This window comes from Callospermophilus lateralis, chromosome 13, assembly GCF_048772815.1.
Source record: "Callospermophilus lateralis isolate mCalLat2 chromosome 13, mCalLat2.hap1, whole genome shotgun sequence".
Lineage (NCBI taxonomy): Eukaryota > Metazoa > Chordata > Mammalia > Rodentia > Sciuridae > Callospermophilus > Callospermophilus lateralis.
In genome coordinates this window covers 101,734,979-101,878,290 of record NC_135317.1, presented here as the reverse complement: position 1 = coordinate 101,878,290, position 143,312 = coordinate 101,734,979, and the positions used below count along the sequence as shown (strand labels likewise).

The window sequence follows — 143,312 nt, the reverse complement described above, 5'->3', positions numbered from 1 at the left end:
GTGTGTGTGTGGAGAGAGAGACAGAGAGAGACAGAGAGAGACAGAGAGAGACAGAGAGAGACAGAGGGAGGGGTGGGGAGAGAATGAATGTATGTATGTAGTGTATGTGGGGAATAAAAATTTGCTAGTAGTGTTTGGGAGCTTAGTAAGAGAGGCAATTAACAGGCTAATGTGCTGTTATTTAAAGAAGAAATATTAAACACATGTACTGTACCTCCTCCCTACAAAATTTCATCAAAAGGATAGTAATTGGATTTTTATAAAGATATAAGCCATGGGAATAAACAGAACAGGAGAAAAACCAATGCTAACAAAATTTTTAGAAGCTATGCAGTAGACAGAAGAGGGGAACTTGATTTAGTAGACTGGGGAAAGTGGAATTCTAACCTTAAGTAATGGGGAAAACTAAGTAGGAAGCTATTTGGACTAGAGATCATCCTCACAAAATCTCAGGAGTCAGAGTCAATGGACACTCTGAAGTTAGAGGAAAAGGAGGGTATAAAATGAGGAGGATCTGTCCAAATTGTTTTAAAAGAAGACCTGGACTCCCAGTCATTTCCCCATCTGTACTGGAAGATGACTTCCCACTTTCACCTTGGCAGAAGACTTGAGGGTTAGTCTCTTAGAAACCATTAAAGTTGGGTGTGGGGATATAATACTGAAAACATGGCGACTTAGTGAAAATTCACATATCAAGATGGAGAACCTCTAGTCTTCATCCTCTTCGACTGTCCCTTTGTGCTCAGTATGGATTGGAAGAGGCTTCCTTGGAAATAGGAATTCAGGAAAAATGGCCTAAAGATACTAATCTTGGGCTGGGGGAGTGGCTCAAGCGGTAGCGCGCTCGCCTGGCATGTGTGCGGCCTGGGTTCGATCCTCAGCACCACATACCAACAAAGATGTTGTGTCCGCAGGAAACTAAAAAAAAAAAACCAAAAAAAAACAAAGATATTGACCGCGGACTTCCCCATGGAGCCCAGAGGGATACATAAATGAAGACAAGTCCACCCATAGACTAAACACTCTCAGGCGACTTTTTACAATATCAAGGATTCTGAGAAATCTGGGAAAAGCCACAAAGATGAAAGATGGAGACAAAAGCAAACAGAAACAAGCAGCTTGGAAGAAATAGAGACTTCAAAGGAAAAGAAGATTTAAATACAACACTATTGTTAATATCCCTAGAGAGGTAAGAAAAGGCAGTGCTCCAAAGAACAGGGATATGAGGCTACAGAAATAGCACCCAGAGAATAGAGAGCTCTTGAAAATTAAAGATGTGAAAGGAGTGAAAATCTCAATAGAAGCTTTGGAAGAAAAAATTAACGAATTCTTCCAGAAATGAGAACATGAACAAAGAGGCCATAGGAGAGAGAACCTTTGAAAATTGTCTAAGAAGCAAATAAAATGAATTCCAGGAAGAGTTCAGATAAAATGAAGGGAAGGAAGATATCAACAAATAAGTGAGAAAATTTCCTAGAACCCAAGGACATGAGAGTCACCAGGACCCTGTACAGGGAGTGAAAAAACCATCACACAGAGGTTCATCGCTGTGAAATTTAGAATTATCAGAACAAATATGGAAACCTACAGTTTTTGAGAGAAGGGGCAATAAAAGATGTCATGCCAACGGTCAAGATTCAGAATGACATCAGACTTTTAATAGCACTGGAAATAGACAGGGGAAATATGCCTTCAAAATCCTGAGGGAAAGCGATACAACTTAGAATTGTGGGCCAGCCAAATGCCTCCTGATGGTAAAATACAGACATTCAGACAGGGGGTTTCTAAATTCTACCCCTTTCAGGAAGCTAATGGGAGAGGTGCTCCAATACAGCGTGGATTAATACCATGAAAGAGAAACTGTGTGATAGTGGAAACACAGGCGCCAGTACCAGAGAGAGGTTAGTTGAAACCCCATGAAGATGGTGAGCAGAGTTACCAAGATGGCGGTCTTGTAACATGCTTGGAGTTCGGGAGGCTCAGAATGGAGCGGGTCAGAAGGCTTCAGGATGATTTCTTCAAGAAAGTGAACTTGACAAGAAATTGATAGGATTCCTAATACTTCTGGGGGCGGGGTGCCTGCCCAATTGGCAAAGATACCAACGATGAAGTAGTCTGCCCAATGGACACAGATCTTCTGGTCAGCTGCAATACTGATAAGTACACATAAAGGTAACCAAAAACATGGCAATAAAAATCCAAGCAAATAAATAAGACAACTATTGACTTCAGAGAAAACAGAAAGTTGTGTAGTGAAGAAAAGTCATTATAGTATATCATATTTCTCAGTTATAAAGCACGTTTACATAGTAGTAATAATATAAACATGGAATATGCATGCTACTAAGTGGTGCACAGAAGGAGGAATGTATTTTGGGAATAGAAGCGTATGTGAAACAGAATCCTCTTCCACAGTAGGAAATCAATAGGTTATGACCAGTAATGAGAAAAATCAGGAGATAGTAATGTAGTGATAGTCTTTATCAAGGTAGGAAACACAGGAGAAGAAGAATTGAGAGAAGAGGTGATCACTTGAGATACCTATGAAGCAGCCCAGAGAGGTTTACACTAGACAGCTGCCTCTCTTAAATCCAGTAGCAGCCGGCCTCAGTTAGGTTCTTGTAGGACTTACTTCTCTCCAAGAAGCCTATCTTCATGGCTGTTTCCCCAATCTGAAGAGGTGATAGCTACTCCCATCCTAGGTGCCGGAGAGGAGACATTCATTAGTTCTAAACAATGACTGCCTCAGGGCACCAGGGCCTTAGTGTCTTGCAGAAGTCACCTGGTAAGGGCTGGCCCAGAGGGTGGGAGAGAGATTTGGAGTGACTGTCCAGGGAGCAGATGAAGCTGGAAGATGACCAAGGACAACCACTAAGGACACCACCAGGTTAGAGATGAGCAGAGCAAGGGAAACTGCAAGGGGACAGAAGAGCCACTGGAACAGTAATTTTAAAGTGGGAGAATGTGGCATCCAGAAGCTATAGAAAAAGGGATTTTGAAGAAGGGGCGTGGAGGGTGAGAAGCGGGACAGAGAAGTCATGGGAAGCAAGAGCTGTCGGGGCATGGGTTTACCTATAAGGAGGGTGGTGGTGAACAGAGCCCAAGCAGAGTGGTTGGAGCAGGAGGTATTCAGCAGGCAGATTGCAGAGCACGTGCCACCCAGGGATCAGCCAGCCGAAACCAGCTTTTCTTGATGCCCATGACCTTGACCTATATAAAGCTCCCTTCATGCTCCAAGTCACCTCCAGGAGGAAGCTGTTTCCACCCAGGGGACCTCTTAGACACACAAGGTTGGCTTTCCATAATGACTTTGTGAGAACAATTTTAGGAATTCATGGACCTTGGCTAATCTTATTATCACATTCTTTAGTTATTTTTATTTTTTTTTTTTAACTGTGAAACTTTAAATGGGATAAAGAACTGAGATGACCAGGGAAAGAGTGTGCAATGTATTTACTTTGCCCTTCCAGTACTTTCTTAACATCAGCCAAGAACTTTTCACCTGGAAAGGTAAGGGCTTCCCTGTCTTATGAATAGGTGGCATTGATCTGTCACTAGAGCCTCGGTGGTACTGCTCCAGACATACATCTACCTACCTACCTACCTACCATCTATCACCTATCTGTCTACCATCTATCATCTATCTATCTATCTGTCTATCATCTATCACCTATCTATCATCTATCTCTTATATTCCTTAAGAGTTTCAGAGATAAAAACATGGAGCAGATATAGATTGTACTCCCAAGAAGCTTATAGCAAAGGGATGGTCTTTGTGCCCAAATAGTTCTGGTACAAAGTCAAAAGGGCTCGGAGATGTTCTTCTCATGGAAGGCTTTCTATCCAGATCATACCTGGGAGAACTAAGGTAGGATGGTGTCTCCTGGGAAATGTGTCCATTACTCTGCCCCTTGGCTGACCTGCAGGTGACTTCAGACTTTCCAGAGCCATGTGGGTTGTGAAGTCTTAACCTACAGGTCTGCCTTCAGAAAGAGCCGCTGGGTTACCTGTGCAAAGACAGGTAAAGTTAAAGAGGAGGATCCTTCTGGAACTTGTGTTTGGCATTTGTGGCAGTGATCCCTCTCTAAGGGAGAGAGAAGAACAAGAACAACAGTTTTTCCTGTTCTCAATCTCAATACAGCAGAGCCTCTCGGGCCATCAAAATGCCCCCCACACAACCAAGCAATTCTGCACTGGACTCTCCAGGTGACACCAGTGGGTGTCCTATGGTTCAGTTCAGTCCTGACACTATCTACCTGAAGATAGCTTCAGAGGCACAGAACACAGAACACCCACAGAACTGATGCCCACGGCAGATGCCAGCCACAAGCCCCGGGTTCTATCAACCAGAGTTTACGGGACCTCCACTTGGGTTTAACTAATTACTGAGCAGCTTAGAGAAACACTGTACTTGCATTAACTCCTTTTATTATAAAGAATGTTGCAGGGGCTGGGGATATGGCTCAAGTAGTAGCGCACTCACCTGGCATGCGTGAGGCACTGGGTTCAATCCTCAGCACCACATAAAAATGAAATAAAGATATTGTGTCCACCTAAAGCTAAAAAATAAATATTTTTTTTTTAAAAAAGAATATTTCAAAGGGTACAGATGAACAGCTGCTGTAAGAGACGCCTAGAAGGTACTCCCTGTACTCGGCCATCTGGAGGCTCCCTGAGCCTGGTCCTTTGGGGTTTTATGGAGGTTTCATTCTTCAGGCAGGATTAGGTAGAGCATTGGTGACCAACTCAATCTTCAGCCTTTCCCTCCACCCCAGAGAGTAGGGGGCTGGCGGAAAGTTCTAATCCTCTAATACACCTTGGTCTGCCAGTTACCAGCCCCCTTCTAAAAGCTCCATGGGCTCCCAACCCCAGAGATGTCAGTAGTATACAGAAAACACTTACCATTGCAGAGACTCAGAAGTTTTAGGAGTTGTGTCTCAGGACACAGGCTCAAAGACGGACCATCTACTTTACAATATCACGCTCCCTGTGACGGGGTTAGGGGTTGGGATACACGTGTGAGGAAAGGCTTCGGACTTGCTGGGTGTTCAAAGGCTGCATCAGAATGTAAGCGCCCTCCTCCTTGTAACCCCAGGTTCGGATCCTACCTGTCTGCGGCTATGAAACTAAGTCAGATTCACAGTCAGGCCCAGAGCCCTCCGTGCTTCAGAGTCCCTTCACTTCCAGGAGTTTCTCTCCTCAGATATTTCTGGGCCCCTTCTTCGGTTTTGTTCCTGCATCTCAAATGTTCCACTGGTCTTCGGGAGTCACCGTGGGGGGTGTTATCGGGGACCCTGCCAGCAGCTCTGACAGCCAGATGGTCAGCCACGTAGGAAGGCTGTGCCCTGTTCCGCTGGCCGCCTTCCCTCTCCGAGGCCGTGGGGAATGCCCTTCTCTTCTGGCTTGCTCTTTTTGCACTGTGAAGCTGTTGGACCTCAGGGACGTGGTGTTCTCTTTGCCCTGCATCCTTACTTCCCAGAGTCGGGGGCTCTAGATGGCTCTGGGTGGGTGATGTCAGGCACTCCGGGAACTCTGCTCCCTGAATCCAGGCTCCGTCTCTGCTCTGTTATGCTCTTGTCTGGCTGTTGGTCTCTAGACATACCTCAGCACTTCACAGGACAGTCCACCTCAATTAGTCCTCTTGTGTGTGGCTGATTTGGATAGAACGCCCTACACAAGAATAATGTTCCCAGCCCTTTAATATTCCCTGGCAGTTAAGAAGTTCCCAAGAACTTGGAGGGTGGGTGGGGGGACGTTGTCTACCTGCACAACACCCACCAGCCATCTGTGTGTGTGAGCTGGCTGGAGGTTAAGACAGAGGGTACATTTTACATTTATTCATATGTTGGCAATGAATGAAATTGTCTTTTAAATGCAAATACATTTAGTGATGCCCAAAAAGGCTACTTGGGACAAGGGATGGTGAAGTAGATATGCAGAAAAAAATAAATAAAAGCAGGAGGTTTGTGTTGGAGACGTAGCACCTGCCAGCACCCGCAGTGGCAGCTTGCTGGGTTTGATCCGCGTGGCTCGTGGCCACTGCAGCTCGCTGGAGAGTCTCAGCCATGTGTGGAGTTGTTTCTGGAACTTTTCGTATTGCTGCAAGATGTCTATTAGAAGAGGTGAAATTGTATGTGTTGTAGAGGATGGGGAGCAAAGCAGAACTTAGTAGGAAGTTAGAAAGTTGGGGGGCTTGAAAAGAGGGGGAAAGAGGGCATGTGGCACTATTTTTGGCTGCCAACTCTATCAGCTTCTCATTTTATCTTTGAGATGTTCTTTTTTTTTTTTTTCCTTTTCAAACCAGGGATTGAACTCAGGGGCACTTGACCACTGAGCCACATCCCCAGCCCTATTTTGTATTTGATTTAGAGACAGGGTCTCACTGAGTTGCTTAGCGCCTTGCTTTTGCTGAGGCTGGCTTTGAACTCGCCATTCTCCTGCTTCAACCTCCAGAGTCACTGCGCCCAGCTAGAACAATCTTTTCTTTGTAGAAGCTACATCCTCCCTATTCTAGCCTTCCTCACATCTGGACCACAGGCAGATAACCAATGATTCATGAACCAGGTCCATCCAGGATTTCCACTTGGAAGACAGAAATTCAAAAAAGCCAGGGCTATACTGAAGCTGGCTTGGTGGGTTTGAGGGTGTCAGTGGAGCTGGATCCATTTAAGCTTGATTCTGACCCTCCTGGAGCCTCCGTGAGCAGCACAATATCCTTTGATCATTCCCTTTCTGCTTCAATTACTTGACTTGCAATCAAGAATCCTGACACCAGAAATGAACAAACAAAAAACCAAAATCATCAAACCAGTTGCGATCACGACATGTTCAGAAAGGGGAAGAAAGGCCTCTATAATCATCTTGCTTTAACACAAAGATAACGACCACCGGTTTCCTTCATGGCACCGTGTCAAGGTGTTTCCATAGCATACTAGGTGTCCCAAGGACAGGAAAAAAAAAAAAAAAAAAAAAAAAAAAGCTCCACTATCAAATGGCTTTGGGAATTTGAGAAATGACCTGATAAGCAATAGCTGTGAAGCACTCTCTGTTAAAGGAAAAATAAAAAAAAGTAGCCTTCTTTCGTCTATAACTTCTCAAAATCTTCAGTGCTGATGCCTTTGAAAAGAGTCAGGAAATGGGTGAACAACTACGTTCCCCCTCCCCTGAGAGCAGTGGAGGGATGTCAGGGACACAGGGGACAAATGCCGCCGCCTTCTTTGCTCATCCCAGTCATCTCCATCGATGACCCCAGGGTGCGTGCGCTCTCAAGTCCCGCTGCCTTCTATATGGGATCACAGACCCTGAATGTAAGGCCCCGGGAAGACGCTGCCCTCTTCTGGTCTCTGGGGCCTCTGGGTGTTAACCTGAGATCATGTGCAAGGGAGAAGGTGACAACCCCGCCCTGAGCTAGCAACCACATCTTGGTACTTGGTTTCTGCGCTTGAATTCTGACAAAGACAGGTGGCCAGGAGTTAGCACTAGGGCCAAGACCTCCTAGTCCTGACTAAGCTTAATTTTGGGGGGGCGGCATTTCCAACTCACTAAAAAGCATCTTCAACTTTCCATCCACTCTGCAAGCTCATAAATGAGACCGTACAGGGAGATTGCACACAGACCGTAAAGGAAGAAAGAAAACCTTATCTTCTTCAAAGTGAGAAGCTCAGACATGACCATCTGTGGCAGGGTTTGTCATGCAAATGGACACAAAGCAGCCTTAGTGCTCCCAATTATGTCCAGGGTGGAAAGGGCAGAGCTTTAACTCAGAGTAAAGAAAAATAATGGCTCATCTGTGGAGCACTAGGTGTCAGAGGAAAATCAAACCTTTCTGCTCTATTATTTTTCTCACCTGCTGGGAAGGCCCCAGGAAATCTGACACTCCCTGATAACTGTATCTCCACTGTGCTGCACACGTCTGCCACAGAACATGGGCTAGAAAGACACGGATATGAATCTCCATGTAATAGTTATCTCTAGATTATATGTTTATTATATTCATATTCAACAAAGACAGGGATTTGTTTTTTTCCACTACTGTATCTGCAGGATACAAATATTTACTGAATTGATGAAATGTGTCTCCTTAGAGAAGAATAAGTTTGATGTTGAACCTCTCATCTCGACCAGCCAGAAACTTCTGCTATGACGTATGTTTGTATGCGTATAACATGTATGTGTGTGTGTGTGTGGGTGTATTGTGTGCGTATGCAAAGGAAATTACCATCCCATCTCTTTATTCCCTTTGAAAAATCAAGCCACAGATCTCTGCTTTGTTCTGTTTAGGAGGACTGCACTTGATTCTCCTTTCTGCAAACCTGCGTATTTAGAAAAGGTCCAACTCTGTTTCTGGTAATACAGTGGCTAGGTGCCCAGCATGCTCTTCCTGACATAACAATGGAAAGTCTGGTTATTGCATATTTTAGAAAGCCTTAAAAACACTGAAGAAGTGGTAAAATGTGGTAGGAAGGATTTATCAGTCTAACATGTGAGGGAAGGCGGGAATCAAGAAAAGTGAGCAGGTTTCTGTTACCTGCTTACCTCAGGGCTGCTCACTGAAACATGAATGTGATCATCGATTCATTGATTTTCATATAGAAGAGAGAGAAACACACACAAGTGAGGGAAAGCCACATCCAGTCCTGGTCCCCAATTCTGCACCCCAGTGGGTCACACTCTAAATGTAAACGTGAGCCAGAGCCAAACTCCACCTCATCCTTTCCACACACAGAAAATTTCAGGGTAGGTTGCTGAAGCCCAAGGCAAAACTGTCTAAAAACAAGATGAAAGCAGCTCTCCCGATCATTAAAATCTTAATCTGAACTTCATGTCAGTCAAATTCACGGGGCCTGGTGGTCCAAGAAACTTCAAGTCAGACCATTAAGTGTCCCCACAAAGGCCATGTCCCCTGCATGTGGTGAAAGTCAGCTCAAATCCCCTCTGAAGAAATGCTGCTTCATCCGAGGATGCAACGACTTCTTTCAAGGAAAAGGAAAAGGAGCAACTGATCATTAAAAATTGCTAGAGCTGAGGGTAGAAGAAACAGAATGCACAGACTCTAGATATCGTAATTACCAAGTTCATAATCCAAAATAAATATGATTATCATGTTTAAAGAAATAAAAGACAAGCTTAAAATGTCTGTGGGGAACATGAAATTATAATGAGGGTCTGTCTAAGCAGATTTGAAGAACCAAATACGGTTTCTTGGAATGAAAATTAGGAAAACAAAATAAAAAAATAAACCCAATGGATAGGGTTAGCATCAGATTAGATGGAAGTAAAGAGAGAATGAGTGGACCAGAAGATAGGTCAAATTAGTCGCCCAGAATGGAGCCCAGAGACACCACACCGTGGGAACAGACAGACATCCAGACACAGGAAATGGAATGGAGGGTCAAACAAGCCCTTCCCTGGAGCTCAGGGAGGTGAGAGTGGGGCAGGAGGATGTTTGAAGACAAAATAGCTGGGATCTTTTTGATGACTCATCGACTAAAATGTACACGTTCAAAAATCCCCACAAATCCTAAGAAAAATGAATAGAAATGGGTGTTCACCTGGGTACATTGTAGCACCTAGAGTCGGGTGGGAAACCAGACCACCTTTAAAGGAGCATTCACACAGAAAATGGTTCTTCTCTTTGATTTTGTTTTAATAGAAACAAAAAAAATTCTGGAATCAAAGCTTCATGTTCTGAGAAGAAAAGATTTATTAATTTAGGATTCTGAACCCGGGCAGAGTCTTTTTTCAAGAATAAGACCAAAATATAGACATTCTTAGAAAACCAAAAATTTGCCTCCACGAAGACCCTCTTTCTAAAGGAAATTCCAAGGGATGGTCTTTAAGCAAAAGGAGTTGGCAGGCTCACCATCCCAGAGGGCAAGGGAGTGAGAAAAGTGGAGAAACACTCATTGACTACCTAAAACAACACCGATGATTAGCACTGTTCTTTTTTTTTTTTTTTTTTTTTCTTACAAACAAGATAAAAGTAAACTAAAATAGCATGTGAGTCTGGTGGCGCATAAATGTATTAAAGTGTTTTGAAGTCTGTGCATTGTACAAAGAATGAAGTATTCTTTAAATGTAGACTTTTTACCTGTTGTGATTTCTTAGGTAGCCACTGAAAGAATAACAAGTATATAATTTCCCTATTGGTCAAAGAGAAACAAGAGGACAAAAGAAGTCCTCGTTTAATTTTTTTAAAAAGGCAAAAAATGAGAGAAAAAGTCTTTTGGAAGACCTCACTGGAAGTGGGTGAGGGAAAAAGAGGCAAAAATAACTAAACATGAGCACTGCACTCTAGTTGACAAAATGGCTTCCCACGTAGTCATAGGCTGACAATTTTGATACTGCCATGTGAGTATACTGGAGTTGAATAATTAAGTAAACGGATGATAGATGGTGTGAGTGGATTTCTCACTGTTGGAGTCAGAATTTAAAATAACGTGGACAGGAGGCTGGAATGACCCACGTGGAGATGGATTGGAGTTGGAGGCATTACTAGAAGCTCATGTCTAGCCTAGCAGATAAAATGGTTACAGGGTGGGTCAGTATGCATACATTTGCTCTGTCAGCTGAGAGACTTTTAAAAAAGTGACAATGAGCATGTCTAACACCTGGGTCTTGGTTTTAACCCATCGTCCAGCAATAGGAGCCAGGGTCTCTGAGGAAAGGTCTGATCTGAGACCTGACTGAGTCATATTGTGTTTCCAGAAAGTGTTCCAAGTGTACAAAACAAACAAGTGTTCAGAACTAAATATAAACAAATAACCCCCCCCCCCCACACACACACAATGACGCAGGTAGATCAAATAGCTATAGGGAGCCAACCCAAAATACCCCCAATGCTCAAGCTGGAGGAATTTGAGCAGAAAGCAACAAAGTAGTGTTGGTTTATAACCCAAATATAAAACGAATACCCGTGAGCATGTAAATATGTAAATAAATTATTTATCGAATAAATAAATGGGAGATAGAGATAATTTTCTCATGTGGAAACGTTCCAAATTATTTATGTAGATTCTCTGCCCTCAAGAGATGACGAGTAATTCTCCACTGCTGAAGTATGATCTGCACATAGTGACTTCCTTCCAAAGAGTGTAGTGGCAGAGGGAGGAGAGAATAACCTAATGGGGGAAAAACGTGATCAACCCTGTTCTGATCAGCCAAGCAAGTGAGGTCCTCAGTAATAAGTCCTGCAGATAGATGTATGTGCCCTTGATGTGACATGATTCAAATGGTATTCCAACCCAACCAAATGGCCCTGGTCTAATCATGAGACAAACACCAGACAAATCCCAGTTGATAGACATTCTGTAAAATACCCGACCTGCAATCCTCAAAGCTTCTTGAAAACAAGGAAAATCTAAGAAATCATTGCAGCCAATAGAGCCCAGGGAGACAGGATGACCAGATGTCATGTGGTGTCCTGGATGAGATCCCACTGAGAACAAGTGTGCTGGATATCAACCAAGAAAATCGACTCTAGTTAACAATACTGCATCTAGGCCTAGGGTGGTGGGTGGCGCACGACTGTCGGGCTAGCGGTCAGGGAGGCTGAGGCAGGAGGATCACAAGTTTAAGGCCAACCTGGAAACTTAGGGAGATCCTAAGTTTATAAAAAATAAAAAGGGCTGGGCTTGAGTTCAATCCCTGGGTCAAATGTAATGTATTCATATAAGATGCTAATAGTAGGGATCATGGGTATGAAATATGTGGGAACTCTCTGAATTATCTTTGTAATTAAATCTAACAGTGTTCTAAAAGATAAAGTCCATTAATTAAAAAATAGTAAGGACTACAGATAAAAAGAAAAATGTACTGTTTGGGTAAAATAGAAAACCCAGTGATATTCTATCTGTAAAAGAAACATCCAAAATATAAGGATATAAAAATGAGAATAAGAATGAAAAATATATATCAGGAAATATCTAACCAGAAAAGAATATGTTGCAGTTATTTTCAGATCAAAAAGCCAGAATCCTAACTGGAGATCAAGGGGTTTACTTCATAAAAATAAAAAGTTTAATTCACACACAGAAAATTATTTAATATTGTGTTCTTTAATAACAAAACTTCTAAGTATTCAAGCAAAATTTCACAGAACTTCAAGGAGAAATAGACATACCCATAATCATAGTGGGTCATTTGAATACTACTTTCTTGGTAATTGAAGAAGTAGATAACATAAATTGGAATATAGAATATTCAAATAGAGTGATAGAAATACTTTATTTAACAGACATTTATCATTGCCTTGACCAGGGCAGTATTTACAGTTTTTTTAAAATATACAGAATATTTTCCAGAATTGATTATATTTTGAGTCAGAAAGCAAGCCTAAATAAAAATTTAAAGGTTAAAAAATATAGATGAAATCTTCTGAGTGCTATTCAGTTCAGATAGAGACACAATGAAAAGAGCTCTCATTTAGTTACTTTTTTGTTTTTAATTAATTTATTTCTTAGAATTTGTTATACATGCCAGCTGAATGAGCTTCAATTCATAGTATACAAATGGAGCACAATTTTTCATTTTTCTGGTTGTACACAAAGTAGCGTCACACCATTTGTGTCTTCATACACGTACCTAAGGTAATGATGACCGTCTCATTCCACAGTCTTTCCTACCCCCTATACCCACACCCTTCCCCTCCCTCCCCTTTGCCCTATCCAAAGTTCCTCCAATCCTCCAATGCCTCCCACCCCACTAAACGGTTTAGCATCCACTTATCAGAGAAAAACCTTTGGCCTTTAGTTCTTTGGGACTGCCTTACTTCACTTAGCATGATATCCTTCAACTCGTCTATTTACCTGACTTTATTCTCTTTTAATGCAGAGTAATAGTCAATTGTGTATAGACACCACATTTTCTTTATACATTCATCTATTGAAGGGCATCTATGTTGGTTCCACGATGTAGTTATTGTGAATTGTGCTGCTATAAACATTGATGTGGCTGCATCACTGTAGTATGCTGTTTTTAAGTCATAAACCAAAGAGTGGGATAGCTGGGTCAAATGGTGGTTCCATTCCAAGTTTTCTAAGGAATATTCGTACTGCTTTCCAGATTGGCTGCACCAATTTGCAGTCCCACCAGCAAGGTATGAGTGTGCCTTTCCCCCCACATCCTCGCCAACACTTATTGTTGCTTAATAGCTGCCATTCTGACTGGAGTGAGATGAAATCTTAAGAGTAGTTTTGATTTGCATTTCTCTGATTGCTAGAGATGTTGAACATTTTTTCATATATTTGTTGATAGATTGTATATCTTCTTCTGAGAAGTATCTATTCAATTCCTTAGCCCACTTATTGATTGGGTTATTTGTTTTTGGTGTTGAGCTTTTTGACTTCTTTATATATCCTAGAGATTAGTGCTCTATCTGATGTGCATGTGGTAAAAATTTGCTCCCATTCTGTAGGCTCTCTATTCACCTCACTGATTGTTTATTTTGCTGAGAAGAAGCTTTTTAGTTTGAGTCAATCCCATTTATTGATTCTTGATTTTATTTCTTGCACTTTAGGAGCCTTGTTAAGGAAGTAGGCGTCTAATTCGACATGATGAAGATTTGGGTCTACTTTTTCCTCTATTAGGTGGGTCTTTGATCTAATTCCCAGGCCCTGGATCCACTTTGATTTGAGTTTTGTGCATGGTGAGAGATAAGGGGCTTAGTTTCATTTTGTTGCATATGGATTTCCAGTTTTCCCAGCACCATTTGTGGAAGAGGCTATTTTTTCCTCCAATGCATGTTTTTGGCACACCTAGTATCTAGTATGAGATAACGCTATATGTGGGTTTGTCTTTGTGTCCTCTATTCTGTACCATTGGTCTACAAGTCTATTTTGGTGCCAATATTATGCCATTTTTGTTACTATTGCTATGTAATGTAGTTTAATGTCTGGTATAGTGATGCCATCTGCTTCACTCTTCTTGCTAAGGATTGCTTTGGCTATTCTGGGTCTATTATTTTTCCAAATGAATTTCATGATTGCTTTTTCTATTTTATGAGGAATTTCACTGAGTATCATTTATTTTAAATTTAAAAATACACTTCTAAATAATTCTTAGTCAAAGAAGAAATTCCTGTAGAATTTAGAAAACATTTTTTTTTTTTTGCTGAATAGTAATTAAAACCCCCTTACTAATAAACATGTATAACATGAAGCTAAGCTATACTTGGAGAGAATTTCACAGGTAAAATGTCAGTGTAAGTTAAAAGAAAGGGCAATCAATTTCAACAGTACAAGAAATGATAGTATGTCATGGTGAAGTTGGTTTTTATCTCACGAACACAAAGTTAATTTTTTTTGTGTGTGGTACTGGGGATTGAACCCAGGGGTGCTCTACCACTGAGCTATATTCCTATTCCTATGAATTTTTGTTGAGACAAGGGTCCTGCTAAGTAGCCTAGGCTGGCCGTGAACTTGCAATCTTCCTGCCTCAGGCTCCTGAGTAGCTGGTGTGTGCCACCATGCTAGGCTGAACAATCATTTACTGTAAACTCACAAATGCAAGATTTTAATATAGAAAATTTGTTTTAGTATTACTAGATGAATGAAGAAAGATTATTTAATAAAATTTCAATAGATACAGAAAAATGTTATTCACTTTTTATAAACTTTTAACAACCTGAGACTAGGAAGCAATTATTTAACATAAAAAGTGGTATCTTAAAAAATAAGTGGAGGGGTAGGGAAATCATCATGCATAATGGTGAAACTTGGAAAGCTCTCTCTTTGAGGTAAAGAGTGAGATAATAATGACATTTCTCAGCAGTTTTCTCACCATTGCCCTTGTGATTTTAGCCAAAGAAATAAAGCAGGAAAAAGGAATAAAAAGATAGAAGATTTAGAACAAAAGAAACAATACTTTATCATTCAAAAACATGAGTTTTGTATGTAGAAAATTTTATGGTATACTAGGAATAAAGGATTAGAATTAGCAACATTGCTAGATTAAAAAATTAATATATAGAAGTTTAATTATATTTGTTATGTATCGGCAATAGTTGGAAAATTAAAAAATTTTCAAAGGTAATAATTTATAAGATTATGTGAAGTACTGTTAAGAGATCCTATGCTATGAGTCTTCCCTATCCCTGTATTTTTTGGTGGATGAGCCCAAAATGCAAGGCCCTGACAGCTCTTTGTGTGGGCCAGAGCTTGGGGCTATTTTTGCAATGAAAAATCCAGAAGGATGAGATAATGTCTTCCTCTGGAGAAAAAGGCAGACAACTTATTGCTTGCAATAGAATTATCCTTCCTTAAGACTATTGTTCCTTAGCAGCAAAGCAAACCCACTCTGTGCATGGTATCCCAAGGCCCTCCATGGGACTGGGTTGAGGAAAACCAATGTACATCCTCTTGCTGTGCAATGAGTAATAGAGGCTCATCTCTGCAGGATTCTCATGTGTTCTGTCAGCATTCATGAATTAATAATAAGAGAGCTCATTCGCTTGTAAGTAACATAAAATCAAATCTCAGATCCCCCCCCAAATACCTGATGAAAAATCTAATAAAAGAGATGTTATATCTCTTAGGATGAAATTACAGTCCTTTGTTAAGAGACATAAAAGAAGACAGAATAAGTTTGAGAAATATTCTGTGTTCATTGATTGGAGGACCCAATACTCTGAAGAGGCTTAGTCTTCCAAATCGATGTGGAGATTTATTGAAATTCCATAAAAATTTCAAGATTCTCTCTCTCTCTCTCTCTCTCTCTCTCTCTCTGTGTGTGTGTGTGTGTGTGTGTGTGTGTGTGTGCGTGTGTGTTGATGGAACTTGAAAAACTTATCAGAGATGAAAAGAGTTAAGAAAAAGCCAGACTCTCTTAAAAAACAAACAAACAAAAACACAACAAGGTTGGAATCTTGCCATAGAAATATCAAGGACTATTTTCAAATCCTAATAATTGAGATACTGTGGTATTGGGGCTGGAATTGACAAAAGACCTACATTAGACAGGTGACCTTGCAGATTAGTGGGCAAGGACAGACTTGCAGATACATCATAGTGGGAAGATGTTCTGTTCACATGAGAAGGAGTGAAGAACTCTCTACCTCACGTCATGTATCGCATTGCATTGTACAGAATTGCTATTTTTTAGGTCAAAAACTCATGTAATCCTACATAATAAAAAATCCAGGTAGATTAAAAACTATGAAGCTGCCAGGCATGGTGGTGCATGTCTGGAATCACAGATACTTAGGAGTCTGGAGCAGGAGGGTCACAAGCTCAAGGCTAGTCTCAGCAATTGAGCAAGACCCTGTTTCAAAATTTAAAAAAAATTCTTTTTAAAGAGCTGGAGATGTAGCTCAGTGGAAGAGTGCCCTGGGTTCAATCCCTAGTATTGAAAAAAAAAAAAAAACAAAACAATGATAACATAAGGAAAGTGGAAAATCAAGCAAAAAGTACAATACATTATTTGAAGTACACATAACTGACAGATTTTCCTATGTAGAATATAAAAAAATGACTCCTAAAATCAATAAGAAAGTGACAAGCAACCTAGTAGGGAATGGCTTAATGAGTTACATAGCTCTTCTAAATTTGACATATTTTATCATATACTATCAAAAAATCCCGTTTTTTTAACATCACCACTGATCTCATCAGAAAAATTCCTAAGTAATAGGAAGCTGTCAAGCTCACTGTGACAGATACAAGTTTTCAACATCCTAATTTTCTCTTGGGAGCTCAAATTTTATCACTGGCTACAGATACTTGGGATTGTTTTCCTTGAAATGTCAGGCTCACCCGGCTCAGGTTTGAGGAAATGTCTGACAAATACCCAGCCTCAAAAACCATAGTTTGTCTGTCAATTGTTCTTTCAAGTAAAAATGGTGTTTCTTGAGTGCAGTGGACACAGCTGGTGACTCCAGCAATGGCGGGTGCTCTTTTCCTGAGACATGGCAGGGGGCGTGCTGAGGAAGCGCTTTCTTTCCACAGTCACACGGGATGAACAGGAGACGCGCCCAGGCTCAAGGTGGAATATAATTCATAGTTTTAACTTTTTCATCTGGGCCCCCCTTAAGTGAAACTAGGATTGATTGATTGATTGTACGAGGACAGTTTGTTGCCATTGCCTCGATTTGTGGTAAGGCCCCTGCATCTTCTGCCCACCACCAGTGCAAATGCCCGTGCAGTGAAATGCTATGTTAATGTTATTAGAAACATACTTTGGATTTTGTGGGTTTCCTGAAAAGGTCTCATGGATCCCTGCAGATCTGTGGGCCATGGTTTGACGGTTGCTGCCCGGGAGGGGTGATTTTTTGCCCAATGCCAAGGAGGCAACGATAAAAACACCTGAAACCCAGGTGTCCCCAGCTTCCTTTCCTGCCGCTCAGTCACACACTGGCTGATCTGGTAATGGGGACATTTGATGGGACCCACATGATGGAGCTTTTTTGACATTACCTGTTTGAGAGCAGGACTGGCCTGACTTTGGAGGATGGAAAGAGGCCATGTTCAACTTAATTTTTTTTTTTTTTTGACTGGTTCAAAATTTTTCTGGTCTAAATGTCATAAATCTAATTGCTGTATTTTAAGATGCATTGTGTATTTTGCTAAATTATACTAACTTTGGTCTGAAGATGCCTCTGTACTTTGAGCCCTGACATAACTAAGGGCAACCTCACTTAGTACTTAAGCTAACCGAATGCCTAATTTAGCAGTCCACGTCTGCAGGGGTTTTGTGTCAGCCAATCACAGCAGCCCAGCTTCAGTCAATGACAGGTAGCCAACTGATCGGATCATGTTCAATAAGGCCCTGGCTGGTGACCAGTCAAGCTGTTTCTGAAACTCCTGGTTTGTGTCCATAAAGGCTGCTGCCCATTCAGAGCAAAGCTCTCAAAATCCATGCTGGTTCTGGGGGTTGCCAGATTCGCAAATTGCTCTTTGTTTAAACTCTTCAACTTAATGTGTCTGAAGTGTTTCTTTTAACAGTTTCAAATAACAGAAAAACGCAACTGAACTGGCTTCAACAAAAACAGGGATGCATTCATAAATCAGGTTGGATTCGACTCAGCAACTTAACCCTGTAATCAGAACCCAGTTTCTTTCAGTGTCTGCTTAGCCTCATGCGGTATCGCCTTCATTCTGACTTTAATGGATATACTAGTTCCAAGGGTTTCATTAGCACCCACAAAATTCAGAGGGAGTCAGTTTCATTCCCTGAAGCCAACAAAAAAAACTTCTGTGGCAATATTTTTGGACTGAGTTGGGACACGTGTTTACCACTGAGCCAGTAAGTGGGGGCCAGGATGCGACTGTGCTGATTGGTTTAGGACTGAGCAACTGGGCCCTGTCCCTAGAGTGTTCTTCAAGGAGGTGACTTGGCCCCCAGGGGACTTTTTGGTCATAAGCACTGGGGTGGGGGACTAGCCAGAGATAGTCTAAACATCCTCCAAGACTATACCTCACAGGAGAGCGGTCCTCCCTCCTTCTACCTCCCAGACAAGCCCTCTCAGGCTCAGAATATCAGTGGTGCCAAGGTGGAGAGACCCTGTCCCAGGGGGGGCATGATGTCAGAATGAAACCGGGGAATTAAGCAAGAGAAAAGGGAAAGGATGTCCAAGGGGCAAGTAGCAGTCTTACATCTATGTTTTCTCACTTCTGGTCCATTGGAAACCCTTCCCTGAGGAAAACTAAATGTATTTCATTTGGTTCCCACTCGGAAAATTGAGATTAATTTCTTCTCTTCATTAGGAATAGGAAGGGAATCAAAGATTGTTGATTGCCTGTGAACTTGACTTTAAAAATTGAGAAAGTACTAGTGTCCTGAAGTGAAAGTTATTAAAAAAAAAATTCTGTCTTAGGTACTCACCATGGTATTATGGCTTCCTTGAATTAGTAGGCCGTCTGGAATTCCTGGCTTCCAGTTCCTAGCCGGACATGTGGCCAACCCAACTGTACATTCACAAAGCCTTCCAAACAGTCTTCTCAGACTATTAGACACTGTGAAATGAAATGCCTAAAAGACTTGAGGTCCACCTGACTGCTTCTCGGACAAGGCAGAGAGAACTCAGGTTGCCATCAACATCCTCTGAATCCCTCCCACCCTCTAGACAGGGCCATAATTTCTCCCATTTTGATTCGATTTGTTAGGGAAAGAGGAGGTGGGGAATCTGACGTGCTTTTACTTTCTGCCACCTGAATCATTTTAGGTCCCCCTGAACAGAGACCCCTGTGGTCCCCTGGACTGCCACCCATTCTCCATACCACCACCACACCAGCATACCACCACCACACCAGCTCCTCAACTGCCTGTTCTGCCTTTGTTAAGGTTACTAATGTCAACACAGTGGTCACTCATTCTCTCTTCCTTGGATCTTTCTTTACTTGGCTTACAGGACATCACACTCCCCTGGGATTTACTCTCCTCCAGTGGCTTCTCCTTCTCATACTCTTTTTATCCTCAACCTCTTAAAGTTGGAGTGCCCCAGCTACTAGTTGTAACCCCCAGGGCTACCATGAAGAAAATAACTCAAAAACGTAGAAGAAGAAGCAAGTAAATTAAAATAGTACAGCAGGAAATATCTATTTAACACAAAAGAGGTCATTAAAGGAGGAATAGAGGAACAAAAATGTATAAGATACACAGAAAATAACAAAGTGGCACAGGTAAAGCCTACCTGATCGGCAATTGCGTTAACTACAAAGGCATTAAACACTTAATTCAAAAGGTGGAAATTGAAATGCATAAAAAAATTTTTACAGCTATGTTGTCTGTGAGAGACACACTTGAGACTCACAGACAGAAACAGACTGAAATTAACAGATGGCCAAAGCTACGCCATTCAAAGAGTAATCAAGAGAGAGCTGAAGTGTCTTTATTAATATTAGATAAAATAGACTTTGAGACAAGAATTGCTACTGGAGACAAAGGTATTTTACAATGATCCAAGAACCAGACTATCAAAAAATAGAACAATTGTAAATATATATGCCCTTAATAGTAGAGACCAAAATACATGAAGCAAAAATTAGCAGAATTGAAGGGAGAAATAGAAAAGTCAAAATGATTATAGAGCCCAATATTCTATTTTTAATGATGAATAGAATAACAAGGAAGAAAATAAATGAGGAAACAGAGGACTAAAAACATTATAAACAAACTAGACCTAACAGGCATCTATGGAACATTCCACACCGAAGGAGCAGAATACTCATTTATCTCAAGTGCACATGAAGCATTCTCCGGGAGAGACCACATATTAGACCATAAAACAAGCCTTAATAAACTTAAGAGGATTTAAAAAATACAAAAGGCATCCTCTGTCTGCAGTTTTGATCAATAACAGAAGGAGATTTGCAAATTCAAAGGAATTAACACACTCCTCAATAACCAATAGTTTAGGGAAGTAACCACCAGGGAGCCTGCAGAGAACTTTCAGTGGAATGAGAGTGAAACACAACCTAGAAGAAATAAGATGGTATTTGGAGAGAAATTTATGACTAAGAGACAAGGGACTTCTAAAATTGTAAAATGATGGCAGCAGAGCATTAAACCAAGCACAAGGCCTTTCTAAGGACGAGGCCCTTGGGGACTTTGTAGGTGACAAGTCCACGAATCTGGTCCAGTATGTGCTCCCACATATCTGTAGCTTGGGCCTTTCCTCCGGCCTTCAGTCCTGTAGGCGTTGCTGGCACTCTTGCTTGGATATCTTGAAGTGTCGCTAGCTGATGTTCAAAATAAAGCCATTCTGCCGTCTGCTCTCACTTATATCTCTTCTTTTGCAGGGGGCGACCCCTATCCAGTCATGCCACCCAGAATCCCTCGTGACGTCCTTGTGATCTTCTTCCTCAACTACAGGTTTGAGTTCTGTTAATTTACCCCTTCCCATCTCCTGATTCTGTCTGTCTACCCACCTGGACTAAAGTCACCTGACTCCACATGACCGTGATCTCTCCTCTGAATCGCTCCTGACTTTCCCCAATACCCTGTGCATCTAGTCACCACTTACACAATGACCAAAGCCAACACCTTAAGTGCAGTTAGATCATCTCATTCTCTTGCTCGGGATCTTGCTGTGGCTTCCCACTATTACAAAATGACCAGAATTCTCACATGGCTTCCAGGGCTCTCTCTGAGTAGGTCTGACCCTCCACAGGCCGCATCTGTGTTCCCCTCCCTACCTGCCAATGTCCCTGCCTCACTGGATTTCCACCCACTGCCTGCACAAGATGGAGCATGTTCCCTGCATCTTTGTTGAATGGCAAGTGAATGAGGAAGGAGCGAGTGCTCAATTGGCTCGGGAGGAGCTGGGTGGAGGGGCGCAGGCTCCCTTCCGGTCCAGACAGGACTCTGCTCGGCAGGTTCTCTGCAGAGGTGTTGTCTTGTTTTCATCATGTGACTCTTGTGCCTTGCTGGGGAGAGCTGCCACAGAGAGGCTCTGGTGCCCTGCACACCTGTCACCGTGTGACGCTGTCCGAGTGACAAGAAGACTCCATGGATTGCACATTTGCTGTATCATCTGGGTGCCGGGAGGAGGGAGGGTGCATGGGAGGGTTTCTTTTCTTCTTCTAGGTCAGCACTCGGAACAGGAGGGTGGCACTGAAGGTGGCTATGAACCCTGTGACCCTTTATGGCACCACACGGGACCAGGGCTGGGGCCGCAGTGTGACAAGCTCTTTTGCTGCTCTCAGGGCACTGGAACAGGGAATGGGGAAGGGTGAGTGCCCAGCTCTTGGGTCCCCCTCACTAGAGAGGGGCGGGGATGAGGGCAGGGCGGGAGCTTCTCTCACCGGGAAGCTTTGGGTCCATTCTAAGGAGGTCCATTCTTTCTCTACGTGGGGCTTGTGCAATCCGAGGGCAAGGCTGGATTGCGACGTGGGCATCTGGAATAGCTGCTTTAAATGATATTCTTTAAACATTTGTTTTAAGGCAGGAATGGCTAAGAGGGGGAGTGTAGAAAACTGGACTCATGTCCCTGCTCACCTCTCTGTTCCTACACAGCTCGGCTCTGGCCCCAGACGCCCCGTCCACACCACAGAAAGACATCGCTCCTCAGGAGCCAGTCGGAGCCTCCTGCTCAGAAGTCACCCTCGAGGTACCTCCTTTGTAGGGCTAACGCTAGAACCCGCCAGGCCTTTCCATCCCAGTGAGGCCGCCTGGGAATAGTTTTGATAAATACGGGGTGTGCACCTCTGAAATGACTCAGGGCTCATCTGCACCCCTCACCCACCCTGCCCTTCCTGTTCTCGGGGAGCTCAGTGCCCCACAGTCCTCTAGCAAGTGGATGCCCTTAACTTCTCCCAGAGCATTTACTTCAGGAAATAAGCTGCTTTAGGTAACCAGGTTAGTGAGATTTCAGGCCATCACCCTACTGTGAAGGCATTTCAGATTTAAAGCTGGTTTTCAACATCTTTTAATTTCATCCAAGTGATCACATTCCCGGTTGTGACGGATGCCTGCCGCAAAGCATTTTCTGCACATTTTAAAGTTTGCCCCTCACAGCAGTCTATGAAGTGGGGGGATATCCTTGTTCCCATTTTACAGATAAGGGTGCTAAACTTCAGGGAGGCCAAAGGACTCACTCTAGAGCACATCTCCAGTAAGTGGCCTGAGCAGACTGAGCACAGCCAGGCTTTCCCCTCTGCATTCGGGGTATTTCTCGGCATGCCCTCCTTGAATATTTTAGAGATCTATCCTAAATCCTAGTGTAACTAAAGCGGTTGATCGAGGACCTTGCATAGGCCTAAGATGCGATTGATTCAATTCAGTTTCATTGATTCTACTTTGAGCCTGTCCGGAGTTCCGGGCTACCTATCAGGAATAGACCCAGAAAATCCAGGCTCTGCCTTCAGAGAGCTCGCAGATGGGGGTTCTCTTTTCACTGATGCCTGCCCACTCCTTGCCCAGCTTCTCCCAGCCCTTCCAAAAGAAAAGAAGCCCTTTGCTCTGCCAAGCCAAGGTCCTGCCTCCTCAGGGTGGCTGGGTCTTGGAGGAGAAAGCAGTGGTTTGGGGGATTGTAATGGGTTGCAGCCAGACCCTACCAGGAGGAAGCTCCTGCAGTGGCTCTTGATCTAGAAGACAGTTGCAAAAAAGACCATGCTGGGGAATAGAGTATCTCCTCCAACAGCAAGATGTGGAGCCCAGGTTCCCTCCTGGCCGTGAGCGCTATGGCCACACACTCTCCTGGAGGTAGGGGCCTCATCAGATGCTCTCGAGAGACACAGCCACAGGGAACCACTCCAACCAGTCCTACTCCTGTGGTTACCGTCTCTGGGTCCCAGATGACCTTCACAACCAACAGTGTGGCAGAGATCTACCACAGTGACTACGCTTTCTTAAACTGGACCAAGTGGCCCAAAAGGTGTGGCTGGAGCAGTAGGAAAGAAAAATCAACATTGCAAATTTTCTGGAAAAGTGCAAGTGAAAATGTCCCCTTCCATTTCTGTGGGCGTCTGTGGGTGAGCTGGGTAAAGGGGCTCAGTGGGTGTGAGTACCTGCCTTATGCTGAGGTTGCCGTAGATTTCTTTCATGGACAACCATTTATTTCCCCCTGTTGCTCATTTCTGTTTGTGACACAGTGAAAGCTTTTGCGGGTGGAGGTGCGTTCCTCCTTTGCTTTCCCTCACGTCATGGAGCCCTCTCTGGGCTGTGACTTTGAGAGCACGGCAGGGGACACTGGCCTTCCTGGCTCCGTTGACCAAAATCCTGCACTGGAGTCTCATTTTTAGGGTTAGAATTTTAGGAAAACAACATCATCAACAACAACAACAACACCACACACACACACACAACTTTCCTTTCTTCTATCTTGGCGCCTAATTCACCTTTGATTTCTTCCTTAAGAAAACTTAAAAACAAAAGAGAGGGTGAGGTATTTGGGGATCTTAAACAATCAATGTGATTCATTATTGCCCATTGGGTGAAGCAACAGAGTCAAAGGTCTAATTGACAAGTGACTCTCAATTTTAGACCTAATTGATTCCTGGAGAGTCAGGACAAACTGGACCATTGAGAGTCACACTCATTTTCTGTAAGCCCCATCTTACAAACTCTATCCCCTACCTGGAGTCCAATCTTACACCGTGAAAATACCCACTGTAACCCCTGCTCCCCACTAAAAACAAAACCCTAAATAAGAAACACAGATACTTACTTTTAAAACATTTATAAGCCATATCAAAAGGAGTTTAATAAAAAATATTGTGACAGTGCTTCAATGGGGAATTCTTGGGTGCCTTTGATGGAAACGGACTGATGACAGCATCTTAAAATGTTGTTTCCATTAAGTCTGGAGCGAAATGACCTTTTCATGATAGATCTTTCTAGAACAGTGACTCTCCACTGGAGGTGACTTTGCCCCTCCAGGGGACATTCGGCAATATCTGGAGACATTTTTGGTGGTTGCACTTGTTGGGTGTGCTGATCCTCTGGCGGGTAGAGGACAGAGGCCAGGCAGGGTGCTGCTAGCATTCTACAGAGCACGCATCTGCTCCCCACAGCAGAGAAGGGTCCGACCCAAATGTCGACGGTACTGCTGATTGAAACCCTGCTCTACAGCAAGCACGGGCATTCAGACTGAGTTAAATTCAGGCCTTTAAAAAATACTTTTAAATTTTATTTTTAAAGGAAAACGTAAAGTGTGAATGGGAGAGTGGGTTGCCAACTAAATGTCCAAGACTTCTGGAAAAGCTTTCAGGGGTGTGTGATGGGGCTGGGGATGGGCTGGGAGGGCTGGAAGCTCACCCTGACTTCTTTCAACCACCTCTGGGTTCTCAACAAGCCCACTGAGTCGCTCTCAGGAGCAGCCCAGGTCGTCATTGTTGCTGTGTTTTCAGTGTAGCTGCAGTTACAAATACAAGTTTCGGTTATTACTCTGTGAGTTTTATTTATGGGAAAAAAAGTCATAAAAACTGAGTGCGTGAGTCACAAATCAAGGCAGGTATTGCCGACACCCTGACATAATATACACGTGGCCTCATAGTTCTGTTTCTCTTGGATCTTTAAATTTCCTGTACAGCTAGCATATTGAATTTTCATAAGCGCTACTGCATTTCTTGAAATTTATACTTGCTTCCCAGAAACCCGTAAAGAGCTTATTGTTTGTCGTGAAGAGGAGACCCAAAGCTTTCACGCAAGCCATGAATGAATGCTTAGAGATAATCTCTGATGGTAGTAATTTTTATTTCGAGCATTAAAAAGCATCAACATCTCACAGTGCCAGCACCTTTAGCGATGCTCCCCTTCTCCCAGGAGAGGATGCCACGATAATCGGTCCTCGGAGAAGGTTCTGTCAGCATTTGGATCCAAGAAGCTTTTTAATTGTCACTTTTCTTAGTGTTTGAAGTGTTAGAAATGTGTCTGAGTTTTTAAAAAAAATTCAATATTGAAATGACAACACTCATCCTAATTAACTGTGTATCTCGCACTGTATCTCTCTTTCCCGTTCCCCACGAACACATAAACACACATTTGGAAATTTTACTCTATTCTATTTTAAAACTTTTGAAGCCAGGGGCCTTCGTCACACATGTGTGGGATAGTTAGAGAGAGGAGCAGGGAGTTGGTAGAGATGGATGGAGAAGGGAAGAGACAGAGTAAATGTCTGGCCTGGGGTTAGACTCTGTTGGAGCCTCGTCCTGGAGTCTGACTTCCCCGTGGCGGGAGAGCCTGCAGGGAACGAGTGACTCCTGTGTCCTCTGCTGCCTTGTGATGCTGCCCCTCCTGGGGGACCTTTGGCAGCGTCTGGAGACAGTTTTAGTGGTTACCACTTGTTGGTGTGCGAGGCAACTGGGGCCATGTGCCAACCTGACCGTGCTGTGGGCGACTCAGGTTCAGCAGGATCCCTCTGGGTGGCTCTGGGAGGGTGTCGCTGGATGGGGGTGGCGTCTGAACGGGTCAACTGAGTCAAGTAGATGGCCTTCCCCTCCGTGAGTGGGCAGCAGCCAGGCTGCTGAGGATGTGAACAGAGGAGCTGAGGAGGGAAGGCCTGCCCTCTTTCTTCTTGCCTCCTGTTGGCTGAGAGGTTGGCCTTCTCCTGCCCCTAGACTGGGATTTACAATAGGGCTCCCCTAGTTCTCAGGCCTTCAGATTTGGACTGAATGGCGGCAGCAGCGGCTCTCCTGGGTCTCCAGCCTGCAGATGGCAGATGGTGGGCTCCACAATCATGAGAGCCAGTTCCTCCTTCTTTCTTCTCTCTCTCTCTCTCTCTCTCTCTCTCTCTTATTGATCGTTTTTCTCTGGAAAAAGATTCAGGTGGCAGGTATCTCTCTCAGTAGTGCAGCAGTCCCCCCCCCACCCCGGGACCATTACTCTACATTACTCTACTACAAATGGCTACCAAAGTTCCTGGTTCCTAACACGAATTTGATAAACGTGTGAGGAGAGGATGAACAAATAAAAGAATATCTTTTCTCTGAAAACACATGCGTGCGTGCATGCACACACACAAACACACACACCAACCCCAACCAGAAACCAGATCTCTCCCAGGAAGATGGGAAAACGTCTATCTTTTTAACCAGAGTCAGTGTTGGAATCTAGTACACAGCAGGTGCTCATTGAATGTAGATAAACAAAGGGGAACAAGAGATGTGTTTGTGTGGGTTTAGGGCCCAGTGCACATTTTTTCCCCATAATTCCTTGAGAGCCCGTGCAGTGGGGTATATTGTGGGTGTCACATGAGAGGAACGGTACAGGCCCAGAGGGCCCTCATTTTGTGGTGATGTCTTACTGCTGACTGGCCAAGCAGGCTGAGGAAGCACAGGTCCCCAGGGCCAGCGGGGGCAGGACAGGCGCCAAGGCGCTACTGGGTAATTGCACTGATTACTAATGCTGCTAACATTTCTCTTGCTTAATAACCCACTCTTAATTTTACCCATGGCAGTCCTTAGTTCCCACAACACAGCAATAATTAAATCTGTGTTCAGATGGTCGTAAATGCACCCAGAGGTCTTCAGCGATGGGTGAATTATGCTCATTTAAGTTAGAACATAATGCTAGCATCCAGCCATCTCAGAAGAAATACTAATTACTGGTGTTCCTCTAAGTTCCACTAGATTCCGTTAGTTTCCACCCCTATTTTCTGGCTAACGTGCTAGACAAGATTCAGGTGGCAAGTGTCTGCCTCGGCAGCACAGCAGCCCCTCCTCTGGGACCACTACCTGAGGTGCGGCTCATTTAAAACAGAACCAGGAAATGTGGCTGTTTCACAAGAGCCTTCCTCTTTGGACATTCCAGAAATCCGTTTCTTTTAGGAAATGAGGAAGAAAGAGGAAGTAGAGCACAGGAGAGGGCTGTGTCCCCGCGCCAGGCCTGGGGGGCAGTTCCAGTGGCAGGCTGTCCTGGGGCTGGGAGCAGGGGTTTTGTCCTTGCTCCTCCATGGCCCCAGGGGTGTGAAGGAGTTGGTTGGTGCCCTCCAAAAATTAGGAAGGATGAACTCTTTCTTTCTTTCTTTTTTTTTTTTTTGGTTTATTTACAGGGCTGGGGTTTGGCTCCTTCTTTGAAATACTCACCATTTCTCCATTTTAACAAGGAACCCGGAGAAAGGCCTTTTTTCGCCTTGGGATCCAGGTATGGCCTGTCCTGACCATCCGTGGAGGGCCTGCCCTACGCTCTCTCACATGGCCCTGGGGACCTGCTGCTGGGCCCACTCCCAAGGTCCAGGCCACTTCAGCCCCCCATGTCCGCCTTTCCCTCTTGGATGATCTCCATTGTCATAAGACCTGGCCAGGTGGCCTCCCCAGGCAGGCTCCTAAGCACCCTCTCCACGCCAGCAGGGGAGCGGCCCTTCTGGATTCACCACACTCGGCCAAGCTGCTGCCCCCCAGTCCTGACCGCATGCTTGTGGACCTGTCCTAGAGACAGCTTCCTCCCTCACACCCCTCTTGGGCCTGTCCCCTGCCTGGGGCCTAACCTGATGCAACCTGAGAGTAGAGCTGATCTTATACCATGCACCAGAGTGGCTCATGGTGAATGAGCTCCGTCAGAGTGCCCTGGCCCGCGGTGCAGGCCACTAAGCCGAGGGTGGGCAGGCTGAGACGCTGGGTTTGTCTAATATTCTCGGCTGGTACCCGTAGGTGGCACTAGAGATTTGGAGATCCATCCGGCTGGCACTGGGCACTCCAGGGTTGAGGGAGAAGGCAGGAGGCAGCTGGACTGTGAGTCACTTCACTGTGACGGATCAAGGACTCAAAACCACAGACAGAGGAGATGAGATGGTGATTCTGGGGCCAAAGAGCCTGCCACCTGCCAGGGACCTTTTTCTGATGGAAAAAGCAAAGGGTGGGATGAAAGCTGTCAGGAGATAAAGAAAAGGGAGCTGGGAGAGAGAGGGAGGGAAGAAGAGAGAGGAGGGAGGAGGAAGAGTGTTGGAAAGGATGAGGGGACAGCGAGGCCATTGCAGAGCACTGGAGCCGGAGCGGGAAGAGGGGGAAAGGGCGGCAGGGCGGAGGGTGCCGGCCCCAGGCTGATGCAGAGGGGGCGTCTGGGCGGAAGTGGGCTGGCAGATGCCCAGGAGGAGAGGTGCAGGCCCTGGGAGGCTGATGGGTCATTAAGGTGGGCGCGCGGGACTCAGAAAATGCACGCTCACCATTCCTTCAGGATCTTTTATTAACGTATAGAAAATGTGTTTAAAAAAGGAACTATACAGAGGCTAAAAGCAACCAGGACTAAAAATACTAGTTAACAATGGTTAACAAGCAGACTCCAGGCTTTGAGCTACGGTGCCGTGAAGGACAGGGCCGTGGTTCTCCCCGGCCCCCTCCGTGGGTTCTGATTTTAGTTTATTGAGGTGTGCGTCGCCGGGGAGGACGCACTCCGTTATTTTCTTTCTTTTTCCTTCGTCCCAGTCTTTAAGTAAGTGCTTTTTCAAGTACATTGTAGCTACAAAGTCGGTCTTTGTTATTTTTACCTGAAAAGGCTGTTAAAGGTTAAAAATGACAAACTCAAAATCAGAAGGACTGGAGGACTTGGTGTTCATGAGTTCTCAGAGCGACAATCTAGAGATGCCCAGGGTGGGTTCATCTGCCCGGAGCCCCTCAAAGTCACTGTGACTTGGGTAGGGCACCTGGGAATGCCTGTGGGCCTGGCAGCTACTTGAGTTGGAATAATTGGATGTGCGTGTGTAAACGGTGTGTGTGTGGGGGAGCCTGGGTGTTCAGAACCTGGGTGTGCAGATTCCGACCCTGGGGCCTGTGGGCCTCCGGGTGCCTCTACTGGTGGGGAATGGGCTGGTCCTTGGTTGACGGTGTCTTTGCAGGAAACACAGTGGGAAAGCAACAGCCGTGGCTGTCACTGCCACCCAAGCTCCCGGCTGGAGCCACAGGAAGCAGCTCTCTCCAGAAGATCTATTCCTTTTTATTTCGACGTCATTCAGCTAAGGGAAAGGGGTTCCTTCTGGAGTTCTGGCCTGGCAGCTGAAACCGCCGAGGTGCAAAGCCCTGCTTTCTTTCTAAATTCCCCAAGGTAGGGAAGAGCCGGGACTGCAGGGAAGGAGCCGGGACTGCAGGGAAGGAGCCGGGACTGTAGGGAAGAGCCGGGACTGTAGGGAAGGAGCCGGGACTGTAGGGAAGGAGCCAGGACTGTAGCCAACTGTGGTCTGAGGCTCCCCACCCCCTGGGAACATGAGGCAGAGACCAGGGGATAAATAAAATTAATGGATCTCCTACCTTCTTCTACACTCATTCCTCAAAAATGTCTTCTGCGGTGCTCCCCTGGGGGCTCCTGAAGGTGTTGGTACCCCTGGGAGTCAGGGAGGAGCTAATCCCAGTCTGTCTGCAAGTTGCTGATCTTGGTCACCAAAACTCATGAGATTTCTGCCCTTGCTATTGTTTGCCCTGGTTTGAATACATTCACCGTCTAAACCTTTCTCCCAAATTCTAGAGTCAAACTGATGCTCCAGGAACAGGTGCCGTGTTCAGTCTGGGTTCTTGGGTAGGGGACCTGGGAATGCCTGTGGGCCTGCCACCCCGTCTGCTCCAGTTTGAGAAGAGTGGCTCTGGAACGCCCCCCTCTTCCTATGCTGGGAGAGGAAGAGGCCACTGTGCTGCCCAAAGGGTGGGGTGGGGGAGGTGTTCGTGTCCTGGTGCTGACCTTCTCCTCCAAGCCTGCGGTGGACCCTCTCACCCTGCCCCAGGGTGAGAGGAAGAAGAGCGTTGCCATATGTCTCTCCCTCTCCCATGCTGGGAGCCCTAGAACGTGTGTCAAAAACCAACGCAAGAATTGCCTTTTCTTAAAAGAAAGAGACAGGCAGTGGCCTCAGAAGCATCTCTGCGAGAGCATTGGTAAAGCCCAAGGTAGCGGCCACTTGGCTGAATGTGTATGAAAGGCAGCAGCTTCACGAGGGAGAGGACCCAGGGCTTTCCTGTAGACGAGGAGGCTCTGATGGGGCTGTCCTGGTGGCTGTGTGATTTGGGACATGCCATTTAACCTTCCTGTCCTCCTTCCCCTGTCTGTAAAATGCTGAGATCTGACTCAGGGTGTGGTGAGGACCTAACAGAGTAACGTATGCAAAGGTCTTCGCACCGTGTCTGGGAAACCGTAGGTGTGAGATGAAGACCATTTTCTCAATCTTCACTTGAGGAGAGACGAATTAATAAAACTTCTGCATGGCTTGACCTCAGCCCGGTTACTAATTGGCCAAGACACTTGGGCCAGTTGCCTAACCTGCCTTGGCCTCAGCTTACTTGAGTGTAAAAAGAGAGGATTTGGTTAGGGGATCTCCAGAGACCCCTCTGGCTCTGAATGTGCGTTTCCAATGTGGGTCTAGAAGGCGGGGTGGAGTGCGTGAGTGTCGGAGTGCAAGATGGCAAAAAGCAGGCCTGGTTTCCCTGGAGATGCTAGAACAGTGACCGGAAGGCCCTATAGTGTTCTCCTGGCCACACATCTGAATCCACACCCCTCTCTGGGGCTTAGGTGCTCCAGGCCTCCTGGGCGTGTGAAGGACCTTGCACTTCCCCACCTAAGACCGTGGCGCCAGAGACCCCGTGCTAGTGCCTGGGAGGGCTGGCTGGATGAGGATGCAAGGGTTAAACGTTTCTGAACTGGAAATTCAGCGTTCGCCAGGCTCACCGCCCAGACAATAGGGAGTTGTTTTATGAAGTTAATAGAGGGGCCAAGTTTGCCTGAGAAACAAGAGCTGTGCTATTGGGGTTCTCTGCAATAGCCTTATTAAGCCTGGAGAAGGGGGGAGGATTTCCTGTTTGGAGAAAATGCAACACTGTCCCAAGACTGTGAGGTTTGCCAAGGACATTGGGACAATGAAGTGCTGCAGGTGTGATGAAGTCATGTTTCGGGCAGGGAGTGACCTTGAAGAATAAATCAGAAATGCTGGAGATGAAGTCCAGGCGGTGACCGCTGGGGAAGGAAAAGTGAGGTCCAGGCAGGATGGGCCAAGCAAGCAGAGAAGGCCCTTCTGCTCCCCGTGCTCTGGGCAGCAAGGCCTCAGGTGCCTTGGCTTTTCCTCAGGTGAGGTGGGTGACTGAGGAGATCTGGTTGGAGACGGGAGGCCAGGACTGGGGAAGGTGGCGCTGGCACCTTTGTCATGGCCACTCATGCCTGGTCTCTGCATTTTTAATGTGGGGCCATCTGGAGAAGTCTTGATTTTAATCTCCAATGATCTGTCCGCTTCTTTTATTAGATTTTTAATTTTTCCTTCTTCCCAGCTGTTCCTCAGAGCTCGAAAAGTACAGAACTGGCTTAAATAAATCCAGTGGAGATACGGTTCGAATGAGCTGGGTTTTTCAACTCAACCTGAATCCACACCAACATCCACTCTTAAAGGATCCTGGACTTCTTTTCCCCACGTGATTTTGGAAGTTTTCATTTGGTCTGTGAGTTCTCATTTGGCCCAGTTGTACCCAAAGTCCCAAGTATTATCTGAGGGAAACCTTATTACAGATATGAGAAGCTGAGTTACGGGAGAAGCAAAGGTTTGGGGAAGCAATCAGCCAAAGATCTTCAGAAATGCTCTCCAAGGACCCTGCAAGGCAGCCAGAGAGAGGCGACATGCCACTCCAGCCCCTCATTTTGCCTTCCCCCAAAGGCTAGTGCCTGCCGGTCCCCTAGCCTGGAAGGAAGTGGACCACTCTGGGGTCTCAGGTGAAGGCAGCTCCAGCTTCATAGATCCATCCCCGGCCTCCAAAGTCCCCAAGACCCCTCTTGTAATCTTGATCACTGTAAGGCAAGCGGAAACAAGCTCTCCACCTCCTGCGGGTTAGCGAAATCAAACTAGTTTGAGTCTTTCAGTGTCTTTTTCAAAGTTTTAAGAGTCGATGGTGAGATGCAAATAGAGATGGAAGGTGAGCCCCCTTCCTCTGCTTTGAAGGGAAAGAAATGGAACAAAGGAGTTTGATTGAACAGGAGTCTGGTGACAAGAAAGTAAGTAGAAAATCATATGGCTCCAGCTTTCCTGAAATTCTGGGTGGAAGGAAGAAAAAAAAAAAAAAATAAGAAAGAAAAAGAAAGAACTGTCCATGCCCCACATCCAGGGCACCCGCCAGTCTTTTTCAAGCCCCTCAGCTCGGTGCATCCGGTGTTCTCACAGGTTCCAGTTTTCTTTTTCTCAAGAGAAGGACCAAGAGGAGCTCATAAATGCTTTCTCAACTGATGCTTTAAAAACAGCTTTTGAAAAGATCCTATAATGACCTTCTGTCCCGTAATCTGTAACTCTGTTCTGGAACTAGATTTGAAGAATGAAAATGGGTTTAGGTTGTTGGGGTGAGAATTGAGCTCATCGGCAGCCTCGAGTCTTCGTGTCTGTCTCTGAAACAGCGGTTTCCAGCCTGCAGAGAGCTGGCTGGTGGAAGGAAGCAGGTGTCCCTTCACTTGAGGGCTGGAGTCGGTGAGGGGCAGGGTGGGATTGTTTGTAGAAGTGTGTTCTCCATCTCTCTGCTCCCATTTTGTTGTTGTGCTTTTACAAATCAACCTTCACTACAAATCAGCCCTGGGTGCCTGGTGGCTCTGAGTGCTGGAAACCAGGGGGACCCTGGGGTCCTCAGTCCCCAGAGAGCTTCTCTGGGGTTTCAGGAGGTGGCTGGGTGTCCCCAGCACCACCTTGTGGTCACTCTCAGCGAGCCCCCTCCCTTCCACAGGTTTATCTCCCTGATCAAGGTGAAGATAACCTCTTCACCTTCCAGAAGCAACCCTGGACACTGTCAGCTCAACATGTGGAAACCATCTTTATACTCCAGCTCTGGGCGGGGAGTCTTCCGCAGCCACTGGGAGCTGCTCTTGGTTTCTGTGGGGTGGTGAAGGAGTCCGCGTTGTGTCTCCGGTTAGACTGCTTTCCCGGCAGGGTCTAATTCCATTCCTTCTGAGTCCTGTGGGAAGCTGCAGGTTGCTGTGGGGCTTCCTGTGTCCCTCTCTGGGAGAATCACAGGTGCTTAGAGAACAGGATGCTGAGGAATGAATCTTAAGCAGCTCCGAAGCCCTTCTTCGTAAGAAGCTTAGAAAGAAGGGAAGTGAGTCGAGTTAAGAAGGTCTGAGTCGAGTTGACCACAGGTCTCAGGAAGACAGTGGAACACAGTCCCCTAAAAATGGCTAAAAACTCATGAGGAGATCACTCTCCTGAACAAAAGGAATTTATAAACCCTTTTATAGAGGGTTGGGTGAGCTGATCTTTGAAGTCCCTTTCTTGCTTTAACATTCTTTAAAATGAATCTAGGTAATGTTGCCAGTGCTATTTATAAAAACATTCCACAGTGTAAAATGGTTCCAACGAAAGGCAGGTCTTGGTTTCCACAGACGTCTCTTGGCTTCCCCTGGACTAACGGCACACACTCTTGTTCCAGTCCAGCTCCCTTGATGAGGTGGGCTGCACCGGCACACCCAGTTCCCGGCTCGGCTCTCAGACACAGTCCAGCCTTTTCCTTGGCACAGTCTTCTCTGCAGCGTGTGTGTGTGTGTGTGTGTGTGTGTGTGTGTGTGTGTGTGTATGCATGTGACTCTGACTTCTGAATCCATCCCCCTTCCTCTCTCCCTCCCTTCTTCTGTCCCTGTCTTCCTTCTTTCTGCCCTGCCCTCCCCCACAGGGCTCCTGGCAGATTTCTATGCCCTCACTGTTCTCACCAATCTCATGGATTTGCACTATTGACTGTGAAAATTGAAAGAGAAGTTGAATGTTTTCTAGTCTCTCTTTCAACAGTCAAGGAAACTGAGGCCCAGAGACGTGAAACATCCTACCCAAAGTCGTGCAGCTAGCGACACGGCAAAGGAAGACCTGTCCCTTAGCTCTTGAGTTCTGTATCCAATATGCCTCACTCTCTCTGTGGTCATCCTGCTCAGGCTGAATCTTATTAAATTGACAAGTTTATCTTCTTCCTTCTCTTAGTTTTGTGAAGCCCATGGTGAATTGAGAAATGAAAACACCACCTACATTTTTTTGGCCCCAGGTATGTCAACCCTGTCCACAGCCCAGTAGTGGACAAAGCCTTGTTGGAGCCCACAAAAGAGAGAGGCTACAGTAAATGTCAGGCTGACTTCATCCTCCTGACACCAGAAGGGACTGTCCCTTCGGGGTCATCAAAGCATGGACAGAGTGTGGATATTTCTATCAGAAAGTTGCTAGATCTCAGGCTCATCCAGTAACTGGTTGGCAAAGGTACACAATGCCCGTGTTTGACAAAGTGGCCCTGCCTAGGACAGAATGGGGAACCTAAGGAATGGGAGAGGAAAGGTGGAAGGCAGCCCTGGATTGGACACAGACTTGGGAGGGAAGGTGGCAGCTGGCATTTGATGTCGAGGGGAAGTTGAGAGGCCACAGCTTCCAGCGCCTGCAGCTCTCTCGGGTTAAAACTCCAGCCACTGGTGGAGGCAGCACCTCTCATCCCAGAAACAGGCCCATTCCGCCCTTCCCACCTTGAGATTTCTAATGCTATCTCCTCTGGTACCGTTCATTTATAACAAGGAGGATGGAGAAAGACTTCCCATGATCTCAACTCATTCAGGGGTCATTTCTGTTTCCCGCAGGAAGAACATAAAATAAAATAAAGTTAAGTAAAATAAAACCTCCTAAAGCAAACATTCTGCCTCCTCCCGGGACTGCCCGTCAGGGGATGAACGGCTGACGGGTCTTACAACTTCTTTTCCTGACTCTTATTAAGTCACCTGTACCAAGGAGAGCTTGGCAGAAGACAGAAGTAAGGCCTTCTGTTGGCAAGTTTTTAAAAATGTCCATGATAACTCAGACTGGAAATGGAGGAAATGAGCTGGGCACAGGCCATGTTTCCCGGTGAACCTGTCATCTCCAGATGCCCGACCCAGACTGCGGGAAACAAAGCCATCTCTCCTTCCTGCCACCAAGCAAACTGTAGACTGGCTGCCCTGAGGAGGGGACAGTGGCTTGAGACTCCTGGGGACACAGCCACCACACCACCCAGGGCCAGAAGTGGGCAACGCCTTGGGAACTGATTCCAGATTAGCGGTGGGGTGGGTGGGACCTTGGGGTCTAAGGGGACTGCAGGTGGGGAAAGGGCTAAGCACGCTGGGAAGAGGCCGCAGCGCTTAAAAAGTAAGAGTGGCAGAGAGGACGGTCTTCGGCCCATTCTCAAGGACTCCGGCCCTCCGGTCAGGGTGTGGCGGGTTTCTGCCCTCTGAAGGGGATTGTTGGCCCAGCTCCCTGGCTGAGGCTTCTTCTCTGGGCCGGTGGAAGGCCATGGCCAGACCAAGGCTACCTGGAAGGTAGAGGCATCTCAGGAGCAGGGTCGAACAAGAAGGCCCGCGTCACTGCAGCAACCTGCACTCCACGGGGGGCCTTCAAAGTGTCTTTCAAGCAAACTTCCCACGTTTCCTCCTTGTTGGGAGAGGAGGGGAAGGTCTGGGATGACTGGTGAGGAGGGCCAGTGCAGACGGAGCTGGGGTCAGGCTCCAAGGCAGCAGAAACTACGAGCGGTGGCAGTCACTGATTCCTGCCACGCCCTGCTTCTTCCAGGTACTCTGAATATGTCGCAAAGCACATCATTATGACCCTCCCCCCTTGTGGCATATTACAAAATACAAACAAATGACAGGAAGGTCAACTGCCCACTGTTTAGAACCGTAGGGCCCGCCGCTTCCTCCCTGCAGTGAGACGGTGGTTGTAGGGCCGCATCTTCATTTCCACGAAGGGGATGGAGAACTCGTGGCCTTTCCAGTGGTACCAGTTGATCCCCTGGGCAAAAGAGAAGCATGTCAGGTCACCCTTCCCTTGATGAAAAGAAGGGGGTACAGGGGGCCCAAGTTGTGGATCTAGCTGTAGCTTTGTGGCTGAGTTGCCAATAAAGCCACTTTCCCTCTCTACCTGCCGGTGGCCTGGCCTTTCCTGGGAACATGTTGCAGGTGATTCCTTATCGCCGGCTTGACATTTTGGCTTTCAGGAGTTGCATGCATGAGTCGACGGTGGTGAATTTTAAAATCCTGAGAGTGTGCAGGCATTTTGAAGAGAGCAGCAGACTGCTCGCCCCTGAAGGGAGGCTGGGGCTTTCCACCTGGGATGGCTAACCATCTGGGTTTGCCAGGAACCAAGGGGTTTCCTTCCGTGTGGCCTCTCGGTGTCCACCTGGGAAGTCCTAGCTGGCTCAGCTGTCCCCCCCACCCGGCTCCGTCAGGGCATACGCAGCCTTTGGGGGAAATACCAGCTTACTCTGGTATTTCTGATCTCTCCCTTCCTGGGTCTCCTCCTCTTAGGATGCAGTTGAGCCCGTGAAGTCGTCCCCGGCAAGCTCCCTCCACGAGGAAATGGAGTGGGAGCCGTCTGCTGCTCAGGCCTCTGGGTGCCACTCCCGGGTGTGGGTTCCCCTCCTCCCCCCGGCTCCTGCCCTGCCTGTCTCTACCCGACTCAGCGTTACTTTTCTCTTTATGGCAGTTCTTTCTCAAGACTCTTCCGTGTCTCTTTTTTCATCAGGAAATGCTGGACTCACGTGGGCATTTAAGACAGAGCTGAGGGCCGTGGGTTCCAGGCTCTGGGCCACCTCTAAGCACAGCGGAGCAGTACCCACCTGACTGTGCCTGGACTCCCCGTACTTCCCGTTGAGGTTGGTCCGGTGGCAGTTCTTATACCACCAAGCTCCCTTGTACGACATGGCGCAGTTGGTAACAGCCACGTCATTGTCTCGGTCCTCTGTGGAGAAGGGGCGTCCCTGGTGATAGCTGAGGGAGTCCCCTGCAAGGAAGAGCACCCACGAGGCTGGCCCACTTGTCTCTCTCGACAGCGGGTAGGACATCTGACCCGCTCCCAGGAGAGCTGGCCCCCACCCGTGGAACCCTCACGTACCTTCCCCTCTGTCCCTCCCCCGGCTTGGCTCAGCTCGCCCCGTCACTTGACCCCAGGGTGGCGACTTCTGTGCTGCCCTCTCCAGCCCATTTCCTTGTCCCCTGGCCTTTGGCTGAGAACTCCATCCACACAACCCCTCACCACACCCCGTCTGCTTCCTGCAGGCACAGGGACACTGCACTGGGACTCAGAGCAATCTTGGTTCGTCCTGTCTCCAGAGGATATAGCGATGAGCCATGCTGATTGGACCTTTCTGGGTCTTCCTTGTGTAGGTTCAGCCTGGCTTTTGCCAGACACCAGCCCTGATCAGACCATGCCCCAAACCCATGTTCAGAACTTGGTGCTGCAAGAACTTGGACGTTAGCAAACCAGAGTTGCCTCTACAGGAAACAGGGGGATGGAAAACCCAGGACGGTGTCCAAGGACAGGTGGGTGGGGCCAGGGGCTGTATCATGGGAATGGCAGGCTCACGAGGGAGACGGGTCCATGATCACCTTTGTCAAACATCTGGCGGATTATTGAGAAAAAGAAACATTCAATCATTTTGTGAGGAAGTATATGGACTAAAGAGGCATGTTTGGCTGATCATAGGGGAGAAATTCTCTAAATATCTGAGCTGTTCACAAGATCTAGGAGCTGTGGTGAGATTTCTGTTCTCAGGTGCATGGGGGCTGGGTGAGCTCTTGTTGGGGACATTGTGCAGGGGGCTTATGTGAATTGAAGGTTTGAGGGAGGGGGTCAGATTGTCATTTGTGTGTAATGGTTGGGAGGATTTGGAGGAGGATTTGTGGCTGGGCTGTTGAGAGGGGGACTCATGCTGTTGATGGAGTGGAAATGACCTGAGCTGCATCCAGAGCTGATTTTTGCTGTGAGGCTGGGTTCTGGTCCTGTGGCTTCTGAGTTGTGCCCACGGTGGCTGCTCACTGCCCCCAGAGCATCCCACCACAGCCGGGTTCCTGGCCAGTGGTCTTTACATTCTCCACAATTCTGCCTCCTCTCCCCATTTCTGCCTCACACATCATCTCACGTATCGGGACATGAGCTAAGTCTTGGCGCCTCTCTCCTGACCTACTGTTAGACTGACACCTTTCTCTCAGCCCCAACATTAGCCAGGCCTCCCATCACCTCCTATGAATTAGGTTTTGTGCAGCAGCCACTAGTGACTCTCTGTTTTTTGCTCAAATTTCCGTTATCCTGTGTAGGGCTCATCCAGTGACCTTCCTAGAACCACACTGCTGTCACGCCTTCAGGACTTTCAGGGGCTCCCCGCTGGCCACAGGCTAAGACTCAATCTGCTCCTTCAGTGTAGGGGTGGTGGAGGTTCAGGCTCCCCTCCTTCACCAATTTCTTTCTATTCCTTCTGAACTTTGCTCTGCCCTGTGGCCCACCGCAGCCACCCCCTCCACGTTAGCTTCTCCTTCCATGGCTTCTCATCCAGGGGCGTTTTCCTGACCATGGACAACCCCTTCAAATGCAGCAGCCGTCAGAAGCTTTCCTCAACTGCCTCTCTGAGCCCCCCTTAAATAGGAAGGGGGCGCCCTTCATGGTGTGGGGAGTAACTTCCTAGTTGTTTCTTTTTTAGTTGGCTGTTTAGTTCTTGTGGAGGCCATGTTCTATGCTTCCTTTGAGTATCTGCAACGTGCACAGTAAACGTTTAGGAGTTGTGCAACATACTCTTATGGATTCACTTGGAATCTGGAATCCTCCGTTCTTACCCAAGTAGAGCCCCACCTAGACACTGGTAGGTTAGTACCTTGAGAAAAAGGGCTGAACTTGGAGCCTCAGCACAGCTTGTTGCCAGTAGGACCAGTAGAATCCAGCAACATCAAGGGGATCCAGCAATATTAGAAAATGCCAGAAAGAAGGGGCGGGGCCTCTCCTCCTGGAAAGCTGCTTGGTCCAGGAGGAACCTGCCTGTGGAGCTGCCTAGATGGAGCAGTTGCAGCAAGCCAGGATTTCCTCTTTGCAAGGCAAAGAATGAGTCATATTCAATTTACAACAACCAGCAGAGCTGTGGCAGGATTTGCCTCTGACACAGGAGAGTGGGAGGGAATCCACCGGTTCTATCCTACAGGGGGCCCAGCAGGGAGACAGGGCTGGCCAGAGGCAGCAGGGGCTGGGCCCCAGCTAGGCAGGTGAAGCCCAGGCTTGCAGAAGAGGAGCGAGGAAGGGGGCACAGGCACAGAAGTAGAAGGGCTTGCCGTTCTTCCTCCAGGGGAATTAGAATGGCTTTCCTACAGGCGCAGCTCTAATCCTAGGGCGTGAACAGCATCTGGTTATTTTTGAAATGATATAGTCTGACATTTTGTTTGATATGTCCATTTCAATGGCTATTTTATGCTCAAAGTGTGGCAAATTAGACCTTTGGCTGGGCTTGTCTGACAGCCATTGCGAATGATCTCAGATATGAACAGGAACAAAAGAAAGTGCGTCTTCTCTTTGGAGTTATAATACCTGGCTGAAGACAGAAGTAATTGAGCCGATGCAGTAATTGGAAGGGCAATGCCTTGATGCTCTTCTTAATTCTAAGAGGCATAAAAAATGTTGCTAAAATTAAACACCAACGCTTAGCCCTGAAATTGGAGTTAATGAGAGCCAGTAACTCCCTGTCCCAGACAGTAGAATATCTGGCACGACAGTCTTTATGAAATATGTTATAACAGGAAATAAGGAACAGACTGGCAGAGCCTGAGAAGCAGACTGATGCTGTGTCTTGATCGAACTATTAATGCCACAGAGCTCCCGGAGCGGGTTTGTCTGCTTGGCAGAAATGCCATAAAAATCTACCTGGAAAACCCAATGGTGCATGTGGCTCTCTTGGAGGAAGGAAAGCAATGTTCATGGCCAACGAGGAACACTTAGGGACTGTCCTTCGCTCCTTGATGGGATGATAGGGCAACTCAGGGAGTGTCTTAGGTCACTGCAGGGGAGATCCTACCCAGGTGAGAGCTGCTTCCGCTGTCTCTGGGTAAGAGTCCACACAGGCTAACCTAGCTAAGGAAAGCAAGCCTCCCCTCTCACACTGCACTTCTTAACTAAAAACTTTTTAAAGGCACTTTCATGACATTTACTGATTTTTTTGTTTCTGTCTACACTGTGAAGTAGGATGGACATCTTATGATTTTCCAGATGAGGAAACCAAAGTCCTGATAAATTAGTTTCAGGTTACCAGAGGGGCCAGGGCTGGGACCAGAGCCAGCGACTCTTGCGGTCCAGCCGTCCTCCCTGGCTACAGAGAGCTCTGTGGGTGGTGCTCCTCCCCCATGCGGCTCAGGTCTAGGTCACTGGGGCCTTCCTGCTGCATGCCCAGCACCCCTGGGGCCACAGGTACCTGCAGTGCCATTGTAGCTTCCGATGCGGAGTTTGTACAGGCTCCTGCCATCCTCCACAGAGAACTTGTCGTAGTACGCGAAGGCCGCCTCCTGTCCGTCTCGCATATCCACACGCAGCTCGTAGCGGCCCTGGGACGTGATCCTGTGTATGTTGTCCAGCCCTGTGCAGAAGAGCAGACAGTGCACTGAGCCGGGCCTCAGGCAGCTTTGGAAGTGGAAGGGAAATGTGACTTTGACCTTGACACAGATGGTACAGGGAAGACAAGGGCATCCAGGTTGCTTCTGCCCTCAGCGCTTCTTGAGCTGTTATCCAATAGTCCCCGCTGGATTACTTTTCCTGTAAAGAGGCCAGCCCAATGCTGCTGACGAGGGCCACCAGGCAGCACAGGGTGCTGTCCCCCAGTGCTGACCCCATAACTGACACACCCGAAGCCTCAGGACTCCTGGCCTGTCCCTTGCCCTCTTCTATGCCAGGTCATGGTATGGAAAGAAAAGGACAGGCGGCATCGCAGGGCGTGAAGCCTGTGGCATGGGCGGCAGGAAGCAGGAGGTAGCATTGCTCATCAGAGGACTTCTGGAGCGTCCCAGGGGTCCCAAAGTCCTCATGTGTCCTGTAGTCTGCAGAAGGGGCTCTATCCATCTTTCATCACACTGGCCCTTCTCTGTCTGACTTCAGGCCTCTGGGGATCACCAGACCCAGGTCAGGGAGTACAGGTAGAACCTGACTTGACAGTGACTCATCGTACCATCTCCTGACTTTACAGTGGGGTGAACGTTGTATGCATCCAGTGGAAACTGTGCTTTGGGTTTGGGTCTCTGGCTGGGCTAATGCTCTGCTGTGAGTATTCTCTCTCTTACACTGGGCCACAGTGCTCAGCTGCCACCAGCTGATCCCAATGGGAAATGGTCTGTGCTCTGCTCTGTACTGTGTTGTTAAGCTGGGGTGTTGGGTATAGCAGATGCATTTCCCACTGGACAATATTTTCAACTCATGATGAATTTATCTGGATTTAACCCCCATCATAAGTTCAGGAGCATCTGTCTTGCTCTCTGTCTCTGTTCCCTTCTCTCTACTCTACCTGCTGTATCTTGCACGGCTGCCTCTTTGCTGGTCTCCTGGCCAGTTTCCCCCACCCCTCACATGCTATCTCCTTGGCCTCCAAGTACTCCAGACCTGGGGCTCATGTATTCTTGGAAGGTGCAAATCCCTGCAAGCCCAGAGCTTGGGTGGAGTCCAGGTCCCACATGGTGATATCTTCTCATAGATATTTTCTTGCCCACTTGCCCCGGGATGGTCTGATTTTGACCTCTCTGCCCGAACATTTGATGCCTTGCCCTGCCTTGCTGGTGACCTCTGAGTTCTGATTTCTATCTGTGAACTGAACTGGGCTCTTCTTGCTTTGCTGGGACATCTGATAGCTGTCTGAGTGTGCCATGATTTAGAATCAAAGAATTGCATCGGTGGAGGGAATTAGAGCTTACTCCAGCCGACCTCTTTGTTTTGTGGAAGGGAAAGCTTAAGTCCAGAGAGGTGAAATGATTGACTGAAGGTCACCCACATCTTTCGGCTTCTTTATCCTGTTTGGGATTTAAAGCTTTACATCGATTGCAAATGGAAGGCTCTGACTGGTGTTTGCTGAGTCACTGACCCACAGTCCCCAAATAAACTTTTCCTCCCTCAGAATAGTTCTGGTCACATCTTTAACCACAGTAGCAAAAAAAGCTGACTCAAACAGGCATGAAATAACCTTGACCTTTAGGGGAAAGGTATTTCCAAATTCTCTCAGTCCTTCTTCAGAGTTGAAGGAGGAGCCCTGACCCTGAACCTGACCTTGACCCTGGCCTCAATTCCCCGTCCCAGTTTGGTTCTAGCACTTTGTGGTTTAACACCCATCTCCATTTTCAAACCACCACCAGCAACCACAGCGGGCCCAAAGTCCCTGGGTGGAACTCTCAGTTAACAGTGTTGCTTTCTTTTCTTTGCATTTATTTTTGAGGTTTCCTTTTACTTATAACACATGATAACCAGATTTCCTTTTTTGGCAACTCTGTAAAGTTGTTGTTGTTGGTTTTTAACAAATAGATTTAACCAAATAAAAAAGTGATACATAGAAAATTTGAGTTCCTGATAGTTTATATATTTCACAGATTTGACAAAAACCCAGGAAATGGTTTGGCTTAGGCCTGGGAAACGTAAGTCCTATCTGCTTATGTATACATTGATTCATGCGCATCACGATTGCCTCCCAAGTATTTGCAAATGCTTTCAAGGTCTGTGTATTTTGGCCCGGTGCAGTGGTGCACACCCGTAATCCCAGCAACTCTGGAGACTGAGGCAGGAGGATCACAAGTTTGAGGCTAGCCTCAGCAACTTGGTGTGGTCCTGTCTCAAAAAATAAAAAGGGCTGTGGATTTTTCTCAGTGGTAGGGTACCATGGTACCAATAGTAGGGTACCATCTCTGATATCACAAAAAGGTAAGCACATTTTCCTATTTGACTTTTTTCTCAATGTGTTTATATGGTTTTTACCTTTTTTTTATTACCTACATTGGCAAACACAGATTTGGCTATCTGACAGATATTCACTAAATGATTATCACTGATGATTGACATCTGTCCTGTGGACACCTACTATCCCCAGGCATGGCTATAGGCAATGGCATTGGAAGATGGGTATGGGGTGGGCGCAGGGGTGGGCCCAGCCCAGAGCAAAGCTTATACAGTACAATCAAGAGGGCAGAAAGGGATAGGGATGTTGTGATTTGGGTGACAACAGAGACAGGAGAGCCAGTTCTCCCACAGGTGACAGGTGAGGAAATGGTCAGGACAGGTCCTATGGAGGAAGGGGTGCTTAGCTGGACTTTGCACATAGCTGGACACCCAAGTGCATGCGGGGAGGAGTGGCAGAGAGTGTTCTTTCAGAGGCATCTCAGTGGTTCTGAGAGCAATCTGGAGTTTGGAGTTGGCCGTAAAGGACAGTGTGATAGGCAGGGGTGGTTGGGGAGGGCTTGTTCTGTGGTGGAGCTGTTTGCCCCTCCTGGGGGGTGAGGGGGAGTCACTGAAAAGGGTTCACAGAGGGCTTGACCTTGCTCAGACGTGGGGATTGAGGAAGATCATTCGGAGGCTCTGTGGGCAATGGGGAGGCCCGGGAGTTCAGGGGCTGCTACCTGGATATCTGGGGCAGATGGTGAGGCTTGGATGAGATGGTGCAGGGGAGGAAGAGAGGAGACCACCAGTGTGGGACTTGATTCTCTGCCTTCTCCTCTGCCGGCCTTTCTCAGTCGCTATGGAAATCTAACCAGGTGGGAGATGTGGGCACCATGAGCAGACACTGGGTCCCCTGCCTGGCTCCAGTGTTTCTGCACCTTCTCAGGCTGCCCCAGCTCTCCATCTAAACCTCCTGTTGCATCAGACCTCCAAGAAACTGCCGCTCACCTCTAATGGCACTTTCATCTTTTCCTTCTCCTTCCCAGTCAGGTAATGACATGCTCCAAGGAACCGGACAGAGTGACCGGCCTCATTTCCCTGGCCAGCCGCCCCTTGCTGCCGGTGCCCCTTCCCCTGCCTAGCAGTTCCTTCCCTTTGTAGCTGCCTTGTGTCGAGACCCATCAGCATAAGAGACTATTAATGAGGATGGGAAGAGACGGAGCAAAGAGGAAAACACCACAATAAGATAAAACAGATCAATAGTGCAGCCAAACAGGGCAGGGGGTTCTGAAAGCAATCCGCAAGCTGTCAGCTGCTCAGCAGACAAGGGTTCCGGATGATTCCAGATGGACGCAGAAAGGAGAGAGCTGCACCAAAAGCCAGAGCAGCACACCGGGGCAAAGCGGGAAGCAGGCGTTACCTAGCCAAAACTCGTCCTCCAGGCTTCCGAAACCCACGCGGTAGTCAGCCCACTTCCGGAAAAAATCCGTTTGGCCATTCTGCCGCCTCTGGAATACCTGTGAAGATCAAGGGGGATGCGAGAGGGGGAGATGATCAGGAAAAGAGACGGCGAATAAAACTGAATAAATTGGTGTAACTGGGTCCCGTATGACAATGGCAAAGATGCCCAGATAAGGAAGGTTTCAGAACAGAGCTCAGGATCCACACTGCAGCTTTTGGAAGAAATGCTCACAACCCTTCCTTGCAGCACAGAGGCCCCTGGTGACCAGGCTGTGGGGTGACATTGATGCCAATTTGCACCCCTTACAATGTAGAAAGGATTCAGGACACTTATCAAGCTCCCAAATAGTCAGGGGAAATAGGACTGACTCTCAAATTAATCTTTTGTATCACAGAGTGTGGTAGAAAGCATTTCTCTCCACAGGAACAGAAGCAGCTTCAAATCATCTGGTAACTGTCATCGTCTTATTGCAGCCAAAGCAACTGCATATCATTCACATCCTGAGCTGTTTAAGTGCTAATTTCATTTAACCTCCAATACATCAGCCTCGGCTTCAATTTCCAATTATGCTTTAAGAAGGAGGCACAAATATGTCAGAAACAAAAGAAAATGCCTCCCGAGAGTGGCTGTTAGGAGCATAGTCACCATTTCACGCTATTCAAAAACCACCCATTTTGCGCCCTGAGGATCTGGCACTGTGTGTCAGCGGTGCTGGTGGGGGACGCGCAGGGGGTGGAGGGGAGGCCATTTCCATCTTGCACCAGGCAGCTACTGCTCCATCTGCACGGTGGCCTGTCTGGAGAGGTGGCCATGAGGGAGGCCCCTCCTTTCCTTCAGCTCTGTACTGGCCTGTTAGACGTGGGAGGGGGCTGTGACAGTAAGTGGTGCTCCCTAAGGGCTGTGATGATAGCTCTGGGAGAGAACCAGCATCCGGAGAAGGAGGAGGACAGGGAAGGCCCTTGGAGGTGGCCATCCAAGTTCTGCCCCTCATTTCCCCCCACCCCCCAGTGTGACCCTGCAAGAGAAGGGACCTCACTGCCTGGCCAGGGAGGCTTCTCTTATACAGAGGGGATCCTCCTCTGTGCTTTATTACAGCTGCAGCCCCACTGCAGGCAGGTTCCTGGGCTCTGGCCACGACCCCTCTCCCCAGCACCCTCCTGCATGCGCTCTCCTTGCAAAAGGGACAGGAGGGAAGGCAGTCATCCTGGCCCTTCCTCAGGCCACGTCACTGCAGCCTGGATATGCTGATCCTCATCTCTGCCTGGCTAAATCTCCCACTGGGCTACTGAACACGGAGGTGTGGGTGAAAGGATGGCCAGATGGATAGTGACGCTGGGCCAACAGAGGCTGAGCTAGGCAGATTGCGACACCAAGGACATCTGCATGCAAGGAGAGCAGCTGTGTGTACTTACGATCCAGCCACCGCCGTCTGTGGTCATGTCGCAGTACACCGGCAACTTCTGGCTCAGCTCCCCATTGAGGAAGATGGTGTACACTCCGCTCAGAGCGTCTCCGTTCATCAGATGTTGGGCACAGTCTTGAGGGTGAGAGAATACTCGGCCCCCTGCACAGTAAAAGAGGCGATTTCCAGAAAAGATCCTTTCTCCCACTATGTCCAAGAGCCCCGGGCCCCAGAAGGTTTTAAAGGACCTCAGTGTTGGAATTTTATCCCGAGCTGTAAGAAATCCGCAGTGGATTTGAGCCGTGTGGGCACCGAGCCCCGTGCCATTTTGCCTTCCTCTTCTTCACCTGACACTGGATTCTTCAGACAATAGATTTAAGGGATCTGAGGATGAAAGTGTTGGCTTCACTGTCTGGCTTCTCCATATACCTAGCTGTTTGGATGTCGGCAAATGGCCTGACTTCCTTGAGATCAAATTCTTCATCAGTAAAATGGGGGCAGTGAAGATCTCCCCCTTGTGGAGTGAAGACGTGTTAGTGCAGTTGTTTGTGATCGGTTACTCAGGAGATTATCGCAGATGCACGAGCCAACAAATCACCGTGGGGTCCACCTTTCAAAAGGGCAAAAGGGATCTAAGCAAAACTTCCGTCATTTTCATAGCAGCCATTAAGGAATGCCCAAACAAGCTCAGCATTAGCAAGAAGATGGATATCTATTCCTTGCACAAAATAATCTCCTGATTGTACTAAACAAGCAAACAGCCATGTTTTACAGTTCAGTTTAAGTTTAAGGAGAGGGCAGGGAAAGTAAATTGCAGCTCATCTTTCAGAGAGAACAGCCCAATTTGTAGAACAATATCTAATTAGCTGAAAGAGAAGCTTAAATCATGTGTCTTAGAGAGTTTAGATTCGGAACAAATTTTAGTGCTTAGCTGGCAAATCAAGAAGCCCACTGGAGGAGCCTTCTGGATTGCAGGGGCTGACAGAGCAAGTTAAAGGCACAGCTAGCCGTGCCAGGAAGGGTGGTTTGGGTGCTGGGAAATACAGTGATCTTCTGGGCTAGTGATGGGCTTTCTCCAACTGTAGCAGCCCTTGAGAGGCTGGGGAGGGCTTCACAGGTCAGTTACCACAGTGCCTCCTAGTGGTAGAACTGGTATAGCCCAGGTGTGACATCCTACCACCTGGAAAGCTAGATGGTAGGTAATAGACAGCATGTCTCAGAAGGAAGGTGACACAGCAGCCTCACCCAAACCTCTGTCATCTAAAGCCCCATCTGAGATTATCAGGAAGATCATTAGGAAGACTGCTGGAGTCTGGTGGCCTGCATCAAGGGCCCCCTGGAGATGCACTCACGCCCGGCACAAGGACTGGCTGCAGGTTACTGTCCAGCAGTGTGGACACTGTCACAGCACTGTTCAGGGCATCCCCACTACCAACTTCAGGTGTGGCCACACCAGGGAACAGCACTCTGTTTCTATAAGTTTAGCCTGTGCTTTTCCAATTTCCATTTCGTTCTTGTGAGAAACTGGAGAGGAAGGCAGAGGGGTAGAGTCGAGAGGCTCACTTTACAGACAAGGAAAGTGTGCTCCGAGGATCACAGGGCTTACTCAGGCCACTCGAACGCAAGTTTTCAGACCCCAAGTCGAGCACTCTACGGATGCTACTAAAACGGGAAGTAGAGCGGATGCTGTAATTGGCAGGAGCTCAACATCTCCACTATCATATAAAACCTCAAAGTTTAAAGCTGCCTCAAAAGATTCTATGCTCAAATCAAATCTTTACTCCTTAAAACTGATTTCCTTAACAGCTGCAGGAAACCTGTTAGTGTTCATCTCCAGTGTGTCAGGTCTCTGAAGTTCTTGATCCCACCCATTTCTCAAGGCTACAGTTCCACTGCAGGGGACAGTTGCAAGTGGCTGCTGTCCCCTCTCCCTCTTGCCTTGGGAGCACTGCTATTGCTTTTAGGCTTTCAGGCTGTTCTTGACCTGGTCTCTGCAGCACTGGCCCGTCTGCCTTCCTCTCGCCCCTTACAGCTCGCTGACGGAATTTCTCATTTTAGAAGATCAACACACAATATTCTTGGCCTTCACCTTACACCTGCCTTATGCAATGATAGCCCTTTCCCATGAAGGACGGTTTCATCATTAAATCAGCTTCTTCTTCTCCTTCTTCTTCTTTCTTCACATTTAACCTGGAGGTGCTTTACCACTGAGCCACATCTCCAGCCCTTTTTATTTTTTCATTTTGAGACAAGGTCTCAGTAAGTTGTTTAGGAACTTGTTAGGTTGCTGAGGCTGGCTTTGAACTTGTGATCCTCCTGCTTCAGCCTCCTGAGTCTGAAGTGTGTGTGCCACCATGCCGCTTTGGATTAGGTTTTTTCAAGTTTGAAAGAAGAATAAAATCTCTTTGCCTGTAGGTATATGCCCTGAGGGAGCTGGTCCCCAGATAAAAGTGTCCAAGGAATGACAAACCTTGGATGGGAAAAGGGCTCCAGACTGTGCCTCTGGAGAGGAAGGACAGACTGCGCTTTCTTTCTTCTGAGACCCCTGGGCTAAGTGGTTGGTGGAGGCACTCGCCAAATACACGTGAGACTGATGCTTAGCTGCTGGGTGCACTTGCCTTACCCTGGACAAATTGCAAGGCCATTTGTTTGTTTATAGGTTCAATTTACTGTGATTTAGTCTGTGGCAATAGTAGAAAGACAATCAAAGAATGTTTTGCTTTTACAAACTGTCAGGAGCAGCAACCTGGGGTTTCCACATCCTGGGAACTTGGAGAGACACAGCTGTCCACAAAACCATCTCTCCAGCCCCACCCACCCTTCCACACTGCCCATGTCTTACTTTGTACTCACCAGTCCTTGATTAAATTGTTATTCCTTTTCACCAGATAAGAGAAACTTCATCATTGGTTTCTCAAATTGAGGACTTCATTAAAATTCAGATTTTGTGTTCCATTACAGATCTACTAAACCAGCATGTCAAGGGCTAGGTCCCGAATCAGTGTCTTTCCAAAGCTCCTTGATGAGCCTGAAGCAAGCTGGGTTTGAAATCCACTATTTAGGTTGTCCATTTTCTTCTCCTCAGAGAGGTCAAGAGGTGGAGTTGGTGAACACACAGGGTGCCTGGGGCCTGTCTCCGGGCCTAGATCTGGTAGATAACGGAAGGAGTCTTCTTTGCCTCTCACCCTTTCCTTCCCATTCTCGTTCCCAGGTGGTATGTGCCCTGAGTGGGCTGCTGGTCCCAAGATCTAGACTGGATATGATGGGAAGGACAGGGGACCAGAGGCTCTGGTTAGCCTTGTGTTTGATCCTCATGTCCTGGATCCTACCCCTTCTTTCTGCTCAGGGTCACTGGACCTTTGGTCAGCTAATAATTGAGAACATAATAATTCCCTAGTTCCATGAGCATGTTGCTGGGCCTTCATCCATTTTAGGACACTGTCAGGGCCGATTTCCATCATTCCTGGCTCTCTGGATGCCACTCCATTGAACAACCTTAGAAATTCACCTTTAACCTCCGCATACATTATCCCGGTAATTTTTCTAAAGGTAGAAATTTTAGTACCAAGAGTGGATCTGGGAGACTTCTTCCCTTTGGCGCAATAACTTGAGCCTGGCCTGACAAAGAAATTTGTTTTTTTATTTTTAGCGCAGGCTGTGGCGATGACCAAGTTGAGAGGAAGCAGCACCAAGTGGCCAGTCCGCTGACATGTCTCATGGTTAAGTGTTTCTAGATGTAATTGTGAGATCAACAGGACCAGGGCACTTGCCGGAAGAATTGCTCAGAAATTGGTTTGTGTTGGGCAGCAGACTGGGCTGAATGCTGAGTGGAAGCCACCATCTCCGTGACGCACAGTGCAATCAGGTGGCCCCCGGCAGCGGGAGTGGAAGAGGAGGCTCTCTGTCCCTGTCTTTACTCCTTTTGAGACCTTGGTGCAGGCTATAAGATGGTCAGATTGAATAGCTGGGGACAGCACCTGCCTGCTGCCCACTCGCTTGGCCTCCTCTTCAGGACTGAAGCTGTGACATCAGTGTCTTCCCCTAGAACAGCCTCAACAGGTTTCTCTGTAAATGCAGAACAAAGTGTGTGGCTCACCAGTTCTCCATCAAACTGTTATTCCTTTTCACCAGCAGCAAAGTGACCTCTTCGACCAGCACTTTGATTTTTTTTTTCTAGAACCTGGTCCCCCATGTTAAAATTAATGACCCACATTTGTCAAGTAGTTTGCTAGACTCTTGGGAGCAGCCAGAGACCATGGACAGGGCAAGGTGACCAGATCAGCCCGTGTGAACTGCATCTATTACCTTGGCCTTCTCGTGGCATCTTCCAACTCATTTACATGTTTATTCTCTTAAATAAGAAAATCCAACAAACATATAGAAAGTATGTCTTAGGTTGTAAATACTGGGCCGTGAGATGGGAATGTAAAGAAAAAAGATGCAGTTCTACCTTTCCGGTTCTCACACTCTGGTGGGAGAAACAGACGTCCTCTGAGTCCTACGCACTCTGGGATAGAGATCAGCATGGGGTGTGATAGCAGAGCGTCAAGGTGGGCGTGCACTGAAGGCAGGGGCTGGCAAAGGCTGGCATGGGGCGGGGCTTGCCAAGTGCCAATCAGAAAGGCTATCTGATGTCGACTCAGTCCCACATTGGTGGAGGGGGTGCTCCAGGCCTGTGGGAGCGCACAGCCCCTGGGGGAAACTGAAGATGCAGCAGGAGACAAAGCGCGAGCTGGGTTGGATGGATGAAGGGCACCAGAGACCAAGGACTGGGCAGGGGAGGTCAGCAGGGCAGACCGTGCTGTGCAAGGAGTTGAGCTCTCTGCAGAAGGCAACAGGTTGAAGAGTCTCTGATGAACTTTAAGGTTATTTTTAAGAAAGAGCATTCTTATGCAGTGCTGAGAAGCAATTACATGGGGTGAGACTGTATGGAGGATGCGGCTCAGGAGGGAGTGGTGGGAACCCAGGGAGAGGGGGCAAAGCTTTTAAGGACAGGTATTGGGAGTGGAGAATCAATTGAACAGCAGATGGCTTTGCCGAGTCATCCTAGGCTGAGCTGTTGAGAAAGGTCCGGAGCTCTGTAGACCCCTTGCCTCCTGCCCTCCAGCAAGTGGGGTAGGACTTTTGAATCTTCTCTTCAGAGTTCGGCTGAACGCGTCCTGACAGCAGAGGAATGTTCTGACATAGCTTGTCTTTTTCTTCATATTCACTTACATCAGAAGATCCAGTTTCGTGGCAGATTAGGTTGATCACAGACTGGCTTTGCAAACGTGGCTCTGCTCTGTGGCTCCTGATGCCACATGGCCAGGAGAGGTGGGGTCATGGTGCTGCCTCTGGCTTCCTCTCTCTCCACTCTTTAGGCTCCACTGGTGTCCATTCTCCTTTAACCAGAGTGATCTTTTCATAGTGCAACGTGATCTTTTCTCATCCTCTGTCTCTCTACCATGGTTTCTGCCTTCCAACAAGAGTAAAATTGAAAACCCTTACCAGGGCCTGGAAGCCCTGCATGCTCAGGCTAGTTAGATGTATAAATCCTTGAGAGGATTATATGGCTCCCCTATGGTCACAAAAAGGGGAATTATAATTAGATGTTCTGAAAACATTTGGGACAATGTAATTTAAATGTCCAATGTCCATAATCTGAAATGGACAAGATCAAATCCTTGATGTATGAGGTCCTTCTCTAACATTCATACTCTTGTCTTACGACTATCATAGGTTATATTTCTGTCCCACATGAATTCACTGCCTTTCTAAAGGAGGATCCTGCATCCCTAACCTATTGACTAGTACAGACAACTCTATGCAAATAAATTTGACAATCTAGATGAAATGTCTTACAAATTACCATCTCCCAAAGGCCACTCAAGGTGAAATGGAATAACCAGATGGTAACGACTTTGAAAATTTGGATTTGTAGTTCAAATCTCTACAAAAAGGCAGCTCCAGGCCCAGGTGTCATCACTGGTGACGTCTACTTCACCAATTTTATATAATCTTTTTCAAGAAAATAGAAGAGGAAGAATATTTTCCAATTAATTCGGTAAGGCCAGAATTATCCCCCCAAAACAAAACAAGTCAACACCTTCCCCAAACCAGGCAGACCAAACAATACCAAAAAAAGAGAGGATGAACATAGTTTGGAAGAAAGTTTTGCAGTCATATTCTTTCTCTCTCTTCCATATTGCCATACAGAAGTCATTACCTGTCCATTAACACAGATTTGGTCCTTCTCAACTATACACATGGCCAGAAAGAGGAGCAGAGAATCCCAAAGGAACACGATTCCACAGGACGGAATATTCACTCGTTGAGGAGTAGGATTCCCGTGGAAGAAAGTCCACAGGCCACATGATGTTGATCTTCTGGTGTAGTTATTAGAACAGAATTTTAATTAAGCATGACAACTTTAAGGACATAAAGAAAGACATTAACAACATGAAGAAGAGTAAGAAATCGACTTAAAGTAGAAACGTTAGGTATGGACAACGTGATAATAATTTATAGTAAGAATACAGTAGATAAGAAGAAATGGGCTTTAAATACAGCTAATATAACTATATGAATAGGAAGATCCAATTGAGGAACTGTTTGAGAAGATAAGGGGGGGGGGAAAGAGAAAGAAAACATTAAAAGAAAAATAAGTCAAGGGATTTGGAGGTTTTGGAGGACAGTTCATATTCTAACATCTAGATAATAAGTGCCCTAAAAAGCCAATAAAAGCAGAGGAAATGCCTAAATAAGTAATGAAGATAAATGAGTCAGAGGTAAAGATAAAGCACCATAGATTTACAGGGCTCATAGAGTGTCAAATTGGAGATAAAATGATAAATGAACTCTAAGACATAGAATGAAGTGTGCGACTGTCAAAAAGAAAGAAAACCATTCTAAAACTTTCTAGGAGGAAAGATCAGATCTCCCACAGAACACAAATCTGATTGACATTAGACTTCTCAAAGGCAATGCTACATGTGAGAGGACGGTGGAAGAATATTTTAAAATATGTTGAAAGCAAATATTTGTGCCTAATATTTCTATATCTGATCAACTTGTAATTCAAACATGAAGGTCTGATTCCTGAACAACCTTCTTCAGGAATATTAGATTTCAGGGAATTTGCTTTACAAAACCAGTTATTGCAAACTTCGATTAAGTACACAAATTAGCAGTGACAAATTCTGGAGCCATGAAAAGTGAAGGTGATTAACTAGTTGTGGGAAATATCTTATTTTTGTCTCTAATAAAAGGCTTTAATTATCAGGTGTGGTGGTGAATACCTGTAATCCCAGAGGCCCACGAGGCTGAGGCAGGGGGACTAGAGTTCAAATATAGCCTCCGCAACTTAGCGAGGCCCTATGCAAGTTAGTTAGACCCTGTCTGAAAATTTAAAAAAAATAAAAAAGGGTTGGGGGTGTTGCTCAGTGGTTAAGTGCCCCTGGTTTCAACCCCTGTACCCCACCCCCCAAAAAAGGGGGTGGTGGTTTTAATCAAAGAATAGATAAGGAGAAAGTCTATCCATAGCACCCCAGAGCCAAAACCCCAAATCTAGACAGGGTTTGTGTGGGTGGAGGTGAAGTGGGTAGGAAGCTAGGAATCCAGAGGGATTTGAAAGTATGCTCAGGTGCTTAGAATTTTATATCAGATATACTCTGATGATGCACTCTAAAAATAAATAGTGGTAAATAAAAACATGAATGGGGTTGTTAGATCTAATTCCTAATATATCACTGGAAAGACTGAGTAAGAAATAGAGGAGATGAAAAATTAAGACAAAGAGGGGAACATAGTGATAGATGCAGTAAAGATTGCAAACAAAGTCTTTTGAAGAATTTTGTCTGCTGAATTCTAAAATTCAGTTGAAATGAGTAAATTTCAAGAAACCTATAAAGGGTCAAAACTGGTGTGATAAATCAAAAACTTGGGTATTTAATTTTTATTTATCTTGTTTTTCTACTGATATATTTATTTTGGTACCGTGGATTGAACCCAGAGGCACATCACAGACCTTTTTTATTTTTTATTTTGAGACAGAGTCTTGCTAAGTTGCTTAGGACCTCACTAAGTTGTAGAGACTGGCTTTGAACTCATGACCGTCCTGTGTCAGCCTCCAGAGCTGCTGGGATTCCAGCTGTGCACCATCATGACTGGCTGGATAGATATTTAATTTTTAAAATGTGTAAGTGCAAAGTGGCAGTCAAATATTCTGTCCTAAACAACTTATTAAAAGATGAAGAAGGAGAAGGAGGAAGGAGGGAGAAAGAAGAAGTAGAAGAAGATTGAAAGCTACTCAGTTATTTTATTGTATTTTTCAAGGCAGTTAGAGAAACATGGATTTCAAAATCCAATAAGATATAAAAAAAGATATAGGCTATTTTTTATGATTATAGATGTAAAAGGAAGCATAAAATATAGTAGCTTGCTAAATCTAAGAGTACAATGAAAACTCATATTCAATCAATCTGAAAAACTATGAAAAAATTCTGTATGTTAGAATTCTGCTTAAAGAGAAATTTCAATGGTTGAGATTCCTGTATAGTTCTTTAGTAGATGAGAAATAACTGTATAAAAGTATAAATCTCAGAGCGATAAAGTTAATTTGATAAAGTTAATTACAAAATCTCTTAACTTGGAATAAAATACAATCCTCTACCTTGACAAATGTCTTAAACCTCAAATCTAAGCAAATAATGTTCTGGTTTATTTAATGTTAACTGAGTATAGATTTTTATTATTTTAGAAAAATTAGCTTCTTTTTCATATAAAAGAAGCTTCAAAAAGATTTAGCAAAGATTATGCAGCATGAAGCTGTAATTGAATTCTCCTTAAGTCAAGACTAACTAATACCATTGTTACTATTTAATGTAGTTTTGGAGGTCCTAGTTAATGTGATAAAGAAAAAAACCAATAACAGATGTAAAGTTTAGAAGTATAGAAATAAAACTGTCCTTATCTGTAGATGGCATAAATATCGACCTAAAAATGTTAACAGAAACAATAGATAATTAGAAGTAATGAGAGTTTGGTGAGATTGCTAGATACTGGATCAATATATAAAAATCAATATTTTTCCACATTAGCAATTACTAACTAGAAAATATTTTTAAAGAACTATTATCTCTGTTTATCTATAAATATTATTAAATATTATCTAAATTTATCTATAAAGTCACAAAGCAATACAAATCATAGAATGTTCAGAAATTGGCCAAGTACATAAAGAATGCAATAGGGAAATTTTTTAATTCTTGAAAACATAAGCATGATTTGGATAAATGAAGATCTAATTTATGCATTTAGAAGGGATGACTTAGTATTATTAAACTTGTCCGTCCTCCCCAAATTAATTCATAATTCATCATAGTTCCAATCTAAACTCAAGTTGAAACTCCTTTTGTAGAACTTCATAAACTAAATTTGATAAATAAGGTGACACCTGTGGAAAAATAAACACTATCAAATAGCAAAGTCAACCCTGAAAAGGAAAATTGTGTAAACTTGTTCCACCCTATATTAAGATATTAAACTATAGATATAAAAAGACAATGGAGTGTTTGCAAAGGAACAGATAAATAGACCATAATATAAAATAGGAAATTCAGAGATGACAAATTCGTGTATATATGGGAACTTAATATACAATAAAGAACCACAAATCAGTCCACTCAAAAGATGGGTTATTAGTAAGTATATCATGTTAGTAAAGCTGGTTCACTCTAGAAATAAAAATGAAACTGTATCCCTACTTAATACCACATACAAAATAGACTGAATATAAAAGATAAATCTAGAAAGCAATTAGAGGAATACACTGAAAAACTTCTTAAGACTCCCAAAGCTCAAACATTAATTGTAATCCTATCGGAACCTGATAGAAAAGTCCACAAACCAGACGATCAGGTAACAGGAAAAAGAAGCTCAAAAGGCTAACAAGCATATGGAGAGATGTTTAAACTCAAGCTCATCATTATTTACAGAAATTGATTAGAACAGTGCTACATCAGTTATACATAGGAGACTGTCAAAAACGACACAGTTGGACCAGGTCAAGTCATCAGGAATGACGAAGGCCATGAGCAACAGGAGCCCGGCCCACTGGGGGGAAGGGGCAGCCCGAGAGCAATGCTTAGTTATGCGAAGGCAAACTCATTCCCTGACCCAGCCATCGCTCTCCTGAGGTATAACCCAGAGGCATTGCCTCACTCATCCACAAGCAGACACACAGGAGGCATTTACCACAGTAACACTCGGGTGGTGGAAGATTGGAGAGGGCCCGATGGACCTCTCTGGGAGAGTGGAATTGGTAAAATGTGATAGGTACTTATCAAGCAGTATTTGCAACTGCTGGAAGCAAAAATATTTGTCTAACAACATGGATGGTCTAGAAAAAGTGCTGAGTAAAATATATATATTATATATATATATATATGAGAATAGAGACTGACGTATGATCCAGGCCCATTTAAATGTGTTTAAATTAGACTCAAAACCATTTTACTGGTACACATTTTTCAGAAATGCATTCAAACACATTAGAATGGTTACATGTGGAAGGGGGAGCTTGGGGCGAAGGGAAACAGTGAGTGAGCCCAGAGAGGGATCTTGTGGAGGCTGGCGTTGGGGATACACAGCAAGCTGGGCAGTGCGGTCAGTGCAAACCTCAGACCTGACATTTATTCATTTGCACGTGGTGTGGTGCAAATGTGGCTTCTCCACAGCCAGGTCTCAAAGAAAGGAGAAGGGGGACCTGTCATTTTAGGGGTTTGCTTGTCTTGGTGAAGCAAGAACTCAAGCTGTTTTTACGTAGTGCCACAGAGAGAACCCTATTAGCTCTCTTCTTTGGTGAGGGAATACTTGGGGTACACAAGGTAGACATGGCGGGGGGGAGGGGGGCTGGTGTCAGGCTTTCCCACCCAACTGAAATCTGTGGTAAGCGTGTGAATTTCCAAGACCCACCATCTGTTGTTCCAGAGCCTACAATTTGGTAATCTTCATTAATTTTCTCAATCTCAAAAACTGAAGCTAGTGTTTAGAAAGGACGAGTTTTCCAGCCCATAGAGCCGCTCAGCCCGGATGTGGCACAGCCAGGACTGGAGCAAAGGTAAGGAGAGAAAATTTCTTCTTACCTGTCTCTGGGCACCTCTGCCAATGATTGTCTTCGCTTAACCTCAAGGTCAAGGCAACCTATTTTACAGTGTTCATTGTCTCCGAGGATGAGCTTTAGCGAGAGACTTATTTGCTTTTTATAGTATTAAAAGAGACAGTGAAACCTGCCTCTCAGAAGATCATTGTACCAAGTCCCTGTGGCTCCGCGGGGAATATTTGTTTCCTCATTTATATTCATGTCTCCAAAAGACAAGCAGACCTTGGATGAAATTTCGGGCGACAATAAATTATAAATAATGTATCCATATTTTTTTTCTCTTCCATATACTTGTATTTAATTCCCCCCAGAGCCCTGTGCAAACACCAGCGACAAGAGGACAGGAAGCTATTAACATGATGGAAAGAATGAAATGGGCTTATGTTCTGTGGATCAACACAGCGGGGAAAACACCCTCATCAAAGGTGTTGGAGGTTTGAGACCGGCTCGTCTCTTCTCTCTCATTTCTATTTTTATTATTGTTTTTGGGATATCAACTCTTTTCCAGGTCATCTTGGACAGGCCCATTTTGAACTGATCTCTTATCTTGGTCCACTTGGGACAAGGCGAGGAATTGTTCAGTGGATTGAGGCCACTCTTCATCAGAGAAGGCCTAGAAAGCACACAGAATGGTGAGTGGGATCTGCCCACCCTCAGAATATGATGCAGTTAAGAGGGGAGCTCCCCTGCTGACAGTGAAGTCAGACGGCATGCTAACTGCTCAAAAGCAACCGGCCTCTAAATCCCTCTGCCCTGGCTGCCTTCACGCAGGCGCCCCCCCTTCCACAGACCTGCTGGGCAGGAGCAGTTGGTGCTCTTGGGGTCCAGGCTGGCAGGGTTCCCATCTTGCATGTAAGTGAAGAGACTTTGCTTTTCGGATTTGCTTCTTTCTCTTTTGGTACCATATTCACCCTGCCCTTAGGAAGCAGAGATCCTTGTATTCTCTTCCTCCTTAATAAAACTTGCTCTTGGCAGGGGCAGAAAAGGGGAGCAGAAGGGACTGGCCCAGGCAAAGAGCCTTCATTAATATTAACATGCAAGTGAAAACGTAGCCTAGTGTTATTTATTTAGGGAAATTTGCGTTGCGGTCGTAGACAGAGCTCAAAATGAGGACTTTGGGCGTTGGACTCTGCAGGCTGCACCTCTCTACCTGGGCCAACCCTGTGGAGGGTGCTAGTCTTTTCCTCGTCCTTTTAGCTTTGTTTCACCAGAGACCCCCTCTTTGGTACTTTGCAGCTAGGGATTTAATTTAGTCAACATCTATTAGGTCTGTCACAATGTAGGCTTTATGAAGGTCATTTCTAATGCATTATTTCTGCCCAAGAGTTTTCCATTCTGTAACCAGTTGTTTCAGTGGGTTCTGATAAATTTCCAAGACAAAGCCAGCAAGGTTGGTACTCATCAGCTACTGGCATTTAAATTTAAGCTGTCTAGTAAAACTGCAAAAACTTCCAAACATGGATACTGCTTTCCTAGCTACCGTGGTGGTAGTGCCAAGTTTCCCCAACTGTACATGGAGCAAGCAGCTCAGTTAGTAACTACCCTCACCGCATTGGGAAATTGGACTCTTTAGTTTTCTCCTTTCTATGTTGATGTTGATCATGCCCCCAGAGCCCAGTGTCGGCTGAAGTCTTGCAAACACACGTAGACACACCCACATCTACCCACCCACCCACCTACACACTCACATACACACCTAAATATATCTTGTCAGTCCCCTGCACTGTCCACTAAATAAAGTCATTCTCTCTTCACATCTCCCTGTGAGTTGTGAACCCCTGGCTTACCTGATCCTGCTGAGCCCCTAGCTGGATCGGGAACACCACACCCAAACTATTGCACATCCCTTAGTGCATTGTGTCTAAGAGAGGTCAGCGATAGGCACATGAGCTGGTGTACTTCTACAGCCCTGGAAGGAAGCGTCTGCAGTGAGGCAGAGCTGCAGGACTCCACAGAGGCTCCAGGCATAGAGTCACCTGCTCACCAGAGCTAGCTGTAGTCCCCCAGGACGGGAATGAAAAGCACATCCCACAATGAGCAAATGTTGAAGCCCATGCATTTGGGGAATAAAATGATTAGTTTAACCTCATAAATATGCAAATTGGGAGCTCCGTTTAAGTGTCTGTCATCTGTGTTCTTTTTATGGGAAAGAAATTCTTAATTCAGTGGAAAGCTCCATCCCATGGATCTTTAAGTGGTAGCTTGGGGAAGCGGACCACGGAGGACCTTTAATTAACCTGTGAGTGTGTGGGGAGGGGCTCCAACAAGAAGAGGCAGCACCCTCGTTTCCAGCTAAGACACCTCTGAAACAGCATAATTGATTTTAGTCCCTGAACAGAGATCAAGTGTCATCTAAGTTCCACTTGGTAAAGACTCGTCTTGGATTCATGTCTTGGGTGCATGACCACAGTTTTTTTTTATTTTTTAATTAAAACATTTGTTTTTCTGATTAATGTGCTCACTGAAGACACTTTGTGAAGCATTGAACAGTATGAAAAAGAAGGGCAAAGAGGGCTCATTCATGACCTCACTCCCAAAGGACCACGGGTGGAGGTGGCACGTTCCAACAGTGTCCTGCTTTGTCCTTCAGAATGGGTGTGTTGAGGGGAATGCCTCGGAGGGGAGTTTCTGTCCCCTCTCTGGGGATGGAGGGACAGATTCTCGGACAGGGACAGGGATCCAGCCACACTGGTACTTCAGGAAGGCAGGCAGCCATGCGACTAGGGGTAAAAAGCCCACATTTGTCCCACATCACATCCCCAGAATGTGGGGCAGGGAGAGAATTCAGCCCGGGCTGGGCAGTCCCACGTTGCCAACTAGAGAGATGTCACAGGAGATTGCAGAAAGGACTGTTTACCAACAGCCTATGCCACATTGGTGGGCGTGAGGACTAACTGGGATCACACACGGGATGCAGTAAGACAGGCAGAGATGAGTGCTCAAGGGGAGATGTCGGTGTTTCCTCTTACAGATACAAGTATCTTCTGCTGGCTGAAGTGAGGGCAGGCAGGAGGGACAGCTGGATGTAGAAGACCTGGGTCTAGGTTTGGACCCCGCTGGCCACTCACTTGCCACGTAGGTCTTTCATTTTCTATGTATACATTTCATTGTGGGTGAAATGAGGATAGAAAGACCTTCCTCGCCAGTCATTTTAAGGACTGAGTTGAGTTTTGGATGCAAAACCCCTTTGTTGGTGGAAAAGGGCTGTAGATTTAATATTCAGGATTTACCACTGTTCCTGACACTAGGTATAGGCCAGGGAGGAAGGAGAGAAGTAGGAAAAGTTGGAAAAACATGCAGAAAATTGGAACTCCAAGGAACTTTTATGGGGTGCATTAGTTGGTCCAGGTGGACCAGGGATTTGGGTGTCCTGTGACTACACTGTAGTGGGGTGCTTCCTAGCAGAGCCTTGGGAAGGTGGGAGGAAGGAGGAGGCAGCTGAATTTCTGTGACAGGCTCCTCCCAGGGCAAGTCTCAGCAGAGGCTTCTAAGGAGCCAAAGTCACCCAGGGGAGAAGTCATCAAAGTGGCCGTGACTTCCTCACCTGTGGTGAAGGCAGTGGAGGTGACGCTGCTCCTGGTGGCATCCTGGGCCGCCTGCAGGAGCACGGTGTAGTCGGTGTTCTCCAACAGCCCCTCCAGCCGGATCCAGGTGTCCTCTGCATCCACAATCAGCTCCTACACAAAGCCAGAGGAAGGAGGTGGAAGGAAGTGGGGAAGGGAGGTCCAAACTCCTTGGCCAGCTGGGTCAGCACTGTCGTGGCTACTGCTGCCCCCTCCATCCCTCAGAAGGAAAAAAAAAATGTGCCAATAAGCAGAGACCAGCTCCCGTGTGAGATTTAGGTCAGCTCCTATCTCAGAAATGCACACTGGGATAAATTTAGGTACCTGGATTACCGAACCCAGTGGCCTGCAGATTGCACTGAACTTGCTCAGGAGCAGAAGCAGGTAAGCAAATAGGACCCTAGGCCGCCCTGCTCCCATCAAATAGGCTAGCTCTGCTGCAGTCTATCCTGTATAGTTGTCCCCTGCATATGATTCCACTTTTTAAAAGAATCCCACTGAGAACAAGAATTTCAAAACCAGTGCTCTAGTGGATAATTTTGACTGATGACCTAAGACAAAGATTCGTCATTTTTTTTACGGTGGGTTCTGTCGATGTTGCCTTTCTGATGCTTACAAGACATAAAAAGCCTGTTGAACCTGGGATCCAGACCCCGTTTGCTTGCCCCTGAAGCCAACAGTTATTTCAATGCCAAATAGTTGGAAGTTTCCAAAGTTTGGGTCCCAATACAGGAAGCTCAACCAGACCTGGTGAAGTTGCAGAGTGGCTTCCCTGGAGAAGACTGGGAGGCTGGGAGAGGGCTGGGGTGTTGCCCAGCTTGTGTGGGTGAGCAGCAGCAGAGCCAGGACCACACCCGGGCCACCTGGCTGAGCACTCTCGCAGCAGGCTTTGTCCCCAGCACGGGAAACCTGGCAGTTTCCCGTTAATTGCTTCCTGCCCTCCCTCTCATTCCACTGGCCAGTTTCCACGCAGCCTTGCTTAGGAGAAGCAGTCTTTCTCTCTTTCAGCGAATTCTTACCTTGCGGCTTCCATCCGTGGATCTGTACGTTAGGACATAATTCTCGATCTCCGCCCTGGGAGGCTGCCAGGAGATCAGTGCGCTCTGTCTGGTGACTTCACTGGCAGTCAGGTTTGCAGGAGGGTCCAGGACTGCAAAGAAGGGAAATGCCAGTGGATGCCTGTCTCTCCAGCTCCTCCCTGCTTGATTTCAGGCACGGAATCTCCTTGCCCACCTCTGTGGGCTGCTCCCGTGCTGCCCTCAGCTCTGGCGTGGACAGGAGCATAAAGGGTGCTTCCGGGTCAGAAGATAATCGTTTGGTGCTGTGATCTCTCTTGCAGCTACTCCCTGTTCTGCTCACGTAGGCCTCTGGGCCTGGGAGTGGCATCTTCCCATCTGAACCTCTAAGCCTGTGACCATGATCCTTTCCAACTACCATGTGAGTCTATGTCGGAACTTACAATAATCTCACCTTTTACCTTGGCCCACTGTTCTCTTGGTTATGACCCTTCTTAGTAGCTGTCTCCCCCATAGGCAGGTCCTGGGGATTGAACCCAGGGAGGGCCTCCTACATGTTAGACAAGCACTCAACCACTGAGCTATATCCCAGCTCTTTTAAATTTTATTTTGAGACAGGATTCATGAAGTTGCTGAGGTTGGCCTCAAACTTGTGATCCTCCTGCCACATCCTTCCAGTAGCTGGGTCATATTTTTAATATTTTTAATATACATAGCAGTGTATATTTTTAATATACACTGTTGGACTGCTCTGGGTTAGATGCATTTCCAGTGTCTACTTCTCTTGGCCTAGTTTGACTGCTATTACACAGACCCAGGATGAGAGCAGGAAACTAGACGTGTGTGTTGACCAAGAGATGTGGCACACTGTCATTGGATTCGGACCACACAGTCAGCCAAAATAACAACTCAGAGGTGCACTGCCCAAAGCCTGTAGACTGAAGTTGAGCCCACCATAAGGAAATGGGTCACTTCTAGGATCTAGAGTCCAGGGGTGGAGATGACCATGTACTCACGGGTAGAAAAGTTGGTGCTGATGGTGCTGCTGGTGAGAGGTCCACTGGTGGCATACATGGTGACGGTGTAGTGGGTGCTCGGAAGCAGGTCGATGAGCTGGAATTCCTCACTGACTCCATCAACCAAGATGGTCTCTCCAGCAACTGAAATCAGAGGAATGTGGGTGAGGACCGAGGAGGACTCCTCAATTTATGGAAGACCTACCAAATCTAAATGCTTCACAAGAATTCAGTACCACAGAAGTCTGGAAAAACTCCTTTATAAGTTATCAAGCTTTGCATCCTGGTCTTAAAAAGGATCCCCTCTCACATCCTATTACATCTTGAGAAAAATATTTCTTATAGTTCATGATTTCAAGATGGCAGCCAGCGCTTCCAATAGGAACTCTCCAACCCACATCCAAAGGTAGGAAGAAGGGTGGGATTTCCCAAGCAAACAACAAACAAAAACCCAACACAAACAAACAAACAAACAAGAAACCTTATATGGAGGGCAAATTCTGTCTGTCTTCTGCCTAGTTCTCTGGAACCACAAAGAATAAGTTGAATCCTTGGTCTATGTGACATTTTTCTCCCCACTACCTTTCACAATCAAGTGCTGTCTCCTTCAGACTAACAAAATTCAGCCTCCACCTCCCATCACATTCATGTGACAGTTCTAAAATCTTAACAGTCCTGAATGCTTTTCTCTGAACAAGTCAAAGTTTAGCAGTGTCCCTGCTGAATGCAAAGCTTAGAAGAGAATTGAGAATAATTAAAATTCACTGACCAAACAAGGCCAGTCTCTGTCTCCATTTCTGCTATTCATATTAATTTAGGGGTTTTAGGACAGCCATGTGCTATCATCACATGCTGAGCCTATTGCCAATGAAAGGCCTTGTGTATCACCACCCCACCCGCCCTGGCCCAGTTGCTCTTTGAGCCCATGGACAGAGTTTTGCATTTACTGTTGCTGTTTGAACAGCAACATCTTTATGTTGATTAAAATATATTTGAATTTGGATTCGATCAATCACAGTTTTGTTTTATACACAAATTTAATAAGCTTGTCCTCTCTGAGTTCATTCAAGCTGTTGATAAAACTGTTCATTAGATCTGGGCCAAGCCCTCCATTAGACAATTAGAATATTATCAAATCATTCAGCATTTAACCAAGTTTATTAGGCACATCTCCCAACTCGATAGGGCCTGATGTTTTAAGTTTATTGTGGCCTAAAGGCACAGAAAGGCACACAGACAAGTTTAAAAAATTGGAAGAGATACATAATGACCATCTTTTTAATATCTCCTCCTCAACATCCCACCCTCAACCACTGTTCCAATCACACCAGACTTTGGTGCTTCCTCAGACTCCTTGTCCTCTCCCACACCTCTGCAAACGCAGACAGGCTGCTCTTTTTCTTGGAATTCCTTTCTTCTTCTCTTTACCTTCTTTTGCTTTATATAAGGCCTTCCTCCTCTCTTCCCTTTAGCATCCATCAGATGGGACCCACCATGTTCCGTGCTTGTCTCCACCATCCCGCTGCTCACGGGAGGCTGTGACTTTTCCTTCTCGGCCCCATCACTAGACACGAGTTCCATGAAAACAAGAACTCATGCCATGGTCCTGAATCTTTCCAGCCTACAAGAGCATGTAGCCCATGAGGGTGTATCAGAAGCATTTGTTGAATGAATACAAACGAATGGCTTTGATGGAGATGTGTGCTTTGTGTTTATGGACAGGGGTATTTGACTGCCTGTGGCAACCAAAAAATCTTTGACCAAACAGTGTTGAAACGAAGACTTGAAGGATGGGTTTTCTAGGCAGAACTGTGGGGAGAGGATTTCTTGGAGGGAAAAAAACGAAGATGTGCTCATGCGTGGGGGGCCCTAAAAAGCATGACAAGAGTTAAGAAATGCAAGATCAGGGCACGGAGGACCTGCGGGTGTCCAGATGGACACAGAGGGGTCGGCTAGGACTCAGCCACAGCAGCAAAATCCGTTCTTGGGCAGGGTCCTTTCACTCCAAATTTAATGCATCATGCATTTTTCCATTTTAATGAAGAACTAAGTGATAGGCAGAGCTGTCCAATGCCTTGCTGAAACCCAAATGTGCTGGCAGACTTACCAGTAAAAAGCAAGGGTGTAAAATGCCTTTGACAAAACTCATTCTTGGTGAACCTGTGTTGGTATGCAGTAATCACTAATTCCCTTTCCATTCTGTTTAAGAGTCTGTTTTAGTTTTTACTTTTCCAAACTTGACAATAAGTTTAGTTCTTTACAGTTTACAGAACTGGCTTTCTCTGCCATTTTTGAAAATCAAGGCATCTGCCTGCCTTCTGTTTTCTGGTATCTTTGTTCACTAGATTCCTGAATATAACCCATAACAATTCTGAGATCACATGTTTAATTCAGGCAGGGAAACAATTTTCCCAAGGCAGGAGACTTGAAGTACACAATTTTGCTTTGGGTTTCTCTATTCAATATCAAATAATTTAAGAGGAACAAGCATAATGAAGGGGACATTTAAATTTAAGGTTTCACGTTGGTTCAAACTTGTGAGGTGGACATGGGTCGAGAAGACACAGCAGCAGGAAAGCTTAGCAGTTCTGAATCTTCTGTCACCTGTTATCACTTATTATCTGCTCCAGGCTTGGTCCTATAATTTCAGTGTTTTTCTTGCTCTGTAAATATCTAGAAAAGTCTGTTTTCTTGTCTCTAGAGCTTTGGGGCAAATTTATCTCAGTTCTGAGCTGTTTTCCCAGTGTTCTTTCTCTGTTTGTACGATTGCCCTGCCTGCACCTTTCAGATTCAGCTTCCGCAAGTCCTACAGTTGGCAGTTTGCAGAGTTTGGGGCTAACCTGAGGTCTTTATGGTATAACTGAAGCGGTACATTTTCCAATTTGCCCCTCAGATTCACCAGATGCTTTGCTTCCTCCCTTCCATCCTGGTCTTCAGCCCCAACCCTGACCACCCCTGCCTGAGGCCTAAGCCTGTAGACCCTTACCTGAGAAGTGGGTGAGGACAATGACATAGTTCTCCACGTCACCGGCTGGAGCCTTCCATTGCAGCAGGGCTTCTGTGGGGGTGATGTTGGTAGCGATCAGATCCACAGGGTTATCCATGGCTGGAACGGAACAGGAGCGGTCAGTACAGGTAAGAAAGCTGCAGGATGAAGTTCAACCCAGCCCAGAAGTTCCGCCTGCCCCTGACGCAGTCTGCTGCTGTGTTGAGCCAGGGTGAAGTGAGCAGAGCCCCCTTTCCCTTCTCCCTTCTGGCTCCAACAGCTCCTTCTCTTCTCCTTTCCCCCTTTCTCTCAAGTATACAGTCCTGTGTGCAGCCCCCACCTCCATTTCCCTGAGCTCTCCTTTCTAATTCATCCTTTAATTTCTTAAGTGCAGAACAATGTGGCAGGTGCCATGGGGAATTTCAATGTACTCTTGTTGGGTTTTAGACATTTAAATCTAGATGCAGAAACTCAGAACATACAGAAATTGTTATAATTCTCTAATTAATGAGGTAATCATTCTTCCAAGTCTAATTGCTCTTTCATTGACATTAGGGTGTGCCTTGTGGAAAGATCTCCGATGCACTTCAGGAAGTGTGGTGGAAGTGCAGGGGTGTCTCCAGCTCTGAGAACTTCAAAGGTCCTCAGGGAGTGCTTGCGGATGACTGCATGGGATACGGGAGCCTCCAAAGTCGTATCCGATTATTGAATTCCTGCTCACTGCTCCCAAGGCTCACTCTGGACTGATCCAGGGCAGGCTTTTGTGGCACTGAGAGCCAAGGGGATTCTTGCAGCCTTCGGGAGGCCAAGTGCCTGTGGGGGCACAGAGATGTCACATGACCACCTGTCTATTCTTACTTGCTCAGGCTTTATAAGCCTTTGCCTTATTACTTTGCTTCCCTTCCATCAAGTTGGATAAAATTGGGATTTATTTTAGAAATGGATGTTATTAAAACAGTTAAGGTATTGGCTCAACCTAAAGGTCATACAATTTATTTGGGGAGCCAAGATCCGCTCCTCATCTACCTCTGCTTTCTAATTGAATAAGGTTTTGTTTTTTTTTTTTTTTTTTTTTTTTTTTTTTTTTTTTTTTTGCTTCCTTATGTCCCTCATCACAGAGCAACAACCAGAAAAATTTTTTATGATTTAAAAATTTGAATTTTATCTATACTTGGAGGTTTCCAGGAGTTTTTCCAATGCAGCCCTTATTAGACCTCCGTTGGCTTGATTTCTGAGATGTGTATGACACCATGAGACAAGTACCACGCCCTGCAGGAGTGCTTATTTCTAGAAGACGTAAGCTCATAGACCTCAAGTTAAAGCAGCAACACAAACAACCATGAACCAGGACACTTCTGAGCACAGCCAAGTTCCTGGAGGTTGCCAAAATAACTCTGCCTGACCTTGAAGGAGGGTGGCTTGGCCCAGTATACCACCGCGTATCTGCTTTAGAAATACTTGAAGCTTATGGCCAAGAATTTAAGAAGATTTTTGACCAAAGCTCCTGCTCTCTTTTACCTTGAGGGGAGGATGTTCTGGAAATCCATTGTTTTCAATAAGAAAAAGTTGGATTTTTGTAACATAATTCTCAGGAAGGTGGGAAGGGGGCTTCTTTTGACTCATTGGATGTTATTTCTGGTCAACATTTGTTGACCAGATACTTCAATGATTCAGGGTAAGACGGAAGTAAAAAATATGGCTAGGTTTTCTATAGTCATAGACCTGCAAGAAGACTAAGGAAGAGTAGAATATTCTGTGCTATTTTGTGATGGTGAACAATTTTTCACATTTGTGAAATCGTGTGTGTGTGTGTGTGTGTGTGTGTGTGTGTAAGTGTAACTATTGCCAAAAAAAGAGATGCTGTTTCTGAGCTTGAAAAAGCAGTGAGGAATTCCAAGGCACATTTGCCTCATTCAGGAAACACCATTCTCAAGGGGAATGAAGCACCCTCGGGAAACCCAGGTGTTCCCGTAACGAGGCCATCTGCATGTTTCCCTCTGTGCTCTGGCTTAACTAGGAGGTGGTCTGGAAGAAAAAGTGGGCTGTGCCTTCTAGTGACTTCCACAGCTAACCTTTGCTGATTCTGCATAGTCCACGGTCAGGGGGGCCAGAGAGGGAGGGGCAGGGGAGCTGCCTAAGGGGTCTTGCCTTCAGGCTCATCCAGTGGGCTCATTTTTTAGGAGGAAGACTGGGATGGGGACTTCCTTTGGCCACTTTCCCGTGTGGCAAGCTGGTGGCTCCCTTCTGCCTCCCATCCTGGAGCTCACCACACAGGAGCTGACTGGGATGCAGGAGGCACCTGGGTCTAATGGGAGGACTTGATGGAGAACTCGGACTACAAAGCGCCCCTGCAGGTGGCCCAGGATGCCACGTGGAGCTGCGTCACCTCCACCGCCTTCGCCACGGGTGAGGGACTCATGGCCGCTGGTGCCAGCTCCTCTCAGGAGCAAAAAGCAAGAGCAAAGGCAGCCACTTGGTGTCTTCTGGCCATCCATGATGAAGAACCTCATGACCCCAGCTTCCTGTCACTGGAGTGACAACTGTTTTCTTCTCTCAGGTGAGGTTTCCTTCCCTGAGTCTGTTTAAAAGTAAGATGGGATAATTGACTTGTCTGTTCTGGAATTCACCTGCATCATGTGTCCTTGAACAGCCATTATTCATATTGGAAGTTCCATGAAAGTTCCTCATCTCAACCAATAAGACACCAACAGGGAGACTCTAAATTCTATTACTAGACAAGACCATCAGTGGGGAGAGAAGTCACAAACTGTCCCTCCTGGCACAGGGAGGAGACCTGAGAATGGCACCTCAGAGCCCAGAGCTAAGGTTCTTGGTGTGAGCTCACATGACTTGCTCTTGGGCGCCTAAGTCCATGGCGGGTCCACTGCCATCAGGGGTCGTGCCTACCTGTGTGCACCAGAGTGCAGATGCGCTCGCTCTCCTCCCTGCCCCGCACACTGTTGAGGCTGATTTCATATTCAGTGGCTGGGTGCAGCCTGGAGATGGTGAATTCTGTCACTGTATTGGGCACCACTGAGCTGTCCAGCCGTCCTACTAAGGAAGAGCAGAATCCACCATTAAAACCTTGCTGCTTCCTCATCAATGTGATCCGTCTACATGGGGCACTGGGTCATGAAGCACAGATGGATTTGGGACCCAGCACTGGATGTGAGGAGGGGGAAACGAGTGGTTTATGGGCTGGAAATGTTCAAGCTCAAAGAGAACTTGCATGCTTGTCCCACGCCTTCATTTTATGGGCTTCTTGAAACAAAGAGAAATGAGCTATTTATTGGGTGGTTTTCTAACAGCCCAGTTTTCTTTGAGGCAATTACATTGAATCAGTTTAGAGTGCGTAGCTGTAAAGAGTCTGTGCAGCCCAGAGACAGGCTAGCCTGGAAAGCTGTCCTGCCCCCCACAGGAAGTGGGCACACCCCCACCTCATCACCAGTGCCTTGTGCACCAACAAGGAATGCCAGGGTGCAGGCCAGGCTGGGCCAACTTCCCCTGACTCAAAACGTGGCTGGAGCAGCAGGACGAGGACCACATCACAGCTGCTTCTGGCTTTGCGGGGTCTTCAACTATTCTTGAGATTCTAGTCTTGGGCTTTCTCCTCTCTGGAAAGTGCATGGTCCTGGCTCTCAGCAGATTCTGTTAGGAGCTCTTTTATCTCATTGCAGAATCTAGATACTGGTGACCAGCTTCCTCTGCTGGTGAAGGGCCCGATGTCTGGGTGAATGTACTCACTCCTATTTTGAGAGGAGTTGGTAAGCACAAGGTTTCTGGGCGGCTCCTCATGGACACATTCTCATTTTGAGGGAGCATGCCACAGGAGGGGGAAGAACACAGGCAGGGCCTAATGTCCACAGGGATACCATACTTTCCCCATAATAATTTCTACCCAGCTCCAACCCCATTCATCTTTGAGAAATCAAATTACTTGAATACCTTGGGTGGGTCGATATGACACTCGGTAGTAATCAAAAGGTGCAACAGGAGGGCTCCAGGACACCATCACCGAGTCCTTGGTCACGTTGCTAATTGTGATGTCTTTGGGAGGGTCAATTCCTACAAAGTCCCAGGTGAGGGTGGGGAAAAGACCAGACAACATGATGTGAAAAAGGAATTTCTGTTCCTAGTTTGTGTTGACCAAGAGCTGATGTGCCTCAGAGGCAGACAAAACACTGGGATATAACGGGGCAGCCTGGATACCATGGTCAGGCTGATGTTTCACCTGAAACCCATAAGATGTGGTCAAAGTGGTGCTCATGGAGAAGGTTTTAACAACACCAAGCCAAGGTGGCAAGGTCTGCACCTGTGCAGCAAATATGATTCATCTAAAGGCCAACTAGAACTTTCTTTTAAGTCCACATCATTTGTTTTGAATTCAGAATAACACAGTTATTTTTTCTGGGGTAAACTTCTCTTGGAAAAAACCCAACTTGCTCTTATCTGTTATTTTTTAGCAGCCACCTTAGGTTCTATTTGGAAAAACTTCCTACTGACTATAAAGTGATTTTGGAGCACAAGTCCAGAACAAATCCATTTTCCTAAATTGTATTTCATTTATGCTGGATACTTTTATTTTTTTTGACTGCTAAGAAATTGCAAGGTCAAATCAGCTGAGTGTTTAACCCACTCGTCCAGTTTGTGAGTTCCTGTCAGTAATGCAGGAAACTACCAGAACGCACACCTTCTTACCCACAGACACCTCATATTTGGAATTGCATTTGGGAATGATGAGGTGGACACGATCCAGATGGTCTCCGTGTGCCTGTGTTCCCAAACAATGTGTGAGTCCGCCTGAGTGTCAGGTCAGCCCTGCATGATTGCATGTCACTTCTGTGTGATTCTGAGGAAGCATCATCTGGGAAGTTGGGAGGTGGCTCTCCTAACCAGGAACAGGTGTCTCTTCACTGTCGAGGTTCCTTGGGGGAGACTAGCTTTCTCTGGGGCTTTCTACTGGAGAGGTAGATCTGTAGACCAATGCATTCAAGCCTTGACCTCCTCAGGACATTGTGTCTATCCTACCTTCCAAACAGGAGCTTCCCATCTTATCATCTAAGGCAACACTGGAAGAAGTAACAGTTCCAGGATGGCTCACCGACCCTCTTTAGCTGTAGAGGCCAACCCTGCCGCCTTTTGAAATTTCATTGAATTTCACCCACTGCTGCCCAGTCTTTCAGTCTCACCTGTGGTGATGGAGCCCACGATGGGCTCTGAGGTCACTGTGCCGTGGACAGCCACCAGGTTCACGATATACTCGGTGGCTGGCTGCAGACCCTTCAGGACAGCGTGTCTCTTGGTGGCATCCAAGGAGACCTCCATCATCTCTTCCTCTTCATCCCGGGGGCTGTAGTTCAAAATGAGTCTGTCTGCTGGGGGAGACGGGTCACTCCAGGTGATGTTGACACTGGAGGAGGTCACATGAGAAAAGTGCAAGTGGGAGATGGGGCGGAAGCCTGCAAAACACAGAAGGTGGATGGTTCTGAAACACATGAGGCGGGGGCCGCTGGGTCAGAAGAGCCACTTGACTGCAAGGATTTGCTCCTGTCCTTCCTAAGGGCTCCACTTCCCCACACCCCAGTGCTGTCCACCCTTCCTTTCCAAACTGTACATTGAAGAGTTAGTTCTGATAAGAACCAGAAAACTCTTTGGTACTGGTCCAGGACTTGAACTCCATCCTGGAAGGGACTTAATGTGATCCATGGGTCCTCAGAGTGCCCACTGACTGAGTGTGGTCAGGGAAAGATGGAGAGGATCAGCTCCTTTGTCCAGGCTCATAGGAAACAGACACCAATTTCCAGGCATGTGGCATCCCTGCCCACCCCTTCCCTTTACTCCTAACCATTCTCTCTTGACATGCTTGTTTATTTCTCCTCCATGTCTTCTTTTTCAACCCATCTCTCTTTCTCTGAAGGCAATTGGGCTTTGGAAGGGTGGACAGCTTAGAGGACCTTCTTGCCACTAAGATGCACAGATCCCTGAACCTGGCTGGGACTTCTGCTGCCCTGGTACCTGTGAAGGCATCCACAGTGGACTCCAAGCTCTGCTGCCGACCCCTCTCCGCGGTGATGGAAATGATGTACTCTGCCCCAGGCTCCAGATCTGTCAGTGTATACGAGGTTCTGTCCTTGGGCACAGTGACTTCTGAGGCAATCCCAGAGGATGGGGTAAAGGTAATTCGGTAGTGGTCAATGGGGCCGCTGGCCTTGGTCCAGATGAGGGAGATGGAGGTCTCTGAGGAGGCTGTCACCATGAGGTCTCTGGGACTGTCCAGTTCTGTGGATCAACATAAGTGGCTTATTTTATACAGGGTTCCTCAGGATGACCAGTCTTCCCTGGACTACCCTGTGTTTCCCAGTATCAGCAGGCCTGCTGACCGTGAGCCTTAGCTTGTCATTGCTGATACTTGTCTCACATTTTGTTAAGCAGTTTCTTTTTGAAAGATGGCCAATGTCTTGGCAAAGAGATAGACAATCTGTAGAAAGGCAATATTAGCTCCAACGCCACTGGAATACATCCACCTCTGGGACAAAGCTGGCTGCTGTTTTTTTAAGTTCTTCATATTAATTTTCACTCTGCCTTTCTCAGTAGGCCAACCCTGATGGCCTCTCATCAGGCCAACAGGAGCTGCTGCCAAGTAGGGGTACCCATTCCTGGCAGTGGTAGCTTCCCTTGGCTCTCCCATTTGTCCCTGAGTCACTTTGACTTGGCTAACAGGTGGCCAGATCTGAGCACTCCTGGAGAGCCTTGTCGTTGGGCTTCGGCAGTGAGGTTGTCTGTGCTACACTGAACCTCAGGAACAGGGATTGGTCCCAAATCCCCAGCCCAGTCCTGCCCAGGCTGTTTTGTATCTAAGCTCCTGGAGTAACTCTGAGATTTCTTCAGGATTTAGAAGCAAAACTTCTGGTTCCAGAGCAGCAAGGGTCTCTAATGGATTTTTCTACTACCTTTGAATTTTATAGGTTATTTCCAAGTTAGACCTCCTCACCAGTGACCTCTTGGAGGGACTGTTTTTTGATGCAGACTGCAGATGCCCTGTTCTGCCTGCTGTGGGTGTTCTAGATAGAAATGGAGCTGCAGTGGAACCTACCTACCTGGGGTTTTCCACCTTGGCTCTGCACTGCTCGGGGTAGCTCTTCAGGTCTGGAGGACCAAGCACAGGTCCATGATGGGGAGAGTAGGACTCTGTCTTGCATGTCTGATGTTAGAATTGGACATCGAGTGGCTGTTGTCACTAGGTTGATAACTGTCACCAGGGCCCTGTTCTCGGGTGCCAGGAGATGCCTGTCTCTACAGGCTTGCAGGGCTGCCTAGCCTCCCTCAGCACCACCCTCCTACTCACCTGTCCTGGCATTCATGGTGGCCGGCACGCTTTGTTGATTGTTCATGACGGCAGATATTCCAACTCCATACTCGGTGCCAGGTATCAGATCTATCAGCAGAGGCACAAGCAAACATTAGTGTGCATGTGTTGGGGGTAGGGCGTGGGAAGGTTGGAGCGAAGGAAGATGAGCTCAGGCTTCTGTTCAGATCTTACCTTTCGTCTTCCATGAGTCTGCTCCTAATTTTACCTAGTAAATATCATTTCACTGCTCAGGAAATCCGTCCAAGCCAACAGAATGAACCGGCCAGTGCAAAGCTTCCTTCCTGCTGCTGGTCTTGGACAGGCAATGAGGCTGCCCTTGTCAGTGACCTCCAGAGGTGTGGTCACCTCTAGAAGGTCTCCCTCTGTACTTAGAGTTTCAAGTTGGCTAGAACTCGTGAAGGGGTTTCTTGCTTAAATCATAAACTGGGGGAGAGTAGGCTCCCCCCAACATCAGCAATGCAGCAATGCAGGCCCAGAGTGCTTAACACTATGGATCCCACTTTAGAGCCACTTCTGGTAACTCCTGGAGGTGACGGAAATGCCAGAACTGTCTGACCACAGGGCGTGTGCCTCTCAGGGCATCCTTCTGGGCTTTATATTAAGGATTGTGGCCGGGTTCCCAGAATTCTCTGGGGTCTCTTCCTACCCTCTGGCACATTCATTTTCAGACCAGCTTGTTTGACTGGTGTATTAGTTTTTTACTGACTAATTACCACAACTTCACACATTTATGATCTCCTGGTCCAGGAGAGCTGAAGACCCACAGGGTTCAGCAGGGCTGCGCTCCTCCTGGGGGCTCGTGGGAGGAGCCACTTGTCTGCCTATCTCAGTTTCAAGAGGCTGTCTGCATTCCTTGGCTCATGGCCCCCTGATCCTTCATCAAGCCCAGCAGCTTAGCATTATCACCTCTCTCCCTCTCTCTCTCTCCCTCTCTCTCTCTCTCTGTCTCTCTCTGATCTCAGTTTCCACTATCACATCTGCTCTGACTCCAACCTCCCTGCATCCATCTGGTCAGTACAGGAAAACTTGCCTGTCTTAAGGTCTTTAATTCACCACGTCCACAAAGCCCTTCTTGCCATGTAAGATGACATGTTCACAAGTGCTCGGGATGAGAAAGTGGACATCTTGCGACCACTATTCCATCTACCACCACAGGGGTCAGACTCATTCCCATTTATGGTGACTGTGATTTGATGCAACAAAATCAAATGATCACCCCTGGGATCTCCAAGGGTCATTCCGAGTCCTGCTAAGCTCTTTGTGGGACCTTGTGTGGGCTCTCCAGAACCAGGGATTATTATAATGCTATCCTGCCATTTATGTAACACGACTCACGCTTTTCAGAATTGAATGTGTCCTGGAGCCTCACCACCTCCTTGAGAGGGAGGTGGGAGGGCTGTGCTTTCTCCATCTATATTAGTTTCCTGAGGCTTTTGTTATAAATTCCTGCAAACAGGTTACTTGAAACTACAGAAAGTTCTGGAAGTGTGAAGTCAAGGGTCAGCAGGGCCGTGATCCCTCTGAAGGCTCTGTGGCCTCTCTCTGGCAATGCATTCTTTGGAGGACCTCTGAATACCGCACCCTCCGCCTCTGGGTCCCATGGCATTCTCTGTGTGTGTGTGTGTGTGTGTGACTTCTCCTCTGACAAGAACAACAGTCTCATGGGGTTCAGGGCCTGCACTAATCCAGTATAACTTCATGTTAACTAGATTACGTCTCCAGAGGCCATGTTTCCAAAGGAGGTCACATCTCCAGGTTCTGGTGGACATGCATTTTCAGAGAATGGTATGCAACTCAATATACCTTTTTCTTATAAAAAGAAATTGAGGCACAGAAGAAGTCTATGATAAGCTAGAAACCATGACTCCCAGACTTTTTGGCCTGAGAGTGCCGGGCTTTCAGGAGAATTGAGAAGCACTCCTCCACTCCCACCATCTCCTGCTGCCAGACTCCCTGGATTCCCAGGGCAGCTGTGACCGCCCTGAGATTCCTGAGGTCAGTCCAATTTGATAGGGGATGCTTTGAGCCATCCTCCTTTACCAAATGGCTTGGATTAGTCAAGGGGAAGGCTGCATGGTAACCAGACCCCTCCAACAACAGCTTTGGTACAGGCTACACTCTACACACCTCCATGGTGCTTGTGGAAGAAACTACCTGGTGGTATTGGCCACGTTCCCTGGAAGGAATGGAAAGAATGCAGTCTGGAAGGCATTAGGATCAACTTCTGAACCAGCTCGACCACTTTCCTAACCTTTAGTTCTTTCTTTCTCTAATATGTCAGGTGTGTCTCTAAAGTGGAGGTCAAGTTGAATTCTGACGCACTGTTTTTATATGGAGGTCTGCCACCTTCCACAGGGTACAGCTGAATTCTTACCACCTTAAGGTCTCAACTTCTGTAGAATGGGAATAATACTAAGATCCATCTATGTGAGGATTAAGCACCTGGCCCATAGTGACCGTAGCCAATGTTATTATTATCTAGCAAAGAAAACTACTCCAGGATTTTGAGTCCTTTGGGGTAGGTGGTCTTGAGAGCTATATAAAGTACCCTAGGCAGGCACAGGGTGGTCCTTGGTACACCTGCAGTTGTTGGGTCGCTCAGGCTTAACCTGTTGACTCTGTCAGGAACCAAAGATTCAGAGTCGAGGGGTCAGTGTGGAGGAGCTTGCCCTGGCTCAGGAAGCACCTGTCTCTAGATGGAGCAGGGACTGCAACACCCTGGATCTTTTCAAAGCACACATTTACTTCTGTCAATAGGTTCAGTGAGTCCCAGGTACATCCTGGGTTGGAGAAATTAGATTACCTTTGGGACATAAACTACTATTCTCAGGCAACTGATTGAGACCTTCAATTGCCTATAATGAAGTAGAAATTCTCCGCGGTAGATGAAGGGTGACAGATTGAGGGAGAAAGACAGAAATTATATGTTGCCAAACGGATCTAACATGCAACGTTTCCATCCGAGTTTCTTATTTATGAAGCTTAAATGAAATGTTCAATAATTTACGACAGAATCGTCTTCTCCCAGAAAATGGCAGAGCCGCATTGAAGGCACTCCCTCCCAGGTCTCCTGCCTCGGGAATGGGGAGTGGTACTCGCTGCTAGGTTTGTGCCTGTTGCCTGCCTTTGATTGTTCGCAGCTTTCTTCCTGCGCTATCACTGAATTGTTGCTCTTTGCCGGCAAGTAAGATGCAGTTCTGCTGGAAAAGAAAATGTGTACAGGAGACAGACCCAGGACACCTCCATCAGCGCTCCCAGGACCCCTAGGGATTTCTTACTTTAAAGACCCCTTAGCTCTCCATCGACGCCTCCTTTACCTTTCCATCCATCTCCTGCAAGTGGCAGCACATAAATGGTCTGTTCTCTTTCTCAACCAAAGCTCAGAAAATTTATCTCATGGGAAGCCACTGTGCTCCATCCCTTACGGACTTTCCCGTGTTCCGGCTGGAGGTCGACATGTTCCCCACTCTCCCCACACACCTTCCTGTGCTTCTCTGGACCCCTCAGCATACAGGTCATCTGCTCGACAAATATTATTGAGGTCACCCTTTGTGGCAGGCACAAGGCTGTGGGCTGGGGATACCAGCAAGCTGAATGGTCACTGCCCTTGCCCTTCCGGGAATCAAAAGAATCTGAACTGAAAAAGCAAATTAATTATTTACTGAGCACCCATGAGAGGCCAAGCACTGAGCGACATGCCAAAGGTAATCTACAAGTATAATGAAGAAGAAAGGGAGGGAGGGAAGAAGGGGTGAAAAATGAAGAGGTTTTGGGTTTCTGATGGCAACAAACACGGCTATAATTGCAACTTCTTGGAGATCACACACGGCACCTTATTTCATTCTCCTGTGGCTCTGCTGGGAGGACTCTGCTCATGAGAAAGGGGCTCTGAAAAGCCCATTCCTGATTAAGATCACAAAGCTGGTGTGGAGGAAGCCAGGTTTAGAACCCAAGTCCCTTGTTCTTTCTGGTCCCTGTCCCTAAGAGTGTAATAGGTTGGCAGTAGGGACTAGACAAAGTGACTTGGAATCTGAAAGTGATGGGGTACCACACTGTGGGCTGCTAAGAGCCACTGCAGAGGGGTATGGGATCAGGCTGGAGTCCAAGAATGGACTTGAGTTGGGCCTGAAAGCTAGGTGGAGGAAGGAAATAGAGTTCTCTGGGGGTCAGAATGGGACAGAGTCAGCAGAAATAGGCAAATTAGGGCTGAGAGCAGTGAGAGGAGCAAAGCTCACCTGCACCACAAGGGCTGTGGTGACACACAGGCAGAACACCTCCCCTCCTGTTTAGGAAGCCTCCTCGCACACTTGCTGCTGCTAGTGGGGAAAACAGGGTGGTTCCGGGGGAAGGAGGCCTGAGAAGGGTCACTGCTGTCTCTTGCTCAGCAAAAGCAAGAGTGAGGTGCCTGTGGACTGCTGCCTTGGTTGGGCTCAGGTGAGCATGAAGAAATATGAACCCTTCCATCTCCCAAATCCCTGGGCTGAAGCTCAAGTCCCCTCTCTGGGGACAGGGATTGAGTTGGCCCTAGCACACTGGATTCCTGCCTACACAAAGAGGGACAAACTGAGAACCCTGTCCCAAAGGCGTTTGCAGTTAATTTCTTAGTTTCAATAGCAATTATGTTTTCAGTGGTTATTGTTAGTTTTCATGTCTGTCTCTTTACGGTAATCTTAGGTCTTTAAGATAAAGGATCTCATTTTTTTTTCAGCATGCAGTATAGTGGAAAAATATATAGGAAGCAGAAGTAGCATGGTGCCCATGGTGATAGGGAGATTTCCAAGAGGGGATGTCTGTACCGGGTTTTGAAGGGTCTTGTGGCCAGTTGGCTGGGGAGGACATTCTAGGCAGAGAGAACAGCATGTGCCAAGGTAGATCTATTAAAATTATTCATGAACCTAATATCAGACTCCACCACAGGCAAATTTCCCAGTGGTGTAATTTGGAAAAACTAGAGATTTCATAGATGGAGAGATACTTGGAGATAGGGGGTCTTCTGACAGCCCCTGAAATCTCACCAGGTAGGCCAGGATCTACTTGTTGGTTAAATGAAGAGCTAAGCCCCCAAGGTTCTTGCATAAGAAGATATTTCTGCAGGTTTCCCTGGATGAGGTAGGCTTTTGAGGACATCCCTTGCTCTTTGGAGTATAAATGATGTTCAAGTATCAAGAGGAGCTGTCCACTCCATCCTGATTTTAAACCCATACGTGCAAAGAAGAATAGCAATAACGAGCATTCTCAGAGGGAACTTTCTTGTTGCCAGTGAAATTAATGAGGATCATGGCTCATCAGCCCCATCCTGCAGGCACACCCCATTTCTGTAAACAAGAGCTTTTTCTAAACAAGTGCTCCTTGCTGAAGAAGCCAAAGCAGAAACTGAGACATCCCCGGCTGACTTTTCTCCTGGACCCCTTTCCCAAGGCTTTTAACACTAGAAGGGACAGGCTTCCCGTGTCCCAGCTCCATGAGGAGGTGTGTGGACGCCTTCCTCTTCTGCTTGGGTCTCTGCAGCCCACTCCCACTGTCCTGCCCTCGAAGCCCCAGAAACGACCTTGTGTTTAGAGGGTGCCTCATCAAAGTGACCACTTGGGGTCACTGTGTCCTTACCCAGAGGTGGCTGAACACACTCTGGCCCTGGTTTCAGGCCCAGCACCCTGACCCCTCTCAGGAGAGCCCACAGGGCACTGAGGGCCTGGTGCTGATGTGGTATTTGTGTGCCGCCATGAGGAAGTGCAGACAGGGTGCAGTGGAGCCCGAGGGCCTGGCTGGCAAGGGGACGGGAGTTCCTTGAAGAAGATCCTCCCATGGACAAGCATGGTCCCCTGCTTCTGCACCTTGAGGACCTCACCATGTCACCACCACCCCACCAGGGCCTGAGTGAACATGGAGAGTGATACACCTACCGGGATGTGGGCCTGCACCCACATCCCCTGGCAACCAGAGGCCTGGAAGGTGGCCGATCACATCACCTGATAAAGACACGCTTGCACACACCAGCACGCACGTGTGCACAAGACATGTGATTGCATGTGTGTGTGCATGGTACATGTGTGTGAGTGCAGGTGGGAGGTGAGTGCAGCTGTGCCTGTGCCTTTGTGATTTGTGTATTTGAGAATGTGTGTGTGAGTGGTTGGGTGAATGTGCATGTGTCTGTGCACGTGTGAGTATTTCACCTGTGGCTGGCCCTAAGTCTTCTTTCCTTGCAGTCCTGTGCTGTATTGTGATGTCTAAAGGGACTGAGGCCCTGGGTTTCTGAGCCTGTTGGTGGCTTTTCTGGTGAGCTGCTTGCTGGCTGGTCAGGTGGCTGTTGGCAAGGCCCTTGAGGGGGCTTACAGGCCAGTTCATATCTCCTTTGTTCCCTTGGTCCTGGGGACCCTCAAGGGTGGCCTCTGTGCATGAGGGAGGTCTGGGGAGAGAGCACAGGTGGCCGAGGGCATACTCCTCTGCCTTCCAGGTAAACGTGGTACCCACACAGGCCTCTCTGATGACCCAACAGAGGAGTCACGGCAGGTGCAGTAACCAGAGTGGTGTTGACAACTTGTACTGGTCCCAGGCAGAGGGGCTGCCTCCTGACCACCTTTCAGCAGGGGCCCAGATCTCCTTTCTTGGCTGGGTCTCTATCCCCTTCCTCTCTCCTCCAGGAGGTCTTCCGTGATGGCTGATTGTCTTTGCTGCTACTCAGCATCAGAGTGATGTCCACAGTCCCTGTGCCAAGTTCTAACCTGGAGGTGCCTTGGAGAACACTCCGGGACCCTTAGGAGCTCCAGGTGTGGTTCACAGGCCAAGCAGACACCAACCCACCCAAGAGGCTGAGCCCAAAACAGACTCATCATTAAGACAAGAAGCCATCAGAGCCGGGGACTCTCATGGCAGACACTGAGTCTGTTGTTCAGAAACAAGTTCCTACTCCAGAGGGAACTGCTCAGAGAATGATGGGGAAGATGTCTGGTGCTGCAGCCCAGCTGGGCTCGGTGTGGCAAAGGGCAAGGTCTGTGAAGGGGGATGGGGTGGGGTGTGCTGCTGCAGCCCTTGGAATGACTCAGGGCCCACAGAGTCCGGGAAGGCCCAGATCCCACAGCAAAGGGCCAACGTGGGCCTCAGAGACAAGGCCTCTGCAGTCCAAGGGCCATCGGTGGTATTTTGTGGGAATAAACGGGGGAATGCGTGTGTACCCAGAAGTGACCAGGCTGTCATGGGTCTCCGGCTGAGCTCTGGAGGAGAAGAACAGTACAAACTTCCCAATGACCTCTGACGCTCAGTGATAGCAGCTCTTCCCTGAACTCCCTACATACTTGACCTCATGGAAGATTCATGGTGACCCTGGGAGGTGAGTGGTGGCAGCCCTGCTTTACAGAGGGAGAAACACAGGCCGAGAGGTCTTGCTGGTGGCTCAAATCACCCGCAGGAAGGGGTGAGCCTGGATTCAAGTCTAAAGGCTGGGCTCCAAATGTGTCACCGGGCCCAGGGTCTCTGGAGACCTTGGAGGCTGCCAAGATTTCCTCTTTAGGGTACAGCAGGGCTGGGAGGGAGAAAGCTCTGCTGCTTGGAGGTCAGATCACACTGCTCCCTCCCCTCTTTCTCCTTGGGGCCCTTCCTTTTCTTCCTCCAGATACTGCTGCAAGAGAGCAAGTGACCTTCATAGCTGGAGTCTCAGCCAGTGGCATGTCCTTGACTTGGTCTCCTTACATACCTCTAATCACATAAGGACATTTGCCTTCCTAAATCTCCTCAGCTGTGAGCTCCCTGAGATAATCGTGTGACATTGTGTGAGTGTGCGTGTGTGTATTTGTGTGTGATTTTTCGTCAGCCCCACTCTAGCACAACATACTAACCTATCTAAACCCACTACTCAGTAATAATTTCCCTATCCCTTATGGCCTGTGGCATTTGAATCCTGACCGTCCCTTACATTTGGCTTCGTTTGTGGGACGCAGCAGCGGTGGGAGGAGAACCTTTGGACCGGGACTCGGGAACCCAGTCCAATCACAGCCGCGGACTTGCTAGCTCTGTGAACCTGGCAAGTGTCCAGATTCCTGGGGCCTCCGTTTCCTCATCTATAAAGTGGGGTTGCTAACAGGACCTATCTCATGAGGTTTCTGTGAAGATGAAAGAAGCTATAACTGTGGCAAGGAGGTCTGGGATTTCAGCTCAGGAGGAAAACAGCTTTGATTGTGCCCCCCTGGTTTGCGGTCCACTCTTTGCTGGGTAACTTTTGACTAGGAAGATGGCAGACACTTCTGTAGGAAGCCAAGACCAGTCAAACAGACTGTCTGGGAGCCCTCGGGGGGCCCCGGGCCAGGACCGCTCAGCATGGCCTTCATCAGGACCCAGGCCCTGCGTTTGCAGTCGCCCTCCCTGGGCAAGGTCTGGCAGCAGGCTCTCTAGGAAGGGCGTGCTGAAGGGCCCAACAGGAGTCGGCACTGTTCTCCAGCCAGGTGTGGTGGGCAGTGGGCACTGCCTTAGTCCACACCACCACTTCTCTTGTTTAACCCCAGCAATGGCCCCCTGACCAGCCTCTGCCCTTGACCTTCTCTTCATACAAACAGTAATTACATCACCTTATTTAAAACACCCTCAATGGCTCCTCATTGCCCTCTAGAATAAACCCCCAAGTTTTTACAGGGTATATAAGGATGACCAGGCTCTCACCCTGTCATTGGCCTCTCACACTCTATGTTCCAATCAGAGTAAACTTTTGCAGCTCCACTCACTCATCCCTTCAAGAAATACTGCTCTAGGACCTAGAATATTCTAGATACTGTAATGGACCCTGGGGATTCAATGATGAGACAAAAAAATTGTGGTCCAGCTTCCCTGGAGCGCCAGGTCTAGGGAGAAGCTCAACGGTCAAAGAGTCATGCCCACAGGTCAGAGGCATCTTGAGCCGTGCTGAGAGCGAGCGGACAGCATGATCTGGCCTCCCTTGGGAACTACACAGGCTTCTTGCAAAGTGGCCTGTGAACTGGGGGCAGGAGGCAAAGCCAGTGTGAAGTAAGAGAAGAGCAGAGTACCACGCAGGAAGGACAGCACATCTGAGGGACTCCTAGACCCATGGGCCAGGAGCAGAGAGGGCACCAGAGGACGGGGAGGGGTGGGACTTGAGAAGGCAGGGGACTGGGCAGGCCAGCCATGCTTAGGGTTTTAGTGTGCCTTGAGAGCAATGGGCAGCCCCTAGAATGTATGCACAATGAGGTGGCATCACCAAGGAAGTATTTTGAAAAGATCCCCCCGTTTTGATGGATCGGATGGGCCCAAAGAGGAGGTTCCTGCAGAGGTTCAGGGAAGGGACGAGAGTAGCTCGATGGGTTGGCTTTGGGGAGAGTGGCCTGAGAGAGAGCTGTGAGGGTGTAGACTGAGCAACCATTGTGCCCCCAAGAGACAGCACTTACCTGTGAGGGTGGCTCTGGTGGTTGGACCAATGCCTTTGGGGACCAGCACCTCATGGTATTGCTCCCCCGCCAAGGTGCTGTAGACGACCCTGTATTCCTGAACTTCTGCCTCGCTGTTATCCCACTCAAGGTCAAGGCTGGTTGCTGTGCGGGAGCCGACTCGTAAATTCTTGGGGGCATCAATCTCTACAAACAGACAGACATCACCATCATCACACTCGATAATGTGCATCTGTGGTGCACCTTGAATTTTAAAAATCTTTTTGGTGAGAGCCCACGTTTCCTGACCCTCTGCCTCACATTTGAGGCATAGGTCTGGAACACTTGGGCAAGGTCTGGCAGCAGGTTTCCGCCCCTGGCTTTTTGGTCTGTCCCAGCAAATCCTTGTTCTGGTTGTAGGGTTTTACTTGGAAATTAGACATCGATACACTTTATGATACCCCATGACCATCCAAGGGTTCCAGTAGTGTTCCAGAAGCTTGGAAATGAGCCAACTAATATCACAGACTCCAAAGCAAAGGGAACCCCAGTAGGAGAAATCCGGGATAATCCTCAAGTGATTAAAATGGAAGAGAACAAAATCAGGTTTGAACATCAAGCAAAGGGAGGAGGGTTGATTTCAAGCTGCCCTTCTGGAGTTTACTAGTATAGAAATAGCTGAAAGGTTTACAGATTGGAAAATTAAAACACAGACAGGGGAAGTGAGGTACTAGAAAGAATACGGGCTTTGGAGTCAAGCTTCAGTTTGATTTCCAGCTCTGATGCCTGCAGGAATGGGTCGTGGACAAGTCTTCCAGTCTCACTGGGACTTGATGGCCACTTCTGTAAGAGGAGCAAATGATGCCATATTCTAGTTACCGTACAGTTAGACAATACATGTCAAGTTGGTTGTCTGGCGTCTGGTGTGAAGATAGGTGTCCAGACCCTAGGCCGGCTTCCTGTTGCCTCCGAAACGCTTCCTGAGTTCCAACAGTATTGCACCCCAATGCTTGCTCTTGGGGTTCCACAAATTCCAGGGCAATGAAGGGACTATCAGCTTTGGCATCTCTTCCACAACCCCAAGGAGCTGCTTCTCTCCCTGAGAACTGACGGTCTTGTCAGACTCATTTGGGGATCTCTGGGTGTGACCCTGAAACACTGAGACTCAAATTTAACTTGGAGCAGACCAGTCCTTTACTTCCAAGCAAACCTCCCCTGGGCTGCTATACTCTGCAAAAGCAAAGCAAGTATCCTGGATCCTTCTTGCAATGACGAGAATGCTGCGAATCCACCCAAAAGCAGAGGCTTGGGAGTGAGAAGTATTCTGTTCAGTGATGTAAATTGGGTGAATCTTTTAGCAGATTTATGTCTCTGCAGCTTGTTTTCTGAGAACTGTTTTTCCACTCCAAGTACTTTAGCGAGGGGAGCTGTGCATCCCTGATGCGTTGTGTGTGCTATTTCTCTGGCAGTTGGGTGGAGGAGCCCGTGGGGGGATGTGCCTAACATCATGGCCCTGAGTGTCATGGGAGGGGTGTGGCAGCTGACCTGAACTGGGGCGAGAACAGCTGGGTTAGGGTCCAGGGGGAGACCTGCACCTAGTGCTCGGACCTTGGAAACATTCCCTTTTTATAAGGACACAGAGAGGACTCACTGCCAACGGTTCTGGGAGGTTTCGTCTTAGGGCTTTTGCCCTGTGGATGGGGGCAGAGTTTTCTGTGAAGGGAGTAGACACTTCCAATGCCAACAACCCTAAAAGAGTTCATTCCTGGAACAAGAGCTTGGGCAGAGGTGGACTTACTTGTGGTCTCAGGGTCTGGAGGCCTGGCTAGGAGGGGCGGCTGAGAGGCACCCCTCTAGGTGGGAACAGAGCTGGTCTCTACTGCATCAGCAGGCCTGGGGCGAGAGGCAGAGGTAGATGGCTAATGGGGGCCGTGGAGGGACTTGTGTCTCTGAACTCTAAAATTCAGGTTAGATCTTGTGATTCCCTTGCTGAAGCCTTCCCTGTTGCTCCCATCATGAGCTCCCGAAGCTCCCTGCAGGCCCCCGCTGACCTGGCCTGCCTGCTCCCATGCATCACCCTGTCCTGCTTCTACCCTACCCCTGGGGCTCCGGCTGTCTGCCTTCTTTCTACTGTTGAAACACATCAAGCTAATTCCTACCTCGGGCCTGTGGACTGCTGCTGCATCTGCCTGGAATGAGCTCCAGATCCCTGAATGACTTCGTCATTGAGATCTTAGTTACAATGTCATGTTCTCAGAAAGCCTTTCCAAACGGCTGGATCCAGCGGATCCCCTCCACGTCATCCATTTCACTTCTCATCACAGAGCTCACCATCACAACGATCTTGTACATTTCTTTCTTTTTCACTGGCCAGTTCCCCCCAGGAGTATGCCATGCATGTGATCCAGGTCTTGTCTTGTTTGTTCTACACCCTTAGGTCCAGCAGATGCTCAATAAATACACACCAAGCCACTGAATGAACACCATCAGCTCTGTTTTTTTTTTTCTAACTCAAAGCCTCTGCAAAAGTCTCGTCAGCTGTTCAGCCTTGGGGCTTGGGATGCTTGGGGTGAGGTGATGCAGGGAGAAGAGCAGCTTTGGCTGAGGACAGCTGGTGTTGCAGGGGCAGGAAGCCCCCATGTCCTCTGCCATCCACAGCCAGAATCTTGGCTGGGAAGGTAAGTACTGTCCTGGTTGAACTTGGGAAAGAATTTCTATGAGAATCCCAGAGTGGAATCACTGAAAAGCAGGTGGGGCTTGAACCTTCCTGGTGTTCCCATTAGTTTCCCAGACATGGTACCCCAAGTTGGATATTTTAATAGAAAATTATTGTCTAAAAGTCTAGAATCGAGGTGTTGGCAGAGCTGCTCCTTTGGAGGGCCGTGGGAGAGTGTGGTGACCTCTCTTGTCTTCTAATGAGTGGCCAGCCATGTTTTGGTGCTTCTGTCTCCGCTCCCATCTTCAGGTGGCATTTTCTTGGTGGGCATGTCTGTCTCTGTCAGAAGTTCCCCTTTCCATAAGGACATTGTCGTATTGGGTTAAGGCCACCTTAATGACCTTATCTTAATTTGCCTAGAACCTATTTCCAAATAAGGTCACATTCATATATACTAGGGCTTCGACACCTTTTCAGGAGACGCAGTTGAACCCACATCAGCATTAAAGAGAATTCCAGAAGCATTTAAGTCACGTGCACCGGTGACTGAACTCTGTGGCTTCAGGCTTATGCTCAAAGATGCCCCTTACAGCAACAGCCCAGGGATGGTGGCGCCCCCTTGAGGGCAGTGGAAGGCCAGGCTGCTGTGGGTGGGGATTCAAGAGACTGGGCTCCAGATTTCCTGGGATGGGGCTGGCTTCTCCCTTGCCACAGGCTTGGGATGCTGCCATCCAGAGCCTTTTCATTTTTCAGAGCAGCGCTAAGACCCAGGCAAATATCCCACTCACCATGCAGGAAGCAAATCTCTGTTTTAATTGCCTGTGCAATTAGTGCGCTCCTAGTGTCGAAGCCATCACCTGGAAAAGCACTTTGGTTAATTTGAATTTAAGCGGAGTTCTGGAATGACTAAGGGCCCTGCCGCGAGGGCCCGGGTACCCTCTCATCATTCAGCTGGCACATGCCAACCCCGAATTTGAGACTCTGTCTGCAAAGCTATTTGCGGCTTCCGGCCTCTTCTCCCCTCCCCCTCTCCTAAGGCAGAGGGGAGTGGGTTGGATGGACAGGACGAGGCTGCACAGAGAAGGCAGCCACCTCCCGGCTGCCAGTCACCAGGCACCGGAAATGGGAGAATGGAGCAGAGGCGGGCAGCAGGGAGCTGAGCCCCGGGGGCCCATGGAGGCGGGATGTAATTGTCTTGATTGGAATTTTCCTGGGCCACCGGCCAATCCTGCTTCCATCTTGTTGACCCGAACATCAAGAATTTGCTTTTCACCACGCTGCTTGACAGCCCTCTTCTCCTGTTTTGCCTCTTCAAACTCCTTATCAGAGCAGAGCACAAAGAAACCACTTTCCAAACACAAACTCTCCTGAAATTAAGAAAAGAATGCAGCACTGCGCAGGGCAGACACCACCATCCTGAGCAGGTGCTGTGGTGCGTGCATGGTGGGGGTTGACGTTGAATTCTCAAACTGAGAGGGGATATCACAGGTCATCTTTCCTCACACTCTGCCAGGAATATTTTAGTTAAATGAGGGAGAAGAAGGGGAAGAGAAATGGGCAGAATTCAGCTCCTCTTTTCCAGGGAGAACACTCAGTCTCTGGGGATGTGTTCAGAAAAAATCACCACTGGCCACCCCCTGGGTGAGGGAGTGGAGTCTGGATAAAGGATAGACAGATAACCTGGAAGTTCTCTTGCAGAATGAAGTACTGCCTTCTGCAGCTCGCCAGTGTCTACGTTTGCTTCTTTATTAAGAAGCAAAATCTTCTGTGTGGAAAGAACCCCATTGAAAGACTCCTGCTTCTCTGTCACTGGGGAGGGTGGCCTTAATGGCCAGCTCTGCAGCAGAGCCTGGACACTGTCCAGCACTGCCCTCTCTTGTGGGATGGGCTGCCCCATGGACCAGGTCTCTTCCCATTCCTTCTTGCTCTAAGTCCTAACCCAAGTAGCCTCCAGGTCTGACACATGGACAGATAGCCCAGGTCCACAGTGCTGGTCAGCTTGCAAATCTAGCTGGCAGTCATACTTGGCTGCACGCTCCAACCTAGGGAACGTTTTGGTGTCTATCTCTCTTATTCTTTGCCTTATTTATCAATGACTTAAACCCAGGTGGAGCAGGAAGTGCTAGCCATTGAGCCTCCTGGAAGTCCCTGGGCTTGCTCCACCCCGTGACAGGATCTCAGGCCACAATCCAAGGCAAGATGCTTGAAATAGTGATTCTTCTACTGTCAGATGATGCTGGTTCTTGGATCCTACAGATGTTATCAGTTTCCTCCAATCCCTGGGACCCCTTACAGTTAGCAGAGAACCTTGACATGCTCCCCAAGGCAGAGAGGCCAATGCCCATCCTGATTAACAAGGCTCAGTGACTAAGCTGATCACAGAGCCTTGCTGACTGAGCCAGGGTGCCAGGAAGCTGGTCCCTTGGGTGGTGCCTATCTTTCTTGCCCACAGTTGGCCAGACTAATGGGCACTGAGAGTCGGAGCGAGTCACCTGAGCTCTGGCCCTTCCCGAGTGCTGGTGAAGCTCTCTGACGCTAACAGCCTTGGGAAGGGGGCCGAGGTCACCATGGCGGTTGGGAGGCACCATGTGGGCTTCCAGCTTCCCGTCCCTGGAATCAGGGCTTGGGTGGCCCATGCTGATGCTTACACAGGACAAGTCACAGCCCTGCATTCGGCCTGTGGTGGGTCAGGTTGGGCTTTGAACAACGCCAAGGTGCTCCACCGTGGCCATGCGGCCATTACAGATTTAGAGAATGACTACAACAATATCCACAAATGGCTGTGAAGCGTCCCGAGCAAGACGCACCTTTCCCGAACAGTCCCCAAGTTGTCATTTGGGCTAGCTCGACGCAGGCCCCAATGTCTTCAAGATAAATGTGTCATTTTACAAATGTCATTTTGCAAACCTCAGGGACTCGTCGGAGGACAGGACTCAGTCGCTGGTCTGGCTGGCAGAACGAGGATCAGAACCTGTTCTGCTCACTCTGGTGCCTGCTTTTCCTTTGTGCTGCGATGCCCCAGACCATGCCCCTCCTTCTGGCACTGACCACCCCACTCCTTTCCTGCTCCTCTTGTGAGGACTCCACCAGCTGGCTCCCCCCTCCCCCTGTGCTCCTCTTCCCGCGGCAGCCTTACCTGTTGTGAACTCGGTGGTGGTGGACGTGCTCTCGTTGGCCCCTCGGACCGCACTGACCGACACCGTGTAGCGGGCGCCGGGCCGCAGGGCTTGCACTGAATACTGGCTGAGGGGAGGCTGCAGCCGGAAGGTGGTCTTCCCGCCTTCCCCGCCCACCAAGCCATATTTCAAGAGAATGAAATCAACTTTAGCTCGAGGTGGGGTCCACTCCACAAAGGCCACAGTGTCAGAGACATCTCGAACCAGGATCTGCGTGGGCCCATCAATGACTGAATGAGAAGGATCAAATAGAACAAAACGTCACCAGTTGGGCATAAGCCTTTGGCATCTGCCCTCTCCTTCTGGTGTGAGCTTGCTCAAAGAGGGCATGGTGTGAGCATCCCATTTTACAGACAGGGAAAGTGAGGAACACACTTTGGCAGTAGGACTCGGTTCTCCTGATGTTGGTCCAGTTCTCCCTTTACCATGCGGTAGCTTCTGGGGCTGGCATTTCCCAGTCTGGGAATGGGAAGGCACTTCCTGGTCTGAGAGACTCAGAACGATTTCTTTCTGCAGGAAATGGGACAAGGACTTGAGGACCAAGCTTCTGGTGCCCAGCTCCCACCTTCAGGGAGCCCCCAGGAAAGGTCTATGAAGTGACCACCCTGTCTAAACGTCTGAGACTTAGACCTCAGGGGTCACTGTGAGTGTTCCAAAGCTGACCCTGTCCAGCTGTACTCACACCCAGACAACCCGGTGGCTGAGACTGTACCAAACCCAACAGATGTGTGCCTCTGTGCCCAGGAAACATGGAAGACACAGTCCTCTGGGCCATTTTTGTTTTCTCCTCCAGGGCTTGGCTATTTCTGAGAAGGAAGGACACTGCAGTTACACCTAGGTCCTCAAGGTTTCCAGCGAATGGCCCTCATGAGCCCTGGCCTCTGGCACCATGGAGCTGAGGGGAAGGCTGGGAAGACTGGCTGGTCTCCGACAGGGCGCAGCATCTACAGCTCTAGCACCCGCTGGGTGCTGTTCACATTGAATTATGCTGGGAGAGGGCCAGGGAATGTAGAAGGGGAATAGGAAGAGGGAGAACCTGGGAGAATGGAAGATCACTTCTCCACTCCTCGTGGGATGTCTGCAGGGCTAATAGCTCTTCCCCAAGAATTACTCACTACCTGCAAAAGAGGAGGCCCAGACTCGAGATTCGCATTTGCTGTGTGACCTCATTGCTCTGGTTTGATCTGGTCAATGCTGATATCCCCCAAGGATCTGGAATTGGCACCACATGGACCCTGGTTCTCCAAGCAGCCTGTGTTGGACCCGGAGCTGGTGTGGCCATTGTCTATCATATTCATACAGAAATAGAAACATCTGATGGCATGGGGCAGGGAGGAGGAGAGGAGAGGAGAGGATCGAAGAGGGGACAACAGGGGAGGGGAGATGAGGGACCATGTGGAACTTCTAGAACGCTCTAGAGTAACTTCCTGCCATTCCATTTTGTCATTTGAGTCTTTCATTAGACCCTGATGTGCTTTTGACCTTGGGTTTCTATGAAACACTCTATGTCCTTCCAGAAACTTCTCTCTAGCTTCAGGTAATTCAGGTACATTTTCCTTGCTGGTTATAGCTGAGTGTCTTGACTGAGCCTTGTTTTTTAATCAGCCCACACTGGTCCACCTTCTGCTCTGACTCCAGATATGAGGTCTCTCTCTCAGCTCTCACGGAGTCCCTTGACTTTTCAAAGTTGGGCTGTCCCATAGGCACCACTCCCTCTTTCTGGATCTAGCCCATTGCTGTTTTTCATTAAGCAACTTTAGGATTTTGGGTCTAGCATCTAGCACCAGCCACAATGAAAATCACCAGATCACTTTGGTGCCAAGTGGTTGGGAGATCAAATGAAGTCCTGTCTTTTATATTTAAGGTAGTCACATGACTGAACAGAAAATATCCAGACTGCTTCTTTTCAGCATGCTGCACTTGGTGGTTTTAAGTAATCTGGGCCTTTTAAACTTCATTTAATATGGCCTCCTTACTGTGGTATAAGCATAATGGAAAGAGACGCTTAGTCAAGTTTTGAGTTTTGAGTAGATGAAATGAATGGGTGAGCCTCTTCACCATGAGAAAGGGGGAGACATTTCAGGGAGCTGGAGCTTCTAGAAGAAAATAAAAGGTATCAGGGAAACTCAAATGACCACATAAGGCTTTTGTCCTTCAACTCTTGGATACAAAAAAATCCCTGACCATAATGGAGTGACCCTATTAGACTGTGATCATGTAGCCCAGAGGGCTTAGCTGCAGGAGGTCTCATATTTGCATGCACTAAATGGCCTGTCCTGAAGAAGCCAGGCTGAGTGCCGACGAGGACTCAGAGCTCCTCAGGAAGGGGCTGGTGTGGGTCAGACCTTAACAGAAGGAAATAATTAAACAATCGTTTCCTAAAAACAGCAGACGGGATTGGGAGCTGGCCATCTTTTCTGTTGTCACCCTGGGATTCTGCCCTTTGGTTGGTCACTTGGTAGTAATGTCGCATTCCAATCAAGAAGGATCATCTTGCTTTCAATTTAGTCCCAATTTCTAAACAAACACAAGTTCTACTCAAAACGTGAACTGGAATACATGTTTCTCATTTTTCATTTTTTTCCCCCATGGCTCTGTACATGATGTCAAAATATTAACACTAGGACTTTTCTTCTTGATTGAAAAAGATCTGCCTGGATTTACTATGGATTTCTAGATCCACATTTTAATTTTAATCTTAAGGGACTTCCAGACCAAGAAATACTGCAAAAAAATGTGGTTTGAATATAAGACCAAGGCAAGATTGGACTCCCTTCTTTAAGTACTTTCAATGCTTTAGAAGACTAATATTCAATTGTAATGTTCTCTCTCCTCTGTGAACCATCTTTTGTCTTCTACAAATGCTTTTTTTTAAAACATGAAATCACAAGAATGGCTTGGGGACCAAGAAACAATCCTTATCAGAAGTGAAGAATCTGCACTTGTCATCGAATGTCAAGGCTTCAGGTTGCAGCATTAGCCCTGGGGAACTGAGCGGTGCCCCTAGCCTTCCGGATATTTCTGCAGAGCACTTTTGGATTTGAGGCTATGGGGTTTCATATTTGGACTAAAACAGTAGTTTGAAAGCCTTTTTTTTTTTTTAAACAGAACATTTTAAATGGCTGTTCAAAATATAAAACAGATCAAAGTGGAGCTTCCCTGGTTGGAGGCATCTCAGAGGAAGTAATTAGAGGTGTGGATCTCCACCTGACCCTGGCCTCAAGGCACAGGTGGTGGAACCCTAGGGCACCAATGGAACCCAAGCTAATGCCATCAGTGCTTCTCAGACAGAGTACAGGCCTCAGCACCTGAGGTTCCATGGTTCCAAGAAGCAAAGGATGAATCACTAATCTACATGGTCTCATTACCCAGGGCTGTGGGTCCCTTTCCTGGTCAATTCAATATTTTGTTCTGGACCTAATATTGTCTTGCAAGGGTGACACTTTCTGTTTATGAAAAATAGAACTGTATCGACGTTCACCTATCTCAGAGTTTGTTACTGACAAGGACAACTGCTAGCCTGGGCCACAGCTCTCCCAGCAACAAAATGAGAACAAGGAAATGATCCCACAGACCACATCGAACTTTTGAGGGGAAAAAAAAAATATTGTGTGAAGGCACTTACATATGCATCACAATTGCTCATTTTGGGCCTTGAAGTTGAACACCCTTTGTTAGTTCAGGGAACAATAAGGCAAATAGAATAGAGTTAACCAATCAATCCTGAAAATATAATAACCTTGAAGGAGATGAACTGTGGGGATGAACTAATAAGCAACTTATGTTGTCACACTGAAAAATGACCCAGCTCTACGTACTGTTTTTACATGGTTTGCCTCTGACTACTTTTACTTCCAAGCACGGTTTCGGGGTATATATTTATATTCTAAGTGTTAAATACTCACTTTTATTAAAAACATTGAGTCTTCATTTGGTCCTACAAATGTAAAAATCCTGGCATCTCTTTCCCCATTTTGCATGTGTCCCCTTTGCTCTGAGTCTGCAGAGTAAATTCCTCAGTAAATACCTCTGATGAATCGAAACCACCCCACGGGCCACAGCAGCTCCATGGTCATCAATGAGACTTTGGCCAATCCTCAGATAAGGATCAACCAGATCACAGTCCCGCCAAGACTGCTTGAGTATGCACATGTCTGGTCCCTTTGTCTATATAGCTTGGCAGTTCATGTCAGTAACCGCTGAAAATATGAGCCTTCCTCGTCTTCCCAGGATGGCCATCCTAATTAACGTTCCTTTCCTGCTTCTCACCACTACTTTTTTGGATTGGTTTTTGGGTGGATGGCCAGATCTGATTTGTTGGGATTCCCCAGAGTTTGGCCTCTGGATTAGGACTCTAGTAACATTAGCGGCATGGTACTAATCACTTTTTATACTTTATCTAATTTAATCCTCACACTGACTCATGGACATACTACTGCTCATCAGTGTAAAGCAGGTTGACATCTGAGAAGGTTTGGCTGACTTTCTCCAAATCTTAGACTAGGTAAGATGAGTCTTTGTCATGAGATTTTGGTTCCAAAGCTCATGACACTAAGGGGTTAACATACGAGGTCTCTTGGTGAGTAATGAAGATCAGAAACATTGCCTGGAGAATCTTGACAGAGAGTTCCTTAATGGAACATGGATTTCTATGCTTGCAAAGAAGAGCAAAAGGAGTATTGTCAGCTAAGTATCTGGTAGAGTAGGCCCATCTCCAGGCCCTCTGACCACTCAGCTCTGGCAGGAACCCAGCGGCTGTTTGCCTCCCCACATCTTGGGTAATTCTGCAGTTCTTGTTCCTGAGTGACCTACAACTGGAGCACTCACCAGTGGAGACGCTGGCTGAGGTCGGGGGGCTCCGGGCTTGTTCTTTCAGGGCCACCACATTGACAATGTATTCCTCCCCAGGCTTTAGCCCAGTCTGGTTAAAGGAGGTGACGTCACTTGGAAGCTGAGCAATCACTCCTCCTTCATTGTTCTGGAGAGCGGGAAGGAGCAGAGGAAGGAAAAGAGAGAGTCGCCATGAGTGAAATCAATGAGAGAAGGTCATGGAACACTGACTTGGGAACTGGAAAGTAAAAATGGGGGCTACTTCTACTTCCTCCAGGCTGACAGAGGAGTGTCTGGGGCTTGGAACAACTCCCAGCAGGCTCGGTGAGAACCCATTTCAAGAACATTTCTTTGGCTTCTCCTGAGTTTTTAAGTTTGCCAATAAAAATTAGTCATGAGGTGATGCAGATTGGCTCTTGCCAAAGACTAAATGTTCAATGGTTACAGGTAACATCTATCATTTTTTTTTTTTTGTCATTTAGTGTTAAGAGCCTGCCTTTGGCTGTTTACAAGAGTACAGTTGTGTGTAAACATCTTTATAATATCCACAACATATTTCAGACTAAGATATTCCCAGATTTTTTAATGAACTGGGGCTATTATTTGGCTATATCTGGAATTTCTCATGGTGCTACAAAGGGTGAAAATCTATCAATGTCATGTTTCTACCTCACCCAGATGAGTTAAGACTCAGAGATATAATTGTGAAGTACCAAAAAAAAAAAAAAAAAAAGAAAGAAAGAAAGAAAGAAACACGAAACAAAGAAAAATACAAAGGAGAGTGGTAGAAGACAAATAGGTGGAAGAGGAAATGAGAAAGGGACTTGTGATGTTGAGTCCAGAATCTAATATCTATCTACCTATCATCTACCTATCATCTATCTACCTATTATCTATCTATCATCTGTCTATCAATCAATCATCTATCATATATCTATCTATCATCTACCTACTATTAATTAGTTTTCCATGTGTGTGACCTTGGAAACAGAGGGGACAAGAGGGCCCCCTCTCAGACACTCCCCTTCTTCCTTATTCTTTCATCTCATTTTATGTCATCTCGAGTTCCCTGTACGTAACTTATAGCCATACTTTTGTAAATCAACATGATAACCCCTCCCACAGCCTGCGACTTCTGCCTACAGAGGCTCAAGAGGTTATTCTCCGCCGCCATGCATTTGATCTTGGAATGCCCTGGTCAGCCCCTCTTTTATTTAGAGTTTCACATATTGTATGTAAAACAGGAGAAACTGGCATGATTTTCTTTTCTTGCTTGGGCAGCAGAGTAACATGATCTTTCTGATTTCTTTTAAACTCAGTTGCCTTCCATTGATCATTGGCCATTTTAACTCAGATCATTTATACAATAATAGATTTGCATAGAACGTCTGTTGGGAGCATTTGGCTTGCCATGACAGGACTACATCCCCAGAAGACGTTTGGTGGGCAGAGCTCTGGAGCAGGAAGCTGAGACTAAGGTTTTTGTCTTAAGCCTGGCACTAATTAGGGATCTTATGTCATCTAAGTTCTCTGAGTCTTCGTCTCTACACACTGAACTAAATTAAACTAAATGTGAAATGTGGGGGCTTAACTCTGTGAACTTGAAGATCCTCTGTAGCTCCAACAGTCCACGATGTTAAGAATGTGGTGGTAAAAGAATGGCAAAATCATAGTCTAGTTCCCCACATTTGTGTCATTGGCCATTAAATCTGAAGAAGTCTGAAAGGTGCTCTTTCCTGTAGAAGGACAGGGACAAAGGGAGGGATGCGGTTGAACTTTGATCCCTCAGGTGTGGTGGTCAGGGACAGCTAGGCAGGCGTCACTGGCAAGTCGGAAACAGTTTTAGGATTAATAAAAGAAATAAGTAAGCTGCTTTACCTAGTAGAGAGGAATCTGAGGGCACTTTTAAACTCACAGACTAAGCATGTAATTTGCTTAAAGAAAAGGTTGCCTAATTAATAGGCTATAACTTCATTCTGAGTAACTGGGAGCACCAGGGCATTTCTGCAATGCCTCTAACCTCTGGGGACGCCGGCCACACGGGGTGATAGTTAGTCCATCTGTCGGTACAGAAAGAATCCGTGGAACCCGAAGCTGGTTCCACTTGGCCCCCACTTTTTGATGGCCCAGTTTCCTAACCACTAACATGGGACTCTCCAAACCCTGGAAGTGTCTCAGCAGGAGCTGGAGCTGCTTTCCAGGCCCCCGCTGTACAGACCAGGGGCTCTGCTCATGGCCCTCAGCTCTTGGTGAAAGGAGCCTTCTGCAGCCCAGGCACCCACTTAATGCCCTTTCATGTCTCTACTGGAGCAAGACCCTGGGCAGTGCTGCCCTGCTGTCCTGCTCCCCGGGTGAGGCACCAGCAGAGGGAGGCTGCCGGGAAGCCTGGCAGCGGGTGTTACCTTTGGGATGAAGCTGATCTCCCACCCGTCGAAGGAGAACGAGAAGGGCTCCCACTGCACCTCCACGGTCGTCTCCGTGATAGTCTTGAATTGCAGCCCTTGAGGAGTGGAGAGGTCTGGAACACAGCAATGTGGGTGACAATGTCACGGCTGTCCCTGGCAGGGACAGAGAGCAGTGCCTGGCTCTTGTCTTGTGAATGCCCTCTATGCTATGGGTGTGGTGGCCTGTGGCAGGACTGCCCCATCCTACAGCAGATACAGTGTGTCCTGGTGCAAGATGGGCGCTCTGCCCTGGGGCTCTGGGGGCTCTGGGGCTCTATGTTGGTGCAACACGGGAACACACTTGACGAATGCAAAACTTTTTTTGTGCTTTCTATTACATAATAGAAACTGTTAATGTTAAATATAAAAGTCATGTTTTCCTTTCCTTGCTAATGTGATAAATCTTGGACTGGAATAAAAAGCCTTTTTCAGAGAACTTGAACACTATCTTTGGAAGCTGTACAGGATTCCTGGGAGGCAGTATTGTGCTAAGCCCAGTGTTCCCACCTCGTTCACAGGGAAAGGAGGCAGAGAAGGTTTGGTTAAAGCTGTGGAGCTTCAGAAGGAAGAGCGGGGTTCGTCTCCTGACCATCTGATGTGCACTGAACGTATTTTAGGGAGCGCAAATCCTTAAATTTAGGGCAGTCTGAATTTTCGTTTTGTGTACACAAGCAGAACAAAGGCGTACACCAGCTTTGCTCTTATTTCACTTTCTCCATATTTCCTCCGGCTGCTCCTTCGGTATTCTCCTCTCCCTCACTCCCTTCACCCTCACTTGTCTAACTTTTGGCTCTCTCTAAATCTCCTCCCTTTCTCCCCCCAACTTTTCCCCCCGACCGCACACACATACACACATGCACGGGTTCAGTGGGGTGAAATATGCTGGTCCTAATGGAGTTCCAGTTACCAGCCCTGAATATGACAGCACAACTTCTCTCAATTCTCCAGGGCTCCGCTCCCATTTTAGCTTCACCTCTCCTGGGCTATTCCCGTTGGAAAATTGACAGATTCTCATCTCTCCCATCGGGAAGCTTCCTGGCTGAAAGGCGGGGCTGGTTCTGAATCCACTTGAAGGCATGTCAGGAGCCGTTACATGATTTTGTCCTTGTCACCTGGGAGCATGCCTGCGGGGATGCCCTGAATTGGCACAACCACCACCACAGGGGCTGGAAACCTCATCAGTGCCTGTAAACGTGGATCAGAGTGGGGACGCCTGGGAGCCGGCCAGGCACTGGGGGTGGTGACTCATCCTGGAGCAAGGTGGGAAAAGCAGCAGATGGTGACCTGCCTCCACGGATCACTGCAGATATTTAAAACTAGTTCACAGGCACCAGAGGAATTGGGGGAAAAAAAGGTCAAATATAAACAGATAATTATAGGCATATTAACAGAGTCAGCATTTGTGAGAGTCCAGTATTATCCCAGGACTTGGGTCACCTGAGAAGCAAGGGGTCAAGATGACTTCTGCAATCCTGCCCTGCTGCTAGTCCCTGTCCTTGCCTCTTCCTAAGCTCTGCTCCCATCCTCAGGCTTCTGTGAAGCCTTCAGGGCCAACTCTTTATACCTTGACCTTTTTTTTTTTCCTCTGGAACTTCACGTCCTAGAGCCTTAACTTTCACAACTAAAGTGAGCCATTAAGATACGGTGTTATAGCCAACATGGTCGCGCCTGCTTGCCATCCAGGCGACTTGGGAGGCTGAGGCAGGAGGATTGAAAGTCCCGGGCCAGGCTTGGCAGCTTAGAGACACCCAGTTTCAAAATAAGAATGAAAAGGGCTGGGGATGTGGCTGAGGGGTAGAGCTTGCCTAGCATGTGTGAGGCTCTGGGTCCGATCACCAGCACCACAAACACACACACGCCAAGATGTTCTGCTAAACATCATAAAGAAATGCTGCCACCTCTGTGTGAGAGGTGGATGTTGTCGCTGTGGTTTTAAACAAGGAGTTTCTCTTTCACTCTGCTATGCACTTGCCCTCGGGGACATGCCATCTATTGGCAACTTGCTTATTGTTCTTCCTATTTCCTATCTCCTGGCTTTGGATCCTAACTATATTCAAGGTCTGGGTAAGTCTCATTGGGTACATGGCTTCCAATTTGAGTCTAGCTTCTAACAAGTCAGTACTCAATAATTAAGTGCTTTTTGTTCTTCTGGTTTTATAATTTATGGAAGCTGCCTGAATTTGGAAATCCTCTTAATAGCAAGTGCCTGTTTAAAGACACACCCTTTCCTAAGTGGGTCATGTCTGAAGCCCTTCCCCTCAAGAGCCGAAGACGACTGCAGGCGTCCCTGGAGAATTCAGAAAAGACGCCACTACCATGAATGCCCGTGATCTCATGTGGGAGAAAGGAAAAATGAAGCAGGAGGGGGGAATGGTACGTACGGGTGGCCACCTTGGCAGTGATGGGAAGGCTGGGGATGTTGCTAATGACAGCGTAGACGCTGATGTTGTAGGTGAGACCTGGCTCCAGCTCCGTGATGGTGACACCACTCCAATCTCCAGGCACCCGCTGCTGGAGCTGGAGGCCCCCCCGGGCCGTCGGCTGGTAAGAGATCACATATTCCGTCACTGCCATCGGCCCGTCCCATTCCAGCTCAATGGACCTGTCGCTGATACCAGCCACTCGCAAGTCCTCTGGAGGGGCAACTACCGGGAGGCAATACACAGACAGCGTGAACTCAGAGGATTGCCTGCCCCACCCTGGACTCAACTCTCTTCCTCGCCTGTCACCCCCCACGCCATCTCCACAAGGTCTGCAGGCTCGGCGGACTGAGTGATTTGTAACAGCTTCACCTCCTTTCTGCACTTAGTTATCCCAACCTCCATGAGGCTGGGAGTTAGTGGTGTCCTGGAGCTGGCTTCTTACTGGCTTGTAAAAGTCAGTCATCAAATCTTCAGGAATTTCACAAGATGGTTAGATATGACCATTATGAAAGATGAAACTTTAAAAACTTACAGTGAAGCAAATCGCGTTAAAAACAAAGGTGGTAAGTATTCATTTTAAAGTCGTTTCACTACATCTTCCTGTCATTTAGGCCCCTGAGTGACTTTTGTGTGTTCCAGCTCTCTGGGTGGAGATAGTGTGTGATGTGTCTATTGCGTTTCCAGTGCCCGGTTGAGTGACCTCATGTTGGGAGTTTGAAGTTGGCCACACAGGGAGTGTTCACACCATGGAAACTGGACAGAGCCGAGCTTCAGTTTTTTTGGTTTTTCTCATCACAGATCCAGTTGTTAGATATTTCATAACACGCCACTGGCCAAAAGTGTTGGTAGTTTACTGAGTTACTGTCATCAGATTGTCCTGAGAGCCAATGTCTGAGTGTACAAATGGGGCCGAAGACTTCATTCCTTGTTATCTTACAAATCATGACCCCAAGACGGGGAGCCTTGTACACTATGGTCTGATAAAGACATTTAGTGGCTCCTTCTCATAGCATTTTTTTTTCCTTTTAAAAAAAGAAAGTTTTGGAAGAAATGTAACATGTTAAACTAATTTTCATTAGCCTTGACCTTGGAGGTGATGATCAAGAAGCCTTCTTGAGAGCTATGCTTTTCTCTCTTGTCTGACTTCTCAAATGCTGCTCAGAGTCACCAAAGGTTAAACCACATTGAAAGAGCCTTTCAAGTCTGGTTCCCTTGGGAAGTGAAGATTCACCAGAAGTGTAGGCATCAAATAATTAAACCTTTAAGACTAATTAGAGGATAACTCCAGTGCTTCTGTAATTGGACCTGCTCGTAGATTAAATCAAAGATCAGGCCAATACTTAAATGGTCATAATTAACCTGTACATTCATATGTAGTGGAGGGTTTGGTTGGTTTAAGAGTTGCCATTGGTTTTGAATTTCTCCTCTGGGTAATCTCAACCTTTTACCTTTACAAGCCAGAGGTCTAGGCCAGCTGCTTTTCATACCTGCCTCCTTGTGCTCACATGTGAAACCTCAAATCCTCAGCCAGGGCAGAAGTGAGGAGCCCTTTGACCCAGACTCACAGGAGGGAAATTAGCAGCATTTATCTGCAGTGCTGGATATTGGCTTTGATTGCATTTGCTCAAAACCATTCATTGTGTAAAAATCTAGAGAGCAGAACTTCCTCTATCAGAACCAAAACAAAAATTTAAAATTTATTTTTAAAAATGAACAAAATTGAAGAAGTGCGAATGATGTTTAAACAATTTAACCTTCCAATGATACTGCATAAACTTGCATCATTGCTAATTCTGACATTATCGAAGATGTGAACTGCACTGAGACGTTCAGGGCAGCCTGTATGGAAAGGCTCCTGGGCCCAGGGAAGGACTGATGAGAACCTGCCAGTATTTGGCACCGTCACACTGAGAATTTATTACACACCAGGCACAGTGCTCACTGCTCCAACATGGATTATCTCATTTGACCTCTTACCAACACCACGGAATAGGTGTTATTATTACTCCTATATTATAGAGGAGGAAACCGGGCCACCCAGGGGACAGACACAGAAGCTAAGATTAGAACCCAGCCAGAATGACTCTAGAACCTCTGAGGCCAAATGCAATTCCAGTTTACATGTACTTGGCATTTCACAACCTAGAAAACATGCCACACACACCATCTAACTATTTAAAAAATCCTTTGACAGTTGCCTGTAAGGTACTTCAAGAAGCTAAAATTATTTCAACTTTACAAAAGAGAAATCTAAGGCCTGGGTCAAGGCCTGGTTCAAATCAGGAGTTGGACTGTATGTAGCAGAACTGATTGTTCAGCCTGAATCTTCTATGGTTAGAGCTCTTTCTCCTATGATTTAAGGAGTAGAATGTGGATTGTTCTCCATGCACCGTCCCTCCAAGTAGAACCACATGAAAAGCAATCCAGACAGTCGTGTAGGATGTGCTCTCCAGAATAGCGCTCATCCTGGAGCTAAGAAAACCCCTTTTAAAAAAGTTCTTTGGAGTGTGTCTCTTGTGATTCAGCATGCTATTCCCAAGTTTCTTTTGCAGGACATTTTCTGTCATAGGGACAAAAAAAAAAAAAAGGCCATTCCAAATTTCAAGTCACCAACAACTCTTAGGGCCTATGGGACAAGTCAGTGTATTCCTTTCTGGTTCTCTCTTCTAGAAAATAAAGCTAAGCGTGACAGTGAAGGGTGATCTGAGCAGATGGTTTTAGAATTGTTAAGTGAACAAGAGGGGCAGAAGATTTATCTCTGCCGCTTAGCCTGAGGCCTGGGCCTGGGGGGAAACACTTCCTTCACTTCCCGAGGAGGAAGAGCAAGGGGTATCATTCAGGGTAGAGTACTTCTTTGAGCAGTGGCTCAGTGGGGGACAGCATCGCCACTTGCCCTGTAAGTGAGCAGCAGCTGTGCACTTTGGGAGCCAGTAGTCGTTACTAAGCAAGACAATGTGGGGTTACAAAGCAAATTCTCACGGAGACTCAAGCCTTGGGTTGATGCATTTGTGGTGGGGAAGAGGCATTCTCAGTCTTACTTTCTTTGGAGTTCCAACTTTGAAACTTAGGGAAGAGCAGGCTGCCAAAAAGGAAGAAGTGGTGATTATCTGCACAGCGCCCACGCTGCTTACGTTTTTCAACCTCACGTCACTTTTGCACTTAGGTGGTGAGAGCAGCTGGAACCAGTCCACGTTGTGTCTTGCTCTAAAACGCAAGGGGTTTCGGGTGCCAAAGGTAGGACTGACTACAGTCCTGACAGAGGCAGGGGCTGATGTTGACAAATCTCTGTAGGCCTGACTGAAGTCTGGGGAGCAGCTTTCTGGATTATTTCAAGAGCCTGCTCCCTGCTTTGTGCTGGCTCCTAGGGAGATCAGGGCCGCTCACAGCTAGCTTCTAAGCTTTGGCTGCCATCACTGGGGGAAGATGCAGACGCATGGTCCCAGGTACTTCTTCGCCCCATCTCTCTAATACCTTGATTTCTAAACATTTAAAAGGGCTCAGCTGTTATATTGAAAGGTCACTTCTTTGTGGCTGTGGCTTTACAATGAACATTTCTCAACTCTGTCTACTTAGCAGTTCAGAGAAGATTAAAGAGGGCTGGGTTCTCATTCTTATTCTGCCATTAATGAGCTGTCAGGCTCTGGGAAAGTCTCTCTCTCTCTCTGGACAGCTGCTTTGAAATCTGTCAAATGAGAAGGCAGGAGTAGCTTCTATGTAAGGCAAGTCTTAAGTGCTCATATTCATGAATTGTTTGTTCTATTATCTACATATGTGCAGAGAATAGAGGCAGAGCTGGAGATTCTGTCCCATGGTGCACCATGAGCAAAACTCAAGCTGAGGAGTCAAACGCAGTGGCCTTGCTGCCAATATTCAGTTGTGTTCCAGCTCCGGGGCCCAAGCAGCCTCAGAATGAAATCCACATAATGGACAGCTCTTCTCCATGCCCTCGCCAAGGAGAAAACGGTGACCCCCGAGGGAGTGTAGCCTGCGACTCTTCATTTCCCACCTTCCCAACCCTTCCCTCTCTCCTCTGTGCTCCTAGAGGCGGTAGGAGCAGTACTGCTGTTGTGTGTGCACCTGGCCAGAAATGTCAAGCAGGGGATAAATAGCACCCCCTCCGACAGCCTTTTCACAAACAGCAAGCCAAGGAGCCCTTGAGGAATGACCCAGATTCCTCTCTGGCAGAGACCTGTGGCATTTGGTTTTAAAGGCGAGCTTTAAGAGCAGTACCTCATGCAATGAGAGGTGGTTCCAGGGTTGCTATAGAAACAGATGGAGATTATGCAACTGTCCTTCCTCACATGTTTTGGGAACCTGTTAAGTGATTTATCTGGGCCTACAGAAGTCTTAAAGCAGCATAGAGGTAATGTGTGTGTAGGGTTTGGACTCAACCAGGTCATAGGAATCCTGACAGTTACTGAGTCTTCCCGGAGGTGACCAGGAGGGCTCATCTCCAATGCATTTTGGACCCTGGATCAGATCAAGCTTTTGTTTGTGAATGGACCCATCCCTGTAGAAAGACAGGTCAAGAACATGAGGGCAAGGGCAGACATACAAACACTGAGTCTAGTACGAGTTGCGTATGGGATAGAATACCCTCAACACAGCAATGGCCGAAACTGACCCGGAGTACCCTCCAGGTGGGGCTTAGCAGAAGCTCATCCTCTGGGTGGAAAGTAAGTTCTGCTTTATCCTTGCTGTCCAGAAACTGCCTGGTGACTTTAGATTCAGAAACAATGAGGCTTAACTTCTGTCTGAATTTTGCTTTGGAACAATTGATACGATGACCATATTTGTAGAGAGACATTCCAGTTCAATAAACAAAATGGAGAGACTAAATGAAATAAGTAAAATCAGAAAAAAAAACTTAATGTAGAAAAAAAATTTTCCTAGGTAGTGGATTATCTTTTTTTATAATCTTTCATCATTGCCATTGATCTTGCAAAAGAATGTAATTTGAAGTCACATGATGGGAAGTCGGGTCTGCCACAGAGTGGAGTGTCATTGAAGATACTAAGGAGCAGGAGGCTGGTACAGCCAGTTTCCCAGGATTTCTTCTTTAGAAAACTCCTGGAATTGCTCAACCAGAAAGTTGGAAAATGTTTGTTGTGATTTCTGCTTTTAGAATTTCCCAGTGGGCATCCTGAACTTTGAATGGACAGGATCAATTACTAATCTGTGCTGTTTAAAGCACAAATAAATGTCTCAGCAATACTCACTGATTAATCAGAGGAGGATGAACAAAAGGGAGACAAGGAAAGTAACCTGTTTGGGGGAAAATATATTTTAAAAAATCAACCCTAATGAAATATTGACATCTTTCTCACTGTTGGATTGAGAGCTCCATTTTCAGACGCCCCCGTCCGTCTCTAAGGTATGGATCATATTTGGGGTGAGATTTGTGCCGTCGTCATCGGCAACAAAATGAGCCCCCTCCTTTTAATATTCTGTACTAATCATCGGAATGTCGCTGTTGCTGGATGCCTGTAGTATTTTTTTTTTCTTTTCCTATTTACGTTTGATTTCTGGCCTGCATTTTTCTGCTTGTAGGCCCTCGGTCATTTCATGAATCAATAACCCTCGCCATCTGCAAGCTCCAAGGTGAGCGGAGATCCTCATAGACTGGCCCCCGCCCCCTGAGGAGCTCTGTAAAAGGAGGCAGCCCGGGGCCATGGCATCAGGCCTGGCAGCCGCGGGTGAGCAGGTGCCTGCTCCATCTGCTGTGATTTGGGTGTGGTCTGGTTGTGTCCCCCAAGGGCCCCCCAGGTGGAATTTGCCCTCATTATAATTGAAGAAAGTGGAAGCCATCTGACTGTGGTGTCCAGAGGTGGAGGTTTCGGGGGGTGGTTAGGGTAGATAAGGCCATCAGGGTGGAGCCCCAGGACTGAATCCTGGTGGCTTTGTGAGAAGAGACACACATGCGCTGTCTCTTGCCAGGTGACACCCTGCATGCTCCTGGACTCTGCCAGCAGGAAGACCCTCACTCACTGTGGCCCCTTGACCTTGGGCCTCCAGAACTGGGAGCCCAAATAAGCCTCTTCTCTTTATAATTCAACAGCCTGTGGGATCCTGTAATCAGTGATAGAAAACAGACCTGCAGCCTCCCCCGGCACCGCAGGGACAGTGGGGTGTCATCACTGTTAGTAAGTTGCCTTTGTTAGAGTCAGGGGTAAAGATCTGCCTCTCAGCCTGAACGTGACCTTTCCTAAGCCCTCTTTTAATCTGCCTCACCAACTGTTATTGACTCGAAAAATCAGCTGTCTCGGAAAGCAAATGACTACAACCCAACCGAGAATGACCTTACCTAAAATTCACCTTCCCTCCCGCACCTGTTTCCAATCTCCCCGGAGGTGTCCAGTTAGTGTGCTGGACCAGCCATGCCCAGCCTCCCGCCCAGCTCCCCTTCCTACCTGCCGAGCAGTCAGGGCCCTGGTAGCCCTCTTCACAGACGCAGAGCCCCTCCTGGCAGTGTCCTCGCCCGCTGCAGGCATTCAGACACCGCCGCTGGCCGCAGTCCTCGCCGACGTAGCCCTCCTGGCATAAACAGGTGCCGTTGGCACAGGTCCCCTTCCCTGAACAGTCGCCGGGGCACCTCAGCTCCCGGCAGTCCTCGCCCGTGTAGGGCTCTTCACAGACGCACTCCCCGTCCACGCACAGCCCCCGGGAGCTGCAGTCCGTGGGGCACCGGAGCTCGGAGCAGTCGTCCCCGCTGTATTCGCTGTCACAGATGCACTGGCCGTCCACGCACACGCCCCGACTGGAGCAGCCCAGCGGGCAGTAGGGCTCTGAGCAGTTCTTGCCAAACCAGCCTTCATTGCAGATGCAGCCACAGGACTCCAGGCTAAAGTTGCCGTGGCCGCTGCAGTGAGGGATGTAGTCCAGTTGTCCTGGAATGGTCAAGGAGAAGGTCAAAGGGCAGCAGTGGCCTCTCCTATAAATGGTGTGTGTCGGGGGGGGAGATAGGCAGAGACCTCTAGTGATCCCTGATCAGATTTGTGTTGCTAAGAGTTAAGCTCCACATAGTTTGGCACACTATCAATTTAATCACTATTTTCAGGTGTTATGGCGCCTGATGCTAGCACAGTGCTGGGGGCCAGGATGAAGGAGATCTGATCCTCCCCCTGGAGCTCATCTTCAGGGTGCCTCAGATTGGGGTCCCTAGAAGTGGACTCTAGGTGAAGATTCATGTAAAGGTCACTTATTGGAAAGTACATAGTGGAAAAACCTGGTAGAGGAGAGGGGCAGATCAGAAGGGAGGGCATGCAAGCTATCAAGCAATGTCCCAGGGAGACTGACTTGGGTTCAACCCTGCAGGGTCACACTGCATTGAGGATTGGGGGCTGTCCCCAAGGGCAGTACATTTCAGGCCTCTCATTCTCTCTTTGGGCAGGTCCAGGGGTTCCAATAGATTCAGGATGGTCCTGTATCAAAGATGCTCACTCCGTTATTGGCTGTGGGGACTGAAAGGGATTGGTGGGGAGTGCCAGCAGGTGTGGGCTGAACACTGGGTCAGCGGGCAGAGAAAGGCGTCCTACTTGCCATCCACTGACAGTTCATTCATCAAAGCTCAGCACCAGGTTGCTTCAAAGTCTTCCAAAGTCCTCAGCCCCACTCACCCTTTGCTGCAATCCTCTGGATTCTTTGCATATCCCTGTCCTGACCCTTGCTGTGGTATAGCTACAGTGGTTAATTGATCTGTCTAAACAAACTCATTAAGCACACACACACCAAGTACCTGCTCGGCATCCCTGTCTGCACTTGACCCTGAGGATGTGAAGTCTAGTAAATTCACTCTGCTGCTTCATGCAGTCCCTGTGGCCTGAAAAGATACTACACTGATATGGCTCTTCCTCGTATAATTTTTCCCATCTGCCAGGAATCCTGGTAAAAAGACCACTTACAGAAGCCACCCTGCTTCTTGAGCAGCAAAGAGACCGTGGAAACCTATGACATTCCCCTGCTCTGCACTCCACTGGACAGATGAATGACCCATCAGTTCTCCCAAAGAACATGGGACTGAGCAACGGAGCGCGTCCTTCTAGCCTTCAGCTGTTGGTCTCTCGTGTGGATGAGGGAGAGGAGAAGGAGCTGAGGAAAACCCATGAAATACTTCATTACTCAAAAGCTGCCCCCAGTCTTGCTGTGACCGGGGGACTATGGGACATCCTCTGTTAAAACTGCACTCCACTCTCATCTTGAGGAGGCCTTGAGATATGGAGCCCTAGAAGTGGACACTGGCACCCAAGATAAGGTAACAGATGCCCCTGCTCATCAAAGAAGGGAAATGCATGGGTCTAAGGTAACCTGAGGTGAGAACAGATGGGCACAGAGCTGAGCGGGCTGAGCTGATAATAGCTCCACTTACGTGGGGCCCACCAGAAGCCAGTCTGTGATATTTAATGGCCCCTTGTTCTAGTTTGGATGATAACCCTGTAGATGTGGAAAGGAAGGCACAGGCTATGCAACTTACTTTGTTTGAAAGCTTGGAAGCAGCACAGGTAGGATTTGAATTCAGGAAGTCTGGCTCTGGATACTTCATCAGGCTTTGCAGAGAGGTACAGGTAACAACTTGTAAGTGCTACTAGTTAGCAGGCATGCAGAGTGAGGCATAAATCCTCAGAGCATTTGCCCTTTTGGAGGGCAGGATGAGCTGTGTGAGTGTGTGTGCGTGTGTGTGTGTGCACAGGCATGCGTATTTGTGGAGGGAACAGGGTTAAAGCGTCCATCCTCCTGGAGAAGGTGCGGACAGGTCCTCTGAGACCTTAATGACTATCATTTACTCCGATGGGAGAAAGGCTGCGATTGAGTGAACACAGCGCCTGCCTTCTCTAGTCCCTCAGGTGAACATGAATAGATATCAATTCAACAGCCTGTGAAGACCAAAGATGAATGAAGACAGACATCAAATTCCCTGCTTGCCGTCCAAGTTGCTGTGCTGAGCCGTTGTACCATTACCTGACTCATCCCCCCCAAATCAGGTTAATGTATTTCAAACTGGCTAAGCAGTGTCGAGAATCCCTGAGCTGAACCCCTGGGGACGGGCTGCGTTTAGATCTCACAGATTCGGCAGGCCCGAGCCATGAATGAGGGTACTTTTTTAAGATGCAGAGTTTGCTCCTTTACTTCACCTCCCTCTCGTCCCCCCCCTCCCAGCCCAGACTCTACCTGTGGCTGCGCTTTCTTGACAGCAGTTGGTGGCACACTGGTCCCGCAGCACTGACACCTCCCTCTCCAGCATCTCGATCCGGCTCAGCAGCTCCTGCAGCACCTGGGCGGAGCCGGCACACGGGCAGGCCTTTTTGGGGAGGTTGATCCTGTGGGTGAAGGTGACCTGGCTCTCGTGGTCCGAGGTCTGCCCTGTGTACTCGGCCAGAGTCTCGTCTTCTGCACTCACCTCCTGCTCGGCCGAGGCCTCTAACCCCGAGGAGCAGAGGCTGTCCAGGGGTACGTTAATGTTGTACACGTGGTTGAAGACCATGGGCTGCTCTTTGCTGGATGTGCTGTAGTTGCCCATGCCTCCTTCGTCCTCCACTGCCTGCCTCTGGACTCTTTCCATGGTCACCTCCAGCTGACACTCTGAGGGCTTGAGCATGGAGCCCAGAAGGATCAGGTTGACACCAATAAGCATATTCTTCAGGACCACTGTTTCCCCATCTGCCCCCATTCTCTCAGCCAGAGCTCGTTCAAGACCAGCCTTCAGCACACGGCATGGAGTTGTGGGAATCTGCAAGAGAATCCAAGGGCCAATGCAACCTCTGAGACCTGCGCCTTGGTGCCACCACTCTCCCTAGTCCTATAAAGCTGAAGTAGGGGCAGACAGAGATTCTGGCAGGCACTGAGAAGGGACAGTGGATGTCCAAGCCAGAAAGTCCCAGGACTTTGTTCTTGGAGGACTGGATCTCTGAAAATGGATACTGCTTTTGCATAAGACTGTACTGGCCTAGAACTTAAGGACTCTGGCCCCCAAGAAAGTTTCTCCTAGAAGACACACCCGGGCTGGGAGCGGGGGCTTTGTGGATAGAATGTTCCTCTTAGGAGAGCTCAGACCTTCCTTTCCTTCTGGTTGAGAATTAGATGAAGTGGGCCAGGGAGCCTTACCTGTACTTCCACAGTTCCCCTAGATACATATCAGGAAAGGGCCCCACGAGCCACTTCAGAGAACTTACTAACTCCTTTAAACTCACCTCTTCGGTACAGGTTGACTTTTGTATAACCAACCAGGCAAATAATACAGTTCCAGGTAATTGTAATTGTTAATTATCATTGGGTACACTTGTGATTATCTGGGACTGTGTGAGCCCAACTTTCTTTTAATCATCTCATTAGTATAGTTCCAGCGCTCTGTGACCACAGGGTGCCTTTCTTCCAAGGTCCTGTTGAAATTGCTAAAATAATAAATTACCTCCTCAGTTGGTTACCTAGTCACCGGGAACCAAGGAGTACAATAAATTCACGGTAATGAAAATCTATTTTACGAAAACTGTGTTCCCTTTTTATTTCCTGTGTAAAAAAAATAAAATAAAAGAGACTTACAAATTTTCGTTCTGAAGGTTTAGAGCTACCAAGAAGATTAAGGACTTGGGAACCTAATGAGAGTAACTGTGAGTCTGAGGAGAAGGTAGCAGAGGGCACGGAAGGCGCATGGTGCATAGACCATGCCGTGTATCTCACTCACCCCTCAGGGCAACGTACCCCAGCACTTGACCATATACTTATCTTGCACTGGAGTGATTTCTGCCTGGACAGGTTAAGATTTGCAGGCGGACCAGACTGACGACCAAACCCGTGTTCTTAACTACTGTGTTCCAGCACCTTTTTCAAAAAGGGAGTTCCACTCTATCTTGTCTCTGAGGGAAATGGTGGAACTTGTAGAATCTTCCCAGAAATGTTGGATTTTGATTGGGCCTCATTCACTGTTCCTTCCTCCACTAAACATTCTTCTCCATCTATTCCCTGCTCTGTTCCCCCAGTGTAGGCTGAATTAACCCCCATTATTCCACAAGTCCCCTTCTAACAGCACTGATGGTGCAAGACTGTGGGCCTCCTCGGCTTGCACCTGGACTGCCAAAGTGACTGCGACCAGCCTGAGTCTTAACTGCAGCACGTGACAGTGTCCAAGACAGGGAAAGTGCCCAGGGTGTGGTGGTGAGTGAATGGATGGGCACTTGTATGAAAGATGAATTAGTGAGCAAGTGCTCGGTGGGCAGAGGGCAGAAGGTTGGCTCCTTCTCCAATTCATTTGATCCCTCCCGGTTAACCCCAGTCACGCGCTGTTCTCTTCAGTTTCCACTCTGAACCACGTCTGAGGGTTGGTTGAACTAGGAGCAACATGTATCACTGAAAACCACAGAAACCCTCTCTTCTTACTCAGCCTGTAGGTTGTATGCTGGACTGTGGCCCATCTCTGTTTCCAACATGGAGAGGAAGCAGAAGACCAGAACCGTGGAGACCACGGGCTCCCGAGCCAGCTGCCCAGGCTCGGGCCTCAGTGCCTTCACTTTATAGCTGGGAGGAGATCACTTGCCCTCTCTCTGCCTCAGTTTCTCATATATAGAGATAATAATGGTACCTACCTTAAGGAGTAGGAGTGATGATCGAGTTATTATCTGTATAATTCTTATTAACTAAAATAAATATGGTTTGCAGATAGGTAGAATAATTTTTTTCTGGTTCTTCTCCTTTTCAAGAACTGCCTTAAAACTGCTGGAATATATGAAATGTCCTATCTATTGGGGGACATCAGAAAAGAGTGCTCCTTAGCATAACCTTGTGGAAACACTGGTGAGGTCCTGAGTGTTGTGGGAGATGAAGATCCTCCTTCACATTTAGGTGAGGTAACTCTACCTTGGGGGCAGGTGGAGGGTCGCGTCTGAACCAACTGCCCTTAAAACTACAAGCTCTCCCACGGCCCCCTCCCATCCCAGCTCTACCTGCCTTCCTGATTCCCCGTGGTCAGGCATTACATCCCCAGAGAGTCACTTCTGCCCTCCTGTTATTGAAACCTTTCCAGGAACGGCTCTGCCCCCCGTCATTTACACGTGGAAGGGGCCTTGCTGTCTCTCCTATTGGATTAAAGTTTGTTTATCTGATCCGTGTTGATATTACTGAACAACTTTTTTTCTTGTGGGAATTATCACACAATACTCTGTAGTACTTAGTGCAGATTTCTGCACATAGTTGATACTCAATAAATAAATAATAACGTTATAAATGAAAAGGAAGACAAGTGACAGGCAAATCAAGAGGGGAAAAAAAATGTTAAGTCCTACACTTTGATCCCAAACAACAGCAACAAGATTATACAGAGAGGGGAAGGCACAGTGTTATATGGGGAAAAACATTCAATAACTAAACTTGCTATGAGTCAGTCAGGAGTAACCTCCAAATTCTTATTTAAACATAGGCTTTATTAATTGAAATACAGAATAAAGGATAAACAAGGGGCTGCTCTGCTCTGTACTACACTGATGATCAGTCACATCCGGGCGGCTAAGGTGTTAAAAGGGCTCAAAACTGTGTCATGTGAGAGGAGGTCATTCATTTCTGAATTACTTATTCATTAATAAACCTTTTTTTTTATTAAAAAGTATATACTATCCCAGCCCTTTGTTCATGGAAGTTACATTCAAGAGTGTGTGGGATGATGGGGACAGAAAACAAGTACCCAAAACAATCATGTATATTATAGATACCATAACGCATTATATGCTTATGCTATTTAATACATGGTAAGGTAACGTATACTGGGGTAGGTTTGCATCAGAAAGGGGTAAGTGCTGTGGAGAAGAATAAAAGATGAGTAAGCCAGCCTGGGAGTTAACAGGTGGGTCAGGTGATTCTTTAGAGAGGGGGCTGGAGAAGCCTCTCCGAGGAGATGATAGCTCAGTGCAGATCCATCAGAAGCAGGGTAGCCGGTGGAGCAAATGACAGGGGCTGTGCATCCCAGCCATGGGGAGTGGCGAGAGTCAGGTGAGGCGGAGTGATGGCGTATCTGGGGCCAGGTGAGGAGCTGATGTGGGGAGATGAGGCTAGAAGAGTAGTGGGGTCTAGATCATGAATGGCCCCCTAAGCCACCAAAAGGACTTTGACTTTCACTGTGGATATATGTTGCGTATATTCTCAAACGCATCCACACACTCAAACATTATGACCTCCTAACAGTCCTTGAGAGATGCATGGTCTCAAGCAAGAGATAAAAACGTAAGTAAACATAATGGCAATGCAATGTGATAATGACCGTGAGTACTAAGTGCTGGAGATGCCTAGGGAGGCCAGGAGGTAAAACAAGCCGTCCTACCAGGCAGCAGAGAAGGTGACACAGAGACGGGTGAGTAGACATCAGTGCTGTTTGTCAAGTGTTTCTGGCCCGGCTTTCCAGGCACATTTTCCAACTCCTTTCTGGTTAGGTGAAACCAAGTCACTAGTTCAGCCAGCCGGTTGTGAAAGGCAGTGACATGTGTCACTTCTGGGCTGAGGCATTCAGTTGCTTAGGGGATGTCGTCCAGTTCTTTCTCCATGGTGACTCCGTGTTCAAGATGGTGGCTGCGCTGGCAGTCTGGGTCCCCAGAGGACAACAGTGAACAGAGTTCTGCTGAGTCACGGTGAATGTGCAGTGTGGGAGAGAAAGAACCCTCTGGTTTTTGAAGCACAGATTTTTGAGATTGCTTCCTCTCCTCATCCCCCCACAGCATAACCCCTTCTATCAGAAGATAAATACTGAAATGGCCCTTCAGGAATTCCTCTTTAGTAGAGACAGAAGTTCATTCCATGTGGGAGAAATTGCATCTGCAAAAACTCTGATGTGAGCAAGAACACAAGTATCTGAAGGGCTGTGAAATGTAAGGGACTGGACATTTACACAGCAGAAGGGCCCCGGGAGGTAGTTTCCATCAGTTGGGGAAAATACATGGGAAGAGATTTTGGTCCACCATAAAGACTACCTTTCCTGGCAGTGAGCACTGCTGGCGTCACAATGGGCAGTGAGCTCCTGGTCACTGGACCTGTTCAGGCACAAGCAGAAACACTACTTGGTAAGAATGCTGAAGGGGATTCTCAAGCATTAGAGGAGACTAAATGGGACTACAATGAATGTTACAGTCTTTTCTTTGCTGATGCTTTATAAATTCACAGTCTTGGTGGACTTTTAGGAATCTACCCACTACAAGGTTGTATTGATTTCTAGGGCTGCCATAACAAATCATCACAGACAGGCAGCCCCAGACAACAAACCTTCATCCTCTCACGGTGCTGGAGGCCTGGAAGTGCATGATCCAGGTGTTGGCAGGTCAGTTCTCTCAGAAGGCTCCGAGGGAGACTCTATTCCTGCCTCTTTTCTCGTTTCTGAGGATGCCCGGGAGCCCTGGGCGATCCTCGCCTGGTGGATGGCGCAGCCTTCTCTGTGTGTTCCATTTGTTCTCTTTGTATCCTCACACGGCCATCTTCTCAGAAGCTCACTGGCCATACTGCATTAGGGACCCCACCTACTCCAATCCGAAGAGGTCTCAGGAGCCAGGACTTCAACCCAGCTACAGCTCAGATGCATGATTCAGCCCCAAACTGATACCAAGAGTAACTGGACCAAACTAAGCTGTTCTTTGAGTTGCTTTGCCTCATTCCTTGCAGTTACCCTTTATTGTAGGGAGGAATGATATTTGGGACTCTGGCTCTGGGACGACTTGGGCAACAACCAGTCAAGATGGGGCATCAAGCAACCAGAAGGGGACATTAGGCAGTTGGACCAGCCGTGGACAATCAGTAGGATGTCGGGCCCTGTGACAATTTGCAATGGTGGTAGGTTTTCTTTCTATGTCCTTGATTTAAGATGAGGAAAATGAGCTTCAGGAAAGGCCAAGGAACTTGACCGAGATTGCACAGTTAATGAGCAGCGGAGCAGGACTGAGCCGGATCTTGCTGGCCAGTGAGTGCTCCCCACTGCTGTTTCCCAGCCAGGTTTAATTAGTGGCCACACACCGTCCCCAGGAAAGACTGAGAATCAACACTCTGATAGATCAACGTTCTCCTCTCCGGGGCTCAGATTTAGGGTTTCCTGACAGCGATGACTTTTAGCTTAATGTTTTCTCCACTAATCCAGGCTATTTCCCCAGAAATTGCTTCAGTCTCTCCCCCTTGAGAGAAGGCTTGTCTGATGGCTTTGGATTTATAAATGCACAGCCTCCCCCTGTCCCAAGACTCAGGAGCCATTTTAAACCAGTAAACCTCGGTCTTAGAGGAGCTGGGAGACATCTTTTTAAACTTGTCATTTGCCAGGAAGTTCTCTACGGAGCCAGCAGTTACTGAAAACCAGGGCCTGGCATGGGCTCCCTCTGCTTCTCTGAGCTCCCTGGGTGGGGGGTGTCTCACTCATCTCAGCCCCAGCCCTGGCTCCCTGCAGCCCCCACCTCTGCCTGTCTCTTAGGAAGGCAGAGAAAGAGGGCAGGTGAGCGGATGCAGGCTCCAGCTGAAGCCACTGAAGCAGGAGGGAGGGAAACTGAGGCTCACTAAATGTCTACTTGACAGACGTGCCTTCATTCTCGCCCTCTGCCACCTAGTTCTCTGCTGTTGCAAAGACTACTGACTGCTCTGCTGGAGTTGTTTGGTTTTGCATTTTCAGTGAGGGTGGTGGGCAGATTTTTGCAAATTCTCCCAGAGAGACCTGGCCTCAGGCTGCAGAGTTCCTGGGAGTGCTGCGTTACATATGTGTGTCCACACTGTCTTTGGTGCAAGGCGGCGGGTGCCCGCTGAAGCCAGATGCAAACCTCTGAATCCAAAAGCAACTCAGAAGCTCCTTTCCTCCCAATACTGTCTTCGTATCCATCAGACCTGTCATTCCACAGGACTAATCAGACTGCAGGACAAGAAGCAAAATGGACCAAGAATATAAAGTGGTGGGAGAAGGGGGTGCCTGGATAGATTGTGTGTGTCCCCCGCTAATCTGCCATGTTGAAATCTCTACCTCCAATGTGATGATGTTAGGAGGTGAAGACTTTGGGAGGCGACTAGGACACTGGGCATTCTCATGAATAGGATGAGAGCCTCATAAAAGAGTCCCTAGAGAGAGCCCTTGTTCCTGTCAGTGTGTGCCCACAGCTAGAGGGCACCAAGAACCAGAGAGCAGGACCTCATCAGAGCCTGCATTTTATCAATGCTATGAGTATGAACTTCCCAGACTCCAAAATGGTAAGAAATAAATTTTTGTTGTTTATGAACATCCAGGCGTATGATATTTTATTTCAGCAGCTCAAGCTAAGACACGGGGAGAGGAGGGAAAAATCAGAGAAAGAGGGAAAGAGAAGATGAAGTAGGAGCTCTGGACATGTGCCGGGCTGGCAACAGAAACCAGCAAGTGTTCTCCAGGTAGGGAGCAGACATGAACCCGAGGGCGAGATAACAGACCCAGGTTCAATGATGCACTGAGAGTCGGGAGCAAGACAGATAGCCAACGACCCTACCAGGGAGAGGGCCACAGAGTTGTGGTGATTCGATGGACGGATACTCCAGAAATCTGTGCGGTTCCATTGATCCATGTCCTCACTCCAGCTTCCTTATCAATATAATTATCATGGCCAGGGCCAGAGGTGTCTCTGGGCAATTTGTAAGAGGTGGATAACAGGATCAGCTGATTCAGTGTGGAGCTAATGAGGTGTTCACTCCTTTCTAGGGAGGCCCTGGGGAGGGGGAGGGGTCACCCAAGCAAGGCTTTCCTGTTCCTTCCCTCCCCCACCGGAACCCTCTGCCTTTACTGCCTCACACTGAGAGCCTCAAAGGTTAGAGAAAAGCCTTCTGTGACGTCACCTTTCACAGACAGAAGGAGGGCAGTAGACCCTCGAAGGCCAGGGTACTGGCAAGGAGGGAGGGGGAGGAGGGAGAGAGGGCAGCCAGAGGCACACCCTTGACCCCGGGCCTCTGGTCTCTCTCAGGTTCTTTAATTTCTTTCCAGAGTCAGAGGAGGAAAGAGACAAACATGGGGCAGAGGGACCTCCAGGGAAAAACGGGGACAAATGAGTATGTGGGTTATCAGGCAGGATAGGGGAGATGAACCCTGGGGAGCGGTGGCCAGAGCTCTGTTGGGGCTTTCTAGCTTCTGCCATCCGTCGACCCCACTTAGTCTCTAGTGGCGATTTATCAGCCAGAACCATAGCGGGAGACATTTTTCTGTCTGCTTTTTTTAAAAGTTAGAATTAGTTTAAAAATAGTTCCCTCCCTGCCATTGGGATGCTCTGTCACTTGGAGAAAGAGGGTAATTATGAGAGACGGGGGTGTAATGTGATTACGGCCGGCCCCATTGTGTCACCGAGGCAGTGCTGGGCTGCAGGGAGAAGGCAGAGCCGGTGTCTCCATCAGCACCGGGCCTTTATTGGACCTGTCAGATTTCTGAAAAGAACCTGAGGGCAGAAAACTCCCAGCAGACAGGACTCCACGGCTGGCCCAGAGCTGGCAGCAAGGACGCAGGGTGGGGCGGGTTACCCCCTCCCACCAGGCCCGGCTGCTGGGCCCCACAAACCCTTCCCTGTGGGCATCTGCAGGAAGGGCTCTGGTCCGGGACCTGATGGGTCTGCGTGCATTGTTTATGCAAGTGGTGAGGCCATGTGGCTTCGTGTCAGTGTGGATTAGAGAAGCCGCCGAGGGATGCGGACCTGGATGCTGGCCTTGTCCTCTGGCTCTGTCTTGTACTCTCTGGGGAGCTCTAATTGACCTGACCTCTCATCTGAAAAATGGGGTCTTAAATGTCAGTCAAGGGAATGACACAGGGAGGCATAAAAATCTCATGATGGGAAGTGCATGTGAGGTCACCCAGGTTCAAATCTTCACTGTACGATGCCACCAGCAAGGATCCGTGAACTTGACTGCTGAGGAATGCCTATTTCTTTTTGGGCAGTTATGGCTGATAATTTTACCTCCAAAACATTATTATGTAGGATCTAAGTTTCCCCACACTTTTTGGTAAGTAGAAATTCCATTTAGGTGAGAACTGATCCAATTTTATAGACTCCAGAGAATTCTCAATTTCAGTGGAGCATTTGACAGTAACACATATATGGCCCCATTTAATGCTCACAACAGTGAATGGGATCATTCCACTTTGTAGATGAGGCTTAGAGTATGGGGGATGCTTTGCCCAATTACACCCAGTGAGTGAGAACCGAGCTGGGCCCCCAGTCATACCTCCGACTTTTTAACTCAGAGGAAGCCACATTCTCCCTGCCATCTGCCGCCTCTATCCTGTGGAAGGAGGTAGGACATAAATAATAGATTCCTAATTAATCTCCACCATTTTGGTCAAAAATTGTTCCAAAAGTCTGACCTTTTGCTGTCATTAGAGTCTATTTATCATCTGTGTTTCTTGAGCTTGGAGAACAGCATGTCACCATTTGCTGTTCAGTTATTCTTCTTGAAGAGTCATTTCACCTTTCATCTTTCCTTCTTTACATTTAATAAACCACAAAGAAAGTTCCTTTGCAAGAAAGATTGCCAGCCAGGCCGCAGCCCAAATGGATGGTTTCTATTTCCTGCCTAAGAGACCCTTTAGAACAGGCTGAAATATTAGATCTGGATATAAAGAGTGGTCTCTGTCCTCCTGGGACTTATCATCTAGTGGAGATGACTAGACTCATACATGTGAATCAGAAGGCCAAGGCCAGACAGTCCATTTTTATGTATTAAACCGAAGAGCACTCATTGAAAGTTTAGTAGGCACTCTAAAGGTGTGGGAGAAGTGACCAGAGAAGGTCTCCTGGAGAGGTGGTGTCAGAGTCCAGCAGAGTGATGGTACGGGAAGGTGGATAGAGTTGTGGATAGCGGATGGTGAGAGAGGGCAAAGGTACAGTGCAAGAAGAGTTAACTGAGCCCCAACGACAAACTCAAGGAAATCTGACCTCTGTAGGGAGCATCTTCAGTCTTCATGAAAGTTTAAAGTCCATAAAAACTAGACTATGAAAATAATACATTGCATGTCTGTGTGTGCCCACTCGATAAGGGGCTGGTCACGTTAGCAATGCTCCCAGATCTTGCTATCTATGAACCAGGGGGTCTTAGGGACCAATCCGGAGCCATGCTGATTTATGAAACATGGGCTTAGAACTTCTAATAGTTATAACTGTGAATATAGGGATGGATTGCTTGATTTTTAGGACATTGAAACTCTTTAGAAACAATCTCAGGAGTAATCATCTTCAAAATTATATTCACCCATATCCAGAATACCAGATAAATTCATCTCTAAAAATACCTAATGACAGACTCAAATATCAAATTCATGCTGTTTCCAATTATATGATATAAGTATATTGGAGTCAATCTTTCTAGCAGGAATCAAATAATTGGCTTCATATTAGATATCCATTAATTTCTTCAGATGGCTTGTATGTTGGAAGTGACAACTTACTAGAGTTTGGCTCTAGTGGTCTAAAAGAGTTATTTACTTCATTGTGTAAATCGCATCTTTAGAGCATGAAGTAGCACCACCCTGGCCCAGAGACTACAAGCAGGTGAATGATACCTTCTAGTGCATGAAATACTGTAACGATTTTCTACCTGAAGGTAGTGGTATGTGGAGCACAACGTGCTTTAATTAAATTCAGGTACACACAGATTGCCTTCCGGGGGCTGGGCAAGGCTCCATTTGAGATGTCAGGGGCAGGCTGGAGAAGTCTCTGAGGACCTAGGAGAAAGGTATCCACAGAGCGAGAATAAATGGCAGACTGTGATATGTACCACGTCAGAGGTGTGGGGAATCCCTCTGGGATCCCAGCAGAGGGAGCCATTTCAGCGGCAGGACTTAAGAGAAAGGGCAGTGGGCAACATGGCCTTTGAGCTGGATTTTGATGAATGAGAAGGATTTTGAGAAGAGGAAAAGGCAGAAGAAATGGGAGGAGAGGAGGAGGAGGAAGAGGGGGAGGGGCCTGCTGGTGGAAGGGCGTGGCTCCTGGGTGGTGCAGCGCAGGAGAGCTTGTGTTCTGGGGGAAGGTACGAAGATGTCTGGTGGCTTCACAGGCACCTTGAGACTTTTGCTCTGGGTCCTGTGGGCCCATGGAGCCATCAGTGGTTTTCTGCAAAGCCTGACCTGATTGAGAAACTCTATGACATCTGCAGCTGCAGTTGACCCCAAGATGAATTCCAAAGTGAGAGAAGAAAAGGATGTTTTTGTTCACCGTTTATCTTCTTTTTCAGTTATTTAGTTGCTAAGGCCCAGATTAGCTTTCCTCATTACTTCCGAGAGTGGTTTTTCAGGGTACATAATTTCTTAAATTCCTTTCCTCTCTCTCTTTCTTGATAAAATGCATTTTGCTGTCCATTAAGTTAGACTGCGTCCTCTTGGTTCATTATTGTTAAAAGGGGGCACCAATGGAATTCAAATGCTGTTTTATTAACTGCTAAACTCAGGATATGTTTTGTAAAATATTGGACTTTTAAATGTCTTCAATCTGAATAGAGGCAAGAATTGACCATTCAGCTCCATGCAGCTGCCTTTCTGAAAAATTGAGAATACAGATGGTGCTTAGTGAGTGCTGAGGGCTACAGGGCGGCTAGGCGTTGGAAAGCGGAGCACGTCTAGAGGGTTCCGGAAGCTCAGGTGTGATCTGAATGGTGTTTGACAAATGCCCACCCAGAAGGGACAGGTGTCCAGGTGGGTTGGGTTTTTACCTGAAAACCCTTGACGTCCGGTTCTCTGCTACAGGTGTCTTTCCTTCCTGGCTTCCTCCTGCCCGGCCCCTTCTCAGCCCATAGTCCTGGAGCTCTGCATTTGCCCTTCCAGGTCCTCTCTCAACCCCTCTCCTCCCTGATCTCTTTCCTTGGTCCTTCCCATCCCACCACAGGGGAGCCCCAACCAGAGGCCTGCACGGAGGACCATGAGGTCCCTGGCCCGTCTCTGGGAGACTGCTTGGGGCTGGCTGTGCCCCTCCCTCAGCAGAAGGGTGCTGCTTGCTTGTCTCCATATGGCTGACTCTTTTCCACCTGCCTCTCCTAGGGTTTGAGGATGGTCAGGGCTCAGCATCCACCTGCTGCAGACCACCTGTACCCAGTGTCCTCACTGACCAACTGTGGCTGTCCATGCTCCTCCCTCAGGCACCCACAGGCACCTGGTTCCCAGAGACAGGCTGTTCCTCTAGATGCTCCCTCCTGTCCCCTATGCGGCTCAAACTTCTCTTTTGTCTGTGCGTCCTCAGTTAGTCAAATGCCAAAGTAATACAAGACACAGGATGGGCAATAAATTAATGCCTTCTGAAAATCTATTTGGAAACAAGTAGGCCTTAAACCATAAATAACCATGACATTTTCATTTCAACATCAGCCTTCAACTAACCTAACGGTGGACACGGTTCAGTGTGGCTTCGTGCTGTAGCAGACAGTAAGATTCATGGTCTGTAAAAGGTTCCAACATTTCCTCTCACATTGATCTTTCTACCTCTCCCCTTTTGAAAAGCACTACAACGAGCCGGGGTAGTCGAACCTGGCATTTGCGGAGCTCATTAGTGTTTCTAGGATGCTTTTACAAACATCACCTGGGCGGATCCTTCCGCTGGGCCTGGGCAGTAGGTGAGGTGTGGACGCGGCTCCACTTCACAGATGAGTGAGGGTAAGGCTCATTCTTACGAATAACAAGCCATAAAGTTGTTACCAAAGAAATGGAGTTTTCTGGGGGTAATCTCTGCTCCATCTCAGAAATTTATGGGAGAAAAAGGAATCTAGTTCACATTGCCGTTAGTTTGTTTTCCTCACAGGGACACCAGAAAAATACAGTGACATTAAATAAATAAATAAACAAGTAAAGGCACAGGTTTATTTATTTGTTTTTATTTCTCTGCAAGAATGTGTTCTCTAAATCAATAAAAACAAATTCAGCCTTCTACCTTCTCCACTCTCAGGACACTCAGGGGGCTTGAATGAGCAGCTGGCTGGGGCAGGGGTGGGCAAACTGGCCAACACTGACCCTGGCCACTGAGCTGGGATGGGACAGGGCCTGGCAGCTGAGGGTGAGAGGGGAGCAAGTGGAGACCCCCAGCCCATTGGTGCCGAGGAGGCCCTGCAGATTCTCTCCATGGATTGACTCAGCCACACTCCTCCTCCAGGGCTGGAGGAATGTGCTCCAAGAGGCTCTCCGATTTCTCCAGCAACAGCTCAAAACTTGACCCTTCCCGGGAGTTTGCAATGGGAAAACATACCCCCTTGGATGGATCCTAGTTTGCCTTATCAAACAAGATTTAGGTGGGAAATCTTTATAATATCACTACTCCCTGTTGAGCAAGACTCAACTTGATTCACTAAATGAGTTGCCCAAAGTAGCTGAGCTGTTTCCCTGGGCAATAATGAGGAGGGCTGAGCCATGACCTTCCATGTTTCTGGAACATTATACCTTTGTTCACCTGGTCCCACAAATGAGTCTGGAATGATCCAAACTTTTGATCAGGAGTCTGCAGTATTAAGTCAACAATGAATATTTATTGCTTTTCTCCAAAATAAAAGGATCACTGGGCTTTTCCTAAAAGACTGAAGACCTTGGACTGATGGCTGTGTTTGCCCAAAGCAGTTGCATTCATTTTATTAGGAAGAAAAGTGCCCATCCCCATCAAGCTAAGCCTATCAGAATCACACATTCAGAGTTAGTGCTTCCTGCGTCTTGGTATGCCTGGGGTTGCATGATGAGGGAAAGGAAGGGCTTTCTTGGACTGACAAGCACATAGTCTAAGCACATGTAGTCTGTCTTCAAAGGACTTTAAATATTAACAGATTTAATCCTCATGTCAATCATACAAATCATTATCATTACCCCCACCCCACCTCCAGTACTAGTGATGGAACCCAGGGCCTCATGCATGCTAGGAGAGTACTGTGTACCAAGTCACACCCCACCCTGATAAATCATTGTTATCATCTCCATTTTACAGATAAAAAAGTTGAGGCACAGAGAGGTTAAATGCTTTGTCTAAACATCACAATGCCTTTAGATGAGGATGCTAAGATTCAAACAAACACCTCACTCCAAAATCTTGGACTCCCCAGTTGGGAAGGCTTATGAGAAAAAAAAAAAAATGTGACAATTATTTCCCTTTCAAGCTCCTGCAAAACTTGTTATTGCACATATCACTGTGGTTATCTGCAGTTTTGCCTCTTCCCTGCCCCCCGACCCAGAGAGGATGTCTGGAGGGCAGAGTCTGTAAACCAGCCAGAGCCTGAGTGTGGTACCCCCCCGCCCCCCCGTGCCTCTAACTAATACACACACAGGGACAAGTGAGGGTTCCAGGCAGCCTTGCCCACTCAGGTGTCCTGAAAGTTTGTCTTTCCTGCTTCCAAAGTTTCTGAAATGCTCTTCTCTGAATTAATGGCCTCTAGTGCCCGGGTGACGGTGAGGGTCAGGACACACCGCGCTGTCTATCTGAAGTTTATTGTTAGGGTACTAAACGCCCTGCCTACTGCTCCCAGCCTCCCTCCTTGATGGCTCCAGGATTATAGGTCTTTCCCTTCACTTCCCTGTTGATTGTGGCTGCCTGTCACCTCTTTCTTATTATTGGCCTTGGAATCTGTCAGCTGTCCACACCCCCTAATTGTCTTTACCCGCCACATGTCCATCTTCTCTGAGAAGCTCCTGCCTCTGATTACTCAGGCCCTGTCAGTCCCCATAGATTTACTGGCTTGTTCTTAGACATGAAGGAGTAATCTGTGGCCTTCTTTGCCCTTGGACTTGAGGGAGGTTGTTGGCGGTGAGCCTGGCCATGGATGGTCCTCTCCAGGGGGCCCCTCAGGGAGACTTTGGAGAGGGTGACCACCTGGTGGGGGCACACTGCCTCTGCAGCACAGTGCCTGCCTCCTGCCCCTTCTGGTCATGGTTGCATGGGTTGGAGCTCCCATGTGACTGCTCCCAGTTTCCTTCTCTGTGAAGTGGGAGTGAGTCACAGTGAGAATCCGGTATTTTATACCCAGTGAAGTGGCCCATAGTTGATGGAGAGGCCTCTGCAGGGTTGACAGTTGAAACATGAAGAAGCACGTGTTCTCCATCTCCACCCAACCAGAGGTCATCGTGGGATGTCCACTGTGAAGTCCTCACTCTTCCTTGGCCTTCTCAGTCCCAGCATCAGGGACGATGGTGACCCACTGGCTGCTACAGGAATTGTCGAGTTGAGCGGAACTGAGGATGCCAGGGTGACACTGAGTGACAAGTCCCTTGGTGCCATTCAGTGTGGGCTTCTTGACCCCCGAGTGTAGAGTCGTACCACTGTCTTTTCAAGCAGGTGACCAGCAACCCTTAGGGAATAGTCAAGTGTCTTTCCAGAGTGGGGAGGACTGGAATGTGACTGAGACCTCGGTCCCCTAGGAGTCACGAGGATTCCCACAGGACTCCTTGGTTGTTCCTGGGATGCCTGTTCCTGAAGCCAGACTCTGAGAAATCAGAGGCACCGGGGTAGGAGCTGCTTGCCCAGCTAGGGCGGCTGAGGTGAGACCTTGGCAGGAAGCAGCAGGGCCAAGGTCACTGAGTTCATGTGTTGGAGCTCAGTCGTCACATCCACATGGCACTGGGAGCTCCGGGAGGTAGCTAGGGTCAGATGAGGTCATGCCTTCGTGAAGGCACTGGTGGCTTTACCAGGGAAGGAGGAGAGACCTGAGCTGGTGCCCTTGCTCTGTCTTGCCCTGTGGTGCCCTCTGCCGTGTGGTGCTGCTGCTGCCAGAAGGCCCATCAGCTGCCCAGTAGATGCCTGCTCCATGTCCTTGGACCTCTCAGCCTCCAGAACTGTGAGCCCTTAAAAAAACTCTTATTCTTTATAAATTGCCCAGTGTCAGGTATTTTGTTATAACAACAGAAAGTGGCCTCAGTCAGACAGTAATGCAGCATATGCAGGGTGTGAGCAGATGCTCTGGAGTAGAGGCACTAGGATCTGAACCACTAGGAGAGGAGGTACCTCAACAGAGCCAGGATGGGGATTCCAAGCATTCCAGGGGTCAAGATGCACATGTGCCAGCAAACACCTTTAGTGGCCTAAAGCTAAACCAGTGAGTCTATTTTTTTTAAGAAAATGTTTCCATTTCTGATTAGAAAAACAAAACTTATTCATTACAGAATAGCCATTGCATGAAGAAAGGTTATATTTTAATGCCCTGACCCAGTAACGGACATTGATTTGGGTGTATATTTTTCCCGCTGGGCTTATTTCCATAATCGAGATTGCCCCCTGTTTGGAATCAATACTCGAAATCAACAGGTGCCTCAGGGCTGGCTGCCGTGGGTGAAGTAGGGCAGAAGATGGCTCTGTCTGGTCCAGGGCAGACCTGGAAGGCAGATCTATGTCAGCAACCAGGTTGAGCAGTCCAGACAGAAGCCAGGGCCAGCCAGGCAGGCGGGGAGCTGGGCAGATCCCAACTAGGGGGCTGCTTCAGTGGCCCACCCCTCAGCACACGTCGCCATCGGTGGTGGGGCTCAGCAAGGGTGATAGGCTGCCCAGGGTTCTCCTCACTGACGTGAGTATGGAATTGTGTCCCCACCTGTGACCACTGTGGCAGACACTTTGGTTTGATTCCCATCAGAATAATGAGCAGGTCCCATAGAGCATTCCCCCAGGAGAAAAGGGTGCGCACCCCTCCTGGACCGTCATTATGAACAACTGGTGAGCACAGCCCTCAGACGGGACCTGAAGCTCTGCAGAAGAGAAAGCTCAGCAGGGACGGGAGAGTGTGGAGCCAGGGACCAGGAGACATGTCAGAAGAGGGGTAGGAAGTCCCTGTCCCATTCTTTACCCGCCAGATCCCACCAGAGCAGCTGCAGCCTCAAAAGGAGGTAGGAAGGGACCTGGGCAAGTGGGTGAAGGAGATGGCAGCTGAGCTCAGAGTCTTGGGGCCTTGGAGCCCGAGCAAAAGATTCCAATTCAAAGATGGCGACTCAAACCCTGGGGGGTGCTGCACCCACATCCTCCTTGTGTCCAGGGGAGGATGGGTTCATGGCCCCTAGAGAGACTCAGAGTGATTCTCAATCAGACCTCAGGGCTCCGGTTTTGGATGTCATTTGGGGCTTGTCAAAGCGTTTTCTAAGATCTTGCTTTAAGAATACCTGGAGACAAGAGGGTGCTGTGGCTGTGGGGCTTGGGAGTCATGCAGCCCTGGAGTCTGGACCAGTGGGTGACTGTGCTACGGTGTACAGTGGTGGAGTTTCTGAGCCTTGGTTTCTTGTAATTTGGAAGGAATAGTAGCACTGATCTCAACGCGGCTCACCTAATCACTTACTACGTGACAGGTACTAAGCACTGAGCCCAGGGCCTGGCACAAAGTGGGTGCTCTGAGAGGTGCCTGACAAGTGTCCTCTGAGGCCCTCCGGGACTTGAGCTGAATGAGCTCTTACCGTCTGGGTGCGTGATGGGAGAATCCTGGGAAATCCATGAGCACAGAATGGACTTGGTTGGTATCAAAATATCGGTGGTGTCAGTCCCTGAAGCAGTGTCCTCAAGCTATGGAAAGAGCCTCTGGTGAGAAGGTGGCGGCAGGAGGTGCTTGCACTCCTTTCCCTGAACCCTGCCGTCTGCTGCTGAGCCTGGATTAGCAAAGACCGGTATTTCTTCAGCGTCTCAGGCTGGGGCCTGGGAACATGGAGACCCTGGGGCCCTTCCTCCCTAAGCAGTGAAGTAGGTCAGATCAGCGCTGTCCAGCCCAGGGTTGAGCACCAGTGCTGTGGCAACCCAGGAGCCATGGCCTCCACAGCTTCTGTGGCCGGGCATCGTCAGGGGAAGGTCAGGACCATCACCCTGGTCGGCCCCAGCCCCTGCCTCCTCCAAGCCAGGGCTGTTTAGCCAGGGCTTACCACCGTGCCGTCCTTGAGTCCTCAGTCAACCTGGAGCTGGACCTGTGACCCTCCAGGGACTGGCTATTTGGAGCCTGGATTCCCAAAGAGTCTGGAGAGCAACATCTCCTGCCACCCAGGGAGGGGCTGAAGCAGGCAGCGGGTCTCTGGGGATGAGATCAGTACCCCCAGCTCTGATTTGCCTTTGAGGAGCATGGCTTCTCATCCTGGACACGGGGTGCTGTGTTTGTCCAGGGCCCTGGCAGCCGCTGGGTGGGGTCAGGGTTGGTGCCGCAGCTGCTCTCCACGCTGGCCTCTGTGCTCCTGTGGCTCACAGATGGATTCACAGGCAGTGCAGCTGCTCCTCTCCTGCATCATCAGGACAGGCTGCAGAGTTTCCAGGGCAATGACCCGACTCATCTCCGAGTCAGGTACAAATCACAGCCTTAGGAGCTTGTGCGGGGACCTCTGGGTTGAGGAAGTATTGTCTCATGAAGGGTTAGTTAGGAAAGGGGCATCCAAGCCCTTCCTCTCTATTGATTGTAAAAAGACACTGATCTGTAACGTGCTCTCCAAAACATCTGCAATTATCTGATACAGAAATATATATATAATTGAAACCATGGTTTCACAGAATAGCGTTTACCTTTCACTAAATGCCATGCATTCTAATCCAATCTATTTATTCTCTCCTCCTTCAAAAAAATATAGGTTGTAATTCATGTAATTGGCTTCATGATTCACAAATACACCACAACCCACAATTTGAAAATCATTGCTATAGAGCAGCCCCACCCAACAAGATCACAATGCAAGCCACAGAAAGTGAGCCACATCTGCGATTTTAAATCTTCTGGTTGCCACACTAAGCAGGCAAAAATAAACAAGATGAGCTGTATTTTGATAATATATTTTGGGTTGACATGGAATCCACATAAAAATAACCAACGTCATATTTGCCTCTTTATCACGCTAAGTCATTGAAATCTGGCATGTGTCCTATACTCAGAGCACGGCCCAGCCACATCTCAGGGGCTCACCTGTCCCATGAGGCTGGTGGCCACGGGATGGAGAAGGCTGCTCTAGAGAACACTTCAGGAAGAAGAGCCAAGTGTCCCCGCATGTGTATGGGGTTTGGCAACCTGTTTTCTTGCTTTCTTTTTTGTTTTGAAGCTGTGTTTCCCAGGTACCTCTGCCTCTGCACCAAGAAACGCACTGCAGCTCGATCAACTGTGGGCTGGTATCTGGATTTAACAGAAATCCTGGCTTTTGTGTAGCTGTGAGGAATGTCAAGGGGAAGGGGAAGGACCACATCCTATCTCTGTGAATAAACCTCAAAACGTGTAAGTCAGTGAAGGCAACAAGTAATTTCAGACGACTATGGGTCAACAGCGAACCAATGAGTGCATCTATGGGCTTCTTGAGGGGCTCTTTCCTCGGTGCTAGAAGCTAATTTGGCCAGGCCCTGTCCCTCATCACCATTCCTCTTCCTACATCAGAGGGGCACACCTGCCCTGCACACCTGTGCTGACCAGCCTCCCCTATCTGGAGGAGACATGGCCGCAAGAACTGATGGGAACTAGTGTAGCCAAGCGTCAAACCCACCAGGTTTATTATTGTTGGTGATGACAGGACTCGTAGCCGCCAACATTGACATCAGGCTAAGTTAAGATTAAAACTCGCTCACAAATACATCCTCTGATTGAATTTCCTAAGTAATGCTGGAAGTGGAAGTGATGATTATTTTCTGCATTTTACATGTGAGGAAACAGGCTCAGGGAGGTGAGGTAAATTGCTCAAGATTGTACATTTGTTCAAATCAACATGTAATTTTTGAGCATCGACCAGACCCAGTATTATAATCGGTCACCTAAGAGGGAATTGAGTTCCAGCCATGGGTTGAATGTGAACTTAGATGCAAATCTTTTATGCTTGAATTTCAAGTTTTTCTTTCCTACTACCCTGTTCTCGTTGTATGTAAGTAGAAATGTTATCTACTTAGTTTATTCTACATCCTTGACTTGACTTGACCCATCTGTCATTTGTCCTCAATTACTTAAACAATTAATTGGATACACAGGGATAGAGTTCATTCTGTTTTCTATATCTATCAACTTCCTTTAAACTCATTTAGGACCTGAGCAATCTGACAACTTTCCTTTGGATTTTAGTCATCTAGTCATATTTATATTGGTCTAAATAAAGCAGAAAGCTGAACCTAGGATCCAAGATTCTCATCTTTTAGAAATCCTCATTCTTCAATTTTTTATAGCTAAAACCTCAGCAACATTTTTTTTTTCATGGTATTCTAGAACATTCTTTGATGAGGGTTGTTAATAGAAGCAAAGAGAGAAAAAGTGTTTGAAGGGGGTTCCTTGTGTCGAATGAATAATTTAAGAATCTTGGGATTAAATAGAACTCTATGGATTTTTTTTTTAACAGAAGAAATTTCAGAGCCCTTAACGTGCAAATGTGACTTGTGAATCATCAAGATAGATATAGATATAGATGTAAATATAGTTTTGGGATAGACTTGTAGATGCAGAGATTTTACATATATATACATACATGGGGGAGGGGAGACATCAGTGCAGTGGTGAAAAGAGCAGATTCTATCTGGATTGCTGCCTGGGTGAACCCTGGTCCCAGTAGTTGCATTTGGATGACTCTCTTGCTTCAGTGGCCTCCCGTGAGCATGATGATGGAATTGTACTTCCAGTGGGCCCAAAGTCGGCCATGGAGTCAGAGAGTGGCCTACAGGGCTCCCCTTAGATCTTTTTGAACTGAGATTGGAATGAAGGGCTCCGATTCCTCCGCCCAGGCTCCTCCTCTTTCCATGCTGTCTGACACTTTCCCTCTACATCTGACGAGTACCGGGGTTTTCATTGGAATCCTTCAAGATTTTTTTCTCTATTTCCCAATTTCATTATTTTTAGATAAGATTTGCTTGTACCTACCAGATAGAAGAGAAGGCCTCATGAAATGTCATTACTTAGAGTAAAATTATTACTGTAATAATGGTCTCTTTCATATTTGTAGTGAAAAAAATGTCATTTTGTTTGATAAGGAACATTTCATTTTCATTTTATTCCAAGTGTTTTGAGTCTCAGAGGCCCAACAGGGGCATCCTTGGTTTGCCTGGGTGCGAAGGGGCTAGGGAGGGATCTGGCCTGACACCTGCTTTTCCCCAGCAGAGCACCCATTCCAGGAAAGGGGTCTTTCACCAGGCCCCGCCGGCCAGGAGCAGCCAGCACTGGACATGACCATCCACATGACATTCAGCATTGGCCCTTCTCCAAACTGCCATTTCACTTGGAGACTGTATCAAATGGACCTTTAGGGAGGAATAAATGAATTGGTAGAAACATCAGAACCTGAACTTTTTCCTTGAAACATCAGAACCTGAACTTTTTCACGTAAATTTGTTATTAAAATGTGTTTGGGTTCGTGTCTCAACTATGTGTTGCTGAGAGAAAACAGACTTCTTCTCATGTATTTATCTAACAAGAGCCCCTGTGCCTAATAGAAGAAAAAATGGGCCCAAATCTTCACCATGTTGGCCTGGGATCTGACTTCCTTAACAAGACTCCTAAAGCGCAAGAAGTAAAATCAAGAATCAATAAATGGGATGGATTCAAATTAAAAAGCTTCTTCTCAGCAAAGGAAACAATTAATAACATGAGGAGAGAGCCTATAGATTGGGAGAAAATCTTTACCACATCTCCTCCAATAAAGCATTAATCTTCAGGATATATAAAGAACTCAAAAAACTTCACACCCAAAGAACAAATAACCCAACCAATAAGTGGGCTAAGGAACTGAACAGACACTTCGTGGAAGAAGAAATACAACTGATCAACAAACATATGAAAAGGTGTTCAACATCTCTAGCCATTAGAGGAAATGCCAGTCAAAACTACTCTAAGATTTCATCTCCTGTCAAAATGGCAATCATCAAGCATAGAGGCAACAATAAATGTTGGTGAGGATGTGGGCAAAAGGGTACACTTATCCATTGCTGTTGGGACTGCAAATTGGTACAACCACTCTGGAAAGCAGTAGGGAGGTTCATCAGAAAACTGGGAATGGGACCACTATTTGACTCAGCTATCCCACTCCTTGGTTTATACTCAAAGGACTTAAAATCAGCATACTATAGTGACACATCCACATCAATGTTCATAACAGCTCAATTCACAATAGCTAGACCTTGGAATCAACCTAGGTTTCCCTCAATGGATGAATGGATAAAGAAGACTGTGGTATATATACTCAATGGAATATTACTCAGATTTAAAGAAGAATGAAATTATGGCATTTGCCAGTAAATGGTTGGAATTGGAGAATATCATGCTAAGTGAAATAAGCCAATCCCATAAAACCAAAGGCTGAATGTTTTCTCTAATATGTGGATGCTAATTCACAATAAGGCGGGGTGGAAACTAGGGAAGAATAGAGTTACCTTAGATTAGGTAGAGGGAAGTGATGGGAGGGGAAAGGAGTGGGTGTGGGGATAGGAAAGAGTAGAGTGAAACAGACATTATCGCTGTATGTGTATATGTGACTACATGACTAATGATTCTGCAACATGTATACTCAGAAATATGAGAAATTACATCCTATCTATGTATGGTATATCAAAGTGCATAAGTGCATTCTACTGTCATGCATAACTAATGAAAACAAATAAAGAAATTTTAAAAAAAAAAGAATGTTTAAGTGCCTGCCCTGGGCAGAGAGCTATAAGTTTGGCATTGATGGTAATGTAGACTAGATTTAGAAACAGTCTCTGTTCTGCCCTAGCTTAAATTCTAAGGTGATGCTGCAGGCACACTCTCCCTTTCCTCTTCTCTTCCTTCTTGGGGGATTGAGCTAGCATCCACTTGGTGGTTATGATCTAGGAAGGTCCAGAATAAAAATAATCTCGGTGCCTGGTACCCTTCCTCCCAAGTGGCTGGGAGTCTTCCTCTGGTGATGGGAGTCTCCCTTGCAGTGGGGTCAGGCAGAGGAGGAGGAACCAATGCTTCCAGCACAATTAGAGATGGGTGGTGGGCATGGCGGTCACCTTCTGGTTCCTAAAGGCCAGAACCCAAAGCTGAGGGTGACAAATGTTTTCCCCTGTGGGAGGTGATTATCCTATAGGTGACCTAGTGAGGACCTGCCAGGCCTCAGCTCTCCCTGAGGATCCACTTTCCTCTTGCTGATGGGCCATCCTCTCTCTCTCTGCAGGCTTCTGACAGAGGTGACAACACATGGGTCTTCTACCAAGTCTTGAGGTGGGTTGCCCCAACTGCCAATCCAAGAAGGCCTCCTTTGTAAGCCTCCTCCTAGGGGGGTGGAGGTGGGACGGGTTTCTGACTGGGAGGGTTAAAGCAGGGGTTGCCTGTCACAGGTGGAGAAGGCATTCCCAGAGGCCGGTCTGGAAGGGGTCACTAAGTGAGCAGCAACCCCAAACCTTGAGATGCACCTGACCCATCTGAGACTGAGCCCATGAAAGCTGGCGGTCAGGGGAAGCCCAGAGACAGAGTCTGTGGCTGATCCCATTTTCTAGGCAAGAGCAGGAGCTGAGACACCTGTGGCTAAGGCAGAAGCAGGGAGTCCCATACCTGTGGGGGCACAGGTCCTGGAGGAGAAGGCCAGAATCCGCCCAGGTGGCCAAGGTCACCCTAAGGTGGGAGGGCAGGTCCCTGGAACTCCTGACCTGCTGCCCCCCGCCAGCCTTCTCCCTACTTCTCTCCTTCCCTGTCTCTTCTCCTCTCTCCTCCCCATCTCTTCTCCTCTCTCCTCCCCCGTCTCTTTCCTCTCTCCTTCCCTGTCTCTTTCCTCTCTCCTTCCCTGTCTCTTTCCTCTCTCCTTCTCTCTCTCCCCTAGTCTTTCCTTCCTTTCCCTTTTTCTCTCATTCCCCCCATCATCTTAGAGCGCGTTCCTCTGACTGTTTGAGGTCACAGGTCCTCTGCTGCTCGTGACCACAGCCCGGCTGGAGCCAACACTGCTAAACTCCACCCCATGTCCAGGCTCCTCTCCTGTCACGTGGGGCCATGTTGCATCCAGTTAAAGGTCTCGGTGTCCCAGCCTTTCATGTGGAGTGATCAAGGTAGACCAAGGTAAGCCAAGGTGGGGAGCTCAGAGAGCTGCCCATACGGTCTGACAGTGGAGGATGGCACCCTGGGGCACTTTTCTTTTCCTCTTTCCTCTTCCTGTTGGCTGGGGTCTGGGCAGGATGCCTAGAGCTCTGGAGCCCTTCTTGGACGACACAGTGACTTTGAGGATGGAAACCACACCCTAAGAAGGACAGAGAGGAGGAGGAGGAGCCTGAGATCACTATGACGCTGTGTGTCCACACCCCAGCCCTGACCCGAGTGTACCTGACCCGAGTGTACCTGGAGTCTTACACGAGAGAGAGAGAGAGAGAGAGAGAGTGAGTTGTGCTGCGTACATCAATGTTGTTTCTCGTCTCTCTGTCTGTAGCTGAAGGTGGCCCCAGTGATACACTGGCCTCATCATCAAAGACCTGCCACACCCTCCCCCTTCCCTGCTGGGCCTTTACTCTTCCATCTTCCCTACCAGGTGGGACAGGATGCTTTGAGGGCAGCCCGAGCTCCGCCAGGTTAAATGGCTGATCCTGGCAAGGTGGCATCCCGACTCCTCTCCATCAACCAACCCTTAGCAGGCAGCAGGACACGGGACTTTGGGGATTTTGGAGCCACAGCAGCTGAGGGCCTGAGTCTCTTGTCGCTGCAGAGTGTCCTAGGCAGTGGCACACAGGGAAGCGAGGGCAATCTGTCGGGGGCTGTGAGCTACTGTCCCGGGGCCTGGGCCAGGCAGTGATTTATGGGGTGCCTGTGACACTCAGGAGAAGGGGGGCTTCATGAGGCCGACTGTGCTGGCTGTGCTGTGGGTACATCCACAAAGTAATTTACAGTTCCCTTGGAAACATGAAAGAGTTTGGGTCTAAATTTAGAGTGTTCATTCTGAGCCGATGTAATACGCTCAAAAAATATTCAGAATGGAGAAATGTGGGGCAATTCACCCATAAATCCATAAACACTGAGCTTCATCTGTGGGGTCATGGAACCTCCGTTGCTCCCCCTGGGGGTCAGTAAGGGGGTGGGGACGGTGCCCCTGGTCTGCCAGCTCCAGGAACTCTAGTCCTCACTGCTTTCTGGTCACCCTCTGTCTCGTCGGTGGCGTGAGGCCCCATGACTTCTGCCATCTGTCTTCTGCTGAATTTTTCTTGCAAAGTGTCCCTGCGTGTGGTCCTGGGGAACCAGCATGCGAAGCTCTCCGGATACAGCCAGATCGTATTTTCAAACTCCGTCCGCATGCTGGTTTCCCAGGAAGGTTCTGGCAGCCGGTGAGGTGACACACATCCATCTCTAGATGCAGGCGTGAGGCAGAGCGCGGGGAGGAGTGAAGATGTCAGGTAAGCCCCACCTGCGTGGGGACAGCACAGGGGGATCAGCGGTCCCTGGGAACACCACTCTGCCCATTCCCACCCTCCGTTCCTCCTGCAGCGCAGGTGCTCCCCGACCTCCCTGCCACCTGCCCAGCGTCAGCACCCTGCCTAGATCAGTCCCCAAGAAGCCTACTTTGTTCCTGTGTGCACAGCACCTTCTCAGGACCCTGAGGTGTCCCACTGTCCCGTTCCAAGCTCACTAACTTGACAATGAAGGTGCTCCTGGGTGGGACTCTGCCTGGTCTCCGACCTCATCTCTCACACTCCCAGCCTCCTGCTTCATGCTCAGGATCGCGGCAGGTGTGCTCCGACCTGTCCGGCTTCCTACCTGCAGAGTGGAGTCGCCGCATTCTCTGAGTTTGCCTTTGCTGCTCTTTTGCCTAAAAGGCCCTGGACGTGTGCTTCACCCTCCTTACTTCCCGCCCACATGCACCTCACCGTCTCCCCCTTAACTGAAGCTCCTCTCCACGGAGCTCCGGGACCCTCCCCAGCGGCAGCATCTGGGTGCTCTCGCGCGCCCAGCCAGCTTCCCTCACTGGGCTGTGTACGTTGCCTCCTGAATGTATTTTTACACCTCTATTTTCTCTGCTAGACTGTGAGCTCATTGAAGCCAAGCACCGAGCTTTTAATTCCATTCACTCAACACATACGATAGAGGCAAGGGGGATATTTCCATGAATAAAATAGTTCCCAGGGAACCTACGTTCTGATGGTAGAAGGAAGAAAAAAAGACATATAAATATGTCAAATACTGGTAAGTACTCCAAAGAAAATTAAAACAGAGTAAACATGGACAGTAAAGCCATGCTGGGCAGTCTAAGATGTAAAATGGTCTAAGATGTAAGATATTTAAAAAGAGATTTGAGGAAAGTGAAGGAATAAGCCAGGAGTTATCTGGAGGAGTCAAGTTCCAAGTAGGCAAAACAGCAAGGGCAAAGGCCCTGAGGTGGGGCTATGTTTGGGATAGTCCAAGAACAGTCAGGAAGCAAGTAAGCAAGAGAGAGAGAGAGAGAGAGAGAGAGAGAGAGAGAGAGAGAGAGAGACAAGATAAAGCCAGTGTGTTGTCCTAGGGCAGTGGCAACTGTGTAGGTCCTTGGGAGTCAGGGTGAGGACGTGAGTTTTTCTTGGAAACTGTTGGAGGGTGACCAGTGGAGATGTGACCTGATCTGCCTTATGTTCTGAAGTCTCCATCCAGCTGCTTGTGGAGAATGGCTGGGGTTGGGGGCGGGGCACATGTTGGAAGTAGGAAGACCACCCAGGAGGTCACTGCAGTGGGATTGGCGAGGGATGGCGGGGGCTTGGACCAGGGTGTCATGGTCATATTCTGGATACATTTTGAGGGAAGGAGCACTAACATTAACTCGTGGATTGAATATGATCGGTGAAAGAAAGGAAGATGTGAGAGATGGCATCAAAATTTTTGGCCTGTCCAAGTAGGATGTTGGCATCGCGTGTGCTATGATGGGGAAGACGAGGGGTATCCGATTTAGAACAGGGAGAACTTCAAGCCCCCGAAGACGACACATGACATTGGAGATGGCTGTTTGCACACCAAGAGATCATTGGAGGAGAACGTTGGACACACGAATCTGAAACTCAAGGGAGAATTCAGCTTGGAGATATAAATGGGAAATCATCAGGAACATTCATGGAAAGGGGTGAGGAGGGTGCAGAAGGAAGAAAAGGGGGTCCTCAGAACTGGCGGCATGCCAGCATTTAGATTTGAATATTGAGGGGGAACCCATGGGAAAAAAATGGGAAGGAGCTCCCGCGAGTGAGAGGAGAACTGAGTGGCTTTGCTGATACCCGTGAGGACCCTGTTTCATGGGGACACGAGGATTCATTAGTATTAAGAGCTGAATTCGCCCAATCAGATGAGGGAGGGCTGGGAAGTGACCACTGGACTTGGCACTGTGGAAGTCATATCTGTCTTCAGAGCAGAACAGAGAGGACACTTGCTGGACTGAGGTCCTTGAGTCGGTGACGGAGAACGGGGTCCAGGATTGAAGGAGAAGGGCTGGTTTTAGATAAGAGACTAGTCGTGATGGAAGGCAGAGCACATGGTGGTGGATAGATGGGGAAGACGGGGTGGACAGCATTCCTCTTCTGATTGCTTCCATTTCTCAAAGAAATAAGAAGCGAGGTCATCGGCTGAGGATGTTGGTGAGTGTGAATATCTGATTCGTCTCTGCTATCTCTGTGTCCCTAGCAATTCAAATGATATATACATACTTCTTAAAATTAAGCCTGTAGACTGTAGGAATTCGAGTCCACAGATACCGGTGGAGGAGTGGTGTGTTGGGGGCTCTCGGCGGTCCCTCTGGCTACATTAGAGAATCACCGTGCCCATCCACCTAGTGCTAAGACTGCCCCGGGTAGCATCGTGCTTTCTTCTCCCTTCCCAGGTGATGAGTTCTGACCAGCTTGACGATTTCCCAATAAGTCAAACCCTCCTAAAATGATAGCCTATCGCTGAGAGAAGAACAGAGGGAAGGCTTCCAAAAACGTCTAAACACCGAGGCAGTGGGGGTTAGACAAGCAAGAAAGGGGAGTGTGAATTACTAACGCAGCATTGAAAAGCTACACAGAAGCGTGACATATTTTGCATTTGGAAACCTTCCCAGCCCGGATCTAGCTGCAGTGGGAACAGAGGGGGCAAAACCGGTATCTGCTGGAGCCGGGATTCTCGCACCGCTGGGGCTTGGTCTGCGGAGGGCTGCGGCTCACCTCCTCCCACGTGGGAGCGCGGGAGGGAGACAGCAGATGAGCAGTGCAGTCTGTGTCGGGTTGCTTCACTGGCCTCCTGTTTTACATCTTATTTTTCCTTTGGCTTTCTCCCCCTCCCCGTCTCCGTCTTCAATTTGTCGAATCTATGTGAAAGCAGCCAGCTGGACAGGGAAACGGGCTGCAGAAATCTGGGCCAGGCGACTCCTATCAGTGTGACTTAGCGCCACGGAGGTGACTGGGAACAAGCAGAAGCAAGATGGAAGCCGAGTGGCCCTGGGGTCCTGCCTGCGGTCAGGCTGACGACTGGGAGCAAGGGGCTCTGAACATGGCTGCTGGACGCCAGGGTTCTGGAACTGTGTCACCTGGTTATGGGACATGGAGAGTGAGGGGAGACCTGGGGGCCGGCTGGAGACCCTCAACTGGACTCTATGCGTTTGTCATGAAGACAGATGCTCACAGGGCCACGGAGGTAGAGAAGGCTCTCACCCACGTCCGCCCCTGCGAGCCTCTGCCATCCACCATTGTCTCCAAGCATGAAAATATAACAAATATGAAAAGTCCTGCCACCACATTCACTGCAATCAGCCAGGACAGGTTTCTAAAAGCAAATGGCAACATATCAGAAAGAACTAAGGGGTGTGAGAAAATGTAGATGGGAAAGAACTCCAAAACAGAATATCATACTTAGAGACAACTGATGTATTTCCAGGCTCTGAAAATGTACCTGTGCTGTATACTTGCTGTGAAGTCCTCATACCTTTCCGTGAGTTGGTTGCTAGTTGGGTTTTAGAAGGCTGACGAAGTGTGTAGTGAGTAGTAAAGATAGTGACATGTGCTCCCGCCAGTATTTATAATGCCTCCCTGCAGGCAGCTTGTAGCTCAATGCAACATCTACCCAGAGGTCTATTTTCAACAATATTACATGCATTAATAAATGTGATTTAGAAAAAGCCCCCATAAAGTCATTTGACTTTTTTGCCAATTGCCAGACTAATAAAATGCCTTCGTGTGATGCTGCAATAGGAAAGCAGTGCCCTTTTGCTTGATTGAAGTCCCTTCAACTAGGTATTTGTATGTCACTTTATTGCCATCTTATTTTAATTTGAATGGTGGGTTTCCTGTCTCTGGATGGCACTTCCCTTAGAGTTTTGGAAGAGGGCATGGTTCTCTGGCACAGCAGGAAGCTCAGGGGCAGGAATGCTGGCCTAGGAGTCACTATCTTTATCAAGTGCTCCTTAATAAAGGGACAAAAGAACTAAAAAGACACTTCTCGACAGAAGAAATACAAATATCTGAAAAATGCATGAAAAAAAATGTTTAACCTCTCTAGCAATCAAAGAAATACAAATCAAAACTACAGTGAGATTTCGTCTCACTCCAGTTAGAGTAGCAATCATCAAGAATACAAATAACAGTAAATGCTGGCAAGGATGGGGGGAAAACGGCACATTCATGCATTGTTGGTGGGACTGAAAATCAGTACAGCCACTCTGGAAAGCAGTATGGAGATTCTTCAAAAGACCAGGAATGGAGCCTCCACTTGACCCAGCTATCCCACGCCTTGGCGCTTATCGCAAAGAGATTACTGCAGCACACCCGAGCGATTCAGCTACGTCACTGTTGACAGCAGCGCTCTTCACAACAGCCACGACGTGGACCAGCCCAGGTGCCCCTCAACAGATGAACATATAAAAAAAATGTCACACACACACACACACACACACACACACACACACGAAGTTTTATTCAGCCATAAAGAAGAATGAAATCGTGGCATTTGCTGGTAAGTGAATGGAGAGCTCCATGCTAAGTGAAATAAGCCAGACTCAGAAAGTCAAAGGTCGAGTGTTTTCTGTAATATGTAGGAGCTAGAGCAAAATAAGAGAAAGAAAAGTGAGGGGGTGGGGGATCCCATGAAAACAGAAGGGAGATCAGTGGAGTCGAGGAAGGGGCTGGAGGGGAAGGGGGACAGGAAAATTCAATGGACCAAACGATGCTAGGTAGGTATATTATTATGCCACAGTGACCCTGACCTTTATGTGTATCTATCAAGCACTGATTTGAAAACCTACAAATAAATAGCAGGAAGACCAGTAGAGTAGAGGAGGGGAACCAGGAGGGGAGAAGGGAGGGGAAGAGGAGCCCTGGGGACTGCAGTGGAACAGTCTACCCCATCATGCCTGGTCATGTCAAAACCAGCCCAACCCTATGTGGGACTGCAGGGCACTAATTAAAACATCGAGAGAGATTCTTGTGTGGGATAAGGAGTGTTTGAAGAACTTTGCTAAGAGGCCGGTGCAGGGGTGAGTCTCTCTTAGTGAACCCTTCGGTGTGGCCACATTTCTGCCAGGGCCAAGCAGAATTGTTGTGTTCCCAAGAAAGATGGGAGGAAGGAGAGATGGGAAAGAAAAAAACAAAGCAAAACAAAGACAAAGGTCCAAAGAAAAGGATGATGGAGTAGTCGCTGGAAGGACCGAGGAGAAAGGAATGGGGAAGGATGGTCCTTGGCTTGGGGGTGTCCCTCTGTGCAAAATCTCCCATTTTGTCCATACAAAGCTCTGGGCAGGGGTTGACCTTTTTTGGCAGAAGCCATCTGCAGAGGAAACTCATAGAGGACTGGACTTCTAGTTGGCATGAGTGTGAAACCACAAACCCCGGGGGAAGCTTAAGCCTCACCTGGCCTGGACTTGGGGGTCAGTGTCCACTAAGTCTATGTCTCTCAGGACAGGGAGGCCCTCGCAACTTCCAGGCCTAGCAGTGGGCCAGGCTTAGAGACCCAGTCCAACACATAGAACCTGGTGGGAAAGTCAAACCAGCACGCAAAGCTAAGCCTCGGATAGAGACAGAATACAATCAAGGTGTCGTTACAAGGGCCGAGGCTGCCCGGCTCGGGGAGCAAGGGTTTTAAGGAGTCTCTTGACTTTCTGACCAAGAAATCTGAGACCTTTCTAAGGAGGAAGTGAGACTTACTGGGGGCCTTAGCAGACCTAAGGATCTGGGTCACTGAGGGGAAGGAACTTGGGTGCATGCTGAGAGGTGCCTTTACGAGGTTCCCTGGGAGTCGAGGCTGTGCGGCTGGCCACCCCGGGCACCTCCTCCTTAACCTCTGAGCAGAGCCTTTTCTGATCCCTACATGTGTCGTAGGTTCTGACTCAGCCCCCTCCTTCACGCCACAGCCCTGAACTAACAAAATACACGGTTCATCCGCCCATTCCACAGATGGATGGCAGGTGGCCTTCCCGCGGCCGGAATTACAATGGTGAGTGACACAGACGTCGTTGCCGTCCGTCCTGGGAGGCACCACTGAACAGCTCTACATGGTAATCGGGACCTGCAGGAAATGCAAGAACACCGAGAGGACCCATGTGGGCAGGCAGACGTCACTTAAGAAAAGGTGCCTGGGTCCCACCCTGTGGAGGTAACGTTTAAGCTGGGACCTGAAGAATGAAAAAGCCAAGCACAGGAAGAAGTGACGTGGTGGGAGGAGAGCAGCTGCCCGGGGAAGGGTCTGGGCCCTCTCAATGCCTCTGGAGACAAGCCTGGCTGAAGCAGAATTAGCAAGGGGGAAGCCGGGGACCCAGTGGCAGAGGGCGTTGCACCAGACAATAAGGCCTGAGAGGCCAACCGGAGGGCAGAGACTCTATTCTGCTTGCAATGAGAATCCATCAGAAGTTTCTGAGCAGAAGTTGTAAAACTGTTCAAGGAGTTTTTCATTTCTTAGTTTCTCTCAGTAAAAATTTTCAACAATAAATTCTCAGCACTTTATAGGTGTGGGCATGCCGCAGCCCTAGTGCTACAGGGAATGGTGGAGACCTGCTGAGGGGTACTGATTACAGGTCCCTGAACAGCCAACAGATGAATAATAACATTTAGTCATTGCGACCGGTAATTGCAGTATATATTTAAAGAAGAAATAACTACATCTCCTGCTTCAAGCTCTCTCTTGTGAAACCAACAGCTCCCAAATTGTATACCAGAGATGCAATCCATAGTTCACAGGACTGATAGAAAACTCCCCGGGGTTAATAATTCATGCATGACCTGTGATTGTATGTTCTATCTGTTTTCATTAGATGTTCTCCCTTATCGAATTTTCACAGTACACATCGGTAGCTTTCACGTGTCCCTGTTTGAAATAAGCTCCTGCTTTTGAAATGTTCTGGACTATATAATTTCATTTGAACCGTTAGGGGGAACACATGGGTCCTGTGTGTCTGGGTTTTTTTAAATTGTTCACTGATAACTAAGACGGTGGTTTGGATATTGACCCTCAAATCTCTAGGTCTGGAGAGTCGTGGCTCTCTTAGGGATCCATCTGCCCTCCTGCCCCTAATGCACGTCTTTCTGATCCTGCAAGGAGAGCTCCTAACTCAGGGCATTTTACAAGATAGCATTGCACCTACTTGGACATGGAAGGAGCCCTTGGTCTGAGCTGCAGAGGGAGAATTATACCTCGGCCACTCGGCCCGATGCAGGAGCTCGGGAGATGCTGCCTCGGAAGTCACCAGCAGGTCACCTAGCTCTGCACCAGATCCTTGGGTCAGAAGCTGGGCTCCGTCATTTCCTCCCTGGAGGCACATTTTCTCATCCACAGAATGCTCTTCTTCCTTTATGTTGGCTTTCTGGGGCCATAAATTTCTGACATAAGTGCTGCCTGGTAGTCTGGGTGGCACGGTCTAATTTAAGGCTCTTGTCCTTTTCCATCTGATTTTAAGACTGATGGAAATGGTATTGCTATAAAGATATAAATCATATGTATAGATCTATAGATAGATATGTACAAGAACATAAGTTGTTTATAGTGCTTTTCTCTGAATGGTGGGATTTTAATTATTCCTTGTGTTTATCTATATTTTCTAATTTTTTTTGCAATGACTCTGAATTGTTTGTAAAATAATTTTAAAAAACACACAAATTTCTCTTTTTGATGCCCAGAGCGAGGGATGTGGTGGTCCTGGTGAGCTGGGGAAGGGAAGGGTGGGTCACTAAGGGAAGGCTTCCCACCCCTCAGAGACTCAGGCCGCAGGTGGCCTGGGCGTGCTCTGTGGGTGTGCCCGTGTATGAGTGTGTGTTCAGAGGCTCAAAACCTTCCCAGCTGCTTTCTGGGACAGCCCAGGACTCTCATCCGGGGTGTCCCCACACTTGACTTGGGTTCCTATCCCCTGGCTGTGGTGGCGATTGGAGCAGGTGGGGTGGGTGCCAAGTGGGGGAGGGGCAGCCCTGCTTCCTTCGCAGGAACGGAGGTGACTTTGGTTCCCTCCTTTCCCTGGTCCTCCTTTGCTCCTCTGTGGACTGTCCGTCTCTCTCCCTCTCTTTATTCCTGCTTCTTTTGCAGGGGATCCTGGGGGAGAGGCATGGCTCTTACACTGCTCCCCATTCTGCCTTCTTGCCACTTTATGGATGATACTTTCAGTTCCTTTGACGTCCAGCCAATAACTTAACTTTTGGAACTTTGGAAACATTTTCTATCTGAAACAGCAAGTCGAAAAGTCTGAGTCCGTTGGGGAACCCAAAGCACCCAGACTTCAAGCCCTGTCCCTGCTGTGGCTTCGGCAGTGCCTGCCTGGAGACATAAGTTCTGGGTTGTCTCTGCTTTTTGTCCATTGGTTGTTATGTGTTCCCAGTTTTGTGTCCTCCCTACTTACAGGCAGCGTGGTTTCTGAGGCAAGAGAGGCCTTGGCTACCTGCGGTCAGGGAGGTGTGTGGAGCTCAAGAGAAAATCCCCAAGTTAATATGGCCAAATTGCATTCCAACACATGTAATATGGACCCAATTAGGTCCCCATCTCTCAAGGTTGTTGCAAGGATTTAATGAGATAATCCACGAGAAACCTTTCAGCACATGCCGGGAGTGTAGTACGGGCTCAGGAAATGTTAGCGGTGGTTATCACTGCGATTACTGCCACCGTTGTGAGGCTCATTGCTCTCCACTGGGAGAAGAAAGCAATCTCCTAGCTTCTCCTTCCTCAGCCTGGGAAGGGGGGAGGTTGGGAGCCACCGCAGAGCTCCCGGGACCTCCACCTGCTGTTCTCACCTGGCCTCCCTGACCCAGGGGGCTCTTCAGGCTGCCAGACCACCCCATCTTACCTCCACATCCTGCTCTCAGGAGCGTTCAGGCATCTCACCGGCTTTCCAGTCTGGTAGTTGGTGGTGCGCTCTGCTCTCCCTGTCCACATGACCAGGCCAAGGTGAAAGGTCACATGGGACGCACAGAGACCTAGGGGTGCTGGTTCAGCTTCACATCAGCAGAAGCAACCAGAAGCCATGGCAAGAAGCTGCCTGATCATGCCCTTCCTGGAAGGAAGCAGCTGCTTCTGGGTCCCCAGTGGTCACTTTGAACCTGGAGCTCCTGTTCTGCAGGCAGGCAGGGGGCAGGAGGAAGTGGGGCATGGCTCTGAGCTGTCCTGCTTTTCTCCAAGCCAAGAGCAGCCCGGGTGTCACTGCAGCAACACAGAGGGTAGTCCAGGAGCCGTGGAGGCTGCCCGGGCCCACTGCCGTCCTGGTGGGTCAGGAAGCACCTGACTCCAACTCGACAGGGTGATTTTCCCATGGGGTCCTGGCCTCCGAACCCGACCAGCCTGCTGGCACTGCTGCTGCTGACACATGTAAGTGACAGTGGATTGTGGGACGCTCTGCCAACACCCTGAACTCCTTTCATCTGCCGCTGTAGAGACCCCTTAGAGTTGTAGGAAACACTGTGAAACTGCTGCCTGCCCAAGCAGCTGGACTGGGTACATCTGCAGACCTCAATGGAACCTGATGGCGAAAGTTCCATTCCGAGGGGGGCTCTGCCACCCTTCCTTCTCACACACAGGCACACAAACACACACGTCTGCGTGTGCACAAGAACCACCCATGCCCAGCGCAATGCCCCGGGCACCTGAATACCCCCATATCGCAGCTGTTCCTGCAGAGGTCTTAGGGGTGTCGTTGCTCCCCTCTTTTCCCTTCTCCTCTGAAAATGTTGGATTCCTGAACTTATTGGGTGGTTCTGCAGACCAGCTAAGAAAATCTACATTTTGTGCTGGGTCGGTGGCTCAGTGAACACCCCTGAGGTTAGACACCATGCTGCTGTTGGTTTCCCAAAAGGCATTTGTGAAGACTAAGCAAAGCGGGAAGCCAAAGCCATGGGTGATAAGGAGATGTGAGGCACGTCAGAGGAAGAGGGGCCCCACCTCGGGGTTTGCATGTTTGGTCTGATTGAATTGAATGGAATGTTTTAGGAGGCCCTCTTTGACCTTCTCAAAGGAGAGGGGAGAGGTCTGAGTCCAGAGGCCAGGGAAATTCTACCACTTTTCAGCTGGGCTCTGCCAGGCTCAGCCTCCCTCTCCAGGGCTGCCTTCTTTGTAACCTCCATCTGCAGCCTCTTAGCTTCCTGCTCACCCCCCAGTGCTGGCTCCCCAAACCCTCCCTTCAATCTCTAGGGGCTTTCCTCCACCTGGCTGCCGCTGACCCTCTTCCCTCTCTGGTTCGTTGAGAGCGTCTCCTGGACAAACTCAACACTCCATTGCTGGGGCCCTTTGCCTTACGTAGCAGTGCAAGGAAAAAATGATTTCTCAAGCTGTCATCCAGCTGCAGCTGGTTCTTGGGGGCCTCACAAGGCCCCTTTCTCTGTCCCTCCTACTTCAGACAATCCCTCCTCTCCCCAAGCCCTGGTGTGACCATCTCCCCACAGTCCCTTGCAGTTGTGGTCCTTCTTGACCTTTAACCATGGCAAAACTGGAGATATTTATAATCCCTTAAGGCACAGCTCCAAAGACATCTCCTCCCTGATAGCAGAAGCACCCGCCCAGTTCTGGATTAAGTTCTTTTCCCTGGGCACGAAGAGCAGTTTGTGGGGCAGCCTGTGCCTCTGACGTGGATCACAGCACTGTGGCTGGTTCACCCTGCTCCTCTCTCTTTCTGGACAGCGAGCTCCTGGAGAACAAAGACTTTGTCCTTCATTGCTACAGCTAGAGTGCCCAGCACGTTTGCCTGGTGAATGAGTGAATGAAGCCACGCTTTGTGCAAACAGGGACGCAGACCAAGGGGATGGTCTGGGACCCAGCCATCGGGGGCGCTGTTCTCTCCGAAGGGACTCATGAGCCTCGGGGGAGGCCTGAGATGCCATCTGCAGCCTGGGGTCTGAAAGCACAGCCCGTTACGTCCTCAGCACCAGGAGGGAGCTGTTGGCATCCTCTGCCAGGCCACAGATCTTAGCTGCTCATTTTCGGGGGAGGGGGAGGGGGGTTTTTCCGCTCTTGTTCTTTTTTCCTCCCACAAAGGCAACTTCACTCTTAGCTGAGTCCTGAAGTGGACCCCTGACTAAAGGCCAGTGCGAGGCAGGACAGTGGGGGGTGACAACGGGCTGGGCTCCCTGCGCTCCCTCACGTTCCTCTCTGCATGCTTTTCTTGTATCTGCCCAATGAGCTCAAAGGCTAAGCATTTCCAAGCTAGAAAGGGACCCATAGACCACCGGGCCTGATTACTTGCTCTTGCGCTTGGGGGAAACTGAGGCCCAAAGAGATATTTATTTATTTGTTTGTTTGCTTATTTATTTTTTTGGTGTTGGGGATTGAACCCAGGGCCTTGTGCA

The 143,312-nt window shown here is 47.7% G+C and overlaps 1 protein-coding gene across 2 annotated transcripts; it reads right to left on the bottom strand.

Moving 5' to 3' along the window:
• Positions 1–35,971: 35,971 nt before the first annotated feature.
• Positions 35,972–107,464, bottom strand: Tnr (tenascin R). Of its 2 annotated transcripts, XM_076831635.2 has the most exons (21): positions 106,966–107,464; positions 104,211–104,687; positions 97,759–98,022; positions 95,336–95,451; positions 92,931–93,081; positions 88,064–88,333; positions 82,293–82,478; positions 72,883–72,972; positions 71,553–71,816; positions 70,727–70,996; positions 69,483–69,602; positions 68,445–68,591; positions 65,538–65,657; positions 62,552–62,695; positions 61,539–61,669; positions 60,501–60,633; positions 45,827–45,978; positions 44,373–44,469; positions 40,524–40,685; positions 36,918–37,081; positions 35,972–36,091 (listed from the first exon to the last, which is right to left on the bottom strand). In XM_076831635.2, the coding sequence occupies exons 1-21, from the start codon at positions 107,462–107,464 to the stop codon at positions 35,972–35,974; spliced, it is 4,077 nt and encodes a 1,358-aa protein (XP_076687750.2). The 2 variants fall into 2 exon arrangements, with proteins under 2 accessions (XP_076687750.2, XP_076687751.1); XM_076831636.2 differs by lacking the exon at positions 106,966–107,464 and having other exon boundaries at positions 97,759–97,918; positions 104,211–104,291.
• Positions 107,465–143,312: the final 35,848 nt, after the last annotated feature.

What these genes read in the sequence shown, in the direction of transcription:
- Tnr (XM_076831635.2), bottom strand. Translation starts at nt 107,464, where the DNA reads ATGGGGGCAGATGGGGAAACAGTGGTCCTGAAGAATATGCTTATTGGT. An exon ending in CAGCACCAACTTTTCTACCC is followed by an intron (nt 61,670 to 62,551) that starts GTGAGTACATGG and finishes CCTTCTTTGCAG; the next exon opens with TCCTGGACCCTCCTGCAAAC. An exon ending in AAGCTACAATGGCACTGCAG is followed by an intron (nt 37,082 to 40,523) that starts GTACCTGTGGCC and finishes TCTTCCTTGCAG; the next exon opens with GGGACTCCCTCAGCTATCAC.